Here is a 139,397-nt window from a genome sequence, read left to right as displayed (position 1 = left end):
TTGTTATGGAGACAGGCAGGACAATGCCTGATCTGTGAGTTAGGAGTGTTTACTATTTGAGCTAAAGATCCACCGAGAAACAACACAACATAGTAATGTCTGTTGCCATAGCAGTAACATAAATAGTTAGTTATGGATGTTGTAGGTGTTGTAGTCTCTGCCTCACTCCCTCCTGTGAAAGGTTAGCCTGACGTAACTTATTTTTCCACAGATCAAGGCGATAGGCATCCAAACAGGAAGGCTCGGGGGCAGCTGCGGACGAAGATCGAGTCTGGCGAGGGGACGATCCCCGTGCGGTCAAGCAACACCATCCAGACGTGGGATGGCGTGCTGCAAGGCGAGAGGCTGCTCACAATGTCCTGCAGCGACAAGATTGCCAGGTACCTGCACACCTCTCACCCTGACAGAGCAGATCGCTGCATCAATATGTGTTGACATGACATGCAAGCCAGTGTTTCCCACAGAATTGAATTCTACTTGTGGTGGTAGGTTTGCAGAATTAACTTGAATGCAACCGTTTTTAACAAATTAGCGCAACATGGTTATAATTTAAGCACAATTTAACCAGTCGACTTTTATGCCAACAATTGCAGGATTGTTAATGGTTTATTTAAACGTGCATGTAGGTTTGTTGAGAGACAAGGAGAGGCTGTGCAAAGGTGCACATAGCTCTACAATGAATGGATTCCATCCAATTTAAATAGTACAACATGGAAAGTGGGATAATCCACATGTCATCCAGTTGAAGCTGCATCAGGTGCTTTACAGTGGTAGGACGATAGACTATTAAAACAAAACAAAACACAGACTGGAACTCTGACAAAGACACCGTAGTGTCAAAATGTTAGTCGTTGCACTAGTACAGAGTGCAAATTTAATCATTGTGCTCCAGTGTGTTACATTGTTGTAAAAGGCATATTGATCATTTGGATGTAGCCCCCATTTAAAACAGCACATTAGTTCTGCTTTTTTGGGGGGGAACTCAAGACAGAGTGAATGCACTCCAGTCAGTTTCAGCAGCCATATTCTTATACTCACCGTACTATATGTGTCAATGATGCTTTATTGAAAAAAAATGTAAAAGTGAACTTGGGTTCAGTTAAGCTTGGCCACTCTCTCTTTGAAAAATCAACCCCCAAGACCTCCTTCACCAGGCCATGTCAGGTACGCCAGCACATTCTGAAAGCCTTCCTGCGGCTCAGTCTCTTGTTAATGCTGCAGTTAGCCAGCCTGCCTGGGGGAAGCAGTTGAAATGCGTCTGATTTTGTGACCCAGGAGACCTTCTGTTCACTCCATCTCACCCTCTCTCTGTATAGACTGGAGGAGGCAGCGTGAGCAACTACACCCACTCCCCTCCACCCCCTCCCCCGCCCTTGCTCCGCCAGCTTTGCCGTTGCCGTTGCCGTGCCTGATTACGGCTGTTTGATTATGTTCCACAAATGTGGTTGTCCTGCTGTGATTCCCTTCAACCTGTAAATGCTTACAAATGGGATGGGAGTGGGGTGGGGGGGGGGGGGAGGGGAGTGATCAGGAAGAAATCAAACTAATAATGTGAGCAATCACTTTACGCTCTCCATGTAGAGGTGGGCGAATCTGTAGGGCGAGCGAACGATGAAGCTTTGCCTGATTTGGCCCCGAATTATTACGGCTGGGTGCCGACAGGCAGATTTTGTCATTCTTTTCATATTGAGAAGAAGAAAGACAGAAAATGTTTCGAGTGCTCAGAAAGCTGGTCGAAATTATTGGCATGTGTCATTAAGGTTGTCATTAAGGTCCATTAAGGTAGGCGCGTGGGTGAAGGGTCTTACATGTGTATTAGCTTGTGTGTTTCTGTGTGTGTGCGCGCGTGTGTATGCATGTGAATGTGTGTGTGTATGTGAGAGAGAGAGAAACACATCAACAGTAGTCACAATATACAACATATTTACGCTTTGGTTCCAAGCCTCTTAAAGTAGAAAAGCTCGGCATTACAAAATTGCGTGTTGTGTCCTCAGGTGGAACGTGGTGGGGATCCAGGGCTCTCTAATGAGCTACTTCATGGAGCCCATCTACTTCTCCAGCATCATCCTGGGCAGCCTGTACCACGCCGACCACCTGTCACGCGCCATGTACCAGCGCATCGCCGAAATGGAGGACCTGCCCGAGTCCTTCACCCTCAACAAACCCCTACTGAGTGGTGAGGATTAACACACACACGGACACACACACACACAACACGCACATGCACACACACACACACACAACACGCACAAACACAACACGCACACACACACACACACACACACACACACACACACACAACACGCACAAACACAACACGCACAAACACAACACGCACACACACACACACTGGTTTTCTAGCTGCAGTAAGTAGCCAGTAGCAGCTTTTATGTCAGCAGACCCTTGATACATTGTGAGGATCCCATCCCACCTGCACCAACATTACTCCTTGATTAGGCTATGGAGTGCAGCTTACACAGAGGACTGAATGAGAGGGCAGATATCTCAAATTATCCATTTCACAGACGATGGTAAGCTCTTTCTCCTGATTCAGGTATTTGAATTTCTGAATATGAGAAACGTCTTCAGTGTTATGTGATCTTAACACATTAAAGCTCCAACATTTACAGATTTATATCAGTTTTCATACTGATGTGCTGTTTCTTGGCCTGTAGCAGAACATCTCTTGCCAGGTGTTTTTTCTTCTGCTGTTTCTCCATGCAGGTTGTGTTTGTCTGGGCAGGATGTGTTTTATGGTTTGTCTGGCAGGCCCTCCTCGGCTCCCAGGCTCTGGTCCGGTCTGCTGGGCCGATCGACACTCACCTCCTCTCCCCTCCTCTTCCTTCCCCTCCTCTCCTCTCCCCTCTTCTCCTCTCCCCTCGTCTCCTCCCCTCCTCTCCCATCCCCTCCCCTCCCGTCCTCCCCCCCCTCTCCTCTCCTTCCCGACTCATTAGTTCTATGCTGACTGACTCCTCTTCACACTGGGCCTGGAGTAATTGGGCCTGCAGAGAACAAAGTACCTCAGCTCCTCTGGCCAGCCCGAGTGCCATACATCACTAACATCAACACTCACACTCATACCTGCACTAGCTCTCTCTCCTTCTCCCCTTCCCAAATGAGAATCAAAATCACCCCCCTGCCTGCTATCAATCTTCCATCTTCCCCGTCCAGTTTTCTCACCATCCTGTGTGCCATTACATCATCTCGTTGTATCCTGTGTGTGTGTGTGTGTGTGTGTGTGTGTGTATGAAAGAGAAAGAGAGAGTCAGATTAATTCTCACACTCTCTCTCACTGTAGCTGCACTCACTCCTTCTCCTCTGCCCAAGCGAAGAAACGAAAGAATCAAATCTACCCCTCCCTTTATCACAGTGACTCCCCTCCCTCTCTCCTGTCTTTTCTCTGGATAATGGGCCACGTTAGCAAATTGCCCCCACCTTCTCCTCTGGCTGTGGGAGATGCTGCGGGCTCTACATAGAGGAACCTCAGCACATTTCAGGCTACATCCGGCACCTAATGAGACCGAATGACATGCCAGAGAGAGAGAGAGAGAAACTTGGAAATGATGGATAAGGGACAAGGTCTGGAGTGTGTTTGTCTTGGTAATTTGACGCCAGAGGGTAATTGTGTGTAGAAAAAGACAAAGCTGTCATTTGCAAATTGGACTTGTGCTGTTCGAAATAGAGAAAGGATATAACCGACGTTGCAGTTTCTCACTCTTGGCTTCACTGTCAAACGTGGGAGAGGAAATAAGTCATTGATGTGTTATGTGTTGATGTTAGACTATGAGAAATAAGAAATACATGGATGATGTGGTGTCCCAGATATTCGGTCACTCTATTCTCGTTAAATTAGAAGTAGGTAGGGAGTAAATTGACGAAGCACTGGTTTGGTAGCAGAAAATAACCCATGCCAATGTGGTAATACAGCCACAACGTGATGTGTGCAGTAAGTACAGGGATACATTACACTAGTGCTGGGGAATTATATGTGTGTATCCATATGTCACCACCTGAAAAACAGTTGGCCCAGATTTAGAACCCAATGCTGTGAGTTTGTTTAGTTTTGGATGAATCCTATTCTCTGTTAAATCCTATTTACATTACTTTACTTTACAATCTGGCTCCACCAGGTGTGCAGCTGAAGCACTCCGTTTGTGGAGTGTAAAAATATATTTTTTAAAAAGACTGGTCAAGTGTTTCCAAATGTATGTGCCCCTGTCACATCTGGTGTAGTAGAAAGTTTCATTGATTATATTGGAAGCTAATTATTGCTAGACTGGGTAAACCCAGCCCGATCTGCCGGCGATTTGATTTCGCCCTGCAGCTCAGGCTGGAAACCTCCAATTTTTTTTTATCCTACTTCCGTTACAAATCTGTGGGGACCAATCACAAACTGGCTTATCCACCTGGCGCACCCAGATCGTTGGTCTGATTGGTTGAAGGACTATCCAATTGTGTACAGAGTCATTTGAACTATGCCCGTTGATCACACCTTTTGTACAGTAGAAAATACATAGCAGACTCCCCAGACTAATGTTCAATCTTAAAAGACAGCTTGGTCTGGTGATAGCCAGGCTAAATTATTACAGCATTTGCTCTGAGTATACTGAACGCTTCAGTTATATGCCTGGTGTAGCCTGCCAGTTAAGTTTGCTGTACATACAGTACAAGTGCATGTCAAGAAAATGGAATATCGTGGAAAAGCCCATTGCCCTGCCCAGACTGAGAGATTAAAGGCTCAGGAAACAATTGCTGGTATTTTGACTTAATTAGCTGACTGAGTAGACCTCATCTCAGGACATTTCTGTTTGATACATTTTTTATTTTAATATTTTGAGATTCTGATTCAGATTTTTGATTTGCAGGAGGTGTAAACCGTAATCATCAAGAATAGAATAATCCAGATTAAAACAAAAAAAAAAGGCTTGAAATATTTCACTTAATGCGTAATGTAGATTATATGAAAGTTTTTACTTTTTGAAACAAATAACAGGAAAACAATGAATTGACCATGATATTCATTTTTTTTTAGATGCACCTGTATATAGTAAGGGCAGTCAGCGATCCTAACTCTGTCTGACTGTCCACAGGCATAAGCAATGCTGAGGCGCGGCAGCCAGGAAAGGCGCCCAACTTCAGCGTGAACTGGGCGGTGGGGGACCAAGCACTGGAGGTCATCAATGCCACGACGGGCAAGGACGACCTCGGCAGACCCTCCCGCCTCTGCAAGCACGCCTTCTACTGCCGCTGGGTTCGCCTGCACAGCAAGGTGAGTTTGGGGTATCTCTAGAACTCACTCACTTTGGGGTCACTCTAGAACTCACTCACTTTGGGGTGACTCTAGAACTCACTCACTTTGGGGTGACTCTAGAACTCACTCACTTTGGGGTCACTCTGGGTCCGCCTGCACAGCTAGGTGAGTTTGGGGTCACTCTAGGGGCTTTTCTCAATATGCGTTCTTTTCTATACTTGTGTTCTCATGAACTTGAAAATCGTTCTGAAACGTCATCAATCACCGCCGAAGTACTGTTCCAATTCACAAGTTCGCATTTATTCAAGAACGCATAAAATTCCCGGAAGTGTTCTCGAATCGTTGGTTTTATCAAGGATGCATCGGGTGGTGACTTGGTGGCTTAAAGATTCCACAACGCATTACGTCAGATCAGCCGTGCCACTCACATAAGAGAAATGGCAGCATTGATACATAATAGGCCTACCTATCATAATTGCTGCTACAATCCGATCCATGTATAGGCTATAAACGGTAGCCTAGGCTACAGGCTTCACAACTAACGTTAATCATAACTGTCACTTAAACTGCGAACTTCAAACGTTGTTCCCGCCATCGGCAAGTGAATATATTGTTATTAATATTTAATTAAAAAAAATCAATGAGAAACAAACTTAAACAAGCTGGTGAATTATATATTTTATTGTAAATGTCAGAAATACTGGGTAGACCAATAGAGCAATAGGTAAATGACTAGACTCCCGAGCTGTTCCGAGAGAAGCTGCCGTTGGCAAGAACGCTGCTGTCTCAAACCGCAAATTGAGCGTCCTGTGTCCTCGCGTTCTCCAGAGTCTGGACTCACGATCTTAACTTTTCAAGTTCGAACTTTCAAGAACGGGAGACCGTTCTTTAGCGTACTTTGTATTGAAAAAAAAAAAGAACTCACTCACTTGCTCCCATAGAAGTGTGAATATGGTCACCTGAAGGGTCTGTGTACTAAATGACTAGTGTTAGTAGTAAAATGCTAAGGTTACATTTTGATTAGCAGATGTTTATCCAAAGCAAACAAAACCACTTAAAATCATATGAAATTTGAGTAGTAAGAGGGAGAATTCTATTGACATCTGTGTGTGTGTGTGTCTGTGTGTGTGTGTGTGTGTGTGTGTCTGTGTGTGTGTGTGTGTGAATTTCCTGTGCCCTTCCAGCTGTCTCCGAGTCTGCGGATCAAGGGGCCCAAGCCCAGCTCGTATCATGACGCCAAGCAGGCGGCACAGGAGTACCACACGGCCAAACAGACTCTCTTCAAGGCCTTTCAGAAGGCCGGCCTCGGCGCCTGGGTCAAGAAGCCCATCGAACAGGACCAGTTCTCCCTCAACCCCTGATCGGGACATGGACAGGTGGACACAGGGGAGGGGGGATGTGTATGAAGAGAGAGAGAGAGAGGGAGAGTAAGATGACAGTGAACAGGGGCATTACCAGCCAACCAGACATCACTCATCACAATGTAGTGTGTGTGTGTGTGTTTAAGACCCCATAGTCCTTCTGCTGAGCCTCCTCTGGTCTTTCCTGAGTGTGAGTCGGGAGTCTAATGTTTCCTGAGATGTTTCTTTACCACTGCTGGTGATATGATTTATTTTTAAGATTATTTTTAAGATTATACATTATTTAATAGGAAAAGTATAGATACTTTTGACTTGACTTGAACAAAAAATGGACAACAAACACAGGTGTAGTAACTTGGACAGCATTGCCAAACATACAATACTCCTCAGACTGATATTTGGATTCAGGCAGACATCTCTTAGGTGCTGATGGACAGGGATTATGGGTAATGCTGTTCTGTCCTTCACCTGTTCTTCTGACCTTTACTCACAATTCAGTTGCCTTCAGTACTCCGTTTAAGATCATTTTAAGTAGTGTTTTATATGAAATTATGATTTTCTTGTGAGTGTATAACTCATGCCTTTCCCCCATTTTAGCATATTTTTAAACACATCAACTCATTATAGCATATACATTTAACATATTTCATTGATTAGTGGTGGACCTTGGTAGCTTTGCAGCATGCCATTGCCTTTGGAAATATTCCCCACAGGTCAAGATTTGCAACTTAATTCACTGTGTAATGCCTGTCAAGGAGCTGTGCTGGTGGGTGTTGGTCCTTTCCAGTGCTCTGCAGTGGCCATGAGCCTTGATCTTGCCTGTCTTCAAGTGTGCTTGACAAAACAGGACGCTGATGCAATACACTGGGAGGATCAGAGGCCAGTAGGTTCGAGCCCATAGAATGGAGTTTTATCTTGGCCATACATTCTAGAACACAATGCAGTGTAGTGGAAAGTAATGTTATATGACAAATCAGAGCTCACAGTTCTTATAATTTGTGAGTTCTAATATATAGACATGGAAAATTAGAATGTGTTTTATTACTAAATGCTGTACTGTAAAAGAAAATGACTGGTGCATACCATTCAAACTGGTATCTAGTGACCATGACCATGATTTTAAGGTCCAAAACAACAACAAAAATCTTTAATTGTACATCAGGTTTTAATTTTATTGGCGGCTTTTTCTGTTAGTAATTGACTGCAGTTTGTAGGCTACATTCAGTTTTGTCAGTTGGTCATCCGAATCACACGCTTGGTAACTATGGAAACACCTCCAAAGAAACAGCTACTGTGCTTCTGTTCGTCTGCTTCATTGAAAGCTGGTGAGGGTGGTCATGCACTTGCTGTCTGTGAAGGTGAGAACACTGTTTGCCCTTGAGGCCTCTCTGCGATTGTACTGTATGCTAAAAACTAGTATGTATACTAATGCATTCCAAAAAAAAGGACAAATTCAGAAAGTTTATTTTGCTTCAACACTTTAAATATGATTTGTAAATATTAGTTTGGTATAGTTCTTATGATGGCGCTTAAATGTATTTCATATGATCTTATTATGTTAATGGAAACATCATTCCCTAAGAAAGAGTGAAAACTCCTGTACAGTGTAATTAAATTAACTTCATCTCTTCCCCGAACACCTGGACCAAAAAATAAGGCTGTCAGTTTAGCAACTTCCCAGCATCTTATTTAGTTGGCATGTTTTGTTTCTCGTTCTTTTGTTTAGTTTATTTTCCCTTAACAGGGTTGTTGAAATGCACTGGACCTTGTACTGTTTTTGCTGTCTTGTTTATATGATGATTCTATGCTAATTCCTGCACTATTTGTTTTATTTTTTTTTAACGATAAGGACGCATCTGGCTTAGCATGTAATTTTTGAGCCCCTCCCCAGCCTTTGTTGTCCACGCTGTACCCTCAATCTCGAAAAAATAAAATAGCAAGAAAACTCCAGATGATGTCCTCACAAAGCATCAGGCCGATAAGGATTTTACTGAGACTTCTGTTGATAATGAATTCCCCCTTTTGAGATGTTCCTCAAAGCCCTTTAAATCAAAGACTCTCAGTCGCCTTTTCGGGAACAGTATGGTCGTTTAAGTGGAATGATATTCACTTGCATGTGGGACCCTATAGTGGAGGTGACTAAACCCTTGGACCCTGCTGGTGGTTGTGGGGGCCTTTTTATGGTGAAAGGGTGTTTAGTGCCAGTGGTGCTGTCATGACGTGACATAACATTATGCATTAATGACATGGTGTGGTCACAGGTTTTGAGTCTGCCCTTTCCGGCTTGGATGGGAAGGATGTCAGAGTTGTAAAAGGACCCTCCTGCATGTCTGCCCACAGTAAAGCTAAACACAGCATGAGAGGCCGGCGCCTAGAGGCTTTCAAGTGTACAGCAGTGAATCATGACACCATAGGTGACAAATAAAGGTATAAAATAAATGGCAATGTCTTTCTCCAGTTCATTTGTACGTTGTTTATTGGTAGTCTTTTTACCGTTTAAGAAGACAGAATCATGGACATCAGTTATCTTTTTAGTTTGCACCGAGTAAAATCTTGATATTACTTGTTTGCTCAGTTCAGTTGTGTGATGGTGGTCCATTGTACAGTTCAACAGCTGCCTTTTCAGAATGAAATTCAGTGAGCAAAGTATCTGAGGGAACGGAAGAGCCAACAAGATATTCAATGTAGTGCAATTCTAGGTTGTACTGAGTGAAAGTCAGACTCTCTGACCTTACCAAAAAGATAACAGACATTTTTAAAATTTCAGCTAAGCCTGTTTTCATCTCCTCAGTGGTACCAAACTGCAGATTTGTTTGAATGTTCTTGGAATGGAAGCAGTAAAAAAAAAATGCAAAAAGTTTCATCTTTCAAAACACATTCTTCATTCAATCACTTCAGTCTTTCCCTTTTATGTACTTGGTAAACATAAGAGCAAAGACATGTTAGGTAGCGTGGTAATTATTGTGACTGGAATGAAATTGTATTCATCAATGCCTTTGACCTCCTAGGGGGGCCATGAACGATAAACAAACACACTCCCTGCAATGAGCGGACCTTTCATTCCCAACGTATTTTTCCCAACTATCTGCAGATTATAAACTTGTCTTTTGATTTTTATAAATCCCACTTCTGCTTCAAAAAGGGTTGATTTGTGGCTCATGCAACGCCATTCAGCTTGCTGAGGCATATAAATCCCCTTCATCATCTCTGAACTCCTGCAGAAACAATGAAAGAAATCATTATGAAAATGTAGAGCTCCGACTGAAACTACATATCAGACTCTTTAAGACTTGTGATCAAACCTCTCATGTGTGTCAGTGTCATTTCTTTTTCTGAGATGTTACAGGAATGATGTGAATGAAGCTGCTTGTGAATGAAGCTGCTTTATTTATAATCCAGCAATAATGTGCACTTTTCACAGCACAATTGCATCAAGCAACATCTCACAATTGGAGTCTATTTGGGTCGGCAAAGACTGATTGATTCAGATTATAAAAATACACTAATGAAGTAATATATGTTGCAGTAATTGCTGCTTAAGCAGTAATTAAGACATGATGTGTAATGGATGAAGTACTAAATATACATATGGACACAGAAACACTGGGGCTCTGTCTAAATTCAGCCTTTTCAGTTTTAAGGGTTGAGACAAGCTCAGATAGGCGGCTTCTGTCTGCAAGGCGTTATCTCAGCAATCCTTGGTCAAATCTCCACATGGGGGTGTTGGAGGGATATTACTTTGTGTCATATCAGCCTTCAACACCTGGGTGACATGCAAGAGAGAGAGAGATAATCTCGCCGCGGATTACCTGTCCTTTCTGCTTTGGCAGGGAGCAAACAAGCAAAAAAAAAAACACAAAAAAACCTATCAGCCCCTTATCTTCAATCCGACTTCCAACACTCCTATCATTCCCAAGCCTACCCAGTTGGGCATGTTTCGTAGGCTATTCTAGAAAACGACAGAAATAAATCTAGAATCTTCAAAGTCAAACCAGGGAACGATTCATTTACCATAAGAAAGTGGTTCTGATTCATTGTGACTTCAGGACCAGGTCAGGTCCAGAAGTGGCAGCTATAAGGATGGAGGTTCCTGCCCTCTCGACCATTTTCCTGTGTAGGAGGCGGCGGGGCGGACAGACAGGCAGTCAGAAGTCGATTGGGCTCAAGGTGAAGAGGGATTAGTGAGAGAGGCCCTTCATGCATTCTCCTCTTTCATGTTTTATCTACAAAATTGAATTTCTGGTTAAGAGTGTGGCAGAAAAGAGAAAAGAAAATGGCTTTTTCTTTGCTTAAAGTGCAGGTGCAGGAGTTCTTATATATGGTCAGAGTGACAAGTGAAAGTGTAGCCTATAATGTCCGAGTCAGTTGTCTCCACACTTCCCAACATTCTCTGTATAACATCATGACCAAATTCACATTAGGTGTAATATATTTTCATTGCATTCCATTCAAGTTGTGAAGTAGAGAGCCATTGTCAATCTCTGCAGCATCAATGCCAAGATGCATTGACCTGCTGGCAATTTGGCTCTCAAAATCTGAAGCTTATAAACTACAAATAATAACTTGTGATAAAGTAGATGTAATCATGTTGAAACACAAGATAAATAGGCCTAGTCACTCAAACTGAAAGACAATTAAATTAACCAGTCAATCCAACAAAAAGGCATCTTGCTCCTTTTAGACATGTCATAGCAGTGTTTAACCCAGGGCATTAAAGCAGTATCGGACAGTTAAAATGACAACAGCCTCCAACACACACACATGCCCTTCCTCTCTACCAGCTTCTCACTGGTCTCAGCTCATTTGCCTGAGTTATCTACCTCCATTATCCACCTAATGAGGCTACTGGCCCCAGCAGATCTGATAAAGCTGCCTACGAGCAGGTAAGGAGGGAAGACCCAGCCGCACTAGCTATCGTGCAGTCATCTCGGTGTCATAGTGACTTTATTAGTAGTAGTATTAACCTAGTATTAGCAGTGGTGGTAGACTACTCTGTTGCTAAATTGCCTTCATGGAGACTAGTATGTTGCACCAGACACAGAAAAGTATGAAACCAAAATAATATCACCATTCACCATCCAAAAAAAAAGGTCAGGCCTACCTGCTGATACTACAGGATTCAGTTTGCAATTAATACTTCAGAGCCATTTAGATTTTAAAATGTCAAATGTAGTAACTTTTCAACAAAGATGTGGCATTTAGGGGAACTTTTATGACATTTTGGTTCTGATTATGTATTTCCTGTGTTAATTATTTTTCTGGAAAAAATGATTTTCTGGCTTGCATGAAAGGACATGAAAATTGATCATGCTTGTTGCATATACTTTTTGCACATTGTACATACAGTTAGTTGCCTTTGTTATACTAGGCTATCATTGTTTTTGTTTAACAAAAGCTACACTAATCCAAATAATAAAGCAGAAAATTAAGAACACATATTTATCAAAACAAATAAACCAGCTCTAACATATAACACTTCCTAAAGGTATAAAGCAAAAATCTACCTGGGTCTTTTCCCCTGGGTTGGGTGACAGGATCCATGTCATCCTAGAAATGAATCATTAGAAGTAGACCAGGAGAGGCGAAGCGCTCTGGTTCAACACCCACATTTCCATTTCAATTTTCTGCTCAGCAGAGTTGATGTATGTAGTGACACCCAGCCAGTGGCCAACCACCATGACCTACAGTGCTCCATCACTGTGCATTAATGGATGTAAAGAAGATGACCTTGTGTTGCTACACCAGTCAACCAGGTGCTGCTGGAAGACCTACACACTGCAAGGCTCTGTGTGAAGGAGTTGTGGCCTACCAATGGGATGCTGTCAGTTGAGGATATTTTTTGCACTTAAAGGTAGGGCAAGCAATTCTAAGCTCTAACACATAACAGTTTTTGTAACAAATATTGCAGCAAATATGTTCTTTCGAATTAGCAAGCTCAACAAGTAGCGATGCACTCTTTGACGCGGGAGACCGGGGTTCGATTCCTGCTCACTGCAACAATTTTGAAGGTGTATCTCTCACAGCTAAACCAAGCTAGATAGAGAGATACAGTATAGAGAGATAGAAGGTTGGGCTTGTGGAACTATAGGCTACATGGTCCTCGCTTTAGATTGGGGGGCTGCAAAATTTACTACAAATAGGTAAGAAAGGTCTTATAAGCGTATTAGTTATCCACCATACACCATTAACAAGCATTAACAAGCTGCTTGTTAACACTTACAACTGTTAACAAATATGCTTGTAAGTAACTTAAAAGGCTGCTTATTATCACTTACAAGCTGCATGTTAACAGTTAGTTAATGTTATTAAAGGATAACAACAGTTAACTAACTGTTAGTTGCAACTGAATTGTTAACTGCTTATTATGCACTGTTAATACCTAATAAGCACATGTTGCTTCTAAAGCGTTACCAAGTTTTCTTACACAGCCTTCTCAGGGAGCAAACAGATGTTGAGCCAACGTATAGATTACAAGTAAAGTTACGGAACATCATTAAAATTGACCAGAGAACATTGTGTGTCTGTTTAATAACCTATCGGTCAGACTGTTTTACATCAGCCATGATCCTCATGCTTATACTCCTCATTGCCTGCTTCGGCTGCATATTTTTTCCCCCGCAGAATGGCCTGAAGAATGAACTGACTGTATCAAGTTAAGATGTTCTGAACTACATCAAATTTTATGTGTATGATTATTCTGACAGCCTCTGAGGGTAAGCCAAGAGAAGTCCCTGGCCAGATTCCTGGAATTCATACAATAAATTAATTTATGTGTACATTTAGTGACTGTACATCCATTGGCCTTTAGATGGTGGTGTTGCGCCAAGGATTGCCAGTATAGGGGATGTTAAGAAATTGAGATGTGAATGATGAAAGGTATGGGATGGAGACAAATTGACAAGCATGGTTTATTTTGGCGGAGAGAATGTGCAGGGCTGAGCGGCGGTCATATATTGTACCGCTAATGCATTAATTTTTCGCTGCGATCTGGGACGAGAGGAAAGTGACCATTGCTTAAAGTCTCTTATTCCAAATTCTTTAATTTGGAATTAAGGTCAGAAAACAGTGACCAGATATGTGTCAAATTGATTCTTCAAGATCCTTGAACCACGTACAGTGGAGTAGGCCTATCCATAATTTGTGCCAATTTAATTCTGACATTACCATAATGGAATATGCTTGTACCACCAGGGTACAGTAGATCAATTGATAGGATTACCTGGTCATTCAGTAAGTCCAGTCAGGTCATCTGACTTCATTTGATTACCACCTAACATTTCATATACCTATAGTACTCGGTGACCTTGAGAAACAGAAGTCTATGTGAAAAAAGTAAAGCATTTTGAGCTCTTAGGCTACTAGTTATTGTAACCATTGTCTGCTGCACAGGTTTTCATTTTAAATGTTAAAGGCGCTCTAAGCAATGCTGGGTAACAAAACAGAGAGCTAGCTCGATATTTCCTCCCCCTCCCTCCTGTGCAATTGAAAGTCTCCTAAACGCGCATCTTGTCTGTGATTTGCTGGAACAGTTTTTATGGGCTAGGTTTGCAGGTTGTTTTTGTTGCCATTTTTGGAGCCTGGGCTGTCCACAGAGATCGTGTTTTTTACAGTGTATTCAGGACACAGATAGCTAGAGGTTGGTTAGGTGATGTTTGCAGTAAGTGACATAAAATGTTTTAGCCTTAAAAAACGCGTGGCATCGCTTAGAGCATCTTTAAATGAATGGTCAATGTTACACTAACTGTATAGAGTTGTGTGTCACCAAGGATGGGCAGAAATACATCAACAATGTATTTGAAAATAAAATATAAAATAAAATAAAATGTTAAGTGTATAAACATAAACTACAAAATACAGTAGCCACACCATGTATCAAGATAAAATACTGTATTTTTGTATTGAAAATCCTAAAAAATACTCCTTAAAGGGAGCATGAAATATTCCATATCTGTCTATTTAATCCATTCTTTCATCAGTACACTGACTCTGTTGATTAAGTGGACATTGAGAGCAACAGCTTTTCTTTGTCTATGAGACATGCCATAAACCTAGTCAACAGATCAACTATGTTGGCTTGCCTGCTACATCATAGCCTAAATACGGTATCAGAGATGCACTCAAAAAGTCACAACTAAACTTGTCGAGTGGAACAAAGTGATACAAGTTCCTGACATTGTCAATGTTTGCCCAGATTGCTTGATATCTGTGTAACTGTGTAACGCTGTTTATCAGGAAGGGTTGTGACCCTTTTCGTTGTTTTTAACTAACTGGCTGGGTACCGTGTACCGCGTTTCATTGTGTTGCTTTAGGCAAGGCTTTGAACCAGTGTGCCAGTTTAGCTGGTGAGCATGTTAACTGGTGATATTTGCAAAAAATCAATGAATATTCAACAAGGCCCTGCCTACTTCTTAAGAGTGTTTATGGCATAAATCCCACTGATTACACTATTTAACAATATAGGTACATGTGCTTTATCTTGCACACAAGGTAATTTCTCCATATTTTATTGTTATTTTGTATTTTTTATGCATTTTATGAGTAAATTATCATTACCACAATGTGTCCTGGCTCAAATTCCAAGTGTTTGATCATTAAGAAAATCTTTATCTTTTACTTTAAAATAACATAAAGTTCTACATATATTGTTTTAAGTCCAATGCTTCATCAAAATGTGTACTTCAATAATATTAACATTTATAAAAAAGTTTTTATTACCGCAATACTTTTGAGCACTGCAATAAAGGAATGTCAACATGAAATGGAATTTCCCATCATGCATCAGTAATAACAGAAGATCAAAGATGGCGTCAAGGTAAGCATATGTCCTTTTGTCTTTTTGTTGAAATTCCATGATTTGTCTCAAAACTGTCTAAAGACAGCAATGATTCTCATTACCGAAATTAGTAACAGTTTTGTGATTGTGTTTATTAAATCACAATAAAGAGAGAACTGAAATGTCAGGAGTAGACTATATTAGAATGGCCTAAAAAACATATAAAGTAAGAATTATGAAATCTTACAGACAACTACCTATAATGAAATATAACAATTTATTTAGCATGCATTAAATATGTAGGAGTCCAGTCTGAATGCTAACATACACCTTTATATTAATTGCCCTAAGTCTCTGTGCCAGTAGCATTTCGAAAAGGGCAAATAGTCAGGGAGCCAAAACTGATATTAAAACTTTGTTTTGGTACAAGCATACAACCTATCCAGTATTAATATTTAACCTCTCAATATGTGTTCTAGCCAGTTTGTCAGCTTAGAAAATGTTTTTTTTTTTCCATTTTAACACTATTCTTAAAAGTGGTAAAAGCGGATTTTTCCCCCCAAAGTGCTTTCATTTTCTTCCATGTTACCTACTGTAATTTTGAGCAAATGTGCAATATAATCCCACTTATGTGCAAGCATGATCATTAGGGTGGTTGTCAAGCTGATTTTGTGTGTGTGTGTGTATGACTGCAATGAGCAATTTCAGGCCAATTTGTTGGTTTCCAGCTCAACACGACATGCCAACAATAAATGTTGAATATCTCCACAGCCACAAGGACCATAGACATAGAAATGGTATCAAATGAAAGCCAACACGCATGGGATGTCTGCTGAAGTGTCAGAATGAACATGTATTGTACAGTGTAAGAGACAACTAAATTAGAACATGAAAAAACAATCTTCACCTCAAGAGAACCAGTTTTCAAAGTGAATATCAGCTTGGAAACATAACATAGTATCCCAAAACCTCTATCAATCAGTACCCCTATCTATGGGAATGAGTCAAGCCAAGTTTAAAGCTTGTAGGGAGAGACAGTGCAATGCTGCACAAGTTATAATTCTTTAATGTCAAGGCAGAAATGTAGAACTGTAGATGGTGGTCCATGGTGCTATTTGACTTCATTAATATACCAGGTTGTAACACAAATTATATTTAATTGACATATCACTATAGTTGTTATAGCCATTTCGTACTTTTCCTTGAAAGAATTATTATTATTATTTTTTTGTAACATGGAATAGTTTTAAACTACATATCCCTGATTGATGTTATGGCATGCCATCTTTGATGTGACACGAGGGGGCAAAGGGTATATGACGTCGGGCACAGGTATTAGTTTGAGGCCGACGGATAATGGGAAGGGGGTGAATCACACTGTTTTTACCACTCTCTAGTTTACTAACACTTAAAGCAACACCAAAGAGTTTTTTGTACCTTAAAATAATGTTTCCAAAATCGTTTCAGTGGTTCATCAACTCGTAACAGGGTGAACGGCACTTTCTGCATTCGCTTCGCGGCGCTCTATCGGCTATTACCGCACTATGTAAGTTTGCTGCATCGGGTAGCGGATCTGTAGTTCGATGGAATGAGACATGAGAAACTACAAATTTCACTTGCATCTGATGTCGCAATACATCGTACTTTCATAAAATCATGCAACTTATTCTACCTTGTCTGTGGACATTGTTATTTGCAAAGCCGGTGCTGGATAAACAAATAGTGCGTGCGACAGATGAAAAGTTCTTTGGTGTTGCTTTAAGAAACAGTTTTTCGTTAAGATCATATATATGGACTAATTTACAACCACTTTTTCATTCATGATTATGTTTTGTACACGGACAATAAATCATTCTTGCAACGTAAACAAAGAGGTGCGTTAATCCAACCTGGCTCTACATTGTTCGCAGCCCATGGAACTTGGACATAAAAATGGACATAACAAAGTAAAAACAGTTAAGGATTAATGGATTTCGTTATCTGGATTCTGGGAAAGATACATCCGAAGTTTTGGAAGCTCGAATGAAAGAAAAACCGTGAGTAATACGGAGTCTGAGTAACTTCGGGCCGCCGCGTCCGACAAAGTTTGGCCTGTCATCTGCTGCAAGCAAGCAGGAAACAAAGGAAACGTTTAAATGAAGTTTTAAGTCTTTCGGAATGTTGATTGCACCCTGAACTAAAAGAATAAAGTGTAAAGATGTCCGAACAAGACGTGGTTGATGAGGAGACAACGATAGAGAAAGAAAGGCAATTGTTTAAATTAATAGGCACCCGTAGAGGAAAGCTGGGTGTTCTGACAAGAAAACGCAATGAAATAAACGCTCTTATTGAAGCGGGTGATACAAAAGATGAAGTCGAACAACAAATTGGGGATTTTATTCGTTATCTGCAGGAGTTTGAGAAATTACAAGAAGGTGTCCAATCTTTATTGCCGGATGATGAGCGAGAACATGATCAAAATGACTGGTACAAGCCGAAAATGTCGCAGTTCAAGGAGTTTCTGACTGGTGTTGAGTTTTTTCTGAAAGCCGAAGAAGTAGAAGCAGACGAAATTGAGGAAGAAACCGATGTGGTACAGGGTGCTTGTGTTGATTCCGTGTCGCCACATGACAGCATTTCGCAGGCCTCAGCAAAGCTTACGGTACCGATCCACTTGCACGACCCGACATACGCATGGTGTCGCGCTGCCTCCCCTCGTTCAGTCGTGTGTGGGCGTTTCGTTTAAAATGTTAGTTACCAGCTCATATTCAGTTCGTTTTAACGTATCTTAAGTGTTTTTCCACAAATGGACCACGATTTTAGGCATGTACTTAACAGTATACAACACATTAATAGCCTAAACAAACTATGCAAGCCATTTCGAAATCTTGTTTTATTTAAACTACTCAATGCAATCTCAAATCCTCACCAGAAACACCAACAGTCAATATATTCATCCAAATCCTAGTTTCGTTTGTTTTATGGACTATAGGTGGTCGTGGAAGAGATCGTTAAAACATTATTTGTCTGGTAAGCGGAACCAAAGTTTCACAGGCACCGTTGTGGTAGAACAAAGGACCTACAAACTCGTCCTTTCATTGGAGAGTCGCCTCGCGTTCAACGGATTAATTTGCATAAAGCTGGGCATCGGCCAGCTTTTTGACGCGCGACATTATTTCAAATGCAGCGCTGCCTTTCCGGAATGCTTTGCGGGCGCGTTAAAGTCGCTTGACGTCACCCATAGGACTAGAGTAGAATGCAACACGACAAAAAGAAGTGTCATGCAAGTGGATCGGTACCGTTAGTAAATTCTCCAGTCGGAGCAGCAAAGCCTCTGATGCGCTCTCAGAAGCGCGAGTCCAACGTGCCGTGTTAGTTGCGCGATCTCAGTCTGTGGATAAGCAGTTTGAGCTTGAGATGGAAGAGCTGCAAATAAAATCGAAAAAAGAAAAACTTCAACTTCAAACTAGAATAGCTGAAGCAGAAGCGAGAATTAACGCGCTTTCTGAATGCGACATTTTGCTCGCAACTCCGTCTGGAACATCAACTGAATATGTTATCCCAACGACAACACGAAAGCGTCAAACAAAGCAAAGAATATTTCCAGACCAAAGTAGTTCAAATGAACCCAAACATACCCAAACTGAGGTCAAACCAGAACTGCAAAGCTCGTTCTCTATTCAAACAAAAATGCCAATCCCAAGCGTAATGAAAGAACCGCTCAAAGAAATCCCCCGCTCAAAAAATGACGATTCTCTTGTTGCTGTTATGAAAAAACAAAATGAAATCACGGAACTTCTTTTAAAACAACAAGCGCTGTCCCAGCTTCCACAGAGACAACTTTCTGTTTTTCATGGAGATCCTCTTCAATTCAAATCATTCATCAAATCCTTCGAACAAATGATTGAAACTAAAACTGAAAACATGCAGCAAAGGCTTTACTATCTGGAGCAATACAAATGTGGAGAAGCAAGGAATCTTGTGCATAGCTGTTTTCATTTGCCACCAGAAGAGGGGTTCAATGAAGCCAAATCTCAACTCGAGTGGCATTTTGGAAATGAAATCAAAATAACATCTGCATTTCTGGACAAAGCACTTAAATGGCCTGCCATCAAGGCAGAAGATGCATCTGGTCTAAGGTCATATGTCATATTCCTGAAAAGTTGTCACAATACAATGCAAGAGATGGATTATGTATCAGATCTTGAAACACCAACCAACTTAAAGATCCTTGTGTCAAAATTGCCATTCAAGCTTCGTGACAGATGGAGAGCTGTTGCTTGTAACATCTATGACAAACACAAACAAAGACCAACTTTCAAGGATGTAATTGGCTTTATTGATAAACAGTCCAGAGCAATGTTGGATCCAATCTTTGGAGAAGTTCAGAGTCCACTGAGCAAAACCACAGAATCAAGGCAGACCAAAACTTTCTTAAAATCTAATAAAGGAAGTAATTTTGCTACAGCTGTTTTACCAATGTCAACACCTGGACAGACAAAAGTGCACTTGCAAATGAACAAACAACCTACAAATAAAAGCTATTGAAATGTGAACACGAAGACCTGCATGTTCTGCAGTAAAAATCATTTTATGGATGTTTGTGAGACGTTTCAAGCCAAACCAAATAAAGAAAAAGTGGAGTTCTTGAAAGCTAAACGACTGTGTTTTGGATGCCTGGAAGGAGGGCACATAAGCAAAAATTGTCAAAAACGCATGTCTTGCAATGTGTGTAAAAAGAGCCATCCAACTATTCTGCACATACAGTACCAGAGCAATAGGGAGCCTATAAACCCTGATGCGGTTCTCTCTCTAGCAACTGGTAGTGATACTGGGGCCGGCAAGAGAGAGTGCTCAATTGTGCCTGTCAAGGTAAAACTGGAAAAAGGAACGAAGTGCATTAACACCTATGCCTTCTTAGATTCAGGAAGCTCGGCAACCTTTTGTACAGAAGAGTTGGCCAAACAGCTTCACGCCCCTGGAAAGAAAACGGAGATCTTGTTAAAAACAATGGGCCAAGAAAAACCTGTAACCAGCTATCAAATATCTGGCTTGGAAGTAGCTGCTTTAGACAGTAATACATTTCTCAAACTGCCTGATGTCTTTACACAGAAATCCATTCCTGTGACACACAATAACATTCCCAAACTTGCAGATATAAGAAAATGGTCGTACCTCGAGGAGGTTGACATCACCCCTATCGATGCTGGCATTGGGCTGCTGATAGGAGTCAATGCTCCAAGAGCTTTAGAACCCTGGAACATGGTCAACAGCATAGGTAGTGGACCTTACGCTGTGAAAACTCTGCTCGGTTGGGTTATCAATGGCCCACTTGGCTCTGATGGAAACACAGATGAAACTTGTGTTCATGTAAACAGAACTTCAATTGCCAACTTGGAAAGCCTGTTGATAAAGCAATATAACCATGACTTCACAGAACAACATTGTGATGAAAAGAATGAATTGTCACAAGAGGATGAGCAGTTTTTGAAAATCATCTCCGATTCTGCCAAACTTAAAGATGGTCATTACCATTTGAAGCTTCCTTTTCGTAACGCCAATGTGAGCATGCCCAACAACAAACAAATAGCCCAACAAAGAGCTCAACATCCATTGAAGAGATTCGAAAAGAATACAGAGTTCTTTACCGAATACAAAGCCTTTGTGGATGAAATGATGGCAAAAGGCTATGCTGAAGTCATTCCTCAAAGTGAGCTGCTGTCCGAAACTGGCAAGCAGTGGTACTTGCCACATCACGGTGTCTACCACCCACGCAAAAAGAAATTGCGTGTGGTTTTTGACTGCGCTGCAGTGTTTGGTGGAACCTCTTTGAATAAAGAGCTTCTTCAAGGTCCTGATTTGACCAATACGCTCCTTGGCGTACTACTTCGCTTTCGTCAAGGTCCAACTGCTTTCATTGCTGATGTAGAAGGGATGTTTCACCAGGTTCATGTAGCAAAGGAAGATGTCAACTTCTTGCGCTTTCTCTGGTGGCCTGGCGGGGACATCTCTAAGAATCTGATTGAGCACAGAATGATCGTGCATATCTTTGGCGCGGTTTCCTCACCTAGCTGTGCAACATTTGCCTTGCTTAAGACAGCAGACGACAACCAGAATCAGTACTCCGAAGAAGTCATAAACACAGTTCGCCACAACTTTTATGTCGACGACTGCCTGAAAGCAGTCAATGGTACAGAGCAGGCTTTGTTACTGCATCAGTAGCTCACTGAGTTGTGTGCAAAGGGGGGCTTCCATTTAAACAAATGGATCAGTAATGACCGCACTGTTCTTTCTGCTATTTCTGAAAAGGATCGAGCAAAGAACAGCTGCCAATGGAGAGAGCTCTTGGTGCTCAATGGGACGTGGAAAGAGATTGCTTTACATTCAGCATAACCATCAAGCCTCACCAGATCACCAGGAGGGGCATTCTGTCCATTGTCTGTTCCATATACGACCCCCTGGGTTTTCTGGCTCCTATCACCCTTGTGGCGAAGCAGATCGTGCAAAGCTTGTAAACTGAAGCTGACATGGGATGAGAAAATCCCACATGACATCGCTCACATCTGGAAAACTTGGATCGGCTCGCTTCATCTTCTGGACGGTCTTGGTGTCAACCGAAGCTTCTTTCCATCAGGCTTTGGGCACTTCACATCCGCACAGCTGCACCACTTTTGTGATGCTAGCGAGGTAGGCTATGGCGCCGTTTCCTACCTCCGGCTCACAAACAACAAAGGTGAAGTCTGTGTGTCCTTTGCCTTTGGAAAAGCCAGAGTGGCACCTCTTAAGTGCACCACCATCCCCAGAATGGAGCTTGCTGCAGCTGTTCTGGCTGTGCGTCTGGATCAGATGCTTAGAAGAGAGTTACAGTTTACGCTGGCAGATCCCATCTTCTGGTCAGACAGCATGACTGTTCTGCAATACATTGCAAACAGAAACAGAAGATTTAAGACATATGTTGCAAATCGCATCTCTGTCATTCACTCTCTGTCTAAGGTGGAACAATGGAGGCACATCTGTTCAAAGGAGAACCCGGCTGATGTAGCTTCACGTGGCTTGTCAGCCAAAGCCTTTCTCCAATGTCAAACTTGGTTCAAAGGGCCAGAATTTCTCTCTACTGACATGCAGTGGCCAGGAACAATGGAAAACATGGATGTCATTCCAGAGGATGATCCTGAGATAAAACAGGAAGTTTCCATTCATGCCACTTCTGTTCAGCCCATTAAGGAATCCTGTCCCACCAGCAAGCTGTTGCCTTACTTTTCAAACTGGATGGACCTGAAAAGAGCAATTGCATGGATCTTAAAGGTCAAAGACACACTTAAACAAAGATGTGATGGAAAGACTAAGACAAACATACATGTTGACATACATACCAAAGATAAAAAACCAAAGGATGAAAAGAAAAGGTTGACTTACCTCTCAGTGACAGATCTTGAAAAGGCTGAAAAGGCAATAATCAGTTTTGTACAAAAGCAATACTTTCCTGAGGAAATTTCAAACCTGACTGCGGGAAAACCCATAAAGAAGTCTAGTCATCTATACAAGCTGGATCCTACAATGGTTGATGGTGTCCTAAGAATAGGCGGGCGGCTGAGCAAAGCTGCATTGCCAGAAGAGGCGAAACACCCTGTCATCCTGCCGAAGAGTAGCAACATCTCTGAGCTCATTCTCCACCATGTACATAAGAGGATTGGACATGGTGGGAGAAATCATATGCTCTCTTCTCTTCGCCGACAGTTTTGGATTCCTCATGCCAACGCGCTAGCCAGAAAGATCATTAGGGAATGCATGACCTGCCGCCGCCTTCATCAAAGGCCTGGGGAACAGAAAATGTCCGACCTCCCGCCTGAAAGACTTGCAATGGACCTCCCTCGATTCACTCTGGTTGGAATGGACTACTTTGGACCTATTGAGGTCAAAAAAGGCAGGAGTGCTGTTAAAAGGTATGGGGTCATATTCACATGTCTAACATGCCGTGCTGTCCATCTCGAAGTGGCCCATACTCTTGACACAGATTCCTGCATCAATGTGATCAGAAGGTTCATCTGTAGGCGAGGACAAGTCAAAGAAATAAAATCAGATAACGGAACAAATTTCTTAAGTGCGAATCGTGAGCTGAAACAAGCACTACAAAACCTGAACCAAAACAAAATCCAGAACACTCTCAGACAGGATGGAATCAAATGGACTTTTAACCCACCTCATGGAGCCCACCACGGTGGCGTCTGGGAACGTTTGATACAGCAAGTTAAAAGAATTCTTTGTTCAGTCACCAAGCAGCAAATAGTTGATGATGAAGCCCTCAGTACAATATTCTGTGAGGTCGAAGCTGTGCTGAACGACAGACCTATAACGCCATCCAGTGATGATCCGAACGATCTTGAGGCATTAACACCAAACCATCTTTTATTATTAAAGGGCAAGCCCATTCAACCTCCTGGTCTGTTTGATAAGCAGGAAACTTATGGAAGAAGGCGCTGGAAACAAGTGCAATATATAAGTGACCTATTCTGGAAAAGATGGGCAAAAGAATACCTGCCCCTAATGCAACAGCGCCAAAAGTGGAACAGGCCCCATCGAAGCTTCTCCGTAGGAGACCTAGTCCTTTTAATCGATGAATCAGCCCCTCGAAACTCATGGCCATTAGGGCGCATTATAGACACAGTGGCAGATTCTAAAGGGTTTGTGCGTAGGGTAAGGGTCAAGACACAAACCAATGAATTTGAAAGGCCTATTACCAAGTTATGCCTTCTACTTGAGGCTGAATAAGTTTAAGGAACCCTTAGTTATGCAATTAAATGTAGTTTGCCTTTTATTGATTATTGAATATTGAAATGAAATGTTGCTCATTACAACCTACTGTACTTGAATGCAAATAAGTCGGTTATACTGTACAGGGTAATGGGCATGATATAAACAGAATGATGATGATTATGATTTAACTGTTGAAAAGGTTATTCTCAGCTTTTGGATTTTGTGGACCTTATTTTTTTGTGGTCTGAAGAACTTTTTTAATTTTTTCTAACTTTTGGACTCACAGTCGTGCGTACACATGCATTCACATACCCACATATATTTGAATGGACTCTTACACACACTCGAAAAAGACTTTGAAACTTTAATATGCCTATGAAATGGACATTCAACATGCAATCTGAATATGATTATGCACTGTACTAGTTATGTGATGTTTGGATGATTAGGTATGCCTTTCTTGGATTGATTTATGATTTGTTGGATTCTGTAATGGCTATACCTGTATGATCTGTAATTTTGTTTTACAAATTTAGGGGCCGGTATGTTATAGCCATTTCGTACTTTTCCTTGAAAGAATTATTATTATTTTTTTTTTGTAACATGGAATAGTTTTAAACTACATATCCCTGCTTGATGTTATGGCCTGCCATCTTTGATGTGACACGAGGGGGCAAAGGGTATATGACGTCGGGCACAGGTATTAGTTTGAGGCCGACGGATAATGGGAAGGGGGTGAATCACACTGTTTTTACCACTCTCTAGTTTACTAACACTTAAGAAACAGTTTTTTTGTTAAGATCATATATATGGACTAATTTACAACCACTTTTTCATTCATGATTATGTTTTGTACACGGACAATAAATCATTCTTGCAACGTAAACAAAGAGGTGCGTTAATCCAACCTGGCTCTACATTGTTCGCGGCCCATGGAACTTGGACATAAAAGTGGACATAACAATAGTTATTAATTCCATCTTAAAGGAGAATTCCGGTGTGATATTGAGCTAAAGTGTGTTGAAACATGATACCGAGTGTGAACGTATGTCTTATCTCATATTATCTCATCTCGGCTTGTCCCCTGCACTCCAAAATCTGGCGCTAGTTAGCCGATGCTACCATCAGCTTTTTCAATGGTGGTGCTTCGGCATTGGGCTAGCCATGCAAATAAATCACTGTTTTACACCATTTACGAGGCTCAATGTATCTCCACACTTCATTGGTAGACTTCCGAGGGCCCTGACATTTAAAACGAGACATTGAGAACTTAGAAAAAGCACTGGTAGTTTACTTACAAGACGATTTATACAGACAGTATCTTCACGAAGTTTAGCGTTTGCAGCCATCTTGAATTTAGTCACGATAAGTCGAGCGACGAGTAAGAATGAACAGGTATGATAAGGGATCAGATTCCAAAAATAATTCAGTGGAAATGCATGGATTTCAGTTGCTGCTACTGGAAGAAAAAATAATTCCGTGGAAATGCATGGATTCCAGTTGCTGCTACTGGAAGAAACTGGAATCCATCCATTTCCACGGAATTATTTTTGGAATCTGATCGGCACTTTCCTTGCATCCACATCGTCAGCTCCAAGCACCTGGCCTGTACAGGCTCTTTGGTTAAAAGCTGGGGGACAAGCATTCCATCCTTTATGTGCCAACCACAACTGGTTGGTGAGGGTAACTGGATGGGTCACTAGTGACTGTTTCCAAACCTTTGTTTGATAGTGGGCCCTCATGAGGTGCAGAAACAAGGCATCCTGAGTTGGTGGTAAAGTATCCACATTGGCTTTCACTTTCCAAAACAGGGCACAGTGAACATCGTGGATTGAAGTGCTGGTTGTTTGTGGATCATACAGTTTGCAGACAAACTGTTCTGCCGAGGATATAGCTAGCCTTGGCCCAAAAGGGGAAGGGGGACTTCACCTCTATGGTAGCCTGTCAGAGTAAACTTATCTGAATAACACTGTCGGTTATTCAAATATTATACATTATTTGTATGCACACCCTTAACACCCACCCATACACTCAAATATGTGTGCCCATTCACACAGACACATATTAACACTTAGACCACACACAGCTGGTGTGATCCAAAGTAACTGTCTTTGGGGGGGAAAGACAAGGCCTGGAGCAGTGGAATTTAGTTTTGGGTCGTTTAAGAGGGGTCTAAAGACATTCCTGTTCAACATGCACTTAGTTGTTTAAGCGCTTCTTATGCATTATGGTTTGTATAATATTGTTTTATTTGATTAATTTGACATTATTGTTTATTATTGATATTCTCCTTAATGTAGTCTTACCATGTCATTGTTTTTATATTATGGATTGAATGGACATTATTGTTTATTATTGCTTTTTCCCTCATTTTCATTGCTTATTTTATTAGGCTATTGATTGAATTGACATTGTTGTTTATTATTGCTATTCTCCTTACTATAGTTTGACCAACATTCTAATCTGTTCCCTGTTCAATTTTAAATATTATATTGTTTTTGTATTTGTGTGTCGCTTTGGACAAAGGCGTCTGCCAAATCCCATAACCATAACCATAAACTTTCCCAGTTATTTCTCTAGTAAGGACTTTATTATGTCTGAGATGTGAAGCCATGTACAGTAGCATCATAAACACTATGATGGGTGATGACTTTGTTCCCAAGATTGTATTTTATTGGTGGGCTAATTAAACTTTATTTCAGGTTTCACATTCCAGAGAAATCATCTCAAAATTGAGGTACGTGACATTCTGCCACACAACGCACAGGCTTGCAAAGTGATGATTAACCTATGGGCCAATCCCTATCCGTCAATCTGATTTCTTTGGAACAGTAAATGGCTTGGCAATGATGAAGCAATGGGCCAATCCCCCTATTTAAAATCGTATTTCTCTGGAACAGTGGTAAATAATTAGCCTACATCCCGGCAAATGTTCAAGGCATGCAAATATGAAGCCGACTCCATTCATCACAGATTTTGTGGAAATCATTCCATAATCTGAAATGTTTGATAAGCAATCATCAATCATGGAACTAAATATCGGCACTGTCTCTAAATAGACTTCACATTCCCTTTTAATTCTTGATATCCTACAATAAGGCAGTTGTCATTATGCTGTATTGCATAGCCTAGAAGCATTTGCGCATGTTGCATCCAAGTGATGATGAACCAATGGGCCAATCCCTATCCGTCAATCTGATTTCTTTGGAACAGTAAATGGAATATGATTATTGTGATATTCTAATAAGCAATTTCTGGAGAAGAGTGTGTGGGATAAGCCAGATATACAATATGTGAACCTCAAAATATGATTGATAAATGTATGAGTGTAAAGCACATAACATTACTGAATTACGAACATTTAGAACTGGAAAATGCAGTCTTAGTAAAGTGTGAAGCATGTCGCCATTTATTAACAAATTACTTTATGAAAATGAACTAGAAATAATACTATAAGATGTTTATGGTAGTTCAGTAGCAGTGTAGTGCCTCTTAGAAATCCTGCCCTTGGACATAGTTAAATACTGAGTTGAGCATGTCCCCCTCAAGATACAGTGTATAAAAAAGTATTCATCCCCCCTTGGATATTTCCCCTTTTATTGCTATTTAATTAGGCCTTTTTTACAATAATTCTAAAAAATCACCACTTTAATGTAAAAGTAAAAACAAATTTTTACAAAGAAATGGTAGTTAATTAAAAATCTAAAATGCAAAATAAGCGATTGCATAAATATTTACTCCCCTTAAAGTGGCTGACCTAAATCAACAGCGGTCCAGTCAATTGGTGCTATTAGTGTCACAATTAGTGAAATGTAGATTGCCTGAGTTCAGTGAATGTGTATAGTACAGTAATATAAAGACACCTGCGTCTGGAAGGTCTAGTCGCTGGTCAATCACTATTCCTGCAAATTCCACATGAACAGCAGACTTTACAAGTCTAAAAAATCATTTTGGTTATCATTTTCAGAGCACCCAAACACCTTGTGGGAATATACAAAGATTTTTTAAATATTTTTTTCTTTATTCTGCATTATCTTTTCTTTTTAAAAACACCAGTTTGACTTGTCTTATGCAAATCTTTCTTTTTCACTTTCCACCCTGAACCTGGGCAAAATGCACCATTGACATCAATATGTTTTGTATAGAGCTACCACAGGTTACTCTATACAACCACAGGTGGCAGTGTGGTGACTCTATATAAAACATATTGATGTCAATGGGGCATTTTGGGTGCTCTGAAAATGATAACCAAAATGATTTTTCAGACTTGTGAGGTCTGCTGTTCAGACCCTGAAGGGATTTGTTTTCTGTTCATTGCTTTTTGTGAGAGTGTTTCTACTTATCTCAGTAAGGAAAATAAATCAAGAGCCTATGTTGAGTACAAATATGTATTCTGAAGGCTTAAACAGAGCCCAGCCAAAAACTCCAATAAAATTTGTATCAACTTTGAGGGACAGCTATGACCATGCAGGATTATCCAGACCAAACGTGACGATTTTGCTACGTACTATTCCTATTTATGTACCAGCATGCAAAATTTGAGCCTTCTACATGGTTTAGTTCTTGCGCTGTGGGCTTGTGAACTTTGACAAAAAAAGAGGCCGAACAAAATCGACAACCCCCTCCCCCTGTAAAACTGGCTGTATCTTGGAAAGTATTGATCTTACATAAGAGTAATTTTACAGTGTGTCTCCTGGGTAACATAGGTACACCTGGTAATTTTTTCAGAATTTTTTGAGACCTAAGTGCGTGGGCCCTGGTTCAACTGACGTGGAATGACCCTATAGGAACCGCCAGGAGCCTCCCCACTGAGATGATACTAGTGAGATTATGAGACTATGAGATATTCTCAATAATAGTGATAATGTCATCAGTTCTAGGCAAGAGGTCAGTATGGTTTCCGGATAAATAAAAAATAAAAAATAGATAGATAGATAGATGCTTTATTGATCCCCAAGGGAAAATTCAAGGTCTCAGTACAGACATCACACACAACAACAGCAAATATAACAGCAATAGTAAATATACATATAACAAAACTCCACTGTACAATAGAGACAGTAGAATATAAGAAAAACTAAAAAACTAAATATACTATATAAATTAAATAAAAAAAATCCACAGTGTGCTTAAGGATGATCAAGCATGAGGCGCTTGCAGTGACAGGGCTGGTGCTCAAGAGAGTGAGTGTCATGATGAAGGTGCAAAAAGTAGTCCAACAGTTTAGTGCAACAGTGCAAGAATAAGGTCTAGAGACCAGCATAAATAAATATGGACAAATAAGAGAGTAATGTATAATGTAGACAAGGTAATATAAAAACTATATCAGTGCAAGAATAGGTTGAGGTAAGGGTTATAGGCATTCACAATTGTAGCAGAAGCCATTGGTCATGTGTGCTAATATAGCATGAAAAATAGTGTAGCAGTAAAACAGTAGTAAAACATTAGGCTGTGGATATTAGTAAAACAGTAGTAAAAACTAGGCCAACTGAAAAATTGGTCTCCAATATAGGGGTCAGATATTTCAGTGTCCCGAGGCACGCCACAGGGAGTAGCCTATGTCATACCAGAACCAAAATTTACAATATTCTGATATGTCTATAGGGACCCTCTCCTCCTCAATACCATCCACCCATTTGCAAATAAGCATCCCGTTTGTGTGTGAGCAGAGCTAGTTTTTTTTTTTTTTTTTACTTTTTGACCTTCTGTTGGGACAACTTCACACTTACACAATAAGACAGCAAAAAAGCCATTTGACCCTTCCGCCCCTGCACCCCTTCTCATGGGCGGATTATGAACTTTCGGGCCCCTGGGCCCAGATGTATTAAGGGCCCCCCACTAATTGTCGCATATGTGGGAGGGGGGGTTTGGGGTAGCCTGGTGTTACCATCCTACGTACTTCCGGCCAAAATTTGATTTCAGCCTCGCACGTAGTCTGGCCCAACCCACAGTATACGGCTCGCGTGCGGCCGCGCCAATCAGCGAACAGTTGAATGATGACGCGGAACTTGCCTGCCGAGTTGCTTGTAGTCCAGCGAAGCTTGTAGTTCAACAGCACAGCAACAATGGCGACGGAGGAAGAGACGCTAGAAGCTATCCGCGAAGTTGTCGCAACTCTCGAGGGCATCACGCAATTAAAGCAGGAGCAAGAGGCTTGTCTTGTCAAGTTTATAAATGGCAAGGCGAGGCGGTGTGTCTTGACGTGAGCTAGCCGGTTACCGAGCGGGGCTCAAGGCAAGGCTGCTGTGATTATGCTTGACTGGGACTAGCGATTACCGAGGTAAACTGCTCCGTGTTTGTGTTTGACAGAGGCTAGCCTGTGGCTGAGCTGGGCTCCAGGTGAGGCTACCGTGCTTGTGGACAGTAACGTTAGCCAGTCACCGAGCATGGCTCAAGGTGAGGCTGCGTTGTTTTATGCCGAACAACTGTTAGTTTAACTGAGCAAGCTCCAGGTTAAATAACACGTAGGTCGTCAGTACAATCCAACTTATCCGAGAGTGAAGTCTGAACAGCCCGTGTAGGACGAAGTAAGCTCCATAGCTCCGACGAAGTCACCGGGCTGCGTAGAACAACAATCGTCTGATAAGCGGCGAGAAGAGATAAGAGAAAAACTGGCGTGTGACAAGAGCTGATATAATCTCGGTGACATGACGCTTTTGGTATACAACTCTCGGTCTGTGGCTGGCGCAAGTTAGGGATATATCCACTACAAAGAGACTGCCCTGGCGGTCAGGTAGCCTACATACTAGCCAGCGGTCTGTTTACTACTGAGAGCAGAAGTGGAAAGCAGAGCCTGAAGCGGAAGTGGTAAGCGTAAGAGCCTGAACTCCAGCGCACAGCATACGTCATTACCAAACGTTGCTGATTGACTACGGGAACTCCAATGATTTTAAACCTCGAAATAAGCATCCGCCCATTACGGAGACAGATTATTATTACTTTGTTCCAGACTGTATGACGAAGAGAAACGTAGTCACAGGCGGTAAGGACCAGGCTAGGTTTGGGGGTCCTCCCCCAGAAACTTTTTAATTTGTTTGATGTGATTTCCTGTATTCTGGTGCATTTTGGGGATGGCCAATACTAAATTCAATCAGATTCATAGCCTACATCCTGATTTGTTGATATTGAGGCAATGATTCCATGCAAAAGCTTGGGCTTCAGGGCCCCCTGACCCCATGGGCCCCTGGGCCTGGGCCCGGTAGGCCCGTGCAGTAATCCATCCCTGCCCCTTCTCAATCCATAGGCCCAGCTACATCTTCATGAAAGTTCTGAATATTGCAGTAAGGCTTTCACATATCACATATTGCACACTGTACAGGATATTGTCATTTAAAAAGTGAAGTTGCAGCCCTCAACTGATGTTGATGTTGTCATGTTGTGTTTTGGCCTGATACTAAAGTCAGTAGTTGCTAGTGTCTTGGAATACCGGTTGCTCTGCCAGTCGGGGGGGGGGGGGGGGGGGGGCTCTACAGTCATTTGAAAGTGATTGCAGTACTAGTTTTGGCCACAATCTTACATACGGTTGCTTAAATTATTTGAATGGTTAAATGACCTGTTCCGGTGAAAATGGTGACTTTCCCCGCTCCCCCTAGCGTCCTCAGGTGGAAAACCAACCTTGCAACATTGGGACTACCGTCTATTCCCTAAGAATATTAGGCTAACTTGGCCAGACTCCCTCTTACAATGTTAAATTAAAATAGAAAAGAATAAACTGCTGTACAATCGATAGACAGGGCACCCCATTTCTGCCCTTTGAAGGCTGATACCCAAACTTTATTTTGTATATCCTTATCCTTGCACACAACACTCTGTGGGTATTTTGGTATTATGGTATTTTTTTTTACAACTTTGGCTTGACATCAGTATTAAGCTTAACTCAATGTTTTTTGTCTTGAAGATAAAATGTGATTGCTGCCAGGGCTGGTAGGCCTACCACTGAATGTGTAAACTGGCCTGACACTGAAGGACAGCTTATATGCCCTGGCTGTAAATAACTAATACAATAAATTGTTTTCACAACTTTTTGTGTGTTTAGTTATGTGCAGTAATTCCTATAGATTATGTCTCAGAATAACATATCACATGTGCATGAGAGCAATGACAGGATGCCATTGGTTCAGAGTTAGGACACACACACGTTAACGTGGGCTTACCTAGCGTTCATGAGCTTCGGAAAAACCTTTCTCCGAGTGAAAACATCATCATTCCGCGTCATTCACGTCACTTAATGTGTGAGTCAGAGGTCGGAAACTGGGGCTAGATTTTGCTAACAGAGTTGCCCAGTTAGGGGCTCGTCATCACTTTTGTCGTCACGTTGTAGTTCGTTTGTAGTCCATGTGGCCTTTCATGCAAGGGCGTAGGTTTGGTCTGAGCTTTGGTGGGGACACTACCCCCCCCCCCCCCCCCCCCAAAAAAAAAATAAATAAATAAATAAATAAAATAATATATGATGCGTGCCTGACTTTAACTTTGTATGATGCATTACCTACTGATGCATATGCAGTAAAACATTTAGTCAAAACACCATGTCAAATGTACCTGTAGCCCTGAATCTCTCCTATCTACCTGGCCGGGGTTCCTCTGTCACTTTATAAATAAAATATTGATGTCATGAGCAGTGACATAGCACGACTCAAATCTCGAAGAAGACCAGTAGTATTCACTAGGTCTATAACTAGCCTATAACTAGCAGTAGTATCTAAGCTGTACCTTATGTCAAAAAATGATTAATGACCCACCTGTCAAAATTTGATTGATTGATGACACCTGCCATAATTTGATTGATGACCGATGTGTCAAAATTGGATTGATGACCGATGTGTCAAAATTGGATTGATGACCCATGTGTCAAAATTGGATTGATGATCCATATGTCAAACCCTGGACGTAGTGTTGCTGATTTATGGTGTGCATGTCAAAAGTTGATTAATCGTCCGACCATGTTGCAACTAAGTGTCATTCGTATATCAAATGGTTTTGGTCAAAATTGATTAATTGTCTGACCATGTTGCAACTAAGTGTCATTCGTATATCAAATGGTTTTGGTTACCTTTCTCTCACCAGTCAGTGATACCTGGATGTGTCCAACCCTGGACGTTGTCCCCTTCTTATCATTGTGCATTCCACAAACCTGAGGGGGTGTGTGTTTCTGTGTCTTGTCAGGGATAGAGTAGAGCTATGAAAGGGTCAAATGAGGGTATATTTCATTCATTCAAACAATTTTTTAAATGAACTCTCTTTAAAGAAATCACAGAACAGAAGAAATGTGTACAAAAAGCACAGCGCAAACTGAGTGGAAGGAACTAGTCTAAATATAACATGAATCTACCCTTAATCAAATTACTATCACTATGTCATGTTCTACATGGTCCATAGGTTTTTATTTAGTTTTTGAGGGGGTATCAGACAGTTATTTTCTTATTATTTCAGTTAACCAAAATATCCTCCACAGCCTTTTTTGTTAATTATAACACCATTTTTTTTCAGTGGGTTGTGTGACCAAGACTGAGATACACTGGTCACCATCTCCATTGTCTTTGGGGTTCTGACTATATCTAAATGAATTGAAGAACTCTCTTTAAACAAATCACAGAACAGGGTGTGTACAAAAGCACAGCACAAACTGAGTGGAAGGAACTAGTCTAAATATAATATGATTCAAGCATTTATCAAAATACTATTACTATGTAATGCATGGTCCATCGGTTTTTTATTTAGTTTTTTAGGGGAAATCAAATATTGCTTTGTGTGTTTTTTATCTTTATTCTGTCTGCACTTATTCGTGAGCGCCCTCATGTGGAACCAGAAAAGGAACTGCAACCAGTTCAGAAACCGGAAGTTTCCCGAGAGTGGCGGTTCTCCCCTTATTAGACATTCTCTGACTAGACATTCTATCAGAGAATGTCTAATAAGGGGAGAACTGCCACTCTTGGAAAACTTCCGGTTTCTGAACTGGTTGCAGTTCCTTCTGTGGTTCCACATGAGGGCGCTCGTCCTCGAGTGCAGAATGCATGGAGGTCTATGGAGCTGTACCCCTCAAAATCCACTTTTCTCGGGATATAATTTTTTTTCAAGTAATTTGAATATTGTATTCGAAAGGGGAGGCAAAGAAAATACACTTGGTGGAGTATTATATTTTTTATAGTCACTTAATTGTTCTAAAAAGCCTTTCAAACGTGTCAATGACGTCACTCATTAGCACAATGCTAGCGTGTTATGGGCAACAACGACCCAAACTGTAAGAAATCAAAAGGACATAAGTACTCGTTCATTCAACCTTTGACCTATAACCCATGTTGAAGTTATACAAACTACAATCAAATCTGAGATTTGTCAACGACAATCAGGTGAAAGAGACAAATTTAGCCGTCTAGCTCCATTGACTCCCATTCATTCTGCACTCATGGCGATCGCCCCCAGTGGAAATACGGTGGAACTGCAACCAAAATTCGGTACAATGGGACTTAATACGGAGTGGCAAGGCTCTCCGTAGACGGGCTCTGATTCTATGGAGTTCTCCACCCGGGGTGACTTGAGAGCCCTGAAGAAGAAGAAGTCGGGTCGAGTGACGGAGGATGGCGGCATCTGGAGGAAGGGAGCGTAGACGATTGTCGGTTGATCGCGAGCTGCAGGCGGATGGCAACGACTGGACTGTGAATGGTCAGGAGTTAGGAAATGACGGATCAGGAAGTGAGGATGGGGAGATGGATTGTGGAAGCGGGAGATTGGAAGGGTGGAAAGTAGTAAATAATAAACGGAAAGGTAAAGATAGAGACGAATCAGATAACAGTGATATTGATAAAGGAGTAAAAACGATGAAAAGGAGTGAAGATGAGTTCAAGGTGTTTGTCAAACTGTTAAAAGAGGGGACTACATTTGACGAGTGGAGTCCAACTCAACTATCCAAAACTCTACATAAAGATATTGGGGAGGTAAGGAGCGCTAAAAAATTGAGGAATGGTTCTTTGCTGGTAATATGTAAAAATGAGGAGCAACAACAGAAAGCAATAAAGATAAATCAACTAAATGGACAGCGAGTGAAGTGTTCATTGGCGTTTGACAAAAAGTTTGTTAGGGGTGTAATCTCAGGGATTCCTCTAAGTGAGTCAGTGGACTCCGTGAAAGAAGGAATAAGCAATGTTAAAATAAGGGAAGCAAAACGACTTAAAACAAGATGGAATGGAAATATATGTGACAGTCTATCAATAATGTTAACTTTTGAGGAAGACAAACTCCCAGGAAAAGTCTTTATTGGGTATATGAGTTATGATGTCAAGGTTTACATCCCTCCACCACTGCGTTGTTTTAAATGTCAAAGATATGGACATGTAGCGGCGATATGTAAGGGCAAACAAAGATGTAGCAAATGTAGTGGTGAACATGACTATGGAAAGTGTGAAGAGGGGGCAAAACTGAAGTGTTGTAATTGTGGAGGAGAACATAGCGCAGCATATGGTGGATGTGAGGCTAATAAAAGAATGCAGGAGGTACAGCGAGTTAAAGTTGTCCAAGGTGTTTCTTATGCAGAGGCAATTAAGAAAGTCCCAAGAAGTGTACCGGTAGAAACAATGAAGGATGGGTCTAAAGGTGTAAGGGAATGTGTAAAGTGTGACAAATTAAAAGAAGATACATTGATTGTGAGTAAAGGTGATTTTGTGCTCTTCATGGCTGAGATAATTAATTGTTCAGCACAGACCAAAAGTAGAACAGAAAGAATTAAAATAATTGTCAAGTCAGCCGAAAAATTCCTGGATGTAAAGGGAATGCCTTGGGAAAAAGTTAGAGACTTTCTTAATGATGAAGCTCAACAATCACAGACATGGGTTGGGGATGCATAATGGTCTTAACTGTTCTGCAATGGAATGCGAGGAGCTTAATAGCGAATGGGCAGGAATTTAAAAAATATGTTGATGATATGCATGTAAAACCTAATGTTATTTGTGTACAGGAAAGCTGGTTGATTCCCAAACTGGATTTCATTATTAAAGGATATACCTCAATAAGGAGAGATAGAGAAGTGGGAAAAGGTGGGGGAATCATAACTTTCATTCAAAAAGGTATTCAATATAGGGAAATTAAAAAAGGGAATGATCTAGAATATACAATAATAGAGGTCTGGTCAAATGAAGGCAATATAGAGATAATAAATTTCTATAATCCATGTAGGCAATTAGAATTAAGCCAATTGGCAGACATTTGGAAGGATACAAATGGGAAAGTGATTTGGTGTGGTGATTTTAATGCACATAGTACTTTGTGGGGGGATAAGAATGATGTCAATGGGGATGTGATTTTAGAATTTATGGATGAGGAAGGATTAGTCTGTCTGAATGATGGATCAGGGACTAGAATGGATATTGCTAGGGGAACAGAATCAGCAATAGACCTCACATTAGCTACAATGACATTAGCAGACAAGTGTGATTGGGAGGTATTGAAAGATAACACTATAGGTAGTGACCACTTCCCTGTTAAAATTCAAGTAGGAATGGAAGTTGCAATTGAGCATGAAGTCAAAAATGAGAGATGGATATTAGAAAAAGCAGATTGGGACAAATTTAGAGAGTTTAGTGATGAGATGCTGTCAGTAATAGAGATGAATAAAGATATAGAAAGTTTATGCAAAGATATTAGTGCTGGCATAATTAGTGCTGCTAGTTTAGCCATTCCTAAATCTAAACCCAAGAATTTAGGTAAAATAGTGCCATGGTGGTCTAATGAATGCAAAAAAGCAATTAAAGATAGGAACAAAGCTTTCAGAGTTTTGAAAAGAACAAATAATTTCCAAAACCTTATTAAGTTTAAGAAATCTCAAGCAGTTGTAAGGAAAACTATAAGGGAGGCTAAGCATGGTTACTGGAGAAGGTTTTGTGACTCTATAGGAAGAACCACTCCAGTGGAGAGAGTTTGGGGAATGATAAAGAAAATGAAAGGGAGTGGAAAAGAATATGGATATCCTGTGTTAAATGATGGTCAAAATGTAATTACTAGTAACATTGGCAAAGCAGAGATAATTGCAAAGGTTCTGAGTAAGGTACATAGTAATGAAAATCTTAGCCAACAGGAAAAGAGAGCAAGAGCAGAAACAATGGAAAAATATAAACATGATTTTGAGAATGAAGTTGTGATAGGAGGGGTGTTGGATGAATTAATCACAATAACTGAACTCAATAATGCACTGAGAAAGTTAGGTAAGTCTTCACCAGGGGGGGATGGGATTTGTTATGCTATGTTGGAAAACTTAACTGACAAAGGAAAGGAAGTGTTATTGTCTCTATATAATAAGGTATGGACAGAGGGAATTATTCCAAGAGCATGGAAAGAATCTATAGTTATCCCTATTAAAAAACCTGGGAAAGATCCAAAGATTCCTAACAATTACAGGCCAATAGCACTTACATCCCAAATGGGGAAAGCAATGGAAAGAATTATGAATGACAGACTTATATATATAGTTGAGTCTAAAGGATTGATACATAATTATCAGAGTGGTTTTAGAAGAGGTAGAGGTACTATGGATCCTTTAGTATTCTTGGAGGATGTAATAAGACGAGCTCAAGTAAATAAGGAGTCAGTGGTGGCTGTCTTCTGTGATATTGAGAAAGCATACGACATGATGTGGAAGGAAGGACTTTTGATTAAGTTAAATCATATGGGAATCAAAGGGAGAGTATTCACATGCATTAAGGATTTTTTGTCTGAAAGAACAATAATGGTGAGAATAAATGGGGTGACAAGTGAGCAGTATCAGGTAGAAAATGGTATCCCGCAAGGGAGTATTATCAGTCCTTTGTTGTTTTCTATCATGATAAATGACATTTTTAAGGAAGTGGAGAATTTTGTAGATATAGCACTGTTTGCAGATGATGGGGCTTTATGGAAAAGAGGGAGGAATGTTGAATTTGTGGTGAATAAATTACAGCAAGCAGTTGATGTAGTAGGTAAATGGTCTATTAGGTGGGGTTTTAGAATCTCAATTGATAAGACCAAAATAATGGTTTTCTCTAGAAAGAAATTAGCTAAGGAAATAAAAGTGAAGTTTTCAAATAATGAGTTAGAAAGGGTTGATTCCTTTAAATACTTGGGCATATGGTTAGATCAAAGGTTAACATGGGCAGTGCATATTCAAAAAATAATTGATAAATGTAAGAAGGTATTAAATGTAATGAGATGTCTATGTGGAGTGGAGTGGGGAGCAAGTAGACCTGCTCTAAGAACAATTTATACAGGATTGATCAGGTCTGTATTTGACTATGGTTGCATAATATATGGCTCTGCAGCCAAAACATGGCTGAATAAGTTGGATGTGATCCAAAATCAGGCGTTAAGGTTATGCTGTGGTGCTGTCAAAACCACGCCAGTAACAGCTATCCAGGTGGAGATGGGAGAAATGCCTCTTCACCTTAGAAGAGATCAGTTGGCCCTTGTGTATTGGGCAAACTTGAGAGGTCATAATGAAGGTCATATGAGTCAGTCGGTATTGAAGCAATGCCAAGAGCGTGGAAACGCTCAAGTCAGAAGTTTTGGTTGGGTCATCCATGATAAAGTAAATGAAATGGGGTTTAATGAACTAAAAATAAGTCCCACTGTACCATTCCCAGATACTCCACCATGGGTTTATAGGGAGGTGTCCACTGATTTGGGATTATTAGAAGAAAAACAAAATAATGACATAGATAAATACAGGGTGCAGAGCTATTTAATGGAGAGGTATAGTGAGGATATGACTATATATACAGATGCATCTAAACTAACTGATAAAAGAATGGGTGTTGCTTATGTCATTCCAAAATTAAACATTAAAGTTGGAAAAAGAATCAGTGATGATTTAGCAGTTTACACAGCGGAATTGATAGCTGTGTGGCTAGCGTTGCTTTGGGTGGAGGTCAATAGGCCAATGAAGGCAGTAATTGCTTCAGATTCCAGCTCAGCTTTGATCAGCATTAAAACGTTTCAGTCAAAGTCAAGGCAGGACATTGTGTATGATATATTGCAAGTGGCAAATAAACTAATAAAATCAGGAACTACTATAACTCTGGTATGGGTACCAGCTCATATAGGAGTAATAGGAAATGAGTTAGCAGATAGAAGTGCTAAGCAAGCAGCTAGACATTATAATATAGATGTTGAAGTGAACTACAGCAAAGCAGAAATTAAAAGTATGGTCAAAAACATAGTTAAGGGTAAATGGCAAACATTATGGGACGGTGGGCAGACTGGAAGACAGTTCTATAATATTCAGAATAAAGTGGGAAAGAGCAGAAGTACAAACAGAAGCAAGGAGGAGGAGGATGTATTCTCTAGAATGAGGTATGGACACACACGCCTAAATAAAACTTTGTTAGTAATGAAGAAGCATGCTGATGGCAACTGTGAATTCTGTGGTAGTCCAGAGACTATAGAGCATGTTATTTTACACTGTAATAATTATCAGGAAGAAAGACAAAGACTAGTCTTACAATTACAAGGAGAACAACAGAGGCTAAACCTAGAAGAAATTCTGCAAAGAAACACAGGGGAAATGTGTGTAAGATATGTAATTGGCTTCCTGAGGAATACAGGACTAATTAAAAGAATTTAGTTTGATCTTTTGTTTGGTTTGTTTTGTTTTGTTTTGTTTTGTTTGTTTTGTTTTGTTTTGTTTTGTTTTGTTTTGTTTTGTTTGTTTGTTTGTTTTTATTTGTTTGTATCCTATTAGGAAAGGTTAGACTCCAGTACCACACTCCAGTCCAGTTGGTGGCGGTAATGCACCATTAAAGTTAGTTGCCAACCGCCATAAAAACCGAAAGAAGAAGAAGAAGAAGACATTCTATGACTGTTGACCGGATGTTGACAGTTATTATCGTGTAAAGTGAATTTGAAGCAGGGAGCGCGAATTATACTAATTAAATACAGTTAGTGTAGCAAATATAACTACACATTAACATTATACTAAACTTCAATGTATGGTTGGAGCTTACACGGTTGTTCGAAAAGAAACAGGGTTGGCGTTACGAATAAGCTAAGAGCAAAGTTATTAGTTGCCTATACCCTGCAAGCTAACTTATTGCAACGGTGCTATCTCTGATAGCTGTTGTTATCCATGAGATCAGTCATCATATCAAGTTAGTCAACGTACCTGGCTTCTCGTGGGTGCATAACATGAGACAACAGTGAGTTAGCTGCTAGTTGAAGTTAGTTAATTCAATACTTCATTCTCTGACGGCTGGTGTGGGTATTGGTAGGTCAGACTGACACAGACACACGCCACTGCCTTCGTCGTCGCAGAGGAGAAATGGAGGAGGTAAGGCTGGCATACATACAGCGGCTTTTACAAAGCCAACAGACGGATGGATTGACTCATTTGTTCTCTGCTAGCTATTAACGTTGGCTGAGCTACCTTGAAACTGGATACCTCTGCATACTTGAGGGATCTGGGTTTGTGGGTTGTCACAGCTGAGGGAAAGCCCAGACAGGTAGAGTTGGTCTATTCCATAGATCGTTTCATTTGGCAGTCCTGGTAGTATTTTGTGCTGGGATAAAAAAAAAAAAAAAAACATGTTTTTTTTTTCTGTGACGAGGAACGTTGATATAGTTTGAAAGAGGAGATGGATTTTACGAGCCATAATTCTATATTTCAGACCAGGGACAGGACTTACCTGTATTTGTGGACGTACAGCCAGTTTCAGGTAGAAATGAAGTCAAGAACAGAATTTATATTGGCTTTTCTCATGTTGTAACAGTTATCATTTGCATTTGAAACTGAATCACGTACATTGTTGGTGTACTCTTCTCTTTTTTGAATTATAGCGGGAACTATCAGAGTGGGATGACATTAATAAGCTCCTGCAGCGTCATGGCTTTAAACCGGTTCAGTTTGCTGATCCTGTGGAGAATAAGAACCTGTCAGGTATCTCGTTCTGTTATCAGAAATTAGACTATCTCTCCCTCTATTGCACACACATGCTCAGGCGTGACAGTTTGTGCCTTCACCGTTTGTATGCCCAATAGTTAATTTCCTATGAAAAATGTTTACATATTGCATGCAATGTCATGTACATGTTGCATATTCTCTTTGATTTCGAAGAGTGTTGTGTAACCCTATGGTTCAATCCAATCTAGATTTGGTTCTTCTGGAGAAGAAAGCAGCTGGTGACATCCGGACCATGTTGCGGACCATGCTGGCCGACTCGGACAGGAGACAGGCCCTTATTCAGGAGCTCATCCAGTCCAACAGCCAGCTCAAGTAAAACTTCCTCATCTTCTTATGTAAACTAGCCTTTACTACAACTTCAGGGAAGTTTTTTTTTTTTTTTTAAATAACCTATTATAGTTGTATGTGATTAGATTTAAATTATATTAACATATAAGTTCACAGCCTTAATTGTTGTAGATATTAATGTAGTCTTATTGCCTACTTCAACGTTGTCATTTTATCTTGCGTAACCTGATCAGCAGTAATACCTTCATCTAAATGCATATTCTCCTCTATACTGATATCCTACTCTGCTCAATAATGTAGGTCCTCTCAGGCCCGGCGTCCTGTGCTGCTTAACACCTGGTGTCACCTGATAGTGCCCTTGCATGTGCATGCGTTGCACACATAAACTGAGTGGACTCAGGGTTAATGTGCCCTCAGGTGTGACCAGTGCCCAGCACCTGTCCTGTCAACGGCCCTTTGCCCAGGGCTGCATACTGATACGCATTCCCCCACTCACTTTACCTGTCACAGTGTCACCTGATGGAGTCAGCTTTGTAGGGCAATTGAGACTTGAACCAACCTATGCAAATAACAGCATTTGCAGGATAAAGAGCTTTCAGGATTCATTCATTGTTTGGCCATTATGTTTTGTAAATGTAGTGTCATAATGTATCTACATATTATAGAATTAACACATAATATTAGCATATAGTTATTTATGACTATTGTCCTTCCAAATTCACATCACTATGTTTACATCTTTGTTTGTCATAGGTTGGAATTTATATGCGACTTGTGCTCGATACTGACTTAAATCATGCTCAATACTGACTTAAAATGTGCTTGACCTGACTTAAATCGCGCTTGATGCTGACTCAAATCGTGCTTGACCTGACTTAAATCGCACTTGATGCTGACTCAAATCGTGCTTGACCTGACTTAAATCGTGCTTGATACTGACTTAAATCGTGCTTGACCTGACTGCTTGACCTGACTTAAATCGTGCTTGACCTGACTTAAATCGTGCTTGACCTGACTTAAATCGTGCTTGACCTGACTGCTTGACCTGACTTAAATCGTGCTTGACCTGACAGAGAGGAGGTCCGGCAGCACCAGAGCCGTGCGGTACGGCATTCCCAGCGGGCCTTGGAGCTGGAGGGGGTTCTGGACGGCGTGAAGGGCAAGGTGCAGGACCTGGAGGACCGTTACATCAGTAAAGCCGCCCAGCAGCACAGCGTCTTCCAGCAGCTGCAGCAGCACAAGACGGAGGCCGAGGTAGCCGACCACACGCCACACCCTACAAGTCATGCACTTCTCATTTAGCGAGGAGTCAGGCGCCTTACTAGTTCACATGCTTTCTGAGAAGTCACCCTGTGGCTTATTTGTTGTTGTCTGGGTCATCAGTACACCAGTATGTTCAGGGATCTTGAAATGTCCCATGTAATACTCTGGCATTTGTTTTCACCAACATACCAAGCCAATGCCGCATAGATATTCTGACGTTACTATGTCATACATGTGTGCAGTGGGATACCATTTGGCTAGATCTCCTTAAACATAGTCTTTTGCAAATATTATTATAAGTGCATATTAAAAAGTAAATAATAGAGATGCACCGATATGGAATTTTAGGGCCGATAACGATAACCGATATTTATTGGTTTGTTGTGGCCGATACCGATACGATAACCGATAATATTACTCTTGAAAAAAAAATGTGAAAAGTGATTTGGGGAAAGCATTTAATAAGCATAATTTTATTGCAGTAATTTTACCTACCACCAAATGATGGACAGAACTCATAATAGTCCTCAATAGTACGGCAGTCAACAACATAACAGTAGCCTAGTCCTACAGTATGTGTGGCTCCTTTAAGTGAACTTGACGTCAGTGAATTGCGAGTGAGTGGCTAGAGAGTTTGAATCGTTTTCATTTAGGACTAAACGCTCATAAACGGCTCAGCTTGGAATAAGCTACAGTATAGCGACCAAATCAGAGTTTGTGAGGGAAACTTAGGTTTAGTTTCAACTGCGGGTAACTGAATAAAGCTGCAACTCCTCAGACTGTATCTTATGTCCGTCTACTCTGTTGCGCACAACCTGCTGCAGCAGAAATGAAAGGAGTTAGCCCCGAAGGTTTTTAATAACTTATTATGATGACCTGTCTGGAACTGAAGCACGAATGGTTAGCATATTTCTAGGTAATAATACAAAACCCAAGCTAAAGTAATGCAAATATAATACTAAAACACAACTTAGAACTAGGCCTACTTATGTACTCGTCCCACTAACGAGTTTGTTTATTTGTTTCCCCGACCAGCGCGGTAAAGTGCAAACACACCAGCACAAGACGGCTCTAGATAGGGCTGAGCTCTGCTCTGTTAAGGTTAAATGGCGGATCATTCACGAGAGGATTTTGAGATGCACAGATTCCCAAATTATATATATATATATATATATATATTGAGGAAAAAGTATAGCCAACCAAGCTCAAGTAGCTCAGTGTAGCCAGACGGACCTTACGTAGGCCTAAATTAGGACTTTAAAAAATATCGGCGCAAATTATCGGCCAGAATTCTGTTATCGGACCGATAATAATATTTTCATTTTTTCACTTATCGGCTAATAATATATCGGCCGCCGATATATCGTGCATCCCTAGTAAATAAAATAAAACAATACAATGTTGCACACTAGTAACTGGATACAATGACAATTCTTTACATAAAGTATGAGGTAAATCCATGGTAAATGGTCACGTGTGTGTGTGTGTGTGTGTGTGTGTGTGTGTGTGTGTGTGTGTGTGTGTGTGTGTGTGTGTGTGTGTGTGTGTGTGTGTGTGTGTGTGTGTGTGTGTGTGTGTGTGTGTGTGTGTGTGTGTGTGTGTGCGCGCGCGCGCGCTTTACCTCTGCATGGACTGACCACCAGAGTCGATGTGAAGCTCTGGAGCAGAAGCTGTCCCTGGAGAAACAACAGGTGGAACAGCTCCAGAGGAAGCTCTACTACGCTGTGAAGGAGGAGGAGGGCAGGGTGGACCGCCAGAACCAGGCCTTCCAGCAGATCCACAAGAGGACCGCCAGAACACACTCCCCCACTGACCAGCAGTGAGTACGGACAAACAAACACACACACACACTATCATATACTGCATTTTATTTTATTTTATTTTATTCTTGTGAAAATCTGTTGATATGTATGTGTGTATGTCAAGATTTATTGTATAATAATAACTGCTTTGGCAATACCTTGTCATGCCAATAAAGCATTTTGAATTTGAATTTAAATTTGAGTACACACCACGCTCCCCCACTGACTGGACCCCAATGACCAGCAATGAGTAGAGAACCCCTTGGATGTTCTTGTAGTATATTTCAAATACATTATAAATCATTGGTCATTATTACAAAATCAGAATGATTCAGGAATGTTTTTTTGTCATCGACAGCTATTGCACTGTGTTATTATTATATATTTAATTTGCCTTGTAGGATTCTTGACGTCATTGATGTCTATGAGTCCCAAATGGAACAAATGCGGAATGAACTCAAGTATGTCTGCACAGAGACACATGAAATATAAATTATTCAGTCCCCTTTTCGTTTAATAGTATCTTTTCTTGGTCTCTGGGTCTTTTCCCACTCATGTTTGTCCCTTTTGTCCTCACCCAGGACCCTTAGGGAGCCTGGAGAGAGTGACACCTCAAATGGGCAGCCTGAGCGAACCTCCTCAGACAACTCTACAAACCACAAAGCCTCAGACAATTCTACAAACCACAAAGCCTTACTCAAGGTGTGCCACTGACTGTTCACCTGTGTAAATGCCATCTTAACTGAACTTCTCAACTTGTAGACAAGCATGTAGCTTTGACCAAGGTTCAGCCCAAACTTACTGGGCTAGATTGGGTTTACAAAGACTATTTTAGTGCAGGTTTCATACACCTTATCAGAAGTAGGGATGTAACGATTACCGGTATAATGGTAAACCGCGATAAAAATGTTGACGATAACAATTACCGTTTTCATTTTAAATATCATGATTATCACGGATGATTACCACGGTGTGGAAACCGCGTGTTTAATAATTCCCAGCTTCATCCAAGCCTGCTTTTGACATACAGTAGGCCTGGTACAATGAAACAAAACTGGTACCCTACTGATTCTGTTATCTACTTGATGGATTTAATTGTGGCACAAAGCCAATTAAACATGACCAAGGAAAGAGTGAACGGGACAACACACAATGCCACGGTAACGTTATGCTATGAATTAAGAATGCTCAGCTCAGGCAGGTTTGTTTGTGCAGTCAGGATGTAGGCCTATGAATGTGAATGAAAATATGCCCTTCTCCAGGTAGCAATAGGCCACCTTAAAATGCACCAGAAAAAAAGAATCACATCTACTCAGTAACAATTTTTTTACCCTCCCTCAGCACCCCCTCTATGAGCACCCCCAAATGAAAATGAGTTCCAGCTTTTAAAAATATTGCGATAATACCGAAAACCGTGATAATTTTGGTCACTATAATCGTGAGGTTAAATTTTCATACCGTTACATCCCTAATCAGAAATGAAATAGTGGTTATTTGCTATTAGTTTAATTAAATCAAATCGATTGAGCTCATACTTACAAGGAGCAGGGCTGTCACATTTGGAGAGAGAGAGAGAGACTGACTTTTGAAACCCCTTTTATTGAACGATTGCATGGATCAAAAAACATTATTGATGGGGCCATTTATGTGGTGATGTTGGGGGGGGGGGCTATACTGTAGTGTTTTAAGGAGAGAGAGAGAGAGAGAGTTCGGGCGACTACTTCACATTTGTATATACTGTGTTATATAAAGCTATAGGTGAACAGGTCTTCGTCCCCCTGTCCTTTCTCCTGCAGTCGTACCAGGAGCAGCTGAGGGACACTAAGGCCCATCGGGAGGAGCTGAGAAGGGAGATCCAGCAGCTGAAGCAGGACCTGGACTCAAGGTGGATAGTGACTCATTAGACTGGGCCTGTTGTAAAGAGTAAAGTAAAGTCAGTTGGATTTAGCACACGCCTCTATACAATGCATCAGGGGCTCACAGCGTCAGGTTCGGGTTTCGAGCCGGGGCTGACTGTGTCTCAGGCGGCGATGCCAGCGCTGTTTCACCACACCCCCACTTGTGTTGTCTGTTCACATAGCGTCGCTGTGATCTTCCAGCTCAGTTATACTTGGGTTATAAAACCTACAACAGGATGGGATCAGGATCAGGAGTTACTAGCTGCTGTATGGACTATCATCCTCCTCCTGTGTGACGGAGACCTCTCTGTGTTTCTATCCAGGCCCACGGTGAAGGAGCTGAAGTCTTACAAGCAGCAGCTGAGGATGATGGATCGGATCATCCAGCAGACTAACCTCAAGTAGGGACTTCATATTCAATCATGTCCTTCCCTTCACAAAGTGTGACCATACAGTAATTTCCTGTGTGTATTAGCCACATTGTGTATTTAAACACAGGACAGTGTTTTATGCAAGTTAAAAAAAACAAAACTATATTAATACCATATTAATTGCCCCAGTGTATTAACCTCATAGCTGAAGAAATGTAGCAACATCAATGTATAATAGCGGCTAATAGTTGGAAAATTACGGCAACTAGCTTTAATAATAAGCGTCAAATCATATGAAGCATGATCTTTTCTTCGATTCTGTGTGTGTGTGTGTGCGCGCGCGCACACTCGTCTGCAGGTCTGCTCATGAGCCTAAGACTGAAGAGACCGCAGAGGTCGAGAACATCGACCACATGCAGGCCTCGGCCTGCCGTGCTCTCCTCAAGGTGAGCAACATTTGCTTAAGATTCAGAGTTTTTGGTGTGTGTGTGTTTGTGTGTGTGTGTGTGTGTGTGTGTGTGTGTGTGTGTGTGTGTGTGTGTGTGTGTGTGACAATACACTTTTAGTATATATTTACTCTATAGGTGTGTGTGTATATATATATATATATATGGTAAGTGTAGTTGTATGGTTGTTGACTGGGCCAAATGCTGTGATTGCAGTCTGCCTGTGTGGAGCTGGGGGTGCACGATGTGAATCGCCTGTTACTTGCCCTGAAATCCAGGCCTAGAGAAGCAAACTCAACTCATCTGGAGAAGGTGAGAGTTTCTCTCGTTTATCACAACGCACAGATGACCAAAACTTTATACACACTCACTCCACTTGTCTCTACTGTCCCTGTAAATCCCCCCTAAATCCTCCATCGGGATTAATAAAATATCAGTCCATCAGTGGACTGTGTACTAGTGTAATACTGTAAACTTCCCTCAGGATTGATAAAGTTTCTATCCATCTATCTACTTGTTGACTGTGTTCTATTGTAATACTATAGCTAGTTTTATTTTGCACTTCTGTTTTAAAACTTTTGAGGAATAATATGCACACAACAAACTACGAGTAAACTCCAAAACTAAGAGAAATAGGAAACACTGCATGAACAAAGCAATAACTGGCACCAACAAATGAAGTATCGTCGGTGTTGTAACAATTAGTGATTTATGGCTTCTTGTAGGTCCTCCATGATGTGAGTGCTCTGCTGGCCAGTCCCAGGGCACCGTTGCAGCTCCTGAGGCAGAGGCCCAGCAAACAGCCCCTAGACCAGGCCTTCCTGCCTGGGGAGCTCCAGGGCATCCTGCCCACTCTGGAGGTTTGGCGGGAGCAGCTGGCATCTCTCAAGGTAAGCAGGTGGGCTACAACATGGTGCCGACCGAAGAGAGGGGAGGGATGGGTACCCTTATTTAACTATGAAAAAATAATCCGATATTAGTAATGTGTTATAGCTTATCTTATATTGTATCGTGTGCCATTTCATAAATAGAACCCATTCTTTTTGGACATGTGGTGTGCCTGTATGCGTTTATCTGTATGTACACGTGTGTGTGTGTGTGTGTGTGTGTGTGTGTGTGTGTGTGTGTGTGTGTGTGTGTGTGTGTGTGTGTGTGTGTGTGTGTGTGTGTGTGTGTGTGTGTGTGTGTGTGTGTGTGTGTGTGTGTGTGTGTGTGTGTGTGTGTGTGTGTGTGTGTATGCAGGAACTGCACCACTCTTTGACGAAACTGGTGAAGCGCCTGCTGCCGTGGCAGGTGTGTGAAGAGCACAGGCCCGCTGCAGAGGGGGTGAAGGTGGAGGACCTGCAACTGCTGGTGGACACTCTGCTGGAGGAGACGGCTCCTGCAGACAAGGCCAGTCACCACACCAGCTCCAACTTTGTTTGGTTATGGGATTTGGCAGAAACTTTTGACCATTGCAGCTTACAGACTATATAAAAAAGAATGTTTTACATATACAATATTTTACATGTATATAATACAGTATATGCTACTTACATATAACCTATTACAGTTTTCCTTTTGGTAACTACCATGTTGTTTAGATCGGTGGCACTGTCAGTTTCACTGTTATTTAGCAAAGTTTTTTTCCTTATAAGTGACATAAAGCATATGGAGGGTATAAATGCATTACATTTATATTATATCACATGCACAATATGTGATCTCTCATTTGTAAGTTGCTTTTGATAAAAAAACATTAGTGTAGCTGATAGTTTTAGGAGCTGGTCTACTTAACACACATGGCAATGTCAAGTAATACAACACTTTGAATGAGGGTGAACCATTCTCCTAATGGGCTCTTTGCACAAAAGGCTCTCAGTGCGGCCCCTTTGTTCCGGTGGAGTATCAACTGTGTTGTAACTGCATCTTGTTATATTCTGCGCCTAGCATCTTCACTCCGACACTCCGAATATCTTGTTTGCCCAATATTAACAGATTTTAACTCTCATAAATCCTTCTTTTTTGTCACGTGCTGATTTACTAGTTGCAACTCCCAACCGGGTCTGTGTAGACACTAATTACATTAACAATAGCGTCAGGTTCAAACACACCTGGCTCCACCGGAAACAAAGTGGCCGCATTGAGAGCCTTTCGTGCAAAGAGAACTATTGATGGACTGAAGAAACCTGAGGTAACATCTCTGGTGGTAATTGGTTCCTACAGGTGCTCTGCAGTCCCACGAAGAACACACTGCAGTCCATGGTTGCCCACTTCCAGAAGCTGTTTGACGTCCACTCCCTTAGGGGTGTGTACCCTCGCATGAACGAGGTCTACACACGACTGGGCGAGATGACCAACGCCATGAGGAACCTCCGGGATGTCCTGGACCTTGGTCGGCGCTAACCGTTCTAACATTGAACCTTTTTACTGTAGCTTCCTCCATCAAAAAATAGTAGAGCTTAGAACCGAATCACCAGTCACATTCATATATTTCAACTTTTATCCTGTGCAGCTTAACGTCATGGGTTTAATACTCTTATGGTATGGGTTTAATGGGTTATGGGTTAATTACTTATCAGCACACATACTGAAATGTATAACTGTAAAAAAAACCTTCTCTACTCAACTCTACCAGCTTATTGATGAAAATATCTGGATCAGCCAGAGTTCACCACTATCTGGAGTTGGATCTCTGCTGTGTAAGACTCTGACTTTGGGTATTTCCTGTTGGCAGATGAAAAAGCCCCGCCCAGCGAGGTGGTCAACCAGGTAGCCAGAATAGCCTCCCCTACTGAAGACTTCACCACTCAACAAGTACACAGCCTGCTAGAAACGAACGACGTCGACAGGTACCGTGCAACTGCTGCAGAGATGTTGTATGAGGGTGGCACTAGTTTTATGATCCAATTTGCCATCTGGTGGTGAGATATAGAAGTACAGTGGAAGGAGAATAAAGGGAGACATGCTATTTTGTTTATTTTCTTCTTTCAGTATTATTTTAAGACTGAAGGAGCATGAGGAGTTCTTTCCGACTTTCCACTCCCTAGTGCTGGAACTGCTGCAGACACTTGGTAAAACACACCTCAACGTTTTTTTCTGTGTTTTAATGCTACACAACTCGGCTGTTATCTGAGCGGCCTCTGTAGGTGATTACTGACCTAGCAACTTTATGGTTTTCCAAAAAAAAATCAAAATGCAAAAGAGCTGCTATGCTACAGGAATTCAGAGATCTTGTTCTACAGACTGCCGTTGGTGCATTCCCTCTATATTATATCAGTTATGTTCATACATTGTTGTAAAAGACACATATTTAGTTTGTTTATTATTGTGCTTCTCAACCAGGGAGGGACCCAAATCTTGTTACGGGTGCCATTAAGCAAAATGGAGGGTTTTTCCTACACACAATTAACAAATTACTTTTTCTATTATCATTATTAATTGAGCCTTCAAATGTCAGTGTTATTATTTTTTGAACGTTGAATGCCTGTTTGTGTTATGTCAAGTTTGCACCAGGTGTTCCACAAGTTTCTGTGGACATCTGCCTGGCTGATATGGCATGACAGAATGATACAGAATGACTGAACACTGTTAATGCACTGAAATGAAGGTAACCCTGAACTGGTGTTTGTGATTTCAGATGTCCAGAGGATAGATGACATTGTGCCTGCACTGAGGGTGCTGAAGTCCAGGGTCCCCTGATTGTTTGTTTTAGTGTGTGTGTGTGTGTGTGTGTGTTTTGTATATTTATAAATAAAATATTAACAAGTACATTGTACTTCACTGCTACTACCTGAGATTTCTTCATTTAGTGTCAATATATTTAGTTTTATATTTTTAGTTTAAGTGTTTACTAGTAAGGCAAGTGGACAAGACTCAACTTATTCAATAATGCAATACCACATTAATATAAAGTTTTATTTTGGCTTTTGTGTTTGTAAACCCCTTGTAAACAGTAAAGATAAATATAAATGCAAAAAATACATACTAGAAATGCTAGAAAAAATGCTTCATGTGGTTACAAACTGTAAAAAGTGAATTCAGGCATCATGTGAACATTTCAGTGAAGATAATTATGCTACACATACTGGTAATCCGACTAGAGGATCGTTATCACTAACATCCACTACAAAAAGGCAACACGTATTCTCAAGTGAGCTGTTCTTCTTGACAAGTGTCAGCAGCCATACCATGTGTAACACTCAAGCATTTTTCAAAAGGCACTCACATATTGGTAACAGTACCTGGCATACAACATTTTACATTATTTGTGGTTTCATTAATATATATTTACGAATTTATTTATTGCATAGTGCTAGTAAATACAAATAAAAAATAGTCTTCGCCTCTCTCTTAGGGGAGATGGGGCAATCTGAACCATACAGAGATAGTCTGACTTCCACATGTATCAAAACATAGTGGTCAGTCGCCACTGGTATAAATGTTATGAAAAATTTTGAAATATATTGAATGGTGGCTAATAAGCTTTTCGCTGGGCCTGTAGCCACACTAACCTTGAATGACTGAGATTGCCAAACCTGCTCCCCCTTCCCAAGTAATGCTGGTGTAATGAAAACCACTGATATGCAATTAAGAAACAAAGTCCTACACTGTGATTCAGAACAAAGTATACAAACACAGAGCCACACCTTAATATATATATAAAAATAATACATGCAATAAGTGTTTCAAATGACAAATGTAACAACAATAGATATGATGTTGTAGGGAACTTGGGGGGGGTAGTCATTATTGACGCGTACACTGAGAGGGAACCCATCCAGCCTTGCCGTAAAGATGGGCTCTGAACAACAGTATTGGTAGAAAACGAAAAGTCTTGATACAGGATATCAATCTCCAGCCAGATACTGACTGGAGAGTTTTTGGCACCTCGATACACAGGGTCATTTTCGCACTTACGATGCTCTTAAAAATGACCCAAAAGTAAGAGCGATTAGAGTTCAAAGGCGTCTTTTAGCTCCGCACCGGTCTTGGCAGTGTAGGAAGGGACTCATGCACTCTGTGCTTACTGACGTGTAGTGTAAACTAACTCAGTCCAGCTGGTGATGGACATATATACATATCATAAACAGACACTGTGCAAAGAAAGACAATGAAAGAAGGGTCAGAAATGAGAGGCTGTTATTACTGGTCTTCACTGTGAAGATGATAGTGGTGCAGCAAGTGATTCTTCCAGCATTGTTCACATGAATCCAGAGCTGTGAAGAGGCAAAAAAAACACGTTATTAATATTCAAGAGTAACTGTTATTGTCTTAAGTACATTGTGATACTGCAAGCGATATTGCCATTTTTAAATCTAATTTCAGGAAAACGGTCCTAGTATAAAGACCACCATTAGTAGTTTTTTTTATTTAGAACGACCACTAATTTGTGCATGTAAATTTCATTTAAAAGTGATACTTTAATGCATTGCTGCTGGGTAATCATATACTTTACCCAGGTGAAGAGGTGCTTACTTCTTGCGGTCCTTGTCCTTCTTGGCGTTGGTGTTGGTGTTGAAGGACTGACCCTGCAGGAGCTCGGCGGCGGCCTTCTTCTTGTTGAAGGTGTTGATCTCGTCCTCCAGGGTCCTCCTCTTGTCGTCCAGCTTGCTCTTCTCGTCTTGATGGAGACGCTTCAGCTGCTCAAACTTGCCCTGAAGCTGCAGATGCAGAAGACAATAAAAAAGGATGCTTAGACAAAGTCCCCCTACTTGGTGGCCATCTTGGTAATGCACTTATGGGCAGTTATTTCGGGGAGAATGGGGAGGTGTACGTAAGGATGCCCACACATCAGGCGAATCTGTGTTTAAATCTGAATTGAACAATATACATATCTCCCCCAAATCGCTCTAAAGGATAAAAATAAGGTTGGTTACTCTCCCCCAAACCGCTAAAGGCTAAAAAGTATAAAAATGCAGTTGGTTATTTACATTACAGGAAGGGGCAGGATATATGTAAACTGACATATTGGCATTATGAACTAACCCCTATACATCACTATGGAGGATTCTTTGAGTACTGTGTCTCCTCATTAGAAAGTCTCTGGTTTAGACCCTCACACTTTATCAAGTACTTTTGAACTGAGCTCCAAGCATAGTTTGCAATTGGATACTCTGAGGCTCTATGTTCTCACAAAGTAAGAGGGACTTTATTACCCTAGAGTCTTATTCATGTTGAATTCAAACTACATTGGCATTAAAAATTAATTTGTTGATATTGTTGAGTTCTTGAAAATGCATGTGTACTGGAGAGTGTGTGTGTGTGTGTTTCATTTCCAGGCCCCTTACATCTCTCTCGGCCTCCTTGAGCTCCATCTCCTTCTCCTTCACTCGCTGGACGAACATCTGCCTCATCTCCTCCTCCCGCCGCTGAAGCTCCCCAAGGAACTCCTGCCGCTTGGCCTCATATGTCTCCTGCAGGCTGGACACACACACACACAAACTTGGTCAACTACATTTGCACATAGGTTACTCCAATCATTACCTCCGCCAAGGAGGGATATGTTTTTACCCCTGTCTGTTTGTTGGCGGACTTTTGGGACACTTAAATGCTTAGGCTTTCACTTTCTATAACTCTTAGCCGACATGAGTGTGACGCACTCCGCTTTTACAGATCTCTGCCGACGCCACCGTGTCGATTTTGATTCAGGACTACTTTTGTTGCCGCCACTTGGGTGTTACTCTCTGGGTTCCTAACATTACCTGACGGGCGTTGTCCTCCGGGTCCCTAACGTTACCTGACGGGCGTTGCTCTCTAGGTACCTACCTGACGGGCTTGCTCTCTGGGTTGGTGTCCTTGAAGCCCATTTCCTCCAGCTTGCAGCGGCGGTAGAGCTCATAGTGGCGCGTGTGCGTCTGCTCCCGCAGGTCCTCCATGTTCACACAGATCAGCATCTCCCGCAGCTTTACAAAGTCACAGTGGTTCTCGTTCTCCACTGAGGAACCACAACAACAGCCACACAGATCATTACAAATAATGTGTAAACCAAGGAAACATTTTGTCATTTTGAATGCTGCAAAACAAATTCTACTCATATATTGAAGATATAACGTTTGGAAATTATAATTTAAACCAACCATTACAACTGGCATATTAGTCATTAGCCATAGGCCTATTCATCAACTTTCTATTAGACAATCAAGACAGGTTCAGTACATATAAAATCTATGACCTGGTAGGGGCTTTCCTAAGCCCAGTGTTATGTGAAGCATACCTTGCACCACTCCCCATGGGTATTGCCTTGCCTTCACCATCTTATTGCCGATCTTCACTTCCTCTGTGCTTCCCACCACAGCGAATGGAAGGTGGCCCTGGTAACAGAGACATGCAGTGGTCGAATATACTACTTTATGATGTTGCATAAACATAGTTTTGCACAAATCGGAGGCATGGTTTCACATTACATTAAAAGACCTTAAAAATGACTTGACTATGGCCTTCATCCTTGCAAAATCTTTCTCAACTGAATACTTCATAATGTCTTTAAAACATCTTAATTGCTCTCATGTCTACAACAGAGGCATCTGCGGAGAGGGAGAATGAGAAGCATTGGCTGGGTAAATAAACATGAGCTTGGCTCTCACGTTCATGGCTGTGTTGATCTTGGACACGGTCTCGTCGTCGACCGGGAACTGGTAAATCTGGACCCCGTTACTGACGAGCTCGCTCATGATCTTGATTTTGAACTTGTGCAGTTCGCTCTTGGAGATGGTGTCTGCTTTGGCGATGACAGGAATGATGTTCACCTGAACAGACCAGCAATCATCATCAGAAAGGATTAAGTTATTCATAACAATGAGCAAGATTGAGACCCAAGGAAACAAAGATTAATGGCATGTGTCAAAGATGAGTGCACTTTAAACAGAACCTTCAACAGATCATACATTTCAAAGTGCAATGTGAACACAGGCCCAAACTGGATCTGGGACCATATCATAGCATCAGCAACAGATCATAAAAAACTGCCATGACAAACAGATTTGAAATTGCTTTTTTCCCCTCTTCTATCACTGTATGCATGTCTGGGTCCAACCCTTTTCTGAAACAAGTTTCAGTAACTACCCATTGTGAAACATGAACTAAGGCTTCTGGAAGCCGTCACACCCCAGCCTAGCCCATGGTTACCCTTGCACTGAGTCAAGCCACCGCTATTTTAAGGCTTGTCCTCTCCTGTCACGCCAAGATCTCCCAGAGCAGGAAACTCCCACTTAACCATCGTATGAAACCAACACAGGCTTTCAGAAGGCCTCAGAACTCTCTGGAAACGGCCATTTCACATGATATTTGAACAATATAAACAAACAAAAAGGTCCTTGGGGGAAGAAAGCGGAGAGGCAGGAAGATTACAAGGCTTACACGATTTATGTAGATCAAAGAGTGGCATACTCAACCACAAAAGCACACCAACCAAGTCAACTAAGTCAAATGTAGGGTTAAAAAACTGCTTGCATTTGTTGTGTAGGTAAAACTGACAAAAACAAAAAAAGAAGTAGTGGACAAAATATATTTATCTATCCTTAAACAGTGAATCATGAAGGTCTTGTCACCCAAACGCTGAGGCACTATGCAATTTGGCCCCACTGCAGAGCTTGGTTACTACAAAGCAATAAATAAGGCCTTGACAAGTATTTTCATATACTTTGTGGAATGTGCTAAATGCTCTTCCCGTTTATGACAATGAATACTCTTAAACCATTTTTCCATTACTTCCTGACTTCTAACCTAACCAAACCTCCATGGCTACATTTCTGCATTCCCATGCATTTGTGTTGGAACACTGAATACTGAAAATATTCAAAAAATACCATCTATGACTTCCAATGATTATGAAAACAACAAAATCGATAATAATAATATTTTTTGTCATAATCGAGCAGCTGTAATCTACGGCATGTGATAGAAGTTGACATGTGCAACGCCTTTTAGATATATTGTCAACAATGCTGAATTCATGCAAGCAATCATAGGCTATGTGATATTAAGTAGCCAAATGTGAGTGCAACGTGCGTGCGTGCGAACATCACACTCACACACACACACACACACACACACATCAGGGTGTGCAAGCGGACCTTGCTGTCGAGTTTCTTCATGGTGACGAGGTCAAGGGACTTGAGCGAATGGCCAGACGGGGCGATGAAGTAGAGGCAGGCGTGGATGCGTGAGTCGTGGTAGTTATGCAGCGAGCGCTTGATCTTCAGCTCCTCCTGCAAGTACGACTCAAACTGGGTGTCGATATAGTCCACCACATGCTGATAACTACAAGACAAGGACAGCAGAACGTCAATCAATACACAGTGATTACAGCTCTGCATAGACAGATGGGAAAACCCAAAAAATATATTCCGTTTGTAGGACCAGGTGTTACAATCTCTGAAGTTTCAGCACTACGATTAGTGTAGATGTTCTAGGGGTAGACCAGTAGCTGTAACCAGTACAGCACTTCAGTTGACAAAACACTCTCATAATAAATCAGCCCTGATAATAAATCAAACCTTTCTAAAGGTGTAGATATAAAGTAACTGTATCTTCTTACCTTTCCTGCTTGTTCATCTGGTCTCCAAAGCCCACCGTGTTTACGATGGTGAGCTTTAACCGCACGTTGCTCTCCTGCAGGTCGTAGGTCTGGGCCCGCAACTTGACTTTGGGCTCAAAGTGAGATGACTCAAAGTTCTCAAAGTTTGTGTTGAACAGCGTGTCCATCAGGGTGGACTTACCGATACCAGTTTCACCTGAGTATGACAACACACATGGGTGGTTGGTTACTGGCTTACTTCACACAATTTCAGAGACTGCTCAGAGAATTTCATAGCGGAACTGACAACCTCGTTGTCAAATGAACTGCAGTATGATACAGCAAAACAAAAATCAATGCTATGTTTTGCATTCAAACCCTAAAACTTTCAATTAATCGATTGCTATATCTGGCATTGGTGGTAGGTGCAAGGACACACATCTCAACAAACAACTAATACGCCCACAGACCACAATGCATGAGAACCCATATGACTATTTCACTTACCAATACAGAGGATATTGAAGCAGAACCCCTGATTGGTGGACTTGTTGACGAGTTGATCGGGTAGGCTATCAAAGCCAACATGTCCTGACAAGGACAGGGGTCTAGCATTCTTGTCCTGCTGAGGATGAAAAGGAGAGATGTTCACAAGCCACCAACACACAAAAACAAGCAAACTATCAAGACCATGGTGTCTGCAACCCTCCCTCTGAGTGATGCTTTTCAAAAAATGAATGGATGTTCCTACTGCAGTCCGTACTCTCAGATGTTTACCTCCGCTAGTACATATTTATAATCTTAAAATTAGACTATTTCCACTAACGCAAACGACAAGGCCCTAGCCTTGAAATACCTCGGGACATTCTACCCAAATTGGTACGGCCTGGGCCGTTCTTGGAAGAGTTGAACGCTGATTTCTGCGCATCCCTACTAGTAGAAGTGGTCTATTCTATTGCATTACATGTCATGCAAACTATTCATGTAACGTTGATTGATAAAACGTAACAATAGGGATTCTAGGAAAACCACGCCCAACGCAAGTTGAATGAAAGGTCTTCGGGTCCAAGTGGACTTATGGCTGGGATGTACACAATCACTCAACATTTGGTGTAGGTTATGGGCTAGCTTGTTCGGACCCGTTCACAGAAATGCTTAAGGGACACTGATTTCCTGGCAATGGTTGGGCCTATGGTTGTCCAGTTTCATATATAAATATATATATATATATATATAATATTTGTGATGATGCCCTGGAATAATTAAGATGTAGTATTAAACATTCTAGAGCTACATCAACTGAAATATACCTAGCGTTAACGAAGATCCTCAATATGATGGCTATATAAGTAAGTTGCTTACTTGTTTAATCACACCAGTTAAACTAACGTGACACGTAGCCTACAAAGCGCAATTGATAAAATGTGCCACATAGCTATAAAGTTGATAGTTAGCTAGCCAGTTAGCACAGTAGGCTATGATTTGTATAAGGCCCAAGCCCAAGCCGCCCTAGTTAGCAAGTTTGCTTGCTAGCTGACTCTCAGTGTTACGTTGAGATTTTTTTTTAATTTATTTTGTAATTGAATGAAAACCTGTAGACGTACCCCTTGTCGTGCAACGTCGGATGAAGACATGCTAGTTGTGTTTATTTCCTTACAATCAAGTAAAGTCCTGAAACAAATAACCGAAATCCAAACAAACGAGACAGATAGCGAAAGAAAGTTTGGACAATTTTCCTTTCCACCACGAATGGAATGCAGTGCTATTTCATGTTGAGATGATTCACTAGGTGATTTGATGGCACACTTATGGTAAATTATCTTATATTTCGAATGTAACGTGACCACACAAGTTTATGTAAATATGGAACACTTCAATAATACATATTTACTTAAGTGTGATATGAATGATACCTTTCACGGTCATGAAGGTATTCCATAAAATAAACTATTCACCTAGTTCATTTTAATGGTATGAACCAACTCTGGGGTTGTTCCGGAAGTGTATATAGCGTTCATTTGTGAAACTGACGCCATTTTGGTTCAACCGAAGAACTGTTTCCCCATGGTTCTTTATAATGGTTTGATCCAAAATGGCAAACCCCAGGTCTCAGTTGCATCGTTTGATGGCTTATAGCAAGGTGGTTGCTAGGGGGCGTGGATTGTTATTTATTAGTAACCCACGAGCTTGCGAGCTGCTGTCAGATTTTGCCAAGCTCTTACCTGGGTGATTAGGGGGACCTCGCCTGATGCCATGTCCTAGTTGTTGTAGTGCGCAGGCTGCCACCCAAATTTAGGATATTTTACACATTTTTTAGAGGCAATGACCAGACCTCTCATACGTTTTTCAGGATTAACAGTAGCTTATTATCTCCGCAAACCCAATGGCGACCGATTGCACGCAAGAAACGGTGTTAAGGTTCCTAATGGAGAGAGGAGGTACAGTGAAGAACCTGGAACTGATCGATCATTTCAAAGCTGTTTTAACGTCAGATCCAAATAACAAAGATATGATGAAGGATGCTTTTAAAATGCACGTGGACAATGTAGCATTTGTGAAGCTCGAGAATGGGACTAAATATGTGTGTTTGAAAAAGAAATACAGGGGTTCTATTATACAGGATAAAAACACCCTGTGTGGAGACAATGGCAATGAAAGGAGCGAGCAGACTGTAATTAACGGTGAAAATGATGCTCTCACCAAAAAAATAATCGTTGGCAGCTCTCTCCACAACATGCCTCAGATAAACCTCAGCGACTGCAATAAGGCAGCAGAGCGCTCTTTGGAATCTGCGGGAAACGATGATGCAAAACAAGAAATACCACCTGGCTCAGGTTACAGAAGTGACAACAGCAGGGAAGTGGAACGGCCACGAGACAGCTCTTCTGGCGGAGTGCATGCATCTTCGGCAGCCTTGCTAGTTCCCGAATCTAACAATCTTTCGAAAATGGGGAATACGAGCAGCTGTACGCCTATGAAAAAAATGGACGAGCCGTCCGACTCGACCGACCAGAGCATACCAAAGATCGCCGTGATTGAGGCGTCTCCCCTGCCCGCCGCTTCCGATGGGACCATGTTCAGCCTTCCACAACCTGTGTGTTTGCCACAGCACGATCAGACTTTGTCCGAAGTCGATGCGTTTGATGAGCACAACTCAAAAAAGTATTCTGAGGCGGTGCCCCAGAACGGACAGGGGCCAGAGAAATCATACGAGGACAGTATAAAATGTGTCGTGAGGAGGAGAAAATCTGGAGGGTCCCAGCGCAGTGTGGGGTCCAACATATCGGAAGGAAGCGACGAGGGGCATTTTGACACAACAAGCATGTCCGGGAGTGACACCAACACCCCGCGAGGCAGCCGTAAAAATTTTATTGAGTTGATGATGAACAGCTCTCCACAGGTACGACGCAGCATGGTGCTTAGAAACTCGGTTTATCTCTCCACAAGGCACAAGGATTCAAGGAGCGATAGCGAGACGGGTTCTATGGTGTCCTCGATCACAGATGACGAGAACACCCCGGTCTCCTTGGACCCTATGGAACATGAGTGGATGATGTGTGCGTCTGACGGGGAGTGGGAGAGCCTGCACCGGCTTCTTGCCTGCGAGCCAACCCTAATCTCGAAGAAGGACTTTGTCACGGGATTCACCTGCCTCCACTGGGCAGCTAAGCTTGGCAAGCAGGAGCTTTTGGCCCTGCTGGTGAACTATGCCAAGCAGCATGCTGTGCCTATTAACATCAATGTCCGGTCAAGTGCTGGCTACACTCCCCTGCACTTGGCAGCTATGCACAATCACGTCGATGTGGTGAAGCTACTTGTAGGGGCTTACGATGCAGATGTGGAAGCCCGAGACTACAGTGGGAAAAAAGCTTGTCAGTACCTTCCCAAAAGCGTGGCTCGGGAAATATGTGAGATTACAGGGGGGCATGATGAGTCAGACACAGAGAACAATGACTACGGTGAGGGCAGTCGATGGAGGCTGTCAAAGGTCCTCCAGTCTAACCTGAGGCCCCTGAAGTTACTTAACCACAGTGAGGAGGATGTCCACGACGGTGCCAGCTCTGCCAGGACAAAGCCTTTGCGCAGGAAGTCCTCGCTGAGCAAGATGAAACCCAAGATGAACAAGATCCGCTTCAGGACACAGATAGTTCACAGCACCTCGTTCAGTGACAGGCAGCTGAGCGAGGTGGCTCACCATAAAAGTCCACCTCGGACCAGGCCCATGTCAAGCCTGTTTGGGTGAGCCGATAACAGATCAAAACCAGCCTATTTACATTCTCTCATATTCTCACTGTGGGTTGAGAATGTAGTATATGTAACAAATCTACTTCTTAACTGTGTCCTTTTTTCATCATTGCTTTAGGCTACTTGAAATGTACTTTAACTTTCAACAAAGGTCTAACAGTAAAGCCCTCTAAGCCTGTGAAAGGCTGTAGTTGTATGAGAGTAGCCTACAGAGAATTAATTTCTACTTGGAGTAACCTTAATATCTGGAACCTTTCAGAATAGTGGTGCAAAATTTTTTGCAAATTTGAAATCTCTTTGGCAGGGACCATTTCCTGGTCAGTGAGTTTATAACCAAAGCTTACATGTAAAGGGCCCCATTGGACCTGCTAAGTAGCCTGGATCACTGACAAAGGATTTCAGTGTCACACGGTCACATGTTGTGTTAAATCACGCTGTATTTTGTAACAAGGTCTTAATCTAAACTAAAGCCCTGGTGGACTGCAGGCCTATTACTGAACGTTACCACTGCAGGCCACAGCATGTCAGACAGGATGAAGCTGAGTGTAATAAGACTAGGTTACTCTACTGATAAGAGACTAAATTACTTCCAAACAACTGCACAAGACATGTGCAAATAGAGAGGTGTGTGGTTTGAAAGACACTATGAATTACTATGCTTGATAAGAAGAATGATGTAGAGATTTTGGCAGCTTTAACATTGCTAATAGGTGTTATATGACATTTGATTTGATGTTGAAATTCAACACATCAGAACACTACTAATAATATATCATATTCCGATCAGTATCCAGTATGTGGGCACAATGAGAGAACAATCTGATAGCTTTGCTTGCTTTACTATGCCTGTATATTTAAAACCAGCACTTAAAGTATCTGCCTACGCTGGGTATTAATCTCACTGGGCACTTTTCTGCTCAAGGGCTGCATTTCTCAGTTCTCAGTCCTGATTGGGTAGCTGTAGGCTGTTTTGCAAGACTTCTCTTTCATTATTACATGTGTTCCGTGACAAGTTCATGGCATTTCTGATGTTGTTGCCCCAGCAAGTTTGCTCACCTCACTGTCTGTCGGGTATGTCACCGGCAAGCCAAAGCTTGCTGATGGTGAGGGATGGGAAATGGAAGAAAACCTCTGCAGAATCATATGGGGTTGAACTGAGCGCACTATCCTAGCACCATCAGATGGCTGTGCTGTGTTTGTCTCATGGAGGTCCCTATAGACCCCCCGCTCACTACCCCATAGTGCACTGTGCAGCCATGCAGTCAACAACACCCCCACCCCATCCCAGCCCCAGACCTAGAAACGCCATGTTAGCAGTTCTCTCATTAAAAATGCTGCCTGCATTGTCAAGCTTTCAGTAATTGAGGGGTAGGGGTGACGGGGGGAGGGGAGGGTGTGGGGAGTGGCTGTCTGGCACAGAATTCTGAATGTCAGTTCTTAAAGGCATAGTTCATGATATTTGGTGTTTTGTACTTAGATGTTAGTCGTAATGTTATTTACTATATCGTCATCACGTGGAATTACAAATTGTTCCTTGTAGCGTGCTTTCCACTGATTTGTTTACTTTTTGTTACTGTTTGCCGCAAGATCTGTACTAGGGGATTTGTCAAAACACAGGAAGAATGTTTTCTCCCCATTTAACATTACACTGCACACCCAAGGACAAACTACACTAAATGGAGGGGGATTCAAAAAAATATTTTTTGAAATCACTTTTATAACATGTCAATTAAGGTCAGTATTTTATAGTTTTATTTATGTGACCTGTTATATCATAAAAACACTACCCGTGCAAACTGGACACAACAATCACTTTTGGAATCTTAATTGATTTGTTTCTTTTAACAGCACAGTTGATTTGCTCTCATTCCTGCATTTTTATTGTGTTCTTTTACTCATTTCCTGCATATTGTTTAGAGTATTAATATATTCATTAATGTCCATAAATATTGGTGCAAATGTTTATTGTTATTTTTTTTATATTTCTACACAAGATGTGTTATAACACTCACACTGTAATATATAAGTTGTTACATATTATGTGAAATAGTTCACATAGCTTCTTTGATAAGGGCTGGTACCTAGAATGCCAAATGATAATCGATCTCAGGATTTTTTTTTCTTATCAGATTGTCTTGGGTTTACATGTAAACATTTTGATATGCCACTAGCAGACATCTCAAAGTAGTCTTCTTTTGAGAAGCTCTCCTGAGAACAAGCCTAGCTTTAAACGTAGGCCTAATTCTGCTGTCATCTGTACGGTTGAACAGAATAACACCATGCTAACATTTGAAGAGTGAATCTTGAAATAAAGTTTTATTAGGAAAAAAACAAGTGGTTTTGTGATATTTATAGCACACAATTTCCTGCCATAACCCTCACTATATAAAAGAAAAAGAACTTGACTCATTCTTGCCATGGACTGCATGTCACTGAAGCCTGTGTCTATGCCTACATCTTGGTTGATGCAAGGGCAAGGTCTGGGAAAAAGTGATTACAGCCTAGTCTCACTCCCGTCCATTTTCCAGTTCAGGCTTCCCTAACCAATCCATCGTCATTTGTGCAGCGTGGGTTGACACACAGAACACCTGTCCCAGAGCAAATGAGCTGAGCGGGAGGGAGTAGACTAGAACTGCAGAGAGACGGTCACTACAGAGATTCAGACTAACCATGAAATCATGGCGTATAGCTTGCAGCGGAAGGGCAGATTTTGGTATATTTCTCTCATTCTTTTTTCACTCTGAATGTGTTCATGACTGATAGAATAGCCTGCACACATGTGAATGACATAATTATGGTGATTTTGCATATCTTGATGAATGAATGTTTTTAAAGGGGAAAAAATGGGCTTAAAATAAGAAATTGATATGACAAAACAGTTGAGGATGAGCACAACCTTCTGCAGGTGTAGTGGTACGTAGTCATGATGACACATGATACAGAGATATCACACAGTTTCCATGATTATTTATACCCACTGAGTTGTATCCACCACAGTGTCAAATTCCCTTGCAGTCCTAGTAACACTATGATGTTGTGAAGTGACTGTGAAGGGGAAGTGCCTTTGGAAAACTTCATACGAGTCACAGGAAACCTCAACTTCTCCCAGAGTCAGGGTATGCCATAGTTCAGGGGTTTGATTGCGACCCAGTGACCACTTTCCCGAATTTCAAAGTAAACCTTAGGACCCCTGTTGAATGAAAAATCATTGTAATTACCACACTTTAATTTAATTGATTTATTTATAGCACGGTCAGGAACCACTGGCAAGGCTTTCACTGACCACCAGTGGGCCAAGGACCCCTGCCACATTCAAAGTCAGACAGGCACTCTGATCAGGGAGAATAGGCCCATCCAAGGTTATCAACTTCACCTTTTTAGTATGTGGAACATTCGTGTTAAATTGTTCAAATTCCAAATCTGAAAGCTGTTCAGTTTTCAGCAATCAGTGAATGGCTGCATGGCATTCTTGACTGAACGACCGCAGACCTATTGACTGAAAGACTGCTTTCTTCTTCCTCAACGGCGTAAGCAGGTTACCACAGTCACAATATGTTCTCATTAAGGAATAGAGTACTCCATGTTTAGGGCTTGTTTTGAAGCAATTCCTACAAATCTTATGTTAATGTTGATATTGTCTTGGGAGGTGCAGTATCTGCATAAAGAACAGAGCAGTGGACAGAGCACATGCTTTGTAAACTGTATATTTATATATACAAATATTTTTCCAGATGATGTATGTCACCCATAAAAGTGTCAAACCTTTTTAAATTCTATATCTTTCAAGGTGTTTGTGTAAGGTCACCATAATGACGTGAGGTTGTTGTGTGTAAAGGCAAAGGTAAACATACTGTAGATAATCTGAATAGTCCTTTTCTCTTAATTGTCCATCTGTCTGGCAGTATGGTTGGCATCTTAACATGCCTAGGAATCACTGCCAACGTATGTGATTGTCATCTGTCACTTCAGGTCTAATCCCTGTTGGTCAGAGCTCTCTTCTCCTGTTCCTGCATGCTGCATAATCTGAAGTAAAGAGGGGAGACGGGATTGGATGTTTGTACAATTTTTTAAGAAGGTTTTTTAATGGGGGCTACTCCAGTTCAGTTAGATTGCACTCATTGTTTAAGAAAGAAATAGACGAGTATTCTAATCTAAAGTCTGAAGTTGCAGTAGCAAGCCATAAACACTTTTGTTTTGGATTTGAGAGAGACAAAAAAAACAGATATGTCAGAGATGAGAGATGGAGCTCAGATCCTAACCAGGATTACAAGGACAAATTGTACCACACAATAATGTGTTTCGAAATGAACATGTAGTAACAAGATAGATTGTGTCAAGTCTTTCCTCATAGGTATCTTAATGGAATGAACTCTTGCAAAAATAAAGCGGTAGTCATCCAAATAAAAAAGGTAGTTTACTTTGCAGTACACCTCATGATTTGTCACCTAGAACAAGGGGGAAAGGCTAGGCTAAATATTATTAAGTGGAAGAAAGGAAAATATAAATGATTACACACTCTTAAAACAAATGTGTTGAAAATAGCAGAAGTTGTTTTTAACACATCTAATGTCCAGATAGGGACGTGTGTTGTTTCTAACACATTGCTTTTGTTATATTGTGTACACTCTTGCAAATGTGTTGAAAATAAAACAACTTGTGTTGTTTTTTCACACACCTCTATGTCCAGATAGGGACAACACAGTTTGTTTGTTGTGTTGTATTGTTTCTGACACATTTGTTTTAAGAGTGCCACATTTTGGGTTCAATTAGACACATTCATCATCTTTGCTTTCAAAGGTCTGTTCAGTTAAAAAGCCCTTTTCCATTTTTGTGTATAACTTGTCTGAACCAGTCCAACATTAGAATGAGCAAAAACCCAATCAGAATGTCAAGCAGCTCAGTGGATCAGTCTGATTGGCCTGGCTTAAGAATTGAGAGACTACAGTCACACATTCTTCACCTTTAGAAAGCCCCCATGAACCCCTCTGAACTGGACCTCCTCAGGTGGAGGGAAAGTGAAAGAGCTGATGCATGATGCTTTGTTTTTGTCCATGGAATGATGTTGTTACACAAATTATGTTTTTAGGACAAACTCACTTTCCACTAGATGGGGCCATACACCTATTTTATTTTATCAGGGATTTGATACATTACAGTAACAGTATTCTGTTTGCATTTTTGGTATATAATCTAGATTTTACATCATCTAAACAAGGTAGGTATAAGCACCGATAATCAAGTATCTCTTTCTCTATTAGGAAACAATATTTTAATCAGACCTCAGAATTACTTCACTATCATCTATCCATAGAAGATCATTATTGTGCACTGTATCACTAGCGCCATCTAGTGTTTATGATATTCAACTTCTGACAATAAATATACAATAATAATTAATGTTAGTAATCAATCAATCAATTTATTGTTTATAGTGCAGTATCACCATCACATAGTCTACACTTTACAAATAAAGTGGTTCAAGTCCATATAAGTACCTCTGTGTATGTGTGTGTGTGTGTGTTTACCACTATTGTATTGTGTTTCTGCAAGATTATCACAGCACAGCACAGTAGTGCAGTTGCAAGCACAACCTTAACCCTGTAGTGTACTGTGTCTGCAGACATTATTTATTATGATGATGATTGTGTCTGTGAATCTAAGCATTTGGTTAAAACAAGAATAATATTGTCCTTGCATTGTGATATATCATGATTCATCAGTGTACACTAAAGTTGGACTTGGACTTGTGCCCTCAAACCTATATTCCCCAGGCATTACTACTACAACTACTAGTACTATTATTATTATTATTATTAGCCTAGTAGTAGTAGTCGTAGTAGTAGTAGTAGTAGTAGCAGTAGTAGGGGGAGAAGAAGAAGAAGGAGTAGTATAGCATCTTTTGCATCAGTTATATTTCTATATATTTTATATAACTATATTATATGGCTCTCCATACTGTGGAGTGTGTGGCTGCGCAGGCTTGGCCAGGCCAGGGCTGTGCCAGCAGAGTGGTGTGAGGAGGGTGTGAGAGCGGGGGGGTGGGGGGGTGGAATGGACTGGGCAAATCCTGCGCGGGTCATTGTTGTGTGTGGCCAGGCGTCCCAAAAGCACAGTGTTATTTCAGCGATCTCTGGCACTGGTTGCCACCTCAGCGCTATGCCCCGGTGGCATGCCGGAGACCCTTGTTGGCAAATCCCCCTGAATCATCAGCGCACTGTAAAGCCCCCTTTCTGTGTGGGGTTTAGCGGTGCCCATTGACAGGCACCTGCCCCGGGTGCCCCCTTTCCAGCCCGAAATAACCTGATGGGCCACAGTGGGCCATGCTCCCACTGTCTGGAATTATCGGGGAGCTTCTGGTGGGTGGGGGCGGGGGGGGGGGGGTTCAGGGTGGGGGTGAGTGTGGAGTGGTGGGGGCATCAAAGGCCTTATCAACAACATCAAGCTGCTGGAATATTACAGCATTACAGCTGCCACATGAACTTTGCACGAGAGAGAGAAAGAGAGAGAGGGAGGGAGGGAGAAAGTAAGAGAAGAGACAGAGTGAGTGGTAGAAAATGAGGGTGAGAGAAAGAAAGAAAAAGAGAATGAGTGCTAGAGAGAGAGAGAGAGAGCTCTCTTCTACAGAGTTGGGTGAACAAATCAGTGATCAACTACTGAATTTACAATAAATGTCTAATTGAATGTGTGTGTGTGTGTGTGTATGTATGTGTGTGTGTGTGTGTGTGTGTGTGTGTGTGTGTGTGTGTGTGTGTGTGTGTGTGGCAAATGTACAGATCTTGCATGTGTGAGTAAATGATGACACTTAGCCTGTAGGTGAATATAAAACCTTCCATCATGCTATTTTTTATTATTGTCATTGCATAATTATTGATTATTGATTAGACCTAAATGACAGACACAGGTGGGTAACATCTCAAAAGTCCTGAATGCGGCGTAGAGAGCCAACACTGGGGTGCATGGCGCCCCACTCGGTGAAGCTGCGGTACTCTCCACGTTCCACCAGCCACTGGTGTCCGTGGTAGTTGGGCTGCTCGTAGAAGACCCAGGCGCCATCGTACACCTTGCAGGAGTGCACCTCGAGGTGCTGGAAGCGGTCAACCAGTGAGGGGCAGTCTTCGTTGAACTCCATCATCTGGCCCTGGAAGTTGGGGCGCTCGTAGACGCGGATGCGCCAGGTGCCGTAGTTCTGGAGCGGGAGAGAAGAGAGGGAGCAGGAGAAGGAGGAGGATGAAAGAGAAGGAGGAGGATGAGAGAGAAGAAGGCTTTGAGTGAGGACTAGTTGTGTTAAGGGCTTCGAACCACAAATCACCTCTTATACAATTCCATATCTCTCTGTCAATTCCAAAAAGAGACTTGTTAACAGGCAATGGAGACTCCTGTTGAGTTTTTGCCTGAAATATGCCAACAAGTCAATGTCAAATAGACTGATGAAGCACAGCGTTCATCTTTACCCTGCTGGAAATCATTTATGAGATCTCCCAGGTGAATTTCAAACAAGATGGAAGTAACAGTCTTTAACTAGAGGCCTTTACACCCTTTAGATTCAGTGGTCATTAGTAATAATATGACATGAGTTCACAATTTACCTGAATTGAATCAGACTTTAGGGGCATATGCCAACTGCTGTGACTGACCCATGAGTCGGGCAACTGACACCTGGAGGCTGGCACCCAAGACCCAGACCCAAACCCAGACCCTGGTACTGCACAGCTCCCCACCCCGAAGCCTACTTACGTGACGAATCATGCGGCAGGAGCGGATGGTGTCGTTGAAGCCATTCCAGCGCTGGTACTCGGGGTACTCGCCGCGGGTCAGCACGTACTGGGATCCCTGGTAGTTGGGTCGCTCGTATACCACCCAGGACCCGCTCTCCACCCGGATGGAGTTGCAGCGGCTGAAGTGTGAGTTCAGCTCCGGGCAGTCGCTGCTACACTCATAGCTGTGGCCCTGGAAGTTCCTGTCCTCGTAGAAGATGATCTACGGAGACAGAGAGAGAGAGAGAGAGAGAGAGAGAGAGAGAGAGAGAGAGAGAGAGAGAGAAAGAGGATCACGGTGTTAGACACAAGGCCTTAGAGAACAAACTCAAAGTATCAGCCGAGTCAAAGTGGCCAACCTACCCTCCTACGCTCCATGTTTGTTGGTTGACTTTGATGATCCCGATTTTAATTTGCACAAAATAAAAAATGTTGGCTCACATACACAATAATGCTACAAGTAACTGTCAGATTTATATGTAGGAGATTAAAATGCATTGCCAGTAGAATCATTGTCATTTAAATTAAGTCCCCATTAACATCCACACAATGGTGCGGCGCTTGTTTCAGCCTTATGTGGAAGTTAATGGCCATTGTATAGAGGCTGACCTGATCTCGCCAAGCTCGATTCCAGATAATATATTTATTTAGTCATATTAAACGCATTTCCAGCTTGTGGTCGGCAGAAGAACCGGTGCCCACTCTTTACAAACTCCTGGATGAGAGCCCAACAAATACATATCAAACAACTGCTCATGGTAGAATTGAAGCGATCAGACATATCATGCACAAATATGAACTGATGCACTCATAGGCTGCAGAATTTATTGCTGCTCTCTCTGCCTAGCCCTTGCAGAGACTGTTGCAATGTCTTGCAAAAGTACATTCGATATTTAATTACACTTGGTTATCCAGTACATTCGGTTCTCCATGCAAGAGGAACCAGAATTTGCGTATACATGCAATTAGCAAATGCAACATGATGAAACATATAATATATTGATTTGATATGGTGTATGCACAGCTACCCATATATGCACTTTCTTCTACTTCTTAGGGGCAGTCGTGGCCTACTGGTTAGCGCTTCGGACTTGTAACTGGATGGTTGCCGGTTGCTGGAACCCCAACCAGTAGGCACGGCTGAAGTGCACTTGAGCAAGGCACCTAACCCCTCACTGCTCCCCGAGCGCCACTGTTGTTGCAGGCAGCTCACTGTGCCGGGATTAGTGTGTGTGTGTTCACTGTGTGCTGAGTGTGTTTCGCTAATTCATGGATTGGGATAAATGCAGAGACCAAATTTCCCTCACGGGATCAAAAGAGTATATATACTTATACTTCTGGTTTATGTCAACAAGCAAGTAAGTACATCTGAGAAACACACACACACACACACACAGAGAGAGTCTGACTCAGGAATAGACATTGGCCAGGGCAAAATTCCGGCCAGAAATATAACCATCTTTATAGTAGCGTCTTTTGATATTTGCCAGCGTCATGATGGATGCTCTTAGCCTGGAAGCCAGTCCGAATTTCATCCCTTCATCCTTAGGTAGGGAACTTCAGTCTGGACTTGTTCCATTGAGATCAACTATGTCCGAACCAGAGCGTTTCGAACTGACTGCACCAATCAAATTGTTTGGACGGGCTTTGTACAATGATAGACAGATGAGAAATGGTGTCTCGTCTATCAAGTCACCTGAGCACGCTTTAGTTGATTTTGTTTGCAACAAAAAGCCTGTCACAAAGCTAGACATTAGATTTCGCTATCGCGTCTGTTGACAGCGCAATATTTAAAAAACAACCAGAAAACGTTGTTAAGCTTGCTAATTTGTGCAGAAGAAGGATAGTTTGGGTGTTCTTCCTACAGGATACATATGTCGTTGCTCTAAATAGGGCTATCCAATTGAGTGCAGAGGCGTTTTCCTCCCTACAGTATATCGGTTGAAACATGCCCCATAATGAAGTCCCAATGGAGCAGTATCCAACTCAAATTTTGACTAGAATTGAATTGAGTGACTACATCAGGCTAAGATGCTTTAAAAATATTTTGTGATGAGTCACAGAATGCATGCACAAATGTTGAGTATTGCTAATCATTTGATGTGAGTGTGATCCGTCTGTGAAGACGAAAACAAGGTATGGGGAATTGTAATAAAACATAAAAAGCACAGTTTTGATAAGTGCTACAGTCAGCTTTATCATTGTACCTTTTCATGTACCGCTGTGACTATACTAAGTGTAGGGCAGCACACTTATTACAACCACTGTGTAACAGGAAGTTGATAGTTTGCACACACATAAACATCTTGAATGCTCTACTTGGTCCCCTCACCCTTTACCCCTACCCCATTGAGGACCACAGTGGAAATAAGCTTTTTTAGCTTTATTGTGTATCTTTGTAAGAATGTGCATGAGAAGCAGATCTCTATTATGTTGTCTTCCAAAGTATTGAATAAAGTCAATCTATCCATCTGCTATTGACACTCCATATGTTACACTTGACTTTTGAAAGAATAACACTTTAGTTTAGCTAATAGCCTATGTGCATTTATTACACGGCTCTTGACAAGGCAAGTAGAACGCTCCATTGACTTGAATGGGATTTCCCAAAGTTCTAGCGATCATTATTTCCGAGGAAAGGACCTCTGAAAAAAATAATGACCGCTGTCAATGGCAGTTTGTGCTTCTAATTCAGGTATTTCATATCACTACGCAAGGACTGGAACTTCATTCAAAAGTGAAAGCAGACGGTTGATCAGCATCAAACATTTAATAGCTGTCTAATACATTGTCTTTGCTACTATTCTGTCACTTTAGGCCCTGTCCACTTTAAGCTGGGCAGAAATAAATATGCATATTTGAAGTGAAAACAATCTCCCTCCACATTAACATTTTCATATTGTTTTTCAAAAGTTTTGCGTCCACACTGAAACACTGAAATGCCATACATGTACTGTAGAAGAGTTTGTTGTTGGTGGTGTTACACTACATTTTCTAAATATCACGGCAACCGCACATTGTCGTATCTGAAATTTTGCATTTTTTACTGTACATACTTCAACGCAAAGCCAAAGTTTTAAAATGTACGCACCTCAGAGAGCAATTTTTGAAAAGCATTATTTCCTGTGTTGAAATATGCCGTTTTAATGTGGACGTGTGTGTGACGGATAAATAATTATGCTTACTTATATTTACCCGGTTTAATGTGCACATATTGGAGTGTATTAGGAGTCTATAAACTCTCGTTTTGATCCATATTATATCAGCAAAGTTAGATCAAGACAAACTAGTTGCTTATTACCAAGAATAAGAAATTGTTCAATAACGACCTAATAAATGTGCAATGATGCTTAATACAGACACAGAAATTATTAATTGATGGTTAACATGTGTTCCCTGAACCAAATTGTTACCAGAGTTGATTAATTGTTGAAAAGGATATGCTATTTGAAGTGTCGCCATCCTTTTCACTAACTGAATGTAAGATTGTTTTTTTAAGAAATGTCTTTTAACGTCTTTGGGTCAACAGTAATGTATCAGTTTGCGTGGTCAAATGCACTGCTGGGGAGCTGTCCGCATTTCGCATCGCTAAAGTCATTCTTGAATACAGAACCCTCATTTGTAGCAGTCCATTCAGCCTAAAGCCAGGCGGTCCCAGTAGTGAGGGATATCAGTGGAGTGTATGTCTGTGCTGCACTGTTCAGGAATATGAGCACTGCTTTACTGTCAATTTAAGTATATCACTTATTTATTTCATTCATTTTCATATTTATTTCTATGTATTTTGAGAGATTTCATTTAATCAGAAAATTGATATGATAGATAGCATGATCTTGACAATATATTTCTTATTAGGATTTCATGACCATAGTCAGAGTCCATAGATCAGAGGACCCTTTTGACCTTTCCGGATCATGGTGAATGCATTTATATGCCACCACATTAATTTGGCAATAACAAGGGGCAGCCATGGCCTACTGGTTAGCACTTCGGACTTGTAACTGGAGGGTTGGCGGTTCGAACCCCGATCAGTAGGCATGGCTGAAGTGCCCTTGAGCAAGGCACCTAACCCCTCACTGCTCCCCGAGCGCCGCTGTTGTTGCAGGCCAGCTCACTGCGCCGGGATTAGTGTGTGCTTCACCTCACTGTGTGCTGAGTGTGTTTCACTAATTCACGGATTGGGATAAATGCAGAGACCAAATTTCCCTCACAGGATCAAAATAGTATACTAATACTTACTACTAACAAATTCCTGGACACATTTTGCTTTGCAGGAGTTTTATTGGTATTAGAACTGGGTTCGCTCATCAGATCAACATGGATCTGCACAGAGGTGGTGGGTGAGGTGGCGGGGTTTTAGAAGTCAGTGATCCTGCGGAAGGAACCAACGTCAGGAGACTGGGCCCCCCAGTCGGAGAACTTCCTGTACTCGCCGCGCTCAAGGAAGTACTGGCGCCCCCTGTAGTTGGGGTGCTCGTAAAAGCACCAGGCTCCATGGGTGACCATGCAGGAGAAGACTTCGCGGAACTTGAGGGCCTCTTGCACTGACGGACAGTCATCAGAGTACTCCACCATCTGGCCTGCAAAGTCAGGGCGCTCGTAGAGCCTCAACTTCCAAGCATTGCCATAGACCTGTTAGTGCATGCAGAGATAGTGGAAATACCAAAACAAAACAACATTCAATGGGTAAGGTCCATCAGCATGAACATGATATTACAGTATTTTCTATAGATGTAATTAATGATTATGATTAATCCTGTTAAACGGTTAGTTTCTGTATGAAGACATCAAAGCAAATATATAGACCTTGAATTTCCCCTTGGGGATCAATAAAGTATCTATCTATCTATCTATCTATCTATCTATCTATCTATCTATCTATCTATTCGAGACAATTCGTTATTTTGACTCTTTGATGACCTGGTTAGGCCAGAGGTTTGTCATGGTTTTCTCTGTCAAATTCTCGAGTGTTCCCCTTTAAAGAGTTTCTTGGCATGTGTGATGAGTTCGGAGTAAACCTCTGCCAAAAAATGGCCCTTTTGTCTGCGGTTATTGTCTACTGGCTTTTGCTGGATAAAGACCATGATGGTGCTTTCACTGACATTCCATCAATGATAGGGACAACTATCCAGCAATTAGGCTAAACTGGCACAATACTGGCATAAAAACTGGAATAGATACATCTAAGGTAAATGGATGACAGCACTGACACAGGTCTAGAGCCTTGCCCTTCACCCTAATGTTTTCATAGTCATATAACTTGTGCTTCAGCAAACAAATCAATCCATGTGACTTCTAAGACGTTTGGGCCAGTAGGAATCTGTACAGCATATTCAGACTACTTGCAAAGAATTCATACAAAATTGGCCTAACATAAAAAAAAAGCCCAAAAACAAAACAACCCAAACACATCCTATACATCATATTAACACCAGCTGGTTTAACGTTTTACCCCTTTATATCCTGTAAGACAGTAAATTCCCTCACAGTTTTTTTTTAGACATGCAGCATGGGTGTGCGTCTTACGTTTTTGATAACGCGGCAGGATTTGACACTGTCGTTGAAACCCATCCACTGCTGGTAGTCGGGGTACTCGCCGGGGCTTAGGATGTACTGGTAGCCCTTGTAGTTGGGGTGCTCGTAGAGGACCCAGGCGCCGCTGACCACACGGATGGAGTTACAGCGGGAGAAGTAGGAGCGCAGGTCTGGACAGTCACTGTTGCAGTCATAGCAACGGCCCTGGAAATTCTTCTCCTCAAAGAATGTGATCTGGAGAGAGGAGGGGAGGATGAGAACAAGAGAGAGAGAGAGAGAGAGAGAGAGAGAGAGAGAGGGGGAAAGAGAATTAGAGAGACTTAAGAGAGACTACATGTAATGTAATAAAATCTGAAGGCATTGAGTCATGGAGTTGACTGAGTTCCCAAGTCTCCCTATATCTACCACCGAGTACAGTATCAAGTCCCTGTTTTTCCACTCCTCGTTAAAGTAGGACTTACTTTTCCCATTTTGGATATGGTGGAGCTCCTTCTCAGCCTCTGCAGCTGTCAAGGTATTTATCTGTAAACAAAATGTGCTGACTGCCGAAAGCAATTGTTAACTAAATTGCCTTGATTTGCATATCAGCAAATGATTTGTTCAAGTTTGATATCTCTTTGTCACAATTTAATGACACTGTATTAAACAACTGGCAGAGCACAGAGGAAAGCCCTATAAAGGCATATACACTGCCAGCCATTCTCATCACACTCTCTCAGTCAGTCACTGATCCAGGATCATACCCACATCTCAACCACTAACATGTTTTTTGACATGCATTACTTCTGATTATATTGATATCATTCAATATTTATGGTGTTTCATCACATACATGGGCTTGTACAGAATGCCCTGGTGGAAATGTCTGGTGCAGATGAGGATGTATGCAGTATGGTGTGTGAGATGAGATCTACATGCTATGTTAGAGTCAGAGTCTGAGTGGATCAGGAAAACCCTCTGTTGCTGTCCAGGGCGCTGAGCCAAGAACATGACAAATACTAGTTTGCAAACAGTTCAGCGTTTCCTCCTGTGTGAGTAACTGATGAGAAAGATGAACCTGGAACTTGTTTGAATGTTAGAATGCCATTTCATCTCTTTTGTGGAGTGGAGGACTATAAAGAAACAGTTGAAAGGATCTATCTACACAATAGCATTTTTTCACTCTCATTTCCTGTTGAGATATACAGTCTTAAATTATTGTATTATTTGAATTGCATTTTCAATAGTTGAATCCTGTCGCTGTCTCTTTTTTTTGTTGAAGTATTCATACTGTAAGATATCAATTGTGTTTATCAGAGAAAAATAAATACTCTATTGATGGCATGAAAAGATGTGGTCATGTTTCATTAGTTGCTAGACAACATGAGTGCTGTGCCTGTGATACAGCCTGGCAAATGCAAAAGTTGCAGCATATAAGACACGTATCAGACAATCCTGGCACACAATTGAATTAATGCAGAGAATGGAAGTTAATATTTTTTTTATCTTGATGTATTAGAACTCTTCTACTTTCTGGCTTGTATTAAATTTCATCTGTATCCCAGCAGTGTTTCCGTTCCTATGTATTCACGTCTGTGTCGACTTGCACCATGCCTCTCAGGCTGTTGTCTCGATGTATCGCCTCCAGAGGGTGCACAGACTTACTCTCTTCACCAGTGGCGGGCTCAGACTTCTTGAAGGGCAGGGGCGAAAAAACAAAAAGGGCACCTATCTCACAACATGGGGTCCCAACCCCATGCAAAAAGTTATGATGTTTCAAGCATGGGCAGATAATGAGCCAATGTGCCCCTGGGCACAGATATGAAAAGGGCACACCTCATAAAGTTGGTTACTCAGCTAAGCTCGGGTCACGTACGAATTTTTAAAAATAACTCTTTTAATGATCTTTTTTGTGGAAAGAAATGGACAGATTGAGATATACAAATGTGACACAGCCATCAACAGAATTAAGGCATCTTGCTGTGAAAATGATGACGATTAAAAAGCAGCATTATCACACACAGCACAGTGTTATTTGACTGAGGGGCCCATTCAGATATCAGGGGTGAATAACATAACCCATGGTATATGATTGAGGGGCCCAATTAAGACATCTCACAGAATCCATGTTATTTGACTGAGGGGCCCTATTTAGATATGAGGGGTGGAGACCTCACGCAGAGGCTTGGGCCTCAGAGCCCCTGAGCCCTGAGACCCATTCAGTAATCCATCCCTGACTGTAGGGTATCTCATTTTACTGGGATTTGTTCCTTTCCATTGCAAGGGCACTTCATAGTGACGCAGAGCTATCTGAGTGGGCACTTCATGATTTGCCTCTGTAGGGAACATGACGTTTATTCCAAGGCACCTATTTATCACATATTTTACACTGCAGGGGTATCTATTAGGAAATGTCCCTAAATCGATAGAAGTAGAGACACCCTTTACTTCACTGCATCACATTTTTATCCACTAGAGAAGCACCTATGTTTGGCACTTCTTTATGTTTTCTCACATGTAGTACAATAATGTATAGGGCTGCATTCAACTGCATTCGGTACTGAAAATGGCACCCTTTGGAACACTGGCATTTTTTAGCATATAGAGGCCACTCCAGAATGGCACCCGTTTCCAATGGAAGGGCACACATAGGGAACGCCAAGTATAGACCATTTTAAGGGGCACCTTATAGGATGTTGCATTATGTTTACAACACTAAAAGGGCATTCATTAAGACCAGTGATAGGCAAAATGTAGTGAGCAAAACTACAAGTTACTCTATAAGCTACTTCTAAAGGAGAAAACTTCATATATCTCCGATTCTCGAGGTCACGAATACTGTCGGTACATAAAAAATTCGAAAACAATAATCTTTACCTAGCTAGAATAGCTGCAGCAAACAGTTACAGCTTCAAGACAGTTACACTGCTACACTCTGGAGGCTTCATGAGCCTGTATGTTCATGGCCCCAGCGCTGTAGCTGCCTGGCTGCTTTACCAATTGTTTTGTGTGTGTGTGTGTGTGTGTGGGGGGGGGGGGGGTTCTCGTACTGACAGTACTTGGTGACCTTGAGAAACAGAGATCTATGAAAAACTGCCGTATTTTTGAAAATTTCAAGAAATTTTTGAGGGCTTTGAGGGTTTATTTCAATCATGGGGGCACCAGAAGGGGCGGTAGCCCAACACACTGAAATCTTTAATTTTCAATCATTCGATAAACAATGGATTTTCTGAGGGACACTGACTAAAAAAGAAAAGAACGGAATCCTATATACCACGGCGCCAAAAGGATTTGGTGATGGTGTGCAGGGTTGTATTGAAAACAATGGAATCTGATGTTATCTAATGTTGAAAGCACAGCATGCGTCTCTCATGTTGGTGCCTATGTGCTATATGAGGAGGGCTTAAGAGAGATGACGCAGGATAAGGTGAAACAAGTTATGCTTCTGTACACATTTGTATGGTTGTTCACTCTTTTTAGCTCCCTGTCAATTTCAATATGAGGTGGTAGATGTTTGGTATACACACATATAAGCCTGTAATACAAATCAACATTGCTCATACACTTTTTTGTAATAGGAAGACTATGTTGGTATAGTGTGTATTTAAACAGTATAACATCTACATCAAGTGGTTAATCTTCACTATATAATTATTTTAAACAAAATGCAAAACACAGCATCCATTTGGGTTAAGTTATTGTGCCAGTTGCATAATGTTTACATGACTGTACTGTATGACAAAGAGAGCAGTGGGTGTCTGCTTGGACTCAAATGACAGTGGCTCTCTGCCTCTCACAGTCTCTCTCTCTCTCTCTGGTGAGAACCCAAACAAATCACCTGGTTTGGCCTGAGTCATGGAAGCCAACTCCAAACATGACCTGGTGACCTTGTCTGTCACCCTGAACAATTGTTTATCCGCCCCATACATAAATCGGCTGTCATGGCAACAGACACATTGTTTCCATCGCAGCACCACTGATTGAGAAGTAATTTCTAAAAGCACTCAATAAAAGTCATTCATTGTGGGGAAGTTTCTACTTTACCGTCACCCCATTGACCTCTGGGCCTCCATATGGACTAACACCTTTCAATTAAAGTGCACTAAACTCCTTCAGTTGACTAAACTCATGCAGAACGTCATATACTCTTAATCAAAGACTGGAAGAAAAGAATATATAAAGAATATATCTTGCCGAGGATGCTTATTTAAATTTTATTATGGAATAAAATGTACCGCATGTATAAGAGAAATTCTTGGAAATGTCCAGTAATGGCCCGTCCCATACATGATAACTGTATCCATTCTGTTCTGTTCTGGATGACCACAGGGCAGTAGTTCAACTTGTGTCATGGCAGTGGGAGCTGTGAGCGTCAGGCCTCCTGATGGATGGCGTCCAAACCTCTGTGTGTTTCTATGGACTGTGATACAGAACCAAATTAACAGTAAAGAGCATCTTGCTTATTCATCAAGTTCAGAGATTTGAATGACAAAAAGGCACAGCAAAGCCTATTAAGTATAAAAGCAGACAGTGGACGACAGCTCGTTGGACAACATCCCAGAGCCAGCATCAAACATGGGCAAGGTATGTCAGAGGCAAATGCACTCAACGTTGTGTCTATTGCTTTGACATTTATTTACAGTTGTTAATCTTTCACGGCCATGGGGGATTGAAATGATTTGTTGGCTTTAGTTTGCTATTGACAGATAAAAGGGTTCTTGCAGAGATACAATTTTACCTTATTGTGTGTTAACATTTTTTTTTTTTTCTCACATTTTGTCCTCTCAGTTATATGAAAGACAGCTTTGTGCTTTATTTACATTAAACAGATATAACTTGCTGTTGAGTATATTTGCAATTACAAAATAGTATCTATGCTTTTTTTAATTAAAGGCATCATACGTTCGAGAAAGTTAAAGCTTCTGAAGTAAAGGCTAAAACAGTTAATACAGCTGTGTAGTAATGCCTTTACTGTAATGTGCTAAACACCCATCGTACATGATTGCTTTCAGATCATCTTCTACGAGGACAGGAACTTCCAGGGGCGCTCCTACGAGTGCAGCAGTGACTGCCCCGAGCTTTCTCCCTACCTGAGCCGCTGCAACTCCTGCAAGGTGGAGAGCGGCTGCTTCATGGTGTACGACCATCCTAACTTCATGGGCCAGCAGTACTTTGTTAGGAGGGGCGAGTACTCCGACTACCAGCGCATGGGCATGAGCGACTCCATCAAATCCTGTCGCCTCATTCCACAGGTTCGGTCACACCTGAGTTACTTCTGATGATATAATTGAACAATTCTATCTATCTATCTATCTATCAATCTATCTATCAATCTATGTATCAATCTATCTATCTATCTATCTATCTATGTATTAATCTATTTATCAATATATAAATCAATCTATCAATCTATCTATCAATCTATCAATCTATCTATCTATCTATATATCTATCTATCTATCAATCTAACTATCTATCTGTATTTCTGTATTTATTAGCCTATCTGTATTTATCTATCTGTGTATCTATCTATCTATCTATCTATCTATCTATCTATCTATCTATCTATCTATTGAAAACTGTAGAGACAGAGAAAGAGACAAAATGTTGTGTGTCATTTATTGATTATAATGAATGAGAATTAAGGGTGACTGAAGTGCAATGGGTTACACAGGCCAGAACACGATTAAAGCAGTTCAGAGTCTCACGTCTCCTTCTCTTTCCCCTTCTCCCAATGCAGCACAGAGGTTCTTACAGGATGAGGATGTACGAGAGGGAAAACTTCGGCGGGCAGATGCACGAGCTGATGGAAGACTGTGAGTCCATCCAGGAGCGCTACCGCATGTCCGACATGCAGTCCTGCAACGTGCTGGACGGCCACTGGCTCATGTACGAGCAGCCCCACTACCGTGGCAAGATGATGTACCTGAGGCCCGGCGAGTACCGCAGCTGGAGAGACATGGGCATGAGCAGCATGAACAGGGTCAGCTCCATGAGACGCATCATGGACTCCTGCTAGAGCATGGCCTTGTGTCTGAATAAAATAAAATCACTAGTTTCAATCAATACCTGACTGCTTTCATCTTTTTACTGTTGTTATTGTAATATAAAACAGAGAGGTACAATGTCATATTACAGTTTTTCTCAGTCGCTTTTGGTACATTTCTCAGCTCGGAATTGAAATTCTTAAAACTACCTGTTTAATCTTCACATCATTGTGTCACTTGTGCACATCAAAAAAGCAGTTTCTCATTTCTTTGAACAAGTTGCAAATGTTTTGGTACATCCATGCAAATGATTATGTACAATTCTCTGCTGTTTCCTACATTATCAATTGCTTGTCATGTTGATCAAAATGTATTATAATGGGTCTCTGTTGAATAGTCTCACCCCCCCACAACATTTAGAAATGTGAATCTTGTCCAGTCTCTTGCAATCAAATTCCCAACTCTAAGGTGTAACCTACAATTTACAATAGGCCTACAGTTTTTCTCAGTCGCTTTGGTGCTTTTCTCAGATCAGAATGAAAATTCTCATAACTATTGGTTCAACCTCCACAACATTTAGTAATTTGTACACATCATAGTAGCAATTTCCCCTTCCTCTGAACAAATTGCAAATTCTTTTGGACATGTATCAGTTGCTTTCATACAATTCTCTGCTGTTTTATAACATTGACAAAAGAGTGTTGACAAAAGAGTGACATGACACTGTCATGAACATGTCATAAACAAGTCATAAACGTTTATGACATAACACTTCTGAGTACCGAAGTCTGACGTAGCATTTCCATGACGGCAGAATCACTGGATCTAAACACACTTTCGAAGTGGCTGAAATAGCATTGAATGTAGACATGTGGCATCATTTCTAGCTAATAAATTGTTTTAAATGTAGGCTATAGCCATTTAAACGTACTTTACCTGGTAGGCAGCAGCTTACCCACATAAAGAAACAAAATTCCAGTGGATAAGCTATTTTCACGTCTTCTCAAAGACTGGCGGCTGTTAAGAGTGACGTTTTTTGCCTAAAAAATAAAGCCAAAATAGGTCAGTGAATTTAAGGATTTTAACCACATGCTGCGAAGTTACATGCAGGTCTCTTTTACGCAGGAAACCCATGCTAAAATAAAACTCTGTAGTCACGAATTTGATCGTGTTGGTATGAATAGGCCTATATGTTGTAGTATGTGATTCCTACAGTGTAAAAAAATATACTAACATCTTAGAAACGTTGTAAAATTATTGAAATAGATTAAGAAAGCCACCGCTAATGGTGATTTCAATGGTTAGATTGATTTTTTTAGATCCAGTGAAATTGCTGCCTTGGCAACGCTACGTCATGGCTTCGGTACTCTATTAAGTGACATTCAGTTTTTGTCATAACAAGTTTTAGGATTAGGATTAGGGTTAGGGTTGGGGTTAGGATTAGAGTTAGAGGATTAGGGTTAGGTTTCATGTGTCATGACAGTGTCATGTGTTCACGACAGTGTCATGTCACTCTATGTCGATACGTCAAGTAAAGTGTTACCACATTATCATTTACTTATGTGGGTCAGTCAAAATGAACTATATTTATGGATGCTGAATCGTTCCCAATAAAACGAATAGTCTTCATTTCATTGCTTCATTGCGAGTCATTACATACAAAATTGTTGAACTAGTTATCAAATTCTGTCACAATGCTGTAGAATTGCAAAGAGCATATACAGTAAAAATTTGAAACGTACATATTCAGTGTCTTGTACTCACTTACTCCCCTAACTACAGCAATGTGTACCTTTACTGTAGTTTTCAAATGGCTGCACAAGTAGTGTATAGTGCTGTCTTGAGCATGTTCAGGTAGTGTCACCAAGTTCTGACCTTTTTTTGCATTGGGAAAACACTGTGAGAATAAACTGTCATAATGAAAACATGACAAAGCCATCTTAACGCCATAAACGATGGTGTCAAGACTTCTCATTTTGATGACACTGGCAGTTTCATTGACATGAATACTTGCTTTTGAGGAATGGACTATACATTTTGAGCAAGTGACATGCTTTTTCAGGATATCCACTAGGTTTTGCAGTTTGCACTAATTGTTTTGAGAAATGCACTAACTGGGATTTATTTTTCAAAAACAACTATTGACCTCAACCTACTTGTTATAAGGTTACTTGCCAAAACAAAGGTTTTAAAGCAACACCAAAGAGGTTTTTTGTACCTTATAAGAATGTTTCCAAAATCGTTTCAGTGGTTCATCAACCCGTAACAGGGTGAACGGCGCTTCTGCATTCGCTTCAGGGCCCTCTCGGCTATAACCGCACTACGTAAGTTTGCCAAATCGGGTAGCAGATCTGTAGTTCGATGGAATGAGACATAAGAAACTACAAATTTGACTTGCATCTGATGTCGCAATACATTGTATTTTCATAAAATCATGCAAAATATATGCAACATAACATCAAGCAAATTACATTTGCTGCCAGGGCTAGTCTAGCAACTCTCCGTTGGCTTGTGAGCTTGAAAAATTAAACTTCTATCAGGCCAATCAAACCGTGTATAGAGTCGTTAGGCAGGCTTAACATAATGATTGATGGCAGAGTTGCAACGGTTTGGCTTGAATTCCCTGCTACTTGAAAACAAATAAGATGTTGCTGTTGGCGAACAGTGTGACACGAGTTAAGCTTTTATTATGTTGGCAAAAGTTTAAACTAGCCAACTAGCTCCGCTGGTGGGAAACGCATGGGACTCATAGCGCTGTCCTATTGTGTGCAGAGGGAATTTGAAAGACAACCGATTATCCCGCCCCTTGGACTGAGCACTGCGAACGGTGAGTGCCCAGACCCTACATTTTAATGTGGGTCTGGCTCGTCAGGCTACGTCAATGCTGGACTACTGTAGCAATAGTATTTGCATGCTCGTGTTTTAGGGACATTGACGGAAATGGGCTTTAATAGCCTCTTGGCCAGGCGGACCTGCAGAGCAAATCTCAAATTTACCAAAGGTTCGTATGGGTATTCCCAGTCTACCATTTTGTGGCTTCCTTTGGGAAAAAATAAAAACAAATGTAAAGGTTTCAGGTGGGCTTCTATGATATAATAAATCAATCAATCAATATAATGGAATGGATTTCTTGCAGAATGATATGAATGATGTGAATCAGAAGCACAACATATAAACCTCTGATATAATATTGATGTGCTTCTGGAAATGGTGAATGCACTGTGCTTTCACCCTTCCATTGCATTTCTAGTTGTCAAATTTTTTTCATGTATTTTTTTTGGTCTGATAGAAGGCCTGGTAGAAGGCCTGATAGAAACCTAGGACCTTAAACATGTGTTCGCTATAATAATTCTGCATGAATGATATTTGTTGCCTTGTTTATTGAACCATCAGATTACCCTGAGCGTCAAAAAGCCAACATTATGCCTGCTTAAATGAAACCATATGAAATCATAAGAACAACAAGCAGATATGAGTTAAAATAGACTTTTATTGGCGGTTCTTATCGCCTAACAGGAATCCATGATGCGTCTCATGGAGCTGATTCTCATCTGGTTGCTCATGCCCATGTCCCTGCCCAAGTTCCTGTACTCGCCGGGCCTCAGGTACATCATCCTGCCACGGTAGTGGGGCTGCTCGTGCATGAGCCAGTGCCCGTCCATCACGTGGCAGGACCTCATGTCGGACATGCGGAAACGGTCCTGGACGGACTCACAGTCGTCCATCAGCTCGTGCATCTGTCCACCGAAGTTCTCCTTCTCATACATCCTCATCCTGAAGGGTCCACGATGCTGTGATGGCACAGTAACAAAGTAATTTCAATATCTAACCATGGTTCATTGACATGATCACTGAAGAAATACTATTGTTTCTTTACACATATCCTGATATTATACATCTTATGAGGACCTAGCCCGATGCCCTGTGAATTCAATTGCGTAAATAAGGTAATTACATAAATTCCAATTTCTTTTCAATAGTGATGAAACCAGACTGAGAGAAAAATAGAAGTCAGGACACGTCAGGGAAACAAAGAGCAGAAAAGAGAGGACAGGACATTAGAGAAGCCATCTTTGTCCCCCTACGTACCATGGGGATGTTGCGGCAGGATCTGATGCAGTCGCTCATGCTCATGCCCATGAGATACTGGTTGTCAGGATACTCGCCCCTGCGCACCATCATCTGGTGGCCCTGGAAGTTGGGGCGCTCGTAGACCATGAAGCAGCCGCTCTCCACCTTGCAGGAGTTGCAGCGGCTCAGGTAGGAGGTCAGCTCAGGGCAGTCACTGCTGGTCTCATAGGACCGGCCCTGGAAGTTCCTGTCCTCGTAGAAGATGATCTGTGAAACAAAGTTTTGCTTGTGAAGTTTAAAGATATTTCACCAAATTTAAGTAAAATACTAAATATTAATATAACTGTACTTGTGAATTTAAAATATTCTATGCCTGTTTGAAGAGGGGCATTTAATATCATCAATTCCATATATTAAATTCATTTTAAATGTTAATACATTCATTTTGATACATGTTTATTTATTCTTATTTTTATTGGGCCATTTGATTGTCCCAAGGGGAATAACAGAATCAAAGGCCTAAACCCTCTGGAACAAACCTAGAGACATAAAACAAGTCCCTGGTAAATCCTCATCCCCTGCCTTACCCTGCCAGTGGACATGGTGGTGGTGGTGGTGTATTCCCAAGTTGTGCAGCAATGGTGATGTTGCCACTTGCCTCTTTTATAGCTAAACTGATGTCTGTGGTCTCTGCGGGCACATTGTATAAACTTGCTGAATCATGCCATCACACTGTACATTGTGGTGGAGGGAGTTCTATATGGAAATCATGTGACACTATAAGCTTTTTACCAAATAGAGTGGGCAAGGCTCACCAAGCTGCAAAGTGGAAATTAGATTGGGGTCAATTTAAGACAACTTAACTTAAGGAACACAACAGACTACAGATGTGCACAAGTTATTAACATCATGATGTGTTACTTATGCATCATAATTCATTTCAATAATTTATCTCAATATTTTCATAAATATTTAAATAGCATGGATGTTTATTTGACATAAACAATGTGAAGATGTTTATGAGATGAAGGCCCTTTACTGTCTGCATATGTAACAGATAAAAACCTGTTTTTCCGTGACAAAACATAAAATATAGCAAATAGTCCTTATAAGGAAACTATTCTATTCCAAAATCTGAGATCCAGTTTGCACCGAAATATTTGCTGCAAATACTTTAAATATAAGTTATGAATGTATATAAATACCTTATTGTATAACTGTGTATTCAGTAAATGTATTATGCGTCAAAAGTACAGTGTATACATTTTATGGATGGCTACATTCAGTGCTTGGTGGACTGATGTATAGCCTGCTCTTTGCCTGTTGTGCCATCCCAGATATCTGCTCTCTAGTGGTAGTGTGCATTCACCGCAACATATCTCAAGGACACCTATGGATGCAATCATCAAAGACAGGATTGTTATCTGAATCATGTAGTTCGAGCACTGCACACACCTTGAGTTAACTGCAACATGTAGTCAGATAGAGTTTATAATTTTAAGATTTATTCTCTGCTCGTATAGCTTTATCCTGACTGTAGACCACATACATAAAAACACACCCATAACACCTACACATACACATGTATAGCATGTGCAAAATGGTTCATTTCTTCTTTACGGAAGATACTTTTAGGTACACAGAAAGGTCCTTATAGTATGCATGTTGTCAGATGTATGTATGCCCAACGCTTTTTTGTTTGCACATTATTTTCTATTTGGGGTTTGAGGCTAAAATAAATACATGATTTCCAACAAATGTTTTTGTTATTTACCTCAAACGTAATGCTGTGAATCCAAGCTTTTACATATTTATGGTTATGGTATTTAGCAGACCCTTTTGTCCAAAGCGACATACACATAACAACAAATACAAAGTTAAATTTAACAGTAAACAATTTAAAAAGTTGGTTAGACTACATTAAGGAGAATAGCAATAATAGACCACAATGTCAATTCAATCAATAGCCTAATAAAAATAAATAAATACTATAATATACAAACCATAACACATAAGAAAGGCACTGGGCAACTCATTCCACCAACAAAGAACCACTGAGGAAAAGAGTCTTGACCTAGTGTTTATGGCTGGTCGACACAACAGACGCTCATCAGACGACCGCAGGGGAGCGGTTGAGGATATATATCTTGATCATTGAATTACGATAACAGGGAGCAGATCCAATTAGTGTCATAGGCCAAAGTGAGAGATTTAAATTTAATTCTGGCCACTATATATTTGCAGATTGACATGCATTTACAAATGTCAACAACTGTCTTACATATGTCAACAACTGTCAATAAGTGTTTGATGTCTGATTTCACAAGAAATCTTCATATCTTTGTAACTCAAAGGGAAATGAGCAGAAGGAAATGTTGGCATGGCGATTCTTCCTTGACAAACGGGTGGACTTTAACAACAACAACAAGATAGTACACTATGCTTGCTATCTCACTGAACTCCAAAAACAAAGACCTGTTTTTGTGAAAAGGGCATGTGTTATCATAAGCCTCCGGAAGTCATTTGTATTAACAATGGCCTTCTTTTCATGAAAGCTGTGGTATTGGTTTGCGATCATGTTATCCGTTTGTGCACAATCTTCTAAGTGAATCCCTAAGGCCAACATACTTTTATAGAATAGAACCAGTCATTAAGTCATTAAACACATTACTGCATTACTTTTAATATAATGAAACGTGATAATTTGCAAAGCAGAATCAATAAATGTCTTTATTAATTATGTTTATTCATTTATGAGACTGTTCTTTTATATTATATAGTAAATACAGATCATATATGTGTTTTACTCATATATTTGTCAGGGGATATATCAAGCAAAATATTTCTGTTTTATTTCTGTTTTGGAGGGGGTATTTTTTCTTAAAGGGACACATTCACTTATTTTTAACAGTACCCTATCTGTAGTACAGCAAACATGAACAAGGGTTAACTTTCTTTAATGACTACATTTGCATTTGCATAAAAAAAAAGGGAGATATAAAACCGGTTCATGCAAACACCACCGTTCATCCTAATAGCTGCCTAAACTGCCCCCCCCCCCCCCCCCCCCCAACCACCCTCCGCCCCCAACACACACACACACACTTTGATGCCTGTCCATATTGTGCTGTACAGTCCACGTACAATCAGGAGTATTCCCTCCCATGGCTATTCATGGCAAACAATATGGAGCCGTGGCCCTATACAATGGAGGGTGAAAAGGCTTTTTACGTGGCTGCTTTTGTGAGGCGTTGTGTAGTAGAAGTCAGTTGCCAGCTAAGGGCTTTACACAATAGGCCTGCAGATTCTTTGGATATCATTCCAGGTATAAAAGCCAGAACCCAGAACTGGAGCTATGCCATTCAGGGATCTCACTCTTCTATATATCCTTAACAACGTCACTTTAGCACAATGACCATGGGCAAGGTACTGTAAATATAATTGTGTATTAATTTTCACATTTTTAAATTACATGTACATGCATTATTGTACAGGCAATAGTAATGCATTAAATTTGTGATATTATCTTTTATCTATTCTATGAATATATGTCATAATATACATCTATTATAATACTATTACTACTATTACTACTACTACTACTAATACTACAGTTAACCACTGACTGAATTTGTGACTATTGTAAGTGGCATACACAACCTTGTGCTTTGTGCCACATCACAGCTACTGTAAATTAGACAGATATTGCTATCAAAGTAAACCATGAATTTCTCCATTCAAAATTCTTGAACATGTGCAGTGGTGCAAGGGGATCCATACAGTCAGTCACATGCTTGTTTCATCTTGCTTGTTTCACAGATCATCTTCTACGAGGACAGGAACTTCCAGGGCCGTTCCTATGAAACCAGCAGTGACTGCCCTGAGCTGACCTCCTACCTGAGCCGCTGCAACTCCTGCAAGGTGGAGAGCGGCTGCTTCATGGTCTACGACCGCTCCAACTTCCAGGGCAACCAGTACTTTGTGAGAAGGGGCGAGTACTCCGACTACCAGCGCATGGGCATGAGCGACTGCATCAGGTCCTGCCGCATGATCCCCATGGTAACACTCCAGCAGATCTAGATGTGTCCTTATGAAGAAGATATGTCACACTTTATTTAGGATGGTCATCTACAAACTATCTACAGATGCTCAGATTGTAAGATGTTGAAAGTACAATACTACAACACATAAACCACAATTCATGGTTAAAGGTTATGAGTTGAGATTGGTAAAGGCATTCAGTTGTTACTTAGAAAGACTCAACTTGAATTTCAACAAACAATCTGTTATGTCTCTGTAGATTTACTATCCAAATAATGTGTTACCAGCAGCAAACTTTGAAACAGATACAAAACGGAACATTACATGTTCTGTGTCAGTTCCAGGCTCTGTTCCTGGTTCCTGGTCCTGGTTCTGTTCCAAAGTCAGGTGTTTTTCACGCCCTTGTATGAAGGAGAAATGTCCTAGTGTGGTGGTTACTAAGAAGCCATTTCCTAGTTTTGTGGTTACTAAGCAGCCATGTCCTGGTGTTGTGATTACTAAGCAGTGCTGTCTTGTGGAAATCTCTCCCTCTAGCACAGAGGACCCTTCAGAATGAAGATCTACGAGAGGGAGAACTTCGGTGGACAGAGTCACGAGGTTATGGAGGACTGTGACAACATGCAGGATCGTTACCGCATGTCCGACATGCAGTCCTGCAACGTGATGGACGGCCACTGGCTCATGTACGACCAGCCCCATTACAGCGGCAGGATGATGTACCTGAGGCCTGGCGAGTACAGGAACTTCAGGGACATGGGCATGAGCAACCAGATGAGAGTCAACTCCATGAGACGCATCATGGATTCCTGTTAATTTACTGTTTAGTTTGAACAGTAGGTTTTTAATAAACCCTTGTGTATAAAACACACTCTTCTTTGTCTTGTGCTACCTTGTCTGTCAAACACAACTACACTTTAGCTATTTTAGATCAGAGGCCATGGGAACCTGCACATTTGTCTTTTGCCACATGCAACACTTTTTCCCACAAACATAGTCATATACTATGTTTATGTTTATAGTTCTTAGCACTTTTATCCAAAGCGACTTACAATGACATCAATAAGCATTAAATTCACATTAAAAGTATAAAAGTTTAAAATAAAGTCATATGACCTAAATAAAAAAAGACCAGAATCATAACAGTAACCATTAACATATACTAACAACAGCTCTGTAAGGAGAATTAATTAATGAATTAGTTAAATACAATATTCTGTATTATATATGTTTATAATACAATATCACTTTAGTTATTATTGATAATCAACATTAGTGAACTATATTTACATCAAGGGTAATCAAGGGTATTTAGAGTGAATTCTCTTTTAACTTCACAATTAACTCATTAAAAAAATATTTGCAATCTGTATTGTGTATTTACAAAAACTTTACTAAACTATTGCTATTTCATTTGATTTGGTTACAGCAAACTAACAATAAGATCAATCCTGGCTGAAACATCAAATATCCCCAATTAATCACATATTTGCCCCAAGTAAATGTTAAATTCAGAAATTGTATCCATATAATTCTGTTCACTCAGTTGTTGATGCATAGTGCATAATTCCTCAGTTTATCACCAATGTTTGTTTTTTTTCCAGTTTTTCAACATTTCAGTTTCAAACTTTCTCTAGATTTTAATTCATTTGTAATTGTACTTCTGGTAGGGAAAGAAATACATGAAATCATGATATTCTTTTAACCCTCTATGGTATGCATTATGATCTGAATGGGGAAAACATTTTTGTAATGTTTTTCCTGCTTAAAAACAGTCACTTAAACAAAATTAGTGAAGATTTTTAAAAATATATATTTTATTTTATTTTTATAAAACCATTGCCTGTAGGCAACATTGTACCATAATGGAAAACATTAAACTATGTATGTTTTCTTATACAAAATAATAAAGCATATTTGTTTATAACATATTTTTATTTAACCAAAGACATAGAAAACAGAATTATGTAGTTTTTACCCCATAATATTATTTATTTTTCGCAAAAAAGTAAAACAAAGTATCGTATCATATTCACCTGTTGCCCACAGGCAACATTGTACCAACAAATCATAATACCTTCAAATCATCATGTACATTATTTTAAATGACTGTTTATTAAAATTGAAAGTAGTAAAAATCATTACAATAAGTAAAAAAATCCCCTACATTCCTTAAATAATATCATGTATGGCCTATTCTGATTCCATAACAGTACAATGTTGCCTGTGGGCAACATGCAGATTTTTGCTATTTTCTAAAATATACATTATTTTATAGACATAAAAATGATGGAAAATACATCTTTACTTATCAATGAAGGTTGTAAATTTGAAGAATGTAAACTTGAGGGAAATTAGTGAAATTCACACTTTTCTAGGGAGTAAATATGATACCCAGCCAAACGTGTGCATAGCCGTCTGTGGTGCATGCGACCACTATTTTGCATTTTCATTGGTTAGTATTGAGTTGTCTAGTTCTTAAAGAGGTATTTACTTCTTTAAGGGATGTCTCATTTTATTTCAACAAGGCAAAATAGACTATGTTGCCCACAGGCAACACAGTACCATAGAGGGTATTTTTAATCACATCAGTGGTTGTCAAACTGTTGTACGGACTCTCTGGTACTCCGGGAGTGTCCAGGATGTTTCATTCATAAAGATGAAATAATCACTTCAAATGATATCAAAATATATTAAAACCTTAACCACATGATCACTGAAGTTAAATTTAAACTATCATTTGTCTCTCTTGAAAAAACAAAAACAGACACAAAACAGTATGTACAATGTAAAATATGTAGTGACATTGGCCAACGCTACTGTATTTTAATGCCGGTAATAATGATGGTACTTGGAAAGCCAATTGTTTTCTGAGGTGGTTCTCATTGTGAAAAGTTTGAGAACCACTGATATACAACAATGTGGCGAAATGGCCCTTGAATCTTCCATGCCGGGTACACGCCATCAAGGGTCTCTTCAGCAACCTTTAGAGGACCTGGTCAGTGAAGTCCTGTCTGCCATTGAGTTTGTCAACACAAGCACATGGCCAAGAAGCTAGGCTACAACAAGACATGGCTGGCTGGCTCTGCTGGTTGTTCCCCGCACGCAGATTGTTGTCACGACCATGACCCCATACCCATCCGATTGCTGGCCATCTGAGAGCCCAGAATACAGAAACCCGAATTAGGGATTGGTTCCACTAGCCTGGGATGACAGCTGAGGTGAGGAATTTCTGCCAATGGTGCCCCACTTGTCAGCGCACCTTACCTCGCATGCCTCCTCCAAGTCCGCTCATTCCTCTTCCCATCATTGATGTACCTTTCGAGCGTATTGGAATGGACCTGGTGGGCCCCTTCCCAAGATCTGGTTGTGGTCACAAATATATCCTGGTCATTGTGGACTATGCAACACGGTATCCTGAGGCTGTGGTAACTTCCAGTAACATTGCTTGGGAGCTCCTCATGCTCTTAAGCCTGGCCAGAATACCAAAGGACATCCTCACTGACCAAGGTACCCCATTCATGTCACAGTTGACCAAAGCTCTGTGTACTCTTCTGGAGGTCCATCACCTCCACACCTGTATCCGCCAACCCCAGACAGATGCACTTGTGGAAAGCTTAAACCAAACATTGAAGAGAATGCTCCAATGAGTGGTGGATGAGGATGGGCGCAACTGGGACCTTCTCTTCCCCTATGTTCTCTTTGCTATCTGTGAAGTCCCCCAAGCATCGACTGGCTTTAGCCCTTTTGAATTGCAGTATGGACGGCAGCCTAGAGGCCTTCTAGGTGTGGCCTGAGAGGCCTGGGAGCAGCAGCCATCACCCTTCCGTACCATCATTGAGCATGTCCAGCAGATGCAAGACCGGATTGAAAGGGTAATGCCACTCGTACGTTCCCACATGGAGGAGGCCCAGCATGCCCAACAGCAGACCTTCAATCGTCCCGCACAACCCGGGCATTCCAGGTAGGCGAACGTGTACTGGTCCTGATCCCCTCCGCATCCTGTAAGTTCCTCCCTACCTGGCAGGGTCCCAACACCATGGTGGAACTTGTAGAACTTGTCAACTACCGAGTCCAGCAACCAGGCGTCGTCATCCGGTCCAGACAGACCACATCAACTTACTCAAACTATGGATTGAGCCTGTTCCTCTACTGACGGCCTGCGCCCACGCTGATGAACCCCCAGTCCACTTTGGTGAGGGACTTAGTCCTGCCCAACAGCAGGAGCTCCGGGAGCCCAATACCAGGATGTTTTTTCCCAGCCGCTGGTTAACTATTGGACCAACACCACATTGAGTTATCCTAACCCAGTGGTCTGGGTACATTATTAAACCCAGCAGATTGGGTATGATTCTAACCCAAAACACTGGGTTATATCAACACAATGTTAGTTAAATTGGCACAATAGACTGGGTAAAGGTAACCAAAGTTCTGAGTTATAGCTATATCGGAACTCCCCCTATTTCCACCGTTTTGCGTGTATGTGTCACTTAATATCCATTTCTATACAAACCAAGACAGCGGACTCCTATAGAAACGCAACCACTCACACCATAGGTATATCTAAATTAGCTATCATGTAAATTACATTTTACCGTGACTTGAAGAGCTGTAAACCGTGTTGTAAGGCTGCGTGTACACAACCGCTTGGAGCTCCAGTGGAATTTTAATTTCACGACGAGAATTCTCGGTCTAACCGTCCATGTGCCGTTGAAACGGTGTAAATAGGCGACCCATCAGGCCAGCACTATAACTCCGAGCGTGGTAAACAAAATCGGATATTTCAGGCAGTAAATGCTCCCGTTAAGAACCAAACCAAATTTTGTTCAAATCTACACACCTACTGAAAAATGTAAGGTTCATTTAGTAAATGTTATTTTGAAGTGTTAAAAAACATCGTTGTTTTAGAATTTCTGAACAAAAGTGGTGATAATTGGGGGTGTTACGATATAAATGTTGAGTAAAATTCACACAGTATATTGGGTATAGATTCAACCCAAACCACTGGGTTATATAAACAGAACTGCTAGTTAAAATAACCAGTTGTCGGGTTTTCTAAACCCAGTATTTGGGTTGCATTGAGAGAAAATGGGCAACAAATAGCCATGCAATGAAATAAAACAGTTCGACATAATTATTTATTTGACAGTTTACTTTATTTTTGAATGGATAGCCTACTCTAAAAGCAGCATCAGCATGTGATAAGTTACTTCCATGAAGACAGCTAGATTCCACGGTCCATTCGGGGGTCAGCCCTGTCAATCAAAGAAAGAAAAAGAGTAAATTAATCACTGCTATTGACAGAACTTTATATCAAGACTTTCACGAAACATGATCAGTGAATGATGTTGACAAACATTAAAAATCCGGAGACAAAATATTAGCGCAACACACTCGGAAACCATGACCACCTCATGGAGTTGTTTAACAGCAGACTGACAAACATACGTTCAGTAATATTAACGTTAGTGGCAGTGATAGTTCTAACATTAGCTAGCTCATGTTAACACATTCAGTTAGTTAAATTCAAGTTGTCTGTAACGTTAATGTTACCACCAAAAACCACCCAGTAAGTTACATGGCTATAATATGAAGCTACCCTGAATGAATTAATATGTTGTTTGGCATGATGATTACCGTACGTGTGAAGAGACTACTTCGACTGTATACATTAGCTGACACACATGCTGCACTACCACGAAGCATTTAATTAACGTTAGCATACCAACCGTCTGCTAACGTTAACCTAGCCAGCTGTTGGTATGCTAATTTTAGTTCGTTGTAAAAGTTTGTTTTGTTTCTGTTCAGCAGTTCATACCCAGTGAACACAGAACTATGTTTTTAAGAGTCTGTCTTTGTGTAGATTTAACATTAACATGAGCAGTAATTGTGAGTTAATGTTAGCTAACGTTAGCTGGCTTAAATGACACAATTCTTAACCTGCTTAGGCTGAACGAAATTGGCAGGCAGGATATCAATTCATATCACAAAGGGTATCTCTGGGTGTACTTTTAAAATCCGTCTGAATAATAATAATAAAAAAGTTAAAAGCAGATACATACCTTTGAAAATCGCCTGATTTCCACTGCATGTTGACAGCTACTGGACTGCATGGACGGTTGAAAGAATAACGATTTCAAATAACTATGCAGCTGTGTTAAAGTTACCCTGGTGCTGGGTAGTGTGCTCACGTCAGGTGGGGGAGAGGAGGGGCGCTGTCCTAAACTATCAACCCAACAAGCTGGGTTACAGAAAATAACATGAGTAAAAACAACCCCACACAATGACCCAACAGTTTTAACTCAGCGTTTGGGTTGAGAAAATAACCCAGCATTTTTTAGAGTGTAGTGTTAGTTCCAAAGCCAGATGGGACCTGGAGATTCTACAATGACTTCTGCCGACTGAATGAGATTTCCAGGTTTGACAGCTATCCCCTTCCCCACGTTGACGAGCCGGTGGAACAGTTAGGGAGAGCAAGGTATATATCTACTCTGGACTTGACCATGGGTTATTGGCAAGTACTCCTGACCCCGGATGCCAAACAGAAGACTGCTTTTAGCACCCCTAGTGGTCACTGGAATTACAGGGTACTCCCCTTTGGTGTCCATGGAGCTCCAGCCACCTTTCAAATGTTGATGGACCAACACTGAGACTATACAGCTGCTTACCTGGATGTGGTCATCCATGCAGACAACTGGTCAGAGCACAACACAAGGCTCAGGAAGGTCCTTGCTGCCATCTGCCAAGCGGGCCTTACCGCCAATCCCTCCAAGTGCCGCCTTGGCCTTACTGAAGCCTGCTACTGAAGCCCCCTTCCTTTTCATCTATAGCTGCTGTGCTCTCAGATCTGACCAAAAAGGAAGAGCCAGAGGAAATCCCAGATGTGTCTGACATCGGCCTGGGGGCAGTGCTGTCAACAGGAGCATGAGAGGGAAGAACACCCAGTCCTTTACCTGTCTCGCAAACAGAACACAGCCAAAAAGAAATATGCATCGGCCAACGGTAACACTGATGAGTTGTCCCGCTGCTGGTCAGGCTGTGCTACTGCTAATTGTCAACATTGTTTGGTCTCACTTTCATCCGTATTTTTCTCTTTCAGAGCTTCTCCCAGACCCGACTTGACACCGGGGGGGACCTTGAATCGCTGCCATGCCGGGTTCGCGGCATCAAGGGTCTCTTCTTCACCCTCTAGAGGACCTGATCGGTGGATTTCTGCCCAGCACAAAAGGAGCCAGGCCAGCCAAGTCAGGTGGGTCTGTGTTTGCCTATCAAGCTAACTCTAGGACTCCAGCTCCCTCCTAGCAAAACTTCACTGGTGAGCCCCTCAACTGCACCTCACCTGCACTGGAGTAGTCCATTGACTCAGATGTGACGTGATCAGGTAAGAGGTTTGGAACAAAAACGGCAATGCTGCTTTGCGATTGTTGGACTTTTATTTTGACAAGTTGTCATCGTGTATTCCACATTCATAAAAGGTTTGGTATGAATGTTGAGTCATGTCTCATGAAACAGTCATGAATGCTTTATGTGCAGTTTATGACAGGTGCTATGAATGTGTTATGAACTCACCCATCAAGTAAAGTGTTACCAAATGTGTTTCTGTTGCAGTTGTGTTGATAACTTCAACATTTACCCACCTTCTTTACAGACTTTGTTACTTTGAGTAGTTATCTCTCCAAAAGAAGCCCGTCGAATCCTGCTCACAGATGTACCAGCATCTGTTGACCAGCTCATCAATGTACTTAAATACACAATCCAGCTTGAAGGTGATTTCTCCAGTTCGAGGACCCCGATTTTTCAAATGCATAATGTCAGTTGACTAAAATGTCAGAGTTGCCAGATGGGCGTGCAGTCTTGCACATTGTGTGGAACACTGAGGCATCTCCCCTCAACCTATCTGATAGCCATTCTATTGGCTCAGTGTCCTCCCTTGACACAGCCAGCTTACACTCTGAGGACTGTAATGAAGCGCAGAGGACTGTAATGAAGTCCAGAGCAATACAGATTCTCCCCAGACCCTTTTAAGGCGTACAACTCGGTGGCCAAATCCATTCCCAATCCCTAAATTTGCGTATGATGTTGAGCTGAGATTGCGTAAGGGAAATGAGGTGTATGAAAGAACACAGAAGCGCCTCATTCTTATAGGAGATATGAGATCTGACATTGTGAATAAACTTTGGCAGAGTATTTTTGATATCAGAGGTGCCTATCCCGATAAGGATGAATTGGTGTCTGTTGCGTCTGGTCTTCTTGTCAAGTATCCTTTTCTAAAGGAGACAGATAGTGTAACTGGCTATGATGGATGGCTGAAGAGTTTTCATTATAAGATGGGCAACTTCAGGGCAAAGTTGCGTCGTGCAGGCTGCAATGAGGTGATGGTGAATACAAAAAGAAGGGGAGAGGATGGAGTGGCTGCTCCGTTCATCCTGAAAAGGGCCAAACGTGGAGAGATCAACCATGTTCCAGCATATCCAGACAACCATGATGGTACCACTCTTGAGGAGGAAAGGCTTGCACTGATTGAAGAAATGAAGAAAAGGAAAAGGAACATGGGTCTGATTAGGCAGAAGATGGAACTGACCTTCTCCCATCGACAGAGAGAAATCATAGAAGTGCAGCCTATGGTGTCACAAGTCCAAGAACGATGGCCTGGTTTTCTCATGAGGAGGTAAGGGACTGTACGATATTTAGCGGGGGGGGGGGGGGGAGGGGTGGGAGGGCCGGTCGCCAGATGATAGGGTTAAAAATGTTCTGCCTGGCCCTCCCCCCTGGTCAATTTTTTTTTTCCAGGGGCCTCCCCCCAGCTCAAAAAAATTATCCTAGGCCCTCCCCCCTACGTGAATCAAATAAAACTGGTAAATGACGTTTACAAGGTTAAAACGGCCAGCAAATGTCATAAGCACACATACACACAAGGGGCTACAAACCAGTGTTGCGCGGGTTTGGTCACAAGCGGCCCGCGGTCGCCAGATATTTTAATCAACCCGACCGCAACTCGGACCGCGAATATTAAGTAGGACAAAATTATACCCGACCCGCGATCCGACGTGGTTATTTACAAAATGTGTGCTTTTGGTTATAGCCTGCATGTAGTAGTCCATTTCTGTAAAACAAACTAATTTATTTACGAAACTTTATGCAGTAGAACTACACGCAGGCATGCAGGACATAATGTTTGCGCAGGAGAGAGAATGAGAATAAGAGCACGCACGCAACCACCAAGGATTAGAACACTAGGATAAAATTTGGCCATGGACATACTTCTTTCGAAAATAGAAATGGGGAGGCAAGGTAGGCAAGAGAAAGACATTGCTGGTCAAAACGTTAGCGTAAGAACTGGTTTAAAATGCTGAATGAAGCACAAAGTTTACTAAAGCACATCTACTGTTTAAAGTCACAAACACAACGAACTAAGGTAACTTTTATGCATGCGCGAACCTATACATACCGGTAGATATGGCTGTGTAGTCTGTGCCATAAGATTTATTCCTGCAGGCTGCCAGTTTCGGCTGTCATACTTTTAAATGGCTTCGCAAGAAGTAGGCCTACATAGACCATAACTTGTACTACTGTCATCTTCTTTAAGAACTTTTCCCAATATTTCCCATAGCCTATATCGCTTTTCCTGAAGGGGTGTCTATTATTTTAACTAGCGTCTTCAGCTTCTTTACTGTTGACTTACTGTATTGATGCTTTACTGTATTGATGCTAGCCTTCTCGTGATATTTTAAGTAGGCCTATTTGTAGAAAATATATATTTAATTAATTTTAACTGACCCGCCCGCAAATGACCCGAATATCATTAAAATATTTGGTTTATGACTCTAACCGCGGGTGACCTGCAAGCTTACGAGGGGAGTTGTGGGAGATTCAGGTAGGGTTGCGACTTTTTGGACTCGCCCACTCTGTCAAAGAGACGTGAATCATGTTTTGGCCTACAAACCTTTTAAAATATCGAAAACGGATCATTGATCAGGGGAAAAAAATATCATGGATCAGGAAAAAATAATTTTCCTCGGCCCTCCCCCCAGGCCAAAAAATTTCTCCTGGGCCTTCCCCTAAGGCTTAAAAAATTATCTTAGGCCCTCCCCCCCCTGACGACCGCCCCCCCCCCCCCGGTAAATATCGTATAGTCCCTAAGGTTTTCCTTGTGTATTTGTGTACTGACGCTCATTCCTGTGTACTATATGCTTAAGCTTCTGATACTCAAATGATGAGTGGGGGATTTACATTCAAATGATGAGAGGGGGATTTACATGAAAAGACTAATCTTTAAAAAAATGTTGATTCGGTCATTTGAATGTATTGGTAGCTTAGGCTGGCATGACTATACCACATTAAGCCCTGACATGGATATTATAATTAAAGACTGTTTTGTTGTTTGTGTCCAGCTATCTGAAGAATTTTATCGAATCACCAGCAGAGACCTCCGGGCAACCTGGAATGCATCCCTCGACAAGTATGTGCCTCGCCTGACATTGACATTTGATGTTTATAGATAGAGATTCTTGATGTGAGTTATCTTGCTGCATTACAATGTGTGTGTGTGTGTGTGTGTGTGTGTCAATGTTTGTGTGCACATGTTCACAGACAACAGACATTGTGCGTCGTCGAAGGACAGCAGCACTGAGAGGCCTTCCCATTTTTGTTCGTGACGATGCATCAGAGTTCTATCTGAAGTGTGTGGTAAGTAAGTCAAGAGCAATTTGGTGTGATTATTAGATTTGCAGTGTCTCTCATATCTCCCCAAAGACTGGATAATTATTGGCTGGTATTCTTGTGCCTAAATGTGACTGTACACAACTAAATAAGCGTATGTGCTGGTTAATGGGTGACAGCAATTGTTACAGGGTGTCTATTGCAAAAAAAAATGTCGCTGTGTGTTTTTTTTCCCTCTTTCCCTTTTTCCCTCCCTACCATCACCACACACACACACACACACACACACACACACACGAAATAGCAGATCTCAAGAAGCTCAGTTCACAGGGCGCCAAGCTCTTCTGTGCTCTCCCCATAGCAGTTCAGATAATGAACATTGTGATTTTATGTTTGTATCTATTGATACAGTAGCCTCGTTGCACACATCATTGTTCCTGCTGGAACCACTATGGCCCAGACTGCCATTTACCACAGTGCACATACACACACACACACACACACACACACATGCAGGTCTCCAACTCCTGAATAAGCAAACACACACACATGTGGAGAGGAAAGTGCAGTTCTCAAGAGGCTCAGTTCTCAGGGCACTTTGCTCAAGATTATGATGTTGAACATGGTTTTATATATATTAATACAATGTTTGACATTAACCAATAAAAGTTTGGTAACACTTTACTTGACGGGTGAGTTCATAACTAATTCATAGCAGCTGTCATAAACTGCACATAAAGCATTCATGACTGTTTCATGAGACATGACTCAACATTCATACCAAACCTTTCATGAATGTGGAAGACAGAACGACGACAACTTGTCAAAATAAAAGTCCAAAGTCGCAAAGCAGCATTGCCGTTTTTGTTCCAAACCTCTTACCTGATCATGTCACATCTGAGTCAATGGGCTACTCCAGTGCCAAAAAGAGAGAACATGGTCAAGCAAATAATTTTTGCTTCATAAAAATGTATTTGTTTTATGATGTAACCTTTGCAGATGATTTCTTATCTTTTGCTACTGGGAATGTCCAACCATTCCAGGATACACAAATACGTGTCAGCTGAATGTAGGCTAGTTTACCTCCCAGTGTTAAACTCAGTGATTAAGAATACTTCACAACTTGTATAGTAAAGTGACATTCAAAGTAGATTTTATAAGATATTCATGAAATATTTACAAAGGCTGGAGAGATTAAATTAATGGTATCCAGGTTACACAAATATGATGTTGGACTTTTATTTTGACAAGTTGTCATCATTCTGTCTTCCACATTCATGAAAAGTTTGGTATGAATGTTGAGTCATGTCTCATGAAACAGTAATGAATGCTTTATGTGCAGTTTATGACAGCTGCTATGAATGTGTTATGGACTCACCCGTCAAGTAGTGTTACCAAAAGTTTTGTATTAACATCATTTTTTGTGTGTTGAATGATGGGGAGTGGTGAAGATGATTGGTAGAACTGAAAAAAATGAGTTGATAGAACTCAATTTACAGATTACACTAACAAATCTGAGTTGGTAGAACTCAAAACTTAAAGGTAAAACTGAGAAACCTGTGTTGGTAGAACTGAAAATGTATGTGTAAAACTCAAAAACCTAAGTTAGTAGAACTCAACATTTCTATGTAACACTCCAAAATGTAAGTCAAAAATCTTTGTAAACTCAACCACAGTGAATTTAAGTAAGGAAAACTCAAAAAAACCAAATGCATCACGTTGCCTAGATAATTTAAGTTCTGTCAACCTTTATTTTTTTTACAGTGAGGGGAAAAGCTGACATGTTAGTTTTCCCGATTTGCATGACAATGTCGCCATTTGTCTAGGGGATATAAAGAGGGTTGATGCTCCTCTGTGTGTGTGTGTGTGTTTTACACAGTGACCAAAGTTAGCCAACACAATGGGAAAGGTAAGGCTGGTTGTTTTGCTATGCATCTTTTGTGCCTCAGCCTACGTGCGTAAGTTACTAAGCCGAATGCAATAAGGCCAGGAGTGCAGGGAAGTCCCTGTTGCTGAGCCCGTTTCTTAAGACGGCCAAAAGTCAGTGTGTTCTCTCTCTCTCTCTCTCTCTCTCTCTCTCTCTCTCTCTCTCTCTCTCTCTCTCTCTCTCTTTCTCTTTCTCTCTCTCTCTCACACACACACACTCTCTCAATTTCTGTTCTTTTTTGGGGGGGGGATGTCGTGTTGGTGCCTACCTGGGTGAATTGACGAACACAACCCCACCCCCCTGATAATCCCGTTTTCCAGATCATCTTCTATGAGGACAGGAACTTCCAGGGGCGCTCGTACGAGTGCAGCAGCGACTGCGCCGACCTGCACTCGCACTTCAGCCGCTGCAACTCCATCCAGGTGGAGAGCGGCAGCTGGATGGTGTACGAGCGGCCTAACTTCATGGGCTACCAGTACTTCCTGCGCCGCGGCGAGTACCCTGACTACCAGCGTTGGATGGGTTTCAACGACTGCGTCCGATCCTGCCGCTTGATCCCCCAGGTGCGTGGCCACTCCCAGGGGGGTGGAGGATGGGGGTTGGGATGGTGGTGGTGTTATTGTGTTGTTGAGCGTCCCTGTTTTGACCTTTTGACCTTTTTTGACATGCTCTCTCTCTCTCTCTCTCTCTATCTCTCTTCTGTCTCCTGCAGCACCAGGGATCGCACCGCGTCCGCATCTATGAGCGCATGGACTTTGGCGGTCAGATGATGGAGTTCACCGACGACTGCCCCTCGCTGTACGACCGCTTCCACTACAACGACATCCACTCGTGCAACGTCATGGACGGCTACTGGCTGTTCTACGAGCACCCCAACTACAGGGGGCGCCAGTACCTGCTGAGGCCTGGCGAGTACCGCCGCTTCAACGAGTGGGGCGGCATGAGTCCCAGAATAGGCTCCTTCAGACGCATCACAAACTGAGGGCACTCATAACCAGACTTGTCCTACCTCACCATCACCGTCAACCTGTCAGCATCCGCTTTTAAACCAAACCAAATGAAATAAAAAGTCAAGCTCACTTGCAAACAGTAGCCCCATAAGGTTCATTATTATTACAGGGTGTGATTGATTGTGTTCACATGTCGATGTGTCTAGGGTAACCTTACATATGTTTTACACGACACAGCAGAACGTCAGAAAATAGGACACTCTGCTTCACCATGCACAAACAGACCTGATTCCCCCATGCTATTCATTGAGTTCGGAACATTGAGTTCAGAGATAGAAAGAGACACTATAGACTGTACACTGACTCACACTCCGACCCAGGAAGTATTCCAGTTCCTACCTGACCAACACAATCTCATTGCTGTGCCTGTTCATTTACCCCTTCAAACGTGTAATGTCTTTGTCATGGATGACAGCAAATTATGTGAAGATGCTATTCTGCAGTCACGCAAGACAATACAAGGTTTTATGGTGTGTGTTGCTGGTGTAGCATGTGTGTGTGTGTGTGTGTGTGTGTGTGTGCTTGTGTATGTGTGCTTGTGTGTTTGTGTGTTTGTGTGTGTGTGTGTGTGTGTGTGTGTGTGTGTGCTTGGAAAAATGTGCATCATGGTAAGGCCGTGTGTTTCATACTTAAATAATACAGACATGTTACAGAACAGTCTACTGTTAATTCCTATTCTTGTGAATTTACGCAAATGAAACTATCCACACATGATCCAAGATACATGTTGTTGTAAGTATTTACTTGATTGAAACTGCCACCACAATTGTGCAAGAATTTATCTGTGTATTGACTACCATTACATATAGACAATCTAAAAGCTGGCATCATCTTTTATTGGGTTTGATCCAGTCAGCAGTACTGGGAATTGTTTTGTACCGGTGCTGTGGACAACACTAGCTACAATACGTTAGGATAATCCTGCAAATAGAAACTGGAGAGTTCCTTTTGATAGGCCTACACTGAATACAACAGCTGTGTAAAATCATAAAATAGCTCAGTTGGCAAATTTCTGTCCAAAAAGGCTAACAAAGTATCAAAAAATGTAAAATTTTATATTATATGAAAAAGGTTATATTGAAAGTCACTGTTAATATTATATTATGTAATTAAATAAGTAAATCATTATTAATTTTACTGTATTTAACTTCATTATTGATGCCATCACTATATGTAATGAACCTAACTCATGATAAATTTGAGCAAACCAGCTGTATTTCATATGAGGCAAATGAAGTAAAACACATTTTCAACATTACTGAGTGTTCTTCATGACCTGATACATTGGGAGTCACACAATCCAGACGCAGTGTTTGGAGACACACGGGTTTATTTGAAACAGAGAGGGAGCGGACTAGAAATCAGTGATGCGTCTGAGAGACCCCACTCTGGGGCCCTGGCCTCCCCAGTCGCTGAACCTCCTGTACTCTCCGGGCCTGAGGTAGTAGACGTGGCCGCGGTAGTTGGGCTGGTCGTACATGAGCCAGTGGCCCTCCATCACGTTGCAGGAGTTCACGTCGGACATGTGGAAGCGGTCGTTAAAGTTGGGACAGTCGTCGTTGAGCTCCATCATCTGACCACCCATCTCTGGGCGCTCGTAGAAGCGCAGCTTGTAGTTGCCACGGTACTGAAGACAACACACAAACAAAGTAAACAAACAAACAGGCAAAACAAAACAAATGTGCAGAAAATGTGTAGATGCTGGTCAGCTGAGTTTATAGCATCCTATAACAGATCGTAAAGAGGATTGAATCCTTTACTAACACATGAAACATGAAAGCCTTCTTCAGAGAGCATATAGGTTCTCACTATACACACACACGCGCACACACACACATGTACATATACATACATTACATATCATTGTCCTTTTATCTTCCGGCCCAGGGACCACAGATGCAAATTAGCTAACTCTGGTACAGGAGTTCTGTACTGTACATGACTCCTGTCAAATAAACAAATAAACTTAAACCTAAATCTAAACTTAACCACTAACCGTGGGAATCATTCTGCAGGATCTGATGCAGTCATTGATGCCAATCATGCGCTGGTTGTCAGAGTAGTCCCCCCTCTTCAGGAAGTACTGGTGGCCCATGTAGTTGGGGCGCTCATAGACGACAAAGCAGCCGCTCTCCACCTTGATGGAGTTGCAGCGGTTGAAGTAGGAGTGCAGGTCAGCACAGTCACTGCTGCACTCATGGGAACGACCCTGGAAGTTCCTGTCCTCGAAGAAGATAATCTGAGGGACGAGAGTTGCATTATTCTCCTGAATGCTCAAAGACATGGTACACACAGTCACTCACTCAGTTTCAGGAAGAGGATACAAATGGGAACACTCCATGCATCCGTCCAACTAGAATGCATGAGTTCAGGAATCAATTCCTGTCTGAGAACCTTCTAAAATCGGAACTTCTGTCAGTATACTACAACTTTTTGAACTTAAGATATACATTTTTGCCTGCATCATAACCCTAACCCTAACTCTAACCTTAATACAACTCTGAAAATTGACATCACTCAAGGACAAAGGCAGACAACTAAATAAGTGGCCTACACATTTGCTTTTCGTAATAAACAACCTGTTATTAAAATTTAGATTAAGAATTATGAGCAACAAATTATTGCATTAAATGAGCTATAACTGCAGCATTAAAAGAGAGCAGTGGCAGTTGTAGATGCCAGTGTGGATGTTTGCCAGCCTTACCTTTCCCACTGCCATGGTTGGTCCGGGCGGGTAAAGGCTCAGTGCATTCTGTTGCTGCCTGGCGCTGTCCTTTTATGAAAAAAGTGCTGTGTGATTGCGCAGCATAAAGTATTGTCATTCAAATAACGCCACGGTATCTACAGTTGATAGGGAGCGCGTGGCATGGTTGTGTAAATCTGCCCCCCGTGTATAGCCGGGGCAAATGCCACGGTCAGTTATTGTTTGTCCTTTTTTTCGCATGCGTACATCACTATTGATCAAGAGAAAAACTACAGTGCATCAAATTTATAGACAGAATCAGCAGAACAAGCCAGCAGAGTGCCGGCTGGAACATTACTATTCAGATACTGTGGAAACGGAACACTCTGCAGTATCAATGTTCCAACAGGCAGGTTTTTCTTGTATCAAACAGATTCATAAAGCTGATCATGTGATAATTAATATGGCCCCAGAACTTTTTGTCTTCAATTACTAACTGCTTTGAGTACAGTATACATACTATATCCTCTAGTAAGTGTTAAGCACACTTTGGCAGAGAAAGATTGTCATCAAAGGCCTTCTCTATCTTTTAACCTTCTCACAGTTTGACAAACTAAACGTTGTCTGGTTTCAAGTCTTTTTTTTGTGGGGCTGCTGATCACCCTCTAATAAAATATGAGTTCTTCAAAGCTCTGCTCTTAAGACGTGGGCCACTGGCTATCTTTAGTGCCCAAGGTGATGGTCTACTCCCACCTACTTAAATGCTCTCATAACAGCTTATGTTACCCCTCGACGGCAAACTTCCTCAAAGAAAAGTCATCGGCACTGCCACCCCTCCAGACTATGTTCATTTGTTGTCCCCCTATGGTGGAATGACGTACCAAGTTACCAGAGCAGGGGCATCCCTCTCTGTCTTCAAGATGCTCTTAAAGACTTGACTCTTCCCAGGCCACCTGCTCTCCTACACTTCCAACAGCCCAACACACCTAGCATGTACTTACCATGCACTTCCTGTTCTTCCCTCCTTTACATCCTTCTTCTTCTACCACTTTCTTCTTCTTCTACACTTTGCATAGAATGTAAAACTTGCTCTCTCACTCTCGTCCTCTGGTAATTGTATTAATTGATTGATGTATTAATTGTTATATAATTATTCAATGTCTCCTCTACATTGTACCTTGAATGTTACTCCTCGTTTTTGTGAGTCACTGGATAAAAGTATCTGCTAAATGAATAAATGTAAATGTAATTAGTCTGGTGTGCAACACAGCAGACAATACTCTAAGTCTGCCACCACATTAATTAAAACGAATTTAATTACTAAGCCATTTACTATGTTAATACCCTTTCCACTTTCTGACATGCAAGCACAGGTGGGTCAACAGATTGCACAGGTGTGTAATTAATTCAAGACACACCTCCAACATTTTCCTCCAGATGCTAAAAAGTGCTACTAATTATTCAGGTCATTTATATTTGATTGAACCCTGTGCTGTCATTAAATTGGCAAATACTGTTATCAGTGCTTTTTCTCATGAAGTGGTAGCCACAGCACCGAAAACTGTATAACTTGTATAACACATTGTGGTTTCAAATTAGAATCTGTGATGTAAATTTATCTGTAGCAATCTGATGTGTGGAGAGCTCTTATGGTGATCAGTGAATACAAAACTCCTGCCAGTTCCAAACATTTGTGACAAAGAAAGTTTCAACTTTCACAACTTTGAAAATAAAAAAATGAACCTTCCAAAAAAACTCAACATCTTAATCACACCCTTTCCCTCCAACAGTACCCCCCAAAAACTCCAAATCAAGCAGCAGAGTTAGAGCCGACTCCATTTTATTCAGTGTGTGGAACAAAGCATAGAGCAGACATTTCACCAGTACATCGGAAGCTCTTTAGAAGTCCATGATACGGCGGATGGATCCGATCCTGCCACTCATGGCACCCCAGTCGCTGAACTTCCTGTACTCGCCAGGCCTCAGGTAGTACATCCTGCCCCTGTAGTTGGGCTGGTCGTACATCAGCCAGTGGCCGTCCATGACGTTGCAAGACTGGCAGTCGGACATGTGGAAGCGGTCCATGAAGTTGGGGCAGTCGTCCATCAGCTCCATCATCTCGCCGGACATGTCGTTGCGATTGTACATCCTCATTTTGTAGTTACCACGGTACTGTGGGAGGGAGTTCAAACAGAGTTATGAGTTTCACTTACACTTTATCGCATTTAGAGGCATTGCTGAAAGTCACTGTTGGAAATAGACTGGTTTAGGGGGTAAAGTGATAACTTAAAGTGATAATTAAATGTCAATGAGCATATCACAATTCTTAAAAACATTGAATTAGTAAAGAATAACAATGATCTGCTATCAGACCTGTGAACATGTGATTCGTAACCTTAACTGAGCCATACCACATTAAAATAGCTGTGGGGAACAGTTAGTTTGGGAGCCAGTTCACTAAAACTTCAAACTTCACTAAAATGGAATGCGCAACATGACGCACCTTTGGGAAAACAGAAGGTAACACTTTACCTGGATAGACTTGTTGAAATTGAGGTTCAGTTTTTAGAATGGCGGCTGACCAATTACATTTCCTTAACCAATTCCAAACCCTAATTTTAACCTTAACTAAAATGTTTGTTAACAGATGGTTTGTTTATAATCTGAGCATCTGTAGATAGTCTATAGGACACCATCCAAGTAAAGTGTGACTGAATAAGAATAAAGATATCTGAGATCATACCATGGGGATCATGCGGCAGGATCTGACACAGTCAGTCATGCCCATCATGCGCTGGTAGTCGGAGTACTCTCCACGGCGCAGGAAGTACTGGTGGCCCATGTAGTTGGGACGCTCATAGATCATGAAGCAGCCGCTCTCCACACGGATGGAGTGGCAGCGGTTGAAGTAGGTGTGCAGGTCGGAGCAGTCGCCCATGCACTCATGGGAACGACCACCGAAGTTGCGGTCCTCGTAGAAGATGATCTGATACCAGAGGAGCAAATGTTAGTATACTTGCAGGTGGAGATTGACAATCACATAAACATGCAGCCAAAGAGCGGTAAACATTAGTATACTTAGTGGTTGAAAGTGAAGGCCTATGTATGTTGCCAAAGAGCAGCAAACATTAGTATACTTAGTGATGAGTAGAGAGAATGCTACATGAATATTGCTAATTGAGAGCAAATACTAGTATACTTAATGGTTGAAATTAAGAATATCACATGTAGCCAAAATTAGGCAAACATTAGTATACTGTTATTGCCATTGAAAGTCAGAATTATGAAGCCAAAATGTAAAATGAAAAAATTTAGCCAATTAAGCCTACTTTTGAGGTGAAAATATCAGATATGTGTTGCTAAAGAAAAGTCTTACAAACACTAAAAAACAGACTAAAATTTTAAAGGAAGGTCAGTAGTCATAGTACTGTACCTTGCCCATCATGGTGGCGGTTGTTGGGTTGACAAATGCTGTTAGTGCAAGCTTGTGTTAACTGTGACTTTTCGTTGCCCTTATATATGCCTCAGGTCCGGAAACAGGTACCACAAGGATCTTTGTCATTCTAATGAGCCAGGGTCAGAGTCAGCACAATTCCTACAGGTCCTTCTTACAGGGACTTCAGCGTGCACGCGTGCACACACACACACACACACACACACACACACACGTGGCAAAATGGTAGCATGACAAATCATGACACACCATGTCAAAGACCATAGAGTCCTTGTCAGCACAGGCACAGTCAGCCATTATGACCAGGTGACACACCTGTCCTAATCTGGTTCTGACCAGCCTCATCCGGGCCAGGCCTGGTTCAAGTCTTGGCCAGTTGTCTGTCAGAGGAGGCTTCTAGTGAACTCCACTATTCCTGAAAGGACATCCGGAAACAATGCAGATTGCAGATTGTTACAGATTGTGAATGTGTTTCTTTGGGGACTGGAGCATTTTGGCCTAGACGTTTCCTGTTGTTAAAGGCATGTGGATGAAAGCACTCAGGTATAATGTTCTCTGAGGGTTCTCCTTTTAAAACAACAGGCCTTGTTCCCAGCATCAGTCATACAGTGCTTTGTCCCTGACCCCTTTTGGGAATGGGAGCTTTGCCAACGAGGCATGTTTTCACCGTCGGGTGACCTCTGCCCCCCTGACCCTGAGTGAGTCTGTGTGTGAGAGAGAGAAAGAAAGAGAGAGAGTGAGAATCTGAATGTGTGTGGGTGTGTGTGTGGGTGTGAGTGAGTGTGTCTGACCGCTGTGGACAGTGACAGCTAAGTTCGGTATTTGAAGAACAGCGGTGAGTGTAGAATGAGCCTCAGCCTGGGTAAGTACCTCTGAAGTCATATTCAGGATTTAGTGGAGTTTATAAGACTCTATATATAGAGTTTATAGCAGTTAATACGAGATTATTCCTTCTAATCTAAACTTCTGAAGGCATTACTATTTCAAGTATTGGAGTGATAGTGTCATTGTTAATTGTCATAAAAGAGATAAGTAGTATGTGCTTTATATATATATAAATATATATATATACTGTGGATATGCATTACTATAAATTATGGTACATGATTTATGTTGCCTTGGGAAGCACCTAAAGCTCAGTAGTATTTTTTTTAAAGATTATCATGTTGAGCCATAGACACATAATTAGACACAAAGACACAATTGGACACATAACCCACACAACACATTCAACAAAGGATTTCAACCCCACACAACCTAGACTGTGAGACCAGAATAGACACAAACTCTCAACACATCTCAATCTGGAGAAGATAATATTTTATTCATAACTGTCCATCCACTTACTCGCTCTCTCTTTCCCTTTTTTCTCATTTAAAAATCAGTGATCCTCTTGAAGGAGCCAGTGGTGGCACAAGTGGCGCCCCAGTCGCTGAATCTGCGGTACTCGCCAGGCTGCATGAAGTACTGGCGCCCCCTGTAGTTGGGGTGCTCGTACATGGTCCAGTAGCCGTCCATGACGTTACAGGAGTAGATGTCGCGGCTGCGGAAGCGGTCCTGCACCGACTCACAGTCGTCGTTGAACTCCATCATCTGGCCCTGGAAGTCAGGTCGCTCGTAGATGCGCATGCGGTAGGGCCCGCCACTAGTCTGTGTCAGTAGGAGAGAGATAGAGAGGGAGAGAAATAGGAGAAGAGAAGGAAAGAGAGAGATGAAACATAAAAAATAAAAAGAGGTAAAGTTGGAGGCTGATAAGGATTTATGATGTTAAGTGGGAGGTTAAGAAGTCTATGGTGTGATCAATCAAACTAAATATGTTTTGAATTTTTTGAGTATCAATTAAATATATAGATGTGTCTTTGTAACAGTAACAGATTTGTAACAGCAATGACAACTGGTCTGCTTAATATATGGTATCTTGAGTTGAGTTCTTCGGTCAAAATAGGTGAAGATGCTCACTGATTATAACAAATGATTGTAAACATTGGAAATGACACCAAAATCTCTCTCTCTCTCCCACAGACACACACACACACACTCATGCACACACATGCATAAACACCCATACACGCACACACTCACACACACACACTCACACACACACACACACACACACACACACACACACACACACACACACACACACACACACACACACACACAAACATACAGTACTCCAGGTACTCACATAGTTGAAAGTGCGGCAGGAGCGGATAGAGTCGTTGTAGCCCATCCAGCGCTGGTACTCGGGGTACTCGCCGCGGGTCAGCACGTACTGGTAGCCGCTGTAGTTGGGACGCTCGTACAGCACCCAGCAGCCGCTCTCCACGCGAATGGAGTTGCAGCGGCTGAAGTGGGGGTGCATTTCGGGGCAGTCTGTGTCACACTCATATGAGCGGCCCTGGAAGTTCTTGTCCTCGTAAAAAGTGATCTGGAAGCAGACAGGGAAACGTGTTTTGGATGAGTCAGTGATAAGGAACTGGCTGCAAGTGAGGCACCGTATTGACAGTGGTTAAATAAACTCCTAGCATGGACAATGAGTTACTCTCATAGTCTGACAATGTGCAAACATTCAGTTGTCTCTGAAACATCTATAGATACTTCAACTGTACTATATCCATACCTACACTATTTAACCAGACCAGGTCTCTGACTTGTTTTATTTATTTATTTATTTATTTATTTCAAACACAACCTTAGCTGGAAAGAGACCTGTCTCTTTGTGCTCATAAGCACACAAAGCTATTTAGACTCTATCACGGGGAGAAGGCCCAAGAGGGGGAGATGCATACAGACTGTCCGTTGCTTTCCACTGGTTGTGGTCATAGGTGTAGCATGAGTCCATGAGAGCCCAGTCTTGGTGGCCTGACTGGAGTGGGTGTGCTCGTATCAGACTGAAGACTGTGCCCATATTACAATGGTGGCTCCAAAGGCCCAAAATCCTCTGCACAAGTCCTGCATCTGAGCCACCTGAACAGGGGCTTTGCATCGTCCTGTGCTGTCCTCTCTCTCGTCCTGTGTGGTCTACCCCCACGTCCTGTGCTGTCCTTTCCCTTCATCCTGTGCTGTCCTCTCCCTCTGTCCTGTGTTGTCCTCTCCCTTCGTCCTGTACTGTCCTCTCCCTCTGTCCTGTGTTGTCCTCTCCCTTCGTCCTGTACTGTCCTCTCCCTTCGTCCTGTGCGGTCCTTCCCCCATGTCCAGTGTTGTCCTCTCCCTTCGTCCTCTCTCTTCGTCCTGTGCGATCCTCCCACACGTCCTGTGCGGTCCTCCCCCACGTCCTGTGCTGTCCTCCAGCTCATCCCCCTCATCCTCCCCCTCGCCCTGTCTTATGAATGTCTTTCCTGCGGTGTGCTGCTTACTTACCTTACTCATGGTGACTCAGCTCCTGCGTGCTTCTTTCTCGGTGTGTTTCTAACTAGGCTCTGGTGCCAGGCACAAACCGGGCCTGATTTATAAAGCTCGGTCCAGAGGAGGCTGCCTGGGCCGTTTTTGTTATTTTAATGACCCGGGGATTTGGGTTTTTTTGAGAAGCTGCCAAGGTCCTGATCCAGTGCATAGAGGCAAAAACCCTGATTCATCACAGCAAACGGCCTAGCCCCGCAACTTTAGCACCCCCCCTGCCACCTGGTCCCTCTGCCAGCCACTGCAGTGTGAGCCGTCTATATTGTAATCCACAATATAAAAAAACAAAGAATTCATGTTTACCGCTTTGAATGCTTGCTGGCAACACTAAACACCCAGGAGTACGACGATAGTGGGTGGGAGGTCGACAGCGAGCATGCTCATGCTGTGTGATAAAAGAAAAAAAGAAAGAAAAAAAAGGATTAGTGAACAGGTATAGGGTGCTGAGACCTGGGCCTTATTCTGTTATTCATACTTGCATCCTTGAAGTCCACTTGAAGGAACCACTTTTATCACATTTTAGGTGGGTGGACAACTGGTTGGTAAGGGAGTTAAGGAATCACTTGATTGAACTGGATGTCCTACAACTATGCACTTAACTACAGATGATGATCTTTAGGGTTGCAAAGGAACAATTGTGAAGTATAGGATGACAACTATCCGACTCCTTCAAGAAGGCAGTTGGGCTTTATGAACTCTATTTCCTTAAAGAGGGGACACAGTGTTTAATAAACTAAGTTACTTAGGAGTGTAAAAAAACCAGGACAAACCAAGGCCAAACATAATGTTTAGATGTTTGATTTTATTATAAAGTATTTTCATTTTACTATATTGTACAAAAACAAAAAAACAAACAAAACATTCAGTATTAATACATCTTTGCCGAGTTTTCTTTGATTTGCCATCAAGTGATCACCGAAACATTTGGAGAAGCACAGTAAGATGAAAAGCACATAAGGGAACTTGTAAAAAAACATACACTAGCACCATTCACACAGGGCTCAGCACATCCACACCGAATAACCTGTCTTGAGTTGATGTTATTCATTTTTTTTAAGTTTGAGAGCAATACAGATCCCTTCATTTCAACTTACATCAGTTGACAGTTGATAGAGGGGACAAAAAAGGTACCACCAAAGTACAAGTATTTGTGGTGAAATTGAAAATATTATTTATAGAGAATTTAAACGATACCATTATCAACATTGATTGTTATGTGTATCTTTTGTTTACATATACAGTAGTTGTGAACTAGATATCTATTACAGCGCCATCTACTGGCCACCCCAGATTCTTCCAACAAGGCCTCACAAATTCAAAACAAAGAGGTTATAACATCCTCAGTCATTCTGAAATTTTTATAGCAGAATCAAAGTCGGCCTATCGTGGTGTCTTGTTATCAAGTGCATCTGACAAATAACACATAAAAATATCCTGTGGACATTAACCATTTCTATGGACTTAATAGTTAATGAGGAAAAACTGAAGGGAAACATTCAGAGCAAACATCACAGACAAACTTCACAACGTGAAATGGACAGGGAGCAAAGCCCTCTTTTCTGTCAGTTGCAATTACACAGGCAAAGATCAAAATCATCCCAGCATAAGATAATTACAAAAAAAAAACAAAAAAAAAAACTAAATCAATCAGGCGTCTCATGTAAAACAAGGAACAGGATTTTATGCACACATCAACATAACCCCAAAGGAAACAGTAACAAGTTCACATGATTCATAGTCTTCATTGGTTCAGGCATGAGCTTTTCAACCAGACATCAAATGAAGGATATTATGTTAGCGCCTAACTGTGAGTAGCATGGGGGGGGGGAGCACAGTTCAACTGTTCCCCATGGAAAGTGTCCTTCAAAGGCAGCTTGATGCAGATGGGGTTAGATGTAACATGCCTGGCGTGGTGGTTGTATAGAGTCTTGATGTGCACAGTTTCTGTCTTACTGATGTAATCCCAAACCCTGTACAGGGGGGAGGGGGGGGGGGGCGATAGAGAGCACTTTTGTCTGGCTCCAGCACCAGGTCCCTCATGGTGTAGGGGTATCCGGGGCATCTGGGTGGGGTTTTAGAACATACCTCCACCCATACCTCCCATACCTCCCATCCCACCCATCCCACCCATACCGCCTGGCATGCCGCCCTCTTTCTCCTCCTTGGGAATCTCCGTGACGACCGCCTCGGCAGTGGACAGGAGAGAGGCCACACCAGCAGCATCAAGCAGCGCTGTTCTCACAACCTGGAGGATGAAACAGATGGGGGGGGGGGGGTTAACCAATCAAGCAGCTGAGGATAAAATACAGCTACTAAAGCTAATATTGCAAATAGAACATCTGCATATCGCTGGTCAACATCCACAGGATCAAGGTTGTGGGTTCGATTCCCAGAAGATAAGCAACATAACAAAATGAATAAATGTAAATCTTAGTATGTTCCTGAATTTAAGAATCTTATGATTTCAAGGTGGTATATAATGTAACCAATCCAAATTCAGAACCATTTCTGGAATATGAAAGGACTTTTTTGGTCAATTAAATGATTTTTAAGTCACTTTAGACAAAAGTGATTGTCAAAAATAGGGGTAAGTACCTTGGTGGGGTCAATGATGCCCTTCTCCACCATGTTGACGTACTCGCCCTGCATGGCGTCGTATCCCATCAGGCCCTCCAGCTGCAGGATCTTCTCCACCACCAGGGAGCCCTCCACCCCCGCGTTCTTCGCTATCGTCATGGCCGGCACACGCAGGGCACGTCGGATGATGTCAATGCCTGAAAGACACATGCAAGACAGTTAGTACTAAGACAGTAGTAGTCAGGGGATTTCATGGCCACCTTCACAGAAACACTTCAGACAGAGTAACAACAGAGTCCTTTGTAAAGGGCTTAAGGCACTAATTATCGGTGAGGATCAGGAAAAGGATTAAAACTTCCAAGAACAACCACACAAATTAGCATGTTTAGCATGTAAGGGTAACCTCTATTCATGAGACTGGACTATTTTTTTTTCTTTTTTTTTAAAAGCATATTTTTTTGGGCTTTTTACGTACCGATCTTCTGGTCAGCGTTGGCTGGCACGATGGTCTCCAGAGCAGGGATGCAGCGAAGCAGGGCACAGCCTCCTCCGGGCACGATGCCCTCTTCCACAGCCGCCCGGGTGGCGTTCAGGGCATCGGTCACGCGGTCCTTCTTCTCATTGACCTCCACATCACTAGTACCGCCAACCTGACAAAGACATGAGTTTGAACATCTTTAAGCAGAGTGGAAAAATTATTTATGTGTGAAAGAAAGACAGTGGCAAAAGGAATTTGAAATGAATTCATGCCACACAAAATTTGTTTAATTTAACAACACAAAAAAGGCTGCTCTTGTAAGTAGGAGCTTCATCACGGTACACAATATTATGTAAAGGCAAATTAATCAGTATTCTATTTCTGGTTTATTTTCTCTTTTCCGTGCATCCCCTTCTCTCTTTCTATCGCCCCTACTGGGCCTGCCACAACCATCGGCCCCTCTGAGAGCTGCTCAAGTTCTCTGTCCAGTTTTCTTTGCTCTGGAGGGAGTCCAGGCCTTAGGCCGTGTAAAGCATTTTGACATATAACAACTGACGATGACTATTGTTCATGGCTATCTAGAAATACTTCCCTTGAATAATTCTAGAAAAATGAGAGAATTGGTTCTCTTGTAGGGAGCTGCTCCCCGTCATACTTGACATAGACCCTTGACTGATCCCCTCAACCCTGGTAGACGCTCCCCCACTCTCTCTCGCACCTTCAGCACAGCCACGCCGTCGGAGAGCTTGGCCAGCCGTTCGTTGAGCTTCTCCTTCTCGTAATCGCTTGTGGTGTTGTCCAGTTGCTCAGCAATCTCGCTGATGCGCTTCTCGATGGCGCCGGGGTCGCCGCGGCCCCTCAGGATCAACGTGTCATCCTTGGTGACCTGCACCTCACCCACCTTCCCAAAGTCATGTGGCTGAACATCCTCCAAAGCCAAGCCAACAGCCTCATCCCCAAACACCTGCAGAGAAAGAAAAGTTCATCAAATAACTCCCATTTCACCCAGTATATACAGTGCTTATTGAATTGCCTTACATCAACCAGTCTAAGAGTTGTGAACCTATTTGTAAAGTGGAATCAAAGTACATTACACGGACACACAATTTATATTACACCGTAATACACAGTGGTAACACAAAAACAAAACCACTCCAGGTCCCAATATTTCTCCCCAACCAGTATCACAGTATGTGACTTCAGACACATCCTCCTTAAGTACAGATCACAAGTCACACGCTGTGTTTCAATTCACATACTTCTGTACTTACAATACCTAATATGAGTGCACAAGTGCATTCACTTGTGCATGCATATTAGGTATTGTAAGTACAGAAGTATGTGAATCGGAACACAGCCACAGTATGGCCCTGAACACTCACGGTGCCTCCAGAGGCGACGGCCATGTCCTTGAGCATGTTCTTCCTGTTGTCGCCAAATCCAGGCGCCTTCACTGCCACAACCTGAAGGCCAACCTTCAGTCTGCAAGTGAATAGAATAGATTATCAGTGAGCTCTTATGGAATCCCTAAACAATTTCCAAAACAAACTTTAAGCCACAAACACACAGCCCCTCTCTTTGGCACATATTAAACACACTGCACATTGCTGGCAGTTTCTCTGTCCCTCTCACACTCACTCACACAAAGGAAATGACTCGCCATACCGGTTAAGGACCAGTGTGCTGAGGGCCTCTCCATCCACGTCCTCGGCGATGATGACCAGAGGCTTGCGGTGCTGGTTGGCAATCTCCAGAGCAGGCACAATATTCTGGACGCTGGAGATCTTCTTCTCACTAAGCAGCAGGTAGGCATCCTGGAACTCGCACTTCTGACCTGTGAGACGACCAATCCAATTAAGTGTGGGTTCGTAGAGAACAGTGTTGTCTGGTGTGTGGTGAGCGTTCTGGTGCATAATAGCTGCCGTGCATCACCCAGGTGGGTGCTACACATTGGTGGTGGTTAGCGAGATTGCCTCTTCACTGTTTAGCACTTCGAGTGTCTAGAGAAGCGCTATATAAATGTAACATCATGTTGTCTGGTATGAACAAACACTGTAAGCAATGGGGGACAGGCTACAGTGTATATATGTTGTTCTTGAAAAGTTGTTCTTCCAAGAAATAGTTCAACATATTGTTTCAATTATAATGATTTGATGAAATGATGAAGACTTACAATTTAAATTATTTGATTATTATATTTCATTTATATTTTAAATGTATTGTTATTCATCATTATTACTATTGAAGAAAGGAGAAATGCTGCGTCCTGAAGCTGCACATCAAATAAGCAACTCTAGGGTCAGACACTGGGATTCTTTGACCTTTTTTAACCACCACCATGCACACATGCATAAGCACTCCTTAAAACCTGAATTATCTGAGAAAGCACAAAGGTTAGAGGTCAGAGAAGCATCAATGTCTGACCTTTGGCAGTGTTGATGAAGTATGGGGAGATGTAGCCACGGTCAAACTTCAGTCCCTCGATGATCTCCAGCTCATCGTGAAGCGTCTTGCCATCCTTCACCGTGATGACCCCTTTACGACCCACTTTCTTCATGGCGTTGGAGATTATGTTTCCCACCTCGCTGTCTCCATTGGCTGAGATGGTTGCAACCTTGAATAAACAATCGTAACTTTCTGTTGATACCACTATAAGTTACATATATCTTAAGATACCAAATACCAGTGAAACAAACACTCACACACACACACACTTGAGTATGTGTGTATTCAAAAGCTGGTTGGGTCCACTTTCACATACCTGAGCGATTTCCTCTGGTGTGGTGACCGGTTTGGAGAGCTTCTTCAATTCAGAGATAACAGTTTCCACTGCAAGCATCACCCCACGGCGGATCTCCACAGGATTGGCTCCCTTGCTGATTGTGTCGAAGCCCTCTTTGGCGATGGCACGAGCCAGAACAGTGGCAGTTGTTGTGCCATCTCCAGCCTCTTCATTGGTGTTATTAGCTACGTCTTGAACCAACTTGGCACCAATGTTTTTGTATCTGTCCTTCAGGTCAATGCTCTTGGCCACTGTCACACCATCCTTGGTGACCTTGAGGTAGAGGTCATACAATGTATGTCAGTTAAGAAAAAACACATCCACTGCATGTAACACACATTAATATGAAAAAAAATTCAGAAACACAGAGTAAATGTCCTACCTTGGGACTTCCCCAACTCTGTTCAATGATGACAGTGCGACCCTATAAAGGACAAATTTATTGCACAATGTATTTCATAAGATACAAACATATTGTGAGAATGTCATTGCCATTACACACACTTTGGACCTTAGCCTTGTTAAGTTACCTTTGGTCCCATGGTAACTGCAACAGCGTCTGCGAGCAGGTCAACCCCCTGAAGCATGAGGGCGCGTGCATCGGCTCCAAATTTGACATCTTTGGCGTAGGCACGAGTCAGGTGGGGAGCTAAGGCCCTGCACACTGGTCGGGCTTGTCTCATCAAAGCAGGCAAACGCAGCATTCCTGTGAGGAAAATAACATTTTAGCTAAAACTGCTGATTTACCTTATTAGCTTTAACACAAATCCGTCTATGCAAAGTAACGTTAACCGGCGAACAATTTGTGCCGCACGTTTCTGGTTAATGCATAATGTGGAAATCGTGACTAGCTAGCCCCCAACGATAATGTGATTTAACTTCAAGTTAGCATAGCCACATGGATGATGTTGCAATGCCAATGGTTAGCCAGATTAGTTAGCTAGCTAGCGAGCTAAGTTACATCATAACTTGCATTCAATTCATTAACAAGCGATTAACCTGACGACCAAACCTACCTGGACGATACAAATGTCATGAAATATTAACTGTATTTAATGTCACAATCAAAAGAGAGAAAACATGCCAAGTAGCTTGCATCATTCATTCAAGTTCGTCCTTGCCATCTTCATTCAAACCTTACAAGGACAGCGCACGTGTTGTAACGTTAGTAGTATAAAAATGTGTCGCTGTGTAATTGCCAACATAATGCATCGATCTGTCAACGGAGCAGACGGCGTTATACTTACTATTAATTTATAGTGACAATAAGATGAAGACAGAATCCGTGATCTCTAAGACACTTCTACAGGCAAGTGTGAAATTAAATGGCAACGCGATCTGCACAGTCTTGTCCCATTGAATGCGTAACCTGACCATAGACTCACACATGTGTTTCTGCATCCGGTCTGTTACCGGTTGGCCCCTAAACCTGAATAATTTAAACGTCCTGTAGAGAATATGTTTTCAGTTATAATTATCATCTCTTACAATATTTTCAGTAAAGACTCAATGTAAAATAGAGTAACTATTGTGATAATTTCATGTTTAATGGGAAAACAGCGGTCTATTATTATATATTTGACGATATAAAAATGATTATACTGGGTTAGGGGTTCGGAGTTCCAGAAACTTCTCAAATTGTGATTGGATAAAAATGTCATGTGGTTTGTGACAGGAGAAAGAATCTGTCAAACTTCAAAATAAAAGTCAGCCCATAGAAACAATTTGACATGTTGGCATGCAGGTTGGGTTTGACGCGGTTTGACGTCTTCAATTAGAGAATTTCTAGATGTCTGGGTGTAGTCAACCGGTCACAATAAGGAAACATGAAACGTGTTTATGTTCTCTGTATTTCCTCACAATTCAAAATATTTTTGGTTTTAGGTTAGCTTTGACACAGTAGTGTCCAAGTAAAAAGAATGTCATGCTGATTCGCCACAAACCTGTCTCAAACTACAACCAGGAAGATAAAAGAACGAGTTTTGAATTACAGTAAAAGTCAGGTTTAAGAATGGTTGACTTCCAACATTCTTGGACACCTGAGGAGGGCAGAACACATCGCAACAGAATAGGCAAACCAGGCTTGGAGCTGGAATGGGCCCCCAAGGACAGCTGCAAGGATACCACTTTCAAAACGGCTTGATGGCGATGGGCCCCCCTCCCCCCAAAAGTCCCAGCTAGAGCCCCAGAATATTTGCTGTCACGACTAAAGCGTCAGGAGAAACAAGAAGATGAACTCATTGAAGTAAAACACAGCAGGGCACTTTTTTGTCCCTCTACAGGAGGGATATTCTATGGCCATATATTTTGGAAAAATCAATGTGCAGAGGTCTGGAAAGTGTGGTATACATAGTAGGCTACCTATTTATATTTAGTAACCCTGGCTGAATTTTGTTTTGTTATTTCTAATGCGTGCAGATTAAGACAGGTACGGTAGGTCAACAAAGGTAACTTGAAATGATAGAACCGGATAGAACCACCTAATCGGGTAAATGGCACCTCTTGTGGTCGCGTGCAGCATATCTCTTAGAATGTGTCATATCCGGGACAGTTTGGCGAAATGGTCATGGCCGAGGGTACAGTTGTTCTGAGGAGAAATCGTCCAGGGACCAAGGCGAAGGTACAATATATGACCTGCAGAGAACTTAGAAGACCGATATTTGTAATGGTCAACATGTATTTATGAACAAGAAAGTGTTTTTTAAGATTTTCATAGCAGCTTGTGATGTCAAGTCTGTTGACTGGTGATTGTGGCCTGCCCTAGCCTGTAAACAGCTAACTGTTAGCTGGTAAACTAAACAAACATAGTAGGCCTATACTAGCTAGCCCTAGTAAGAAAGCCGCTTAATTGTTATCTGATGTTCGGATAACTTTAGCCTTTCACTGTTTGGTTTTAAAACAACCACTGCTGTCAACAAGATCACTGATCAGTGCTACTTCAACTATGTTAGCAAGACGCTAGCTGTTCTGTATGTAGTTTAAATGAGCAACAGTCAGTTTGGTAAGCAGTAGCCTGAGTTAACGTTAGCCTAGTTCATAGCATTGCTGGAGGTATTACATCAGCATTAATGAACATGTTACTAGTAACCAAAGACTACTGGGTGCAGTTATCGGCGGTGGGATGATCAATGTTCTGTTAAGCTTTGTGTTGTACACTTAGGTAAGGTAAAGTGACTTAGGTAGACCATCGATGGTCTCTAATCATGAGGTGGACTATGGGTAGACAGTGAATTTTGCCATTGCTTAACCAATTGTAAGAGATTGCTGTTCAAATTGATCAAGTAACAGTGAGCTTCTTTGTAATTGTATAATTCTATATGCAGAATTTTTACAACTGGCCCGATGAATCTTTTGAGGAAATGGACAGCACACTGGCTGTGCAACAGGTGAGGTTTCATTTTTAACTTTGCGTTGCAGACTTCAAATTATGTGTCAGTGAGTTTGAGATGTTTTAGATGGCATGCGTCATTAAACGTCTAGCAAATGTTGAATGACGACACTTGTTTCTAGTACATTCAACAAAATATTCGCTCAGACTGCTCAAACATAGAACACATTCTGGAGCCTCCGGAAGGACAGGACGAGGGCGTGTGGAAGTATGAGCATCTGAGGTGAGTGACCTTTCAAACACACCGTTGCCTGTTGTAAATTAAAACGTTTATGTGTGCACTGGGGAGGTATAGCGAAGATTAGAAGTTAATCTTGGTTTTAGCCTGTTAATTATTTTACTGTTGTTTGAATGCTTTGATTATAGGCCATGCCAAAATGGCCTACAGACCCACCCTTGGAAGAGGGTGCATAGACCTCCACTGCATATAAAACAGGAAAAAATGTTCCCTTTTTTTCTTCTCTCCCCATAGGCAGTTTTGCCTTGAACTCAATGGACTTGCTGTCAAACTTCAGGTACCATCCAAAGTTGTCTAGGCCCAGGCCACTGTTATGCTTGTATCTGTCGTGTATTTGTTGGTAAAGTCTGTCTCCTTTGCTCACAGGGAGAGTGCCACCCAGACACATGTACTCAGATGACTGCTACAGAGCAATGGATATTCCTCTGTGCTGCTCACAAGACGCCCAAAGAGGTGAGAGGGGCCATTCCCTATATGAGTTCTAGAAACTTCTCTCAGGGTTGTAAGTTGTAAAGCTATTGTATTGTATTGTATGGCTCTAACAACATTAAGGTTATGGGTTTATTTCCCAGAAAGCCACTAGAGATACATATACATTTCACTAGGCTTGTTATTTAATATGCCTGGGAGAGATATCCACTTCAGAGAAATATTATGTTCAGTCACAATGATCTGTATGTGGTAAACAGTGTTGTTGGTTACACTTTCACAAACTTGTCTGTCATTTTGAGTGGTTTCTCTCTTTATCTTCAGTGTCCTGCCATTGACTACACTAGACACACACTGGATGGAGCTGCCTGCCTGCTGAACAGTAACAAATATTTCCCTAGCAGGTGAGCGCATAATATTGTTTGTGTGTGGAGCGAGGAATGGGATTAACATATTAAGGTTCTATGGGTGTAGGTATACTTTATGGTATACTAACTGGCTGTCAGTTCAGTGTTTTATTGTTCCTTTTACTATTTTCCTTTACTTAATCTCAAGAATTTGTTTAGAATGATAGTCAACTGTGTCATGAATAGGCATCTGTAATATAATCTTAACTCCCTCTATTTGCAGAGTGAGTATTAAGGAATCTTCTGTAGCAAAGCTGGGTTCAGTCTGTCGGCGAATCTACAGGATATTCTCTCATGCCTACTTCCACCACCGCCAGATATTTGATAAATATGAGGTATGCACATTGAGAGATAACAAGCTTTTTTGCATTGGGTCTATACTTTGTATACTTATTTCATGCTATTCAGTTGTTAAGTTCGACGTCACAGGCCCAACCGCTTTTTTGTCAAAAGATGTTAACTAGTGCAGCCAGCCGGTTTTCGTAATTTGTAAACCTTGTCACCATCACTTCCGTTTTAGTGAGGGTAAAACAAAATCACATACACTGTAACTTTAACAGAGTAATTACTGTAGCTGTGCACTGCAGCCAGTTGATATAATCAAGGGTAACGTCCAGGCTTCTGCGAAAAAATAGGATTTTATTAGGTTGAGGCAAGTGAGTAGTAGGATGACAACTTTCTTAAAGGCTGCATAGTGGGGGGAAAAAGTTTATTTTACTGTCTGGAGAAAAACGAGCGGCTCTGAGAGCATTTGGACCCGGAAAGATAATTATCAGCCTGTTATTGCATCATGATTTAAGTAAGGGATAACGGCCGCCGAGGTGTCCTGTTATACGGAATTAATGGACGAGGGCGAGGGCTTGGCCTCCGCCCAAGTCCATTAATTCCGTATAACTGGACACACCTCGAAGGCCGTTATCCCGCTTATCACCCGGTTGCCACTGTAAACACGCGGTTCTGTTTAAAAAGAAGCTCACTAGTTCAGCTTGTTGTACAACTTTAGCATGGACAGTTAGCTTGTTTACAGTTGATTCCATTGTTGGGAAGCCTGCAACCAAAAGATTCTAGAGCGCTGCAACCCTCGTCCTACTACGGTTGTTATAGTTACCATTCATAAGCATTGATATGGAACGGTGTCCTGTTATTCAGAATTAAAGGCCACCCGCCAGCCAATCAGAAAAGAGTATTTCTTCTCTCCGGGTGATAATAACCGAATACTGTCTTTAGAAAATAGATATTATTTTATAATTGAAGTGTTTTGTCAAATTGATTCACTAGTTTGAAAGTGATGGTAATTTTTTATTATTTGTCTGTGCAGAATGAGACGTTCCTGTGCCACAGGTTCACGCGCTTCGTCATGAAGTACAATCTCATGTCAAAGGACAATCTGATCGTGCCCATCATGGAGGAAGAGGAGGACGCGGACGCTGGACAAAGCCCTGGCGCTGGAGAGAGTGACGCCTGAGGAACTCGAACAGACCCTTCAGGCGGACGTGACCAAACGCTCGTCACACAGAAGCAGGAAGCACGCATACGCACAAACACACACTCACACTGCCAATGCCAAGTACCTTAGACATGCTCATTCACTTGCTGCTGTTCCATACATTCAAGAACAGGTCCTTGATGTGGGTTTAGATCATGTCTATTGTGCCAAAACTAGTGTAGACTGTCACTCCATCCTGGATCTTGAAAAGCACACACATACCTTCTGGGTTGGTGACATTACTACACCCACTTTCATATGTCCATGCTGGGCCGATTGCACTAGCACACTCTCCTAAACCATCTAACTATCTCACTGCCTGCCTTCCACCGCATGCTAACATACAGGCTGTTGCACTCCTGCCTGGAATTCGGAACACATAGACCTGTAGATTCTATATTTGCCAAATGAACACTACCATTATATGTGTGTACGTGTGTGTGTGTGAGATGAATTCTTTACCATGTGGTAAATGGACAGTTATAATCAGCTGGCTGGTGAGGAGAAAAAAAAAAAAAAAGAAAGTGTTAGGTGACACTGTGGGTACTTTGCAGGACAATGCTGTTCTTTAAAGGGTGAATTAAACACATTTCTCAGTCTTGAGAGAACACTGTATTTTTCGCTTAGCCATGTCGACATGTTCTTTCAGCTCTATCTATTTTTCCTTTCCACCTCCCCAAGGTCATTTATTTAACTTATTGTTTCTAACCGGGATGAGGAATATTGTATATTAATACAGTCCCAGTTTTGTATTGTCATATAACAAAAACATCATTGACATTTATATCTGAAATAAATTACAGTTATTCAGATAATGTGTATTGCTTAATTGTTCTAAGATACTGAAAAACACATTCAGGATTTCTTTACATAAGTCATTCTTTATTAAGAAGTTTTGAATTCCGTAAACAGCCCAACATTTTAATTTGCATGTGTAGTATTTGTAAAATATATTTTACAAAGTGTTAACATGTTAACAATAATTCACATTAACATGTAAACTACAAATATCAGCACTTGAAAATTGAACAGAAGTATAGAGTAAAATCAATAGCTGACAACTTTATTGGAACATCATATTCAAACCATCTAAGAATCTGCCTAAAAAATATTCCTAAGCAAGGCAGTAACAAAATTATGTCTGTGACAAGTTTAATTTACAAAAATGACAACTATGGCATACAAGTATTCATACAATAGTCATGTTTACTTCCCAGTGTCTTGGGACTTCAACCATAGTCAGGACAAGAACTCAAAGAAATCAATGTAATAAACATTTTAAAATCTTCTAAAGCTGACTGTAGACTAAAAAGTTTTAGAAATGCAGTTTGATCTATATGCATAATGCACTAAAACGATGAGTACATCAACAACTGACCCATATATGATTTAGTCTGATTTTCCATTATATGTTTTTGAATTGGGTGTTTTAGTCTTAAACTTTAATATTTAAACAACCAGGGCACTAGCCTGAACTATAGCTAACTCCCTTATTTATGGCTTGATAGACAGAACATGGTGTCTAATAAAGGCATAAAGTTATCCTGAATCAACCCAAAACGGCAATTCACTTTTAAACCAGAAGAAGCAACACATGAGAAACTGGTGTAACTGGACAATCTGTACTGTAGCACATGCCATTTACAGACGTATGTTTTAGGGACAAGTGTTCTCAGTGGAATTTCGTTCAGACAAAAAGGCTATAGTCAGTAAAAACAAATACACTACAACAGGAAAAAAAAGAAACAAGCAAACAAAACAAAAACAAATAAAAAACATCCACTGAATTGCTACTATCACACATTTTGAACTGAACTAATCTATCATGACATTTTAAGAAACTACAAGGAGAACATATTACTCAATATAATGTACTACAGAGGGATGGACTTGGTGCTTCTTGCTTAGTGTTTTTTTTTGTGTGCATTTTAATGTTCTATACCTACCATCCCACAATGCACATACTAATTATACTAACGTAATTTTTGTTTAAAAAGTACTCATACAAAAACATCTAGCATACTGATATAAATATATTATTATTTGACATACGCCTTCTGAAACTAAGTACACATTCTACTAAAAAAAAAAGTAATATGATGACAAAGACTCCACATGTTAATAAGGCTGATTACTGTGCAAGGTAATAATTGGTAATCAATAGCTTTGATACAACATCCAAGAACTCAAGATACATTTAAGAGTCCATTGTAAGCCCTAAATTGAGAGTAAACGTATATCCTTAAATGCTAAGCCTTGATGAATATGACAGTATAGTGTGTGTAAAAACACTTTAGCATCTTGCTTTTGAAAAGAGAATCTTAATAAGGTTATATCTAGAATCATGGTATTATTGAGAGCTATATTAAACATGAAAGGCAGATGAAAATCCTGTACTCTAATGAAAGTGTGGATTGTACTAGGAGTGATTTGAAGAATTTAACAACTTCACATACAGGACATTCTAGAGTGTTTTTGAGATGGGTTCTGAGATCGACTTCAAGAGCATTTTATGGAACTCTGGGAGTGTTGTGGAACAAACAAGTGTTCTTAAGATCGTTACAGGGAGAGATTCTAGAAGGAAATAGTTTTGAAAAGCTATATGTACACAATGGGTAGTACTCAACCTTTCTGAATAATGTCTTTGCTGGTCTGAGGCTTTGTATTATCTGGTAAGATCACTGTGAAAATGAGAACCAAAAGGTTTTAAGATGGATTTAAACATATAAGTGCAAATATCAGTCTTTCCATAGGTTTATCAAAGCATGTAGGTGCACCTTCAGAGCTGAATAAAGCAGGCTGGTAATCATTGCTCTCGTCCCTGAGTTTATATTGTGAGTCAGTGAGTCGTCAGGAGGAGTCCTGAGATATTGAAGATATTGAAGCACTACAGACAGTGAGTAACGGCTTGGCATAAGGAAGATAAGAGGAGACTGAGGTACATGGAGTTAGGGATATTGTGAGGAAGTAAAGGCATTGTAATGTCACAGAACACTGAGGCATTGTAGAGTAATAGAGCTCCACCTAGAGGTTACCTCTGGGTACAAAAATGGGTTGGCATACGGCAGGTGTATGTGTATGTCAGGGGCTCATGCGAATCAGAGGGGCTCTGGTGGGTGTGGAGAGAGAGCGCCACCTACAGACGAGTGTGTTGTGGTTAAAGGCACAGGTGGCATGACGTATCGCAGTTGAGAAGTGACTGACGCGTGTAGTGGGTTATGTGGCATATGGTAGGTGGGTGAAAGGTGAACAATAAGAAAGGTAGAGTCTCCACTGTCTACATGCAACATCAACAGTGGAATTACACAGTACTAAATGGGTACAAGTGACATGGTGTGGCTTAAGGCAGTTGCGCGGAGGGATTGTCAGTTGTACTCAATTGTTTGGGTGTGGAGAGGACAGATATGGAGGAAGAGGTGAGTGTAGAAGTAAGTAACTCTGAGTGTGGATGGAGGAGGAGGAAGTGCAAAGGAGTGCGGGGGTGTTCCTATTTCCTGTTTACTTGAGGGGTTCGGTGGCCTGCTGGGCAGGCAGCTCGGTCAGCTCGGCAGCAGCGGCGGCGGCGGCAGCGTGGTCCTTGCGCAGGTGGGTGTAGTGGGGGCTGCGGCTGCACCTGCCTTTCAGACTGATGGGGGAGTGAGGAAACCCTCGCCTGGTGGAGTGGAACTTCTGTTCCTGTGTCAGTTGTCACACACACACACACACAAAGACACAATATTAATATTGAGTCTTATATTTTAGTTGTATTTTACATTCTTGCAGAATAGAAATACAACATTAATTCAAGTCATTAGTGCAATGCACAAAACATACTTTACATTTAGGCATTACTGTAAAACAAAACTACACTTGAAAACAATGGAGCAAAAAGCTAAAACATATCTCTGTGATGCACTTCTCAAACTCTGACCTTTCCTGTTTCTTGGTGTATTATAATGGGTCCCATTCCGGCTGGATTCTGAAGGTAAAAGTGGTGATATGCTGGCTGAACCATGTGATCCATGTGGGTTTGCTAGGGGGCAGGGCACATTTCAAAACAACATGGAGGTAATAAGATTTTAGAATGAAATATTACAAGAAGCCAATCCATTCATATTGTTTTACACAGTCAAACTGTACTTAAGTAATTACTAAAATGACTTGATGAGTTGAATTTCATCTTTATCATTTAGTGATATCATGTACATTTCATAATAAGGTTATTTGGGCAACTGTCTGGAATAGGCTTCATTGATAATGAGTGGAGCTGATCCACATAGACTCTATGGACCGTATACCTCTGAAGAGCCTGCTACTACTACTACTGTATGGGCCAAGCACCTCTGGCATGTCAGAGAGCGGTCTACTGCTACTCGGGGTCTGATACTGCTACCAAAAGAGCCATGTACCTTTGGCGGGACAGAGCCTGCTAAGGCTCTTCAGAGTCTGCTACTGCTACTCAATGGCCTGTGTACCTCTGGCATGGAGGCTTCAGTCAGGGGGATGGAGGTCTGGATGCAGGAGACGTCAGCAGGCATCTCCACAGGCTGGTAGCGATGATCAGACGGCTGCATGTACAGGATGGGGCTAGAGGGCACTGGAGACTGCACACACACACACAGGCATACCACCACATGCACGTATGTGTCAATAAACACAGACATGTCATAAGCAAACACACACACATATACTGTACAAACACAAAGAGCATTATGTTCAGCTGCATCACTGCCACACACAGTCATAAACTCTAAATTCTGTACCCGTGGGATGCTCCACTGAAGAGTTGTGGGCACACACTGTGCAGGAGCCTATAGAGAAGAAAAGACAGAAACTTGTGATTCACCATGACAACAGTACTATTCAGAACTATATCTACATGATGCACATTTGATTTATGTTTTTAAATGAATTCCATGAAATTACACAATGAGCTGTGTGAAAGTCTTTGTTATCCGAGAATTGACAAGATCTATCTAACCACTTTTTTTGTATTTTGCATTAAATAACATGATAAGATGCAAAATTATTTTCTAAAAACTGTATAAAATCATATGAAAATAAATTCCATAATATGGTGTTTATTTGACTCTTGATTGTGAATTGTTTTCCTCATAAGCGCACAATGGACCTTGTTAAGTCTCAGTTTGCAACACTCATTTCAGTGTGATTACATATTTGCACGATATGAACATTGTTCTACAGTGTAAGATGTCAGATGCTTGGAGTGAGTGTCAACCATTCTCTGGATGCTTGAGGAAGGTCTTACCTGGTAAGCATGGTGATAAGCAGGTTGAGGGTAGACTGGCGGAGCAGAGGGCGCCACCATGACAGGGGACCCAGACATGGAACGAGACTAAAACACACACACACACACACATTAAATAAAGCTGATGTTAAGCTGATGTTGGGTGTACAGCATATTTAATTGTTAAAAGATAAATACTTATACTACAATAATAATACTTCAAATAAAAAATCTAGTATACAATACAAATATAGAAATAACAACACTTTTCATTGCATTTCTCTTCAATTTTGCTAAATATTTAAATGTCAGATTTCTAGATGTATTACATCAAAAACTGTGTCCAACAGTAAGGAGCATGGGACTCACAGGCCAGTGTGAGGCAGGAGTGTTCACCTCTGGGGGGTGGAAGTAGGCCACCCCATTGTGGTAGGTATAGGGGTACCCCGTGGAGGTGGTGAGGTACATGGTGCCACAAGGACCAGGGAAAGCCGTAGCAGGGTTAAGATTAGGAATCACAAATCCACCTGCTGAATGAAAGAGACAGGTTTGGAGATAAGGCAAACCCCCAGCAATACAAACTCTTACGTTTTACCTCAAGGAGTATGTATATGCCAAACTTCATGAAGACACAAAGACTGCTTTCATAATTGTCATAACGCAAATAGCAATTTACTTCATGTAATTACGCATGATTTATAGCACAATATAATACAAATATTTATAACACAATATAATACATATATTTGCTTGAGGACTGTGAATACAATATTCAAAACATAAACAGAGATGCACACACACAGCAGTAAACTTCAAAAACATGATTTTAACTACAAATGTTCCGCTGTCCAAAAGCTCTATATCTCTTACAGTGCATGCCCACTTGCTGCTTGCGGATGGCTTGGCCGATGTTGAGCCTCTTGTCCCGGAAAGACAGCCGGTCAGCCTGAGGCATGAGAAAAGAGAAGGTGAGGGGGTGAAGGGTGTGTGTATGTGTACTACCAGTCTTTGCTGTCATCCTTTTCATCCACTGTTACACTTGCAAAAAAGGCATTCTATCAAAGCAAGATTGAGAGCGCCACTGACAGTAGACAACTTTTTTCTACTTTCAAATCTCTCCTCAATCCTCCACCACCACCATCAACTACTTCACTGTCAGCAAATGACTTTGCAACATTTTTCACTGAAAAAGTTGCTAAAATAAGTGCTCAGTTTGATGCTCCTATAAGGAGGGCTTTGCCTTGTGTTAGTATGACCCCATCATTTGACTCTTTCTCTCCTCTTGATGAGGAAGCAGTCTCTCAATTGCTTCAGCGATGTCGTCCAACAACATGCCCATTAGATCCTGTCCCGTCCACTCTTCTACAGTCTATCTCACCCGCTGTTCTACCAGCAGTCACACATGTATTTAATGCTTCACTCAGTTCTGGAATAGTTCCTTATTCTTTTAAACAGGCTAGGGTTACACCTCTGCTAAAGAAAAGTACACTTAATCCAACTGAGGTGAAGAACTACAGACCTGTCTCCCTTCTTCCTTTCTTGTCAAAGGTTTTGGAGAAAGTGGTCTTCAAGCAAGTTTGTGACTTTCTTCATCAGAATAATCTACTAGACCCTATGCAGTCTGGTTTCAAGAGTGGTCATTCTACTGAAACTGCTCTTCTGTCTGTGACTGAAGCATTGAGAGCAGCTAAGTCCTCTGCTCAGTCATCAGTATTAATTCTACTAGATTTATCTGCAGCCTTTGATACTGTTAACCATGACATTCTCCTATCTATACTATCTGAACTGGGAATTTCTGGAAAAGCTCTTGACTGGTTTGAATCTTACCTTAAAGGGCGTTCTTTCAACGTGTCTTGGCAGGGACAAGTATCTAAGTCTCATGCCCTCACCACAGGTGTGCCTCAGGGATCAGTATTAGGACCCTTGCTTTTCTCTATTTACACCACTTCCTTAGGTGATACAATTCGCTCCCATGGATTTGACCATCACTGTTATGCAGACGACACTCAACTTTACCTGTCTTTCCCACCTGATGACTCTAGTGTTTCCCACCGGATTTCTGCATGCCTTAAGGATATTTCAGCCTGGATGAAAGATCGGCACCTTCAGCTTAATCTTTCAAAAACAGAGTTTTTGGTGTTTCCAGCTAAAACAGCTATTCCCCAACAGATTAACATCCAGCTTGACTCAACTTCACTGACCCCAACTAGATCGGCACGAAACTTGGGCGTTGTAATTGATGACCGACTTAACTTCTCTGAGCATATAGCTTCTATTGCAAAATCATGCCGGTTTATGCTTTACAACATTAGGAAGATCAGACCTTATCTGACACAAGATTCCACACAACTTCTTGTTCAGACCATGGTCATCTCTAAGCTGGACTATTGTAATTCACTGTTAGCTGGCTTACCCGCTTGTGTAACAAGATCATTACAGCTGATTCAAAATGCTGGAGCACGCCTGGTCTTCAATCAGCCAAAGAGGACACATGTAACTCCTCTCCTAGTTACTCTCCATTGGCTCCCTATAGTAGCCAGAATTAAATTTAAATCTCTCACTTTGGCCTATAGGACACTAACTAGATCTGCTCCTAGTTATTTTAATTCAATAATCAAGCCTTACATCCCCAACCGCCCACTGCGGTCTTCTGGTGAGCGTATGTTGTGTCGACCAGTCATAAAAACTGGGTCTAATTCCAGACTCTTTTCTTCAGTGGTTCCATGTTGGTGGAATGAACTGCCCAGTGGTCTCCGTTCCTGTGGTAGTTTTGGGTCGTTTAAGAGGGGTCTAAAGACATTCCTATTCAACATATACTTAGTTGTTTAAGCGCTTATGTGTTATGGTTTATATAATGTTGTTTTATTTTAATTGGGCTGTTAATTAATTTGACATTATTGTTTATTATTGATATTCTCCTTAATGTAGTCTTAGCATGTTATTGTTTTACATTATTGATTGAATTGACATTATTGTTTTATTATTGCCTTTCCCCTTTTTTACATTGCTTTTTTATTAGGCTATTGATTGAATTGATATTATTGTGTACTACAACTATTCTCCTTACTATATTTGACCTAGATTTTAATCTGTTCCCTGTTCATTTTTAAATATTATTATGTTGTTTTGTATTTATATGTCGCTTTGGACAAAGGCGTCTGCTAAATCCATAACCATAACCATAACAAAGGGGTAGCAGGTCAAGAATGGGAAGAAAAAGCATAGTGACAGGAGTGAGAGGGGTGGCAGAAAAAAAGAGAGGGAGTAAGAGTGAGAGAGAGGCAGAGAGAGAAAGAGGAATTGTAGCAAGACGCCTGGTGGTTAAGGTAAAAGAGGCCATGTGTGGGGTGTGCCCCAAGTACACACCCTGAAAAGCATTAACCCCACCATATGTAATCAAAACCGTGATAACTGCCTTGGCATGGCCATTGGATTAACCAGAGGGTCATGGCCAGGCTAACATGCTAATGTGGCTAACTGACACTGAGTGCCAAGAGCAGAAATAGCTGTGTAAATGCATAACTATTCTAACATGAAGAGGAGAACCAAGCTCTTGATATTAAGAGTATTGAACTGAAATTCTCCTTAAGCTATATACACTATTTCTGTTGAAAGGAGGATCAAAGTGGACAGTTTAACTTACATCCTGAAGGACTTTCTGAGCATCTTCTTGAGTTTCAAAGGTGACAAAGCCATACCTAAAGGTCAGACAAAAGACCATGGGAAAATAAATACTTCAAAAATGAACTTGTGCATAGAAGCAACTACAACAAAATGTTCTGGTAATTAGTTAACTTACCCTTTGGACACTCCAGCGCGATCAATGACAATTTTTACTTCTTTGACAGCCCCATGCTGAGAGAAAAAACGCCTCAAATCGCTTTCATTTGTCTGTGGAGACAAATGGTTCCACGCAGACATAACAACAGGTGTGACACAGGTAAACAATTAACCGACTGTTTATAAAAAAATTGTATGCATATGCAAAGAGATGCTCTCATACACGTGGTGCACTTATTTTGCGTTTTGTACACAAGAGCAATGAGAGCAACTGCTTTTTGTGTTTCAAGATATCTACCTTTATGTCAATTCCACCAACAAATATGCGATTGGGAATGACTGTCCCAAACCGTGGGGCATGATGTAAGGTTAAGGGAACACTGTGATCCGACGAAGAGACAGAGCTGGGGGAGGAAGGGGTGGTCTGGGTCTGGTTGAAGGAGTAAGACATTTTCGTTCAATGTAACAAATTAACATTTCACCCACTGACACTGCCTGTTGCTCAGCTGTGCCAGAATACATACCGTTAAATTAATCTGGACTGTTGCAGTCTGTTTTATGCAGTCAGACTGTTAATCGTAAACTCTTCATTCATTTTAACCAATGTACAGGTAACCTCTGCTACATCTCAACTGTGGTGAACAGTTAGCCGTTTGACATAGATCAATCTACACAGCCTAATGTTGCTTTAATGTAGCCAAGTCAAATAAATGCAAAATTAGACAGCAGTAAGTACATACAAAAGCAAACAATGGACATTAAACACATTTAATTTTAATTAGACATTGAAATCAGCATAAACAACTTCATCTTTCCCGATCATTTGCTAACTAAGTCTAACTTTTCGATTGCTGCTAGCATAACGTTAACGTTATTCGCAGGTTAGCAAATTTGGATAGCATAGAGAATATTCTCTTAAACTTACCGATGTTTCTTCCATGTCAAAGAGAAGGATGGTGAGCGCTAATCTAGTTCGGACAAAAATAAATTAAACAAATACTGCGTAAATTAATGTCAGTTATGTATTTTAACCGACTAATTAATTAACTAGCAAGCTTGCTAGTTACTGGTTCTGCTTGCATAGGCACCGCCCTTCACTAACACCACAGTAAAAATCTTCTTCAGAAAGGCCAGTTGCTGGCCTAGAGGAAAAAGAGAACCGGTAGACTAATACTAAAAAAATATTTGATGATGATACTATATCAGTAGCATCTGCATATCCTTGCAATGTTAATTTAAAACTTTTTGGAAAATATTCTGCAATATAGAGCCATTCGAGTCTTAATTGTTCTTGTTTTGTATTAAACCATAATTATTCCTGACAACTTTCCCCTAAGTAGTTGACAAAGTGGAACATTCCTATTTGAAACAGTTTTGAATGTGGCGGGAATTGCAATGTTTTTATACACAGAAGTCTTTAAAAACCGTAACTTTGTTCCATTTTTTCCATTTGTAAAAAAAAAAAAAAAGTATAATCGGCTGGCTGCCATTACACAGTATCAAATTAGACCAAGTCGAAGGTAAATTGAGTGATGTGAATTTGTGTACCCCTTTTACAGCTTAAGCTACTTGATCTTATCAACCAACTGAGTGTGAACCGTGAAAGGTCTCTTTAAGATTGGAATACTAAACGGGAGGAAGAGATTTTATGGATATAGCCAGAGCCATCGAGAGTGTTCTCTCTGCTGCTCTGGATACAGCACCTGTTGCTGTTTTCCAATCTTCCTTCTCTGTTGCTTGCTACGACGACAGCGATGGAACTGGCTTGTGAACTTAAACATAACAAAATATGGCAGAGATTCCCCCCCCCCCCCCAAAAAAAAATATATATATATATATTCAAATCAACACGAAGGCCTCTAGGCTTATTGGCTAATGCACGAAGAAAGGCAAGAATTCTGATGCACCCTTTTATGGAAGCATATGAGTAGCTTTATTCAAATGAGAATGCAATCTGCAATATGCAATTCAAAATGACATTACATTATGCAATTGCCAATTCATTATGTAATTTAATATTGCAATTTGCAATAATTTCCAACAAATTGTATTTTAATTTGCAAAGTGACAATGCAATCCTAAAATCAATTTGAATAATTTTGGTTAAAAAATAGAATAAACATGGATTGAATTGCATTCCATTTTGCCATGGTACTTCAGTCTCAAAATTCAAATGGCAATTCCTTTTGCTTTTCAATTTTCAATATTCAGTTTAATAATTTAACTGTCAATTCGTTTTGCAATTTAATATTTAAAGTGCAATGTAGGATTGCATTTTTAAAACATATTTGGCAAAACTGTCAATGCCAGCTTGAAAAGATTTTGGATTATTTTGGGCAAAACGTTTTGCCATCGTTTTGAGGCATTTTATTCAAATGGAAAAGAAATAGCGCCCCCCGTGATTGCATTGCACTTTGGTCACGCTCTTTGTGTTGCAAAATTCAAATGGCCATTCAATATGCCAAACGCATTGCAATCTGTCAAGTCTCTCGTCAAGGCGGGAACTAGGCTACGTCACTTCCGTGTTTACGTCTTACCCAGTTAGTGCTTGCAATGGAGAAGTTTGCAGCTGCACTAAGGTCTCTGGCTGATTATGTAGAACACCACCGTGTCAACGAGTCTGACTCAACGGACAGATTACTGAAAATGGACGACAGAGTGGGCTATCTAGCCCTACTTGTCCGATTTGATGTCAACCTGGTCCGTTCAAAGATTTCTGAGGCCTTACAGCTAATGGGCGCTAGACGGTGGGGAGACCTTCTGTGGATACCACTGGAGGGAATAGAGGGTTACCTCTCCTATTAGGGAGATCGCGGAGCTCTTTGGAGTTCACAGGACAAGTAGGGCTAGATCGCCCACTCTGTCGTCCATTGTCGTTAGTTAGGCTAAAACTCACAGCCTTTCCTTGCCCTGCTCTCTCTCTCTCTCTCTCTCACACACACATACACACACAACAGAGACTCCCCTCCGTGGTCTGGCTAGCCTCATAAGCAAACCGGGGGGTGCGGTCGCTCCGGGCCCACGTTTGGCCAAATCTATCTCGCTGAATTGTTGTATACGATGCTTATTTGTAGGCTACTAATTGCTGGGGGGAGGGATGCTACTAAAGTTGCCGCTGGTTGGCAAAGTTATCAGCAGCAACATAAGAGCCTTAATAATGTAAGAACACAGCTGGGTCTCGCGGACACTAGGCCTACTCGCGGTCACGGTTAACATTATTCATCAACTGTGACATGATATGTTTGCGGCGCCAACACCCCCCACCCCCCCCCCCAAAAAAAAGTGCCCCCTTGAAAATCGCAAATGCCCCCTCTGTCACTGTACTCTACAGCCGGGTCTGTCGGCCAGAGACTGCAAACTCCTCCATTGCAAATGCTAACTGGGTAAGAACAGAGAATGTCTAATAAGACATTAGCCCGTAGACGGGCTCTGGTAAGAAGACGTTAACACGGAAGTGACGTAGCCTAGTTCCCGCCTTGACGAGAGACTTGACAGATTGCAATGCGTTTGGCATATTGAATGGCCATTTGAATTTTGCAACACAAAGAGCGTGACCAAAGTGCAATGCAATCACGGGGGGCGCTATTTCTTTTCCATTTGAATAAAATGCCTCAAAACGATGGCAAAACGTTTTGCCCAAAATAATCCAAAATCTTTTCAAGCTGGCATTGACAGTTTTGCCAAATATGTTTTTAAAATGCAATCCTACATTGCACTTTAAATATTAAATTGCAAAACGAATTGACAGTTAAATGATGAAACTGAATATTGAAAATTGAAATGCAAAATTAATTGCCATTTGAATTTTGAGACTGAAGTACCATGGCAAAATGGAATGCAATTCAATCCATGTTTATTCTATTTTTTAACCAAAATTATTGGAATTGATTTTAGGATTTCATTGTCACTTTGCAGATTAAAATACAATTTGTTGGATATTATTGCAAATTGCAATATTAAATTGCATAATGAATTGTCAATTGCATAATGTAATGTCTTTTTGAATTGCATATTGCAGATTGCATTCTCATTTGAAAAAAGCTACTCATATGCTTCCATACCCTTTTGTTCACCTTTTGTAGGCTATGTTTCTCATGTAACTAATGGCAAGACCACATGGAGTAGCCTCTAGAGACAGCCATTATAAAAACAATGGTAGGCCAGGATGCATCCATTTTTACATTTTTATTGTTTGATTCTCTCCCAATACACACATTGATTTTAGGCATGTAGCTATGGGCACTAGGCTTATATTTTTATTGTAGCCTAAATGTCAGACATAACTAAAAGCCATAGGCTACACATTTTTTAAATCCATAATTGTCAGATCAAAACAAAATAGGCTATGTATCATCAGAATAAAATATCAGATAAAAGGATAGGCCTATGGCAAACCTGAAAATGGAAACATTTTGTTCATTGCTCAATATTATCTTTTTTCCAGACCCCGAAGATATGGAGGATTATTTATGTGCAGCCCTAATTTCATGCAAGGACAATAAGAAAATGCATAGACTATTGCACATCTTACCTGTAGTGATGGTGTCAGGTATGGCCGAGACAAAAATATAAAAACATATGACATTTGGCCAGAGACATTAGTCTCAGTCTGGGTGATCTATTAAGTCCTTCTCCATGGTCCTGGCGAAGCAGTTTGAAAGAAAGACATAGAATGAAAAGTGGTGTTTCTCTCTCTCTCTCTCTCTGTCTGTGTGTGTGTGTGTGTGTGTGTGTGTGTATGCATGTGTATTGGTGTGTGTGTGTGTGTGTGTGTTTGTGCATACATGTGTGTGTGTGTGTGTGTAGGGGCAGGGGAACTCTTGTCACTCTACTCTCTGCAGTAAGCGGTTTACATTCCAGGTCAGTATCAGTTACCAGCGTACACAAGCCTTGACTCGAGCCCCTGTAGTCACATATGTGGACAAACACACCCCCCAAGTCTCCTCTCCTTACACGTCTTCTCTGTCATCTGTTCTCCCTCGACCGACCCCCATCTGTGTCATTCTCTGCGCTGGTTAGCAGAACTTTGGCAGCCTTTTTGATTTGAGCACAGTCGTGTAGGCCTATTAAAAGCGAATGGTGAATATATGTTATATTTAGTTAGAAAAGGTTGGTAAAATGACTCACCACTGAAATAGTTGGGTTTTTTATTTTGTAGATCAGAGTTAGAGTATGAGAATGGATTCTCACATTTGGTTCTTTGGGAAATGTATAATAGTGTTATGTTCAGAGACAACTTGAGCATAGAAGGACTTACGGAAATGACTACTGACTGATGTCATTTCACTTCTAAATGGTACATAAACAATTCTGAGCCTTAATTTAAAATCTAAGGAGGACTGCTTTTTAACCAACTATTTGTTGTAAGTGCATCTTCATAAGTTGCACTGAAATAAGTTCTTGATTGACTTACTTCTTTGTTTTTCAGTCATTAAAATGAAATAAATGTCATGAGTGGTCATATAGTGGTTGCCTATGTCTGCAGAAGGACAGCGAGTTGATGGGTGGCCTCTGGGGTACGCTGTGTCCTCAACATTTTACCATCCACTTATGAAACACCGGCTGATGTAGAAGCACATCATGCTACCTTGGGTTTAATTGTAGAATATTCAAGTGCCATAATTTTCCTCTCAATGAAGTCTCTGGAATTGTATGTTATTTTGCCCATTTTAAACCGCAACAAAAAGGATGGGAACAATTGCACAGTATGAATCCTCTCAAACACAAGGCAACAAATTACCTCTGCTCTTCACAAGGGGCCGGTGCTTATGTGATTGAAAAGTTTTTTTTTTCCACTCTGAAGTTTGCACTTGGTATATAGTCTTAAGTGCTTATCAGCAGTGTTCTTGTTTTGTTTCAGGGAGAAGACCTATACTGTGATTTGAGCACATTAAGTATCAGTTTGCTGTCAGTGAGTAAGATGAAGAAACAATTTTGTGCTTGTGAGTCACATTATTTTTCTCTTTCTTTTTCCTATCACTTCACATATGAAAAAAGGCTTTTATTGTACAAATGTCTAAAACTATGAGATTTTTTATTACATAGAAACAGAGACTGATGCCATATATTACAAAACAATGCTGATTGAAATGTCATATTTATGGAAGAAGGGAAAGCTTTAGCTTATTTTGATCTTCAGTTGGCTCTAGTTAACTAGTGGTCAAATGGGATGAATTATGCTGGCAAAGATAAATCCTAAGACGGCTAATGGATTGGTTAGTTTTATTTGTCTGATATAGCGAAGGTTTCTTTAACAGATCTTTCTTGATCCTTCAAGTGACATGCATGAATACATATTTATTATTCATTAGGTTTTTTATTCATTGTTTTTTATTCATTGACATGTTTTATTAGTGACATATGTCTTATTGAAAGTTCTTTGCTCTACTCCAAATTTCCGTTCTGCTTTCCCGCCAGCCGAACCCCTGTGCACCTTCGTCCTCTTCTAAGTGCTCCGTCCTACTCCCCGCTGCTGGCTTAAAAGGCAAAAGAGACTTTAGCACACAATTATGCCCCCACACCTTCCTGTGTCATACTGGGTGGATCGAGCTCTCAGCGCCATCGTTGACTCTCTTCCTCCCAGCAGTAAGGAGTCGTAAGACAGCACTGGAGACCCATATTGGTAATAGCCCATCATTTTTAATTGCTGCCCAAATGTGTCAATTGAAGGTTGGCTGTGTTAAATGGAAAGATTCTACGGGGGTAATTACGGCAATTTTTCACCCGCTGTATCTTTGCCGGCACAGAAACATGATTGCAGGCAGGGCCATCTCAAACGCGCAGTGCCGAGGGTTTTTAACCGCAGAGAGCCCGGTAGGATAGAAGGACGGGCCTGGATAATAAGAGAGGGATTGAAAGCAAGGAGTTGAGGGAAAATGACAGAAAATGGCCCGCTCACTTGAACCCATGGGGAACCCATTGCCGTAAGTCCTGCTTCAGTGACGAATGCCTCTTGAAGGTGCAGTCTGAAATTCTAATTCTATACACTTTCAGTCAACTTCGGCAATTTACTCCTCATGGTCCTCTAGTAGCTGTCCGATCAGTGTTTGAGCGAAATCAAAACTGTACACAGTACACAGTCCTGGAAACAAACATTTTTTGCAGGGCGTAAAGTGTTCCGGCACTGTGCCTGAATTCAGCCGTGAGACGGTACATTTAAGATGTGGAAATAGGAAGTTAGACTACAGTATATATATGACGTCCTTATAAATGAAAGGGAAACATTGTGGGCCGAACCAAGCCATAAACAGTGCCTCACCGGGGCCTC

General features: G+C 41.4%; 15 protein-coding genes across 30 annotated transcripts in view; 7 read left to right on the top strand and 8 right to left on the bottom strand.

Annotated features, from left to right (window-relative positions):
* The window catches only part of LOC143142448 (double-stranded RNA-specific editase 1-like), an 82,559-nt gene extending 73,997 nt beyond the window's left edge, over positions 1-8,562 (top strand). For both annotated transcript variants that reach the window (XM_076303334.1, XM_076303333.1), the window contains exons 9-12: positions 212-380; positions 1,995-2,176; positions 5,091-5,269; positions 6,436-8,562. In XM_076303334.1, the coding sequence (XP_076159449.1) occupies positions 212-380; positions 1,995-2,176; positions 5,091-5,269; positions 6,436-6,612 (707 nt within the window). In that variant the 3' untranslated portion in view covers positions 6,613-8,562. The remainder of the gene's footprint in view (positions 1-211; positions 381-1,994; positions 2,177-5,090; positions 5,270-6,435) is intronic.
* Positions 8,563-34,815: 26,253 nt separating this feature from the next.
* On the top strand, positions 34,816-50,855 carry cep70 (centrosomal protein 70). Of its 4 annotated transcripts, XM_076303331.1 has the most exons (18): positions 39,921-40,400; positions 40,738-40,785; positions 40,907-41,006; positions 41,219-41,342; positions 42,392-42,572; positions 44,225-44,400; positions 44,785-44,844; positions 44,965-45,085; positions 46,180-46,268; positions 46,605-46,682; positions 47,011-47,098; positions 47,315-47,410; positions 47,824-47,988; positions 48,341-48,490; positions 49,304-49,472; positions 49,815-49,929; positions 50,072-50,151; positions 50,718-50,855. In XM_076303331.1, the coding sequence occupies exons 1-18, from the start codon at positions 40,392-40,394 to the stop codon at positions 50,777-50,779; spliced, it is 1,911 nt and encodes a 636-aa protein (XP_076159446.1). In that variant the 5' UTR covers positions 39,921-40,391; the 3' UTR covers positions 50,780-50,855. The 4 variants fall into 4 exon arrangements, with proteins under 4 accessions (XP_076159444.1, XP_076159446.1, XP_076159447.1 ...); XM_076303329.1 differs by lacking the exons at positions 39,921-40,400; positions 40,738-40,785 and adding an exon at positions 34,816-35,049; XM_076303332.1 differs by lacking the exon at positions 40,738-40,785.
* Positions 50,856-50,981: 126 nt separating this feature from the next.
* Positions 50,982-58,344, bottom strand: septin10 (septin 10). Of its 4 annotated transcripts, none has more exons than XM_076303326.1 (10): positions 58,199-58,344; positions 57,102-57,219; positions 56,616-56,811; positions 56,152-56,338; positions 54,664-54,825; positions 54,294-54,390; positions 53,846-54,014; positions 53,368-53,500; positions 52,556-52,740; positions 50,982-52,296 (listed from the first exon to the last, which is right to left on the bottom strand). In XM_076303326.1, exons 1-10 carry the CDS (start codon positions 58,226-58,228, stop codon positions 52,281-52,283), a joined length of 1,293 nt encoding a protein of 430 aa, XP_076159441.1. In that variant the 5' UTR covers positions 58,229-58,344; the 3' UTR covers positions 50,982-52,280. The 4 variants fall into 4 exon arrangements, with proteins under 4 accessions (XP_076159441.1, XP_076159442.1, XP_076159439.1 ...); XM_076303327.1 differs by having other exon boundaries at positions 57,102-57,216; XM_076303324.1 differs by having other exon boundaries at positions 52,536-52,740; positions 58,199-58,332.
* Positions 58,345-58,824: 480 nt separating this feature from the next.
* On the top strand, positions 58,825-63,164 carry LOC143142444 (ankyrin repeat domain-containing protein SOWAHA-like). Its single transcript, XM_076303323.1, has one exon. The coding sequence runs from the start codon at positions 58,978-58,980 to the stop codon at positions 60,835-60,837; it is 1,860 nt and encodes a 619-aa protein (XP_076159438.1). The 5' UTR covers positions 58,825-58,977; the 3' UTR covers positions 60,838-63,164.
* Positions 63,165-67,752: 4,588 nt separating this feature from the next.
* Positions 67,753-70,172, bottom strand: LOC143142440 (gamma-crystallin M2-like). Of its 2 annotated transcripts, none has more exons than XM_076303317.1 (3): positions 70,152-70,172; positions 68,574-68,816; positions 67,753-68,025 (listed from the first exon to the last, which is right to left on the bottom strand). In XM_076303317.1, the coding sequence occupies exons 1-3, from the start codon at positions 70,170-70,172 to the stop codon at positions 67,753-67,755; spliced, it is 537 nt and encodes a 178-aa protein (XP_076159432.1). The 2 variants fall into 2 exon arrangements, with proteins under 2 accessions (XP_076159432.1, XP_076159433.1); XM_076303318.1 differs by having other exon boundaries at positions 70,164-70,172.
* Positions 70,173-72,949: 2,777 nt separating this feature from the next.
* Positions 72,950-74,601, bottom strand: LOC143142443 (gamma-crystallin M2-like). The gene is made up of 3 exons (XM_076303322.1): positions 74,590-74,601; positions 74,120-74,362; positions 72,950-73,225 (listed from the first exon to the last, which is right to left on the bottom strand). The coding sequence occupies exons 1-3, from the start codon at positions 74,596-74,598 to the stop codon at positions 72,950-72,952; spliced, it is 528 nt and encodes a 175-aa protein (XP_076159437.1). The 5' UTR covers positions 74,599-74,601.
* Positions 74,602-75,116: 515 nt separating this feature from the next.
* LOC143142437 (gamma-crystallin M3-like) lies at positions 75,117-80,126 on the top strand. Of its 3 annotated transcripts, none has more exons than XM_076303312.1 (3): positions 75,117-75,140; positions 79,120-79,359; positions 79,848-80,126. In XM_076303312.1, exons 1-3 carry the CDS (start codon positions 75,117-75,119, stop codon positions 80,124-80,126), a joined length of 543 nt encoding a protein of 180 aa, XP_076159427.1. The 3 variants fall into 3 exon arrangements, with proteins under 3 accessions (XP_076159427.1, XP_076159428.1, XP_076159429.1); XM_076303313.1 differs by lacking the exon at positions 75,117-75,140 and adding an exon at positions 78,458-78,472; XM_076303314.1 differs by lacking the exon at positions 75,117-75,140 and adding an exon at positions 78,683-78,691.
* Positions 80,127-83,603: 3,477 nt separating this feature from the next.
* Positions 83,604-92,244, bottom strand: LOC143142435 (gamma-crystallin M3-like). 2 transcript variants are annotated; one of them, XM_076303308.1, is made up of 3 exons: positions 92,224-92,244; positions 84,184-84,432; positions 83,604-83,885 (listed from the first exon to the last, which is right to left on the bottom strand). In XM_076303308.1, the coding sequence occupies exons 1-3, from the start codon at positions 92,242-92,244 to the stop codon at positions 83,604-83,606; spliced, it is 552 nt and encodes a 183-aa protein (XP_076159423.1). The 2 variants fall into 2 exon arrangements, with proteins under 2 accessions (XP_076159423.1, XP_076159424.1); XM_076303309.1 differs by lacking the exon at positions 92,224-92,244 and adding an exon at positions 84,753-84,767.
* Positions 86,428-89,019, top strand: LOC143142436 (gamma-crystallin M3-like). Of its 2 annotated transcripts, none has more exons than XM_076303310.1 (3): positions 86,428-86,460; positions 87,985-88,224; positions 88,741-89,019. In XM_076303310.1, the coding sequence occupies exons 1-3, from the start codon at positions 86,428-86,430 to the stop codon at positions 89,017-89,019; spliced, it is 552 nt and encodes a 183-aa protein (XP_076159425.1). The 2 variants fall into 2 exon arrangements, with proteins under 2 accessions (XP_076159425.1, XP_076159426.1); XM_076303311.1 differs by lacking the exon at positions 86,428-86,460 and adding an exon at positions 87,577-87,591.
* A 5,483-nt stretch (positions 92,245-97,727) lies between the features above and the next one.
* On the top strand, positions 97,728-101,771 carry LOC143142442 (gamma-crystallin M2-like). 2 transcript variants are annotated; one of them, XM_076303320.1, is made up of 3 exons: positions 97,728-97,742; positions 101,110-101,352; positions 101,502-101,771. In XM_076303320.1, the coding sequence occupies exons 1-3, from the start codon at positions 97,728-97,730 to the stop codon at positions 101,769-101,771; spliced, it is 528 nt and encodes a 175-aa protein (XP_076159435.1). The 2 variants fall into 2 exon arrangements, with proteins under 2 accessions (XP_076159435.1, XP_076159436.1); XM_076303321.1 differs by lacking the exon at positions 97,728-97,742 and adding an exon at positions 100,763-100,771.
* A 1,382-nt stretch (positions 101,772-103,153) lies between these two features.
* On the bottom strand, positions 103,154-104,518 carry LOC143142441 (gamma-crystallin M2-like). Its single transcript, XM_076303319.1, has 3 exons — positions 104,504-104,518; positions 103,796-104,038; positions 103,154-103,426 (listed from the first exon to the last, which is right to left on the bottom strand). Exons 1-3 carry the CDS (start codon positions 104,516-104,518, stop codon positions 103,154-103,156), a joined length of 531 nt encoding a protein of 176 aa, XP_076159434.1.
* A 1,863-nt stretch (positions 104,519-106,381) lies between these two features.
* On the bottom strand, positions 106,382-111,308 carry LOC143142433 (gamma-crystallin M2-like). Of its 3 annotated transcripts, XM_076303303.1 has the most exons (5): positions 111,300-111,308; positions 110,125-110,367; positions 109,319-109,586; positions 107,226-107,488; positions 106,382-106,654 (listed from the first exon to the last, which is right to left on the bottom strand). In XM_076303303.1, exons 1-5 carry the CDS (start codon positions 111,306-111,308, stop codon positions 106,382-106,384), a joined length of 1,056 nt encoding a protein of 351 aa, XP_076159418.1. The 3 variants fall into 3 exon arrangements, with proteins under 3 accessions (XP_076159418.1, XP_076159419.1, XP_076159420.1); XM_076303304.1 differs by lacking the exons at positions 109,319-109,586; positions 110,125-110,367; positions 111,300-111,308 and adding an exon at positions 108,252-108,281 and having other exon boundaries at positions 107,226-107,468; XM_076303305.1 differs by lacking the exons at positions 109,319-109,586; positions 110,125-110,367; positions 111,300-111,308 and adding an exon at positions 107,916-107,927 and having other exon boundaries at positions 107,226-107,468.
* An 812-nt stretch (positions 111,309-112,120) lies between these two features.
* On the bottom strand, positions 112,121-118,546 carry LOC143142432 (60 kDa heat shock protein, mitochondrial). The gene is made up of 11 exons (XM_076303302.1): positions 118,423-118,546; positions 117,706-117,881; positions 117,558-117,599; positions 117,155-117,448; positions 116,818-117,007; positions 116,059-116,227; positions 115,776-115,875; positions 115,112-115,357; positions 114,391-114,565; positions 113,934-114,112; positions 112,121-113,583 (listed from the first exon to the last, which is right to left on the bottom strand). Exons 2-11 carry the CDS (start codon positions 117,877-117,879, stop codon positions 113,413-113,415), a joined length of 1,740 nt encoding a protein of 579 aa, XP_076159417.1. The 5' UTR covers positions 117,880-117,881; positions 118,423-118,546; the 3' UTR covers positions 112,121-113,412.
* Positions 118,547-119,692: 1,146 nt separating this feature from the next.
* On the top strand, positions 119,693-123,938 carry LOC143142434 (MOB-like protein phocein). Its single transcript, XM_076303306.1, has 8 exons — positions 119,693-119,795; positions 120,499-120,561; positions 120,686-120,786; positions 121,036-121,078; positions 121,168-121,254; positions 121,555-121,634; positions 121,861-121,972; positions 122,956-123,938. The coding sequence occupies exons 1-8, from the start codon at positions 119,736-119,738 to the stop codon at positions 123,100-123,102; spliced, it is 693 nt and encodes a 230-aa protein (XP_076159421.1). The 5' UTR covers positions 119,693-119,735; the 3' UTR covers positions 123,103-123,938.
* A 2,683-nt stretch (positions 123,939-126,621) lies between these two features.
* Positions 126,622-132,581, bottom strand: LOC143141796 (protein boule-like). The gene is made up of 10 exons (XM_076302503.1): positions 132,429-132,581; positions 132,150-132,241; positions 131,994-132,048; positions 129,221-129,296; positions 128,720-128,880; positions 128,372-128,458; positions 127,866-127,913; positions 127,578-127,706; positions 127,034-127,135; positions 126,622-126,798 (listed from the first exon to the last, which is right to left on the bottom strand). Exons 1-10 carry the CDS (start codon positions 132,579-132,581, stop codon positions 126,622-126,624), a joined length of 1,080 nt encoding a protein of 359 aa, XP_076158618.1.
* Between the last annotated feature and the right edge of the window lie 6,816 nt (positions 132,582-139,397).

Source organism: Alosa pseudoharengus, unplaced genomic scaffold (assembly GCF_046254945.1).
Source record: "Alosa pseudoharengus isolate Yale_2024_CS ecotype anadromous, Long Island Sound unplaced genomic scaffold, YU_APseudo_1.1 YU_APseudo_1.1_scf_24, whole genome shotgun sequence".
NCBI classification, from domain to species: Eukaryota; Metazoa; Chordata; class Actinopteri; order Clupeiformes; family Clupeidae; genus Alosa; species Alosa pseudoharengus.
Note: the sequence above shows the minus strand (reverse complement) of the source record. Positions and strands in the feature narration are given on the sequence as shown.

What these genes read in the sequence shown, in the direction of transcription:
- LOC143142434 (XM_076303306.1), top strand. Translation starts at nt 119,736, where the DNA reads ATGGTCATGGCCGAGGGTACAGTTGTTCTGAGGAGAAATCGTCCAGGG. An exon ending in GCACACTGGCTGTGCAACAG is followed by an intron (nt 120,562 to 120,685) that starts GTGAGGTTTCAT and finishes ACTTGTTTCTAG; the next exon opens with TACATTCAACAAAATATTCG. An exon ending in GACTTGCTGTCAAACTTCAG is followed by an intron (nt 121,079 to 121,167) that starts GTACCATCCAAA and finishes CTTTGCTCACAG; the next exon opens with GGAGAGTGCCACCCAGACAC.
- LOC143142437 (XM_076303312.1), top strand. Translation starts at nt 75,117, where the DNA reads ATGACAAATACTAGTTTGCAAACA. An exon ending in CAAATACTAGTTTGCAAACA is followed by an intron (nt 75,141 to 79,119) that starts GTTCAGCGTTTC and finishes GATTGCTTTCAG; the next exon opens with ATCATCTTCTACGAGGACAG. An exon ending in CCTGTCGCCTCATTCCACAG is followed by an intron (nt 79,360 to 79,847) that starts GTTCGGTCACAC and finishes CTCCCAATGCAG; the next exon opens with CACAGAGGTTCTTACAGGAT.
- LOC143142442 (XM_076303320.1), top strand. An exon ending in CCTGCCGCTTGATCCCCCAG is followed by an intron (nt 101,353 to 101,501) that starts GTGCGTGGCCAC and finishes TGTCTCCTGCAG; the next exon opens with CACCAGGGATCGCACCGCGT.
- LOC143142443 (XM_076303322.1), bottom strand. An exon ending in CCTGCCGCGTTATCAAAAAC is followed by an intron (nt 73,226 to 74,119) that starts GTAAGACGCACA and finishes ATGCACTAACAG; the next exon opens with GTCTATGGCAATGCTTGGAA.
- LOC143142433 (XM_076303303.1), bottom strand. An exon ending in CTCCTTCAAGAGGATCACTG is followed by an intron (nt 107,489 to 109,318) that starts ATTTTTAAATGA and finishes AAGTATACTAAC; the next exon opens with ATTTGCTCCTCTGGTATCAG. An exon ending in CCTGCCGCATGATCCCCATG is followed by an intron (nt 106,655 to 107,225) that starts GTATGATCTCAG and finishes TCCCTCCCACAG; the next exon opens with TACCGTGGTAACTACAAAAT.
- septin10 (XM_076303326.1), bottom strand. Translation starts at nt 58,228, where the DNA reads ATGTCTTCATCCGACGTTGCACGACAAGGG. An exon ending in CAGATGAACAAGCAGGAAAG is followed by an intron (nt 56,339 to 56,615) that starts GTAAGAAGATAC and finishes CTTGTCTTGTAG; the next exon opens with TTATCAGCATGTGGTGGACT. An exon ending in CCAGAGAGCAAGCCCGTCAG is followed by an intron (nt 53,501 to 53,845) that starts GTAGGTACCTAG and finishes GTGTGTGTCCAG; the next exon opens with CCTGCAGGAGACATATGAGG.
- LOC143142435 (XM_076303308.1), bottom strand. Translation starts at nt 92,244, where the DNA reads ATGGTGTTGGGACCCTGCCAG. An exon ending in TGGTGTTGGGACCCTGCCAG is followed by an intron (nt 84,433 to 92,223) that starts GTAGGGAGGAAC and finishes TTTGTTTCACAG; the next exon opens with ATCATCTTCTACGAGGACAG. An exon ending in CCTGCCGCAACATCCCCATG is followed by an intron (nt 83,886 to 84,183) that starts GTACGTAGGGGG and finishes GTGCCATCACAG; the next exon opens with CATCGTGGACCCTTCAGGAT.
- LOC143142444 (XM_076303323.1), top strand. Translation starts at nt 58,978, where the DNA reads ATGGCGACCGATTGCACGCAAGAAACGGTGTTAAGGTTCCTAATGGAG.
- LOC143142440 (XM_076303317.1), bottom strand. Translation starts at nt 70,172, where the DNA reads ATGGAACAAGTCCAGACTGAA. An exon ending in TGGAACAAGTCCAGACTGAA is followed by an intron (nt 68,817 to 70,151) that starts GTTCCCTACCTA and finishes CTGTCTCCGTAG; the next exon opens with ATCATCTTCTACGAGGACAG. An exon ending in CCTGCCGCATGATTCGTCAC is followed by an intron (nt 68,026 to 68,573) that starts GTAAGTAGGCTT and finishes CTCCCGCTCCAG; the next exon opens with AACTACGGCACCTGGCGCAT.
- LOC143142436 (XM_076303310.1), top strand. Translation starts at nt 86,428, where the DNA reads ATGTCAACAACTGTCTTACATATGTCAACAACT. An exon ending in TCTTACATATGTCAACAACT is followed by an intron (nt 86,461 to 87,984) that starts GTCAATAAGTGT and finishes CTTGTTTCACAG; the next exon opens with ATCATCTTCTACGAGGACAG. An exon ending in CCTGCCGCATGATCCCCATG is followed by an intron (nt 88,225 to 88,740) that starts GTAACACTCCAG and finishes CTCTCCCTCTAG; the next exon opens with CACAGAGGACCCTTCAGAAT.
- LOC143142432 (XM_076303302.1), bottom strand. Translation starts at nt 117,879, where the DNA reads ATGCTGCGTTTGCCTGCTTTGATGAGACAAGCCCGACCAGTGTGCAGG. An exon ending in CAGTTACCATGGGACCAAAG is followed by an intron (nt 117,600 to 117,705) that starts GTAACTTAACAA and finishes TGTCCTTTATAG; the next exon opens with GGTCGCACTGTCATCATTGA. An exon ending in CTTCATCAACACTGCCAAAG is followed by an intron (nt 116,228 to 116,817) that starts GTCAGACATTGA and finishes GTCGTCTCACAG; the next exon opens with GTCAGAAGTGCGAGTTCCAG.
- LOC143142441 (XM_076303319.1), bottom strand. An exon ending in CCTGCAGAATGATTCCCACG is followed by an intron (nt 103,427 to 103,795) that starts GTTAGTGGTTAA and finishes TGTTGTCTTCAG; the next exon opens with TACCGTGGCAACTACAAGCT.
- cep70 (XM_076303329.1), top strand. Translation starts at nt 34,822, where the DNA reads ATGGATTGTGGAAGCGGGAGATTGGAAGGGTGGAAAGTAGTAAATAAT. An exon ending in AGCACAAGACGGAGGCCGAG is followed by an intron (nt 42,573 to 44,224) that starts GTAGCCGACCAC and finishes ACTGACCACCAG; the next exon opens with AGTCGATGTGAAGCTCTGGA. An exon ending in GGAACTGCTGCAGACACTTG is followed by an intron (nt 50,152 to 50,717) that starts GTAAAACACACC and finishes TTGTGATTTCAG; the next exon opens with ATGTCCAGAGGATAGATGAC.
- LOC143141796 (XM_076302503.1), bottom strand. Translation starts at nt 132,581, where the DNA reads ATGTCTTACTCCTTCAACCAGACCCAGACCACCCCTTCCTCCCCCAGC. An exon ending in CTCAGAAAGTCCTTCAGGAT is followed by an intron (nt 129,297 to 131,993) that starts GTAAGTTAAACT and finishes CTCATGCCTCAG; the next exon opens with GCTGACCGGCTGTCTTTCCG. An exon ending in CTGAAGCCTCCATGCCAGAG is followed by an intron (nt 127,136 to 127,577) that starts GTACACAGGCCA and finishes CCTGCCCCCTAG; the next exon opens with CAAACCCACATGGATCACAT.